Genomic DNA, 116,924 nt, shown 5'->3' on the forward strand with positions numbered 1-116,924 from the left:
TGTCCATCTCTGAGCAGAACGGCTTTTTGCTTCCAAACGATCATGAGTTACGTAGATTCAGTAGGTATGAAGTAGGGATTCCAACTAATCCGAGAAGTTAAGCATTTGTAGGCCTAGACAGGTAGACAGAATCATGGACGTCAGAGAGTCAGCAAGCGCAGAACTCACACAGGTCAACGCCTATTCTAGTTTAGAAACACCACAGTTGGAATGTCTGGATGGAGATAAGAGTAGGGATGCTGGGAAAACTGGCTTTTAGATATGGAGAGGTAATGGATTAGTACTCAGTGTTGGTTTTTACAAAAGGTTCCTTTTTACCTTTACTTTTCTCTTCCTGACAACAGCAAAATACCATGCATGGTGGTACCTGTAATGTTAGCACTTGGGAGGAAGAGGAAGGAGACCAGAAGTTAAATGCCCCTCTCAGTTACACACCGAATTTGAGGCCAGCCTAGACTACAAAGAATTTGTCTCGAAAACATTATTTAATGCTTTCCATAAAATGAATTGATTTGAGTATCAGAGATCAATTATGGCAAAGGCCGTCATATTAAAATTGAGTGCTTGCATTGGGAAAGAAATAGTGGGGGAAAGAAGGTGCATTATATGGAGAGTGGCATGGAGAAATTGTGTTACACAAATTGCCTGAATTGTAAGAGCTACTATTGGAAAGAATTATTTAAGTTTAAGTTTTATTTTAAAAATATTTATTTTCGTGTGTGTGTGTGTGTGTGTGTGTGTGTGTGTGTGTGTGTCAGCAGAGGCCAGAAGAGAGCATTAGGTTATCTGGAACTGAAGTTATAGGAGGTTGTGAATATCTCAACATGGGTGCTAGCAGCTAAATCCAGGTCCTCTGAATGAGAAGCACATTTTTTTAAACACTGAGCTATCTCTCTAGGGCAATTTTACAATTTCTTTAATTATATTTTAACTTCTTTGTGAAAATTTCCCTTTAAACAATTATATTAGCAGTAATTCAGCATATTCATATAGGTTTCTGACCCCCACACATGCTATGTGATGCATGAATTTCTACCTAATTTAATTTTTTTTGGTGGGGATATGGTTATTACATGTGAGAGCCACTATATTAGCATCTGAGAAATAACAGATGCATTTCTCTTGGCCATCTTTGGTAGTTTATCAAATCATTGAATTTCATTTATATCTCATTAATGCTGCTTTAAATAATGTCTCTAACAGCTTCAATGATTGTGTTGTTGTTTTTCATGTTCTCTCTATGTAATCTTCAGCTTCTTTGAAGATTGTATCTGCCATGCTGACAAATTTCTCTAAAGAGATCTGGAGATTAAATATCAAGTACTAGTCAGGTAGGAGGTAAGTTCTTAGAAAAACTTGGGTTCTGAGAGGAAAATTAAAATTTGTTTCCATCAAGTTATTTGTTTTTAATTAAAAGAAAGTAAGTTGCTTTAAACAATATTTTCCCATTGTTAATTCAGTGTTTCATTTTAACCATACTAATGGTACTATTTTGGAACTCTTTGCCATCTATAGTTGGTAATTTTGTATCTGTTAAAAGCTTCTCTGTCTGTCTGTCTGTCTGTCTGTCTGTCTGTCTCTCTCTGTCTCTCTGTCTCTCTGTCTCTCTCTCTCTCTCTCTCTCTCTGTGTGTGTGTGTGTGTGTGTGTGCGTGCGCGCACATGCTAACTTCTCACACATGCTGTAGTGGTTTATAAAAAGCATGGGTTTTTCTGTTCCAAGTGATGAATTCATTAACATCTTAATCTTTACTACTTATTAGGCAAAAAATTTTGGTGGGCATTACTTGATAGTAGTATTGCTATCAATACTGTTTTCAATTGCTATATTCAAACCTGTAGAGGCTCAGATATTAAATACTTGGTCTCCAGTTGGTGAAATTATTTGGGAACAATTAGGAGGTGTGGCCTGTCGGAAAAGGTGAGGCACTGGGGGCAGCGTTTGAGGTTTCAGAAGCCCAAGCCATTGCCACTTACTTGTCTTTCCTTCATGCTTGTAGATCAAGATGTAAGCTATCCGTCCCTGATCCAGGGCCATGCCTGTCTGCTGGCTGTGTTGCTCTCTGTCATAATGGTCACAGATACTAACTTCTCACACTGTAAGCTCACAAGAAATTCTTTCTTCTCTAAGTTGCTTTGGCCATGGTGTCTTAGAACAGCAGCAGAAACGTATCTAAGACACTATCTAAACGACATCTCATTGCTTTACTGACAGGAACAGCATACTCTTCGACAGCCCTGAAGAAACAGAGCAACATCCCTCAGGGAGATATACTAAACACGCGTGCCAGGTTTAAACTCATTCATGGAGAGGTTTTTGTCAGATATCTCCAAGTCTGACTTCCAAGTTTGCTGATACAACAGGAAGATTCCCGAAACTCAGTGGATGGTTGTCTCTAGAATTTGCCACAACCAAAGGATGCAAGTTGAAGGAACAGACTCAAGTTGAAGCCTCTGAAACACTAGGCTCAAGCTTCTCAGAATTCTCTCCCGCAGCACAGGTCGCGTTTACATCTGCTAGCACTGAGCTGTAATGAGGGACTGCTGTTCACATGGAGCACTCGCTGGAACCCAGAAGTCTAGGGTTCATATCAAGGGCTGGCCATGTGGCTGCGCAACTGACGAAACTTTCTGAAATTTCTGGTTCCCAGAAGGTAATCATGCATTCAGTATTGCTACAATTTTTATTTTGTTTTTGAGACAGGGTACTACTCTGTGGTCCCCGCAATCCTGGAGCTTACGATGTAGACCTCAAAGTCACAGAGATCTACTTGTTTCTGCCTCCTGAATGCTAGGACTTGCGGCATGCACCACCACATCTGGCTTAGTTATTGCTATAGTTTTATCTTAATGGCCCCCAGAGGCCCAAGTGTTAAAGGCGTGGCCAGTCTCTAAAGAGGCACTATCAGGAGACTGCAAAAACTTTAAGAGGTGGGGCCTGCTGGGAAATCTATAATTCAGTGGTTCTCAACCTGTGGGCCATGACCCTTTTGGGGATTGAAAGACCCTTTCACAGGGTTCACCTCAGATCATCAGAAAAGCACAGATGCTTACATTATGATCCCTAACAAATACTTCATAACATAGTTACAAAGAAGCAATGAAAATAATTTTATGGTTGGGGGTCACCACAATATAAGGAACTGTATTGAAAGGTTGCAGCACTAGGAAGGTTGAGAACAACTGCTCTAGATCATTGGGTATGTACTCTCAGGGGATGTTGGAACTCCAATCTCATATCCTCTCTCTTTAGTTTGCCATGAGGTAAGCAGTTTTTTCCTTACCAACCCCTCTGGCCAGAGATACACTGTGTCATCATAAGGCGAAACACAATAGGACTGATTGAAGGCTCCAAAACTACCGGTCAAAATAGTTGGCATAAGTTGATCATTTCTAGTATTTGCCATGGCTATAGCAAGCTTCCTAATACAACTCTAAGCAACCTTGTCCAAACAGAGCAAGCACAGAAAGCCACATAAGTGAAGGAAGTGCTTGCTAGTCAAGAACTCAGAAGCAGTTCAGGGCCAGTCTTATATGTAAGCTGGACTCTGGCTATTGATCAACTAGGTTCACTCCTTTCTGCACACAGATTTAGTAGGAAAACATTGAAAAGTGAGACGCTTCTCATTTGGATTATTGTAAGATATATATTCATATATATACACACAGAGATATTAACACATATATACAATGTATATATTCAATATTTACATACGTGTGCTTATACTATAGGTTCTGCTTTAAATATAAATAATTTCTTTAGAAATGTTTAAGAAAAATGGGGTGGACTTGCCCTAGCATTTTAACAAAATGTGTAAAACCCAGAATTCTACATGTTTAGGAAATTCTAATCAAAGTGTCCGTCTCAGGCTAGGAAGTAATACAGTGGCAGAGTGCTTGCCTAACAACTCAGGTGTTCCTGGGTTCTGTCCCCACTCCCACCCTTTCCACCCCCCCCCCCAAATACAACGCCTGTATGGCAGATTCTCAGCTGACTAAATGAGGCTGAAGTATTAATCTGGAATTGGGGACTGCTAGGTTATGAAACATTTCCTTTAGCTTCCTTGCCCTCTTCCAGGAGCTGGACTTTCAGTCACTAAAGGGGGAGAGAGAGAGAGAGAAAGAGAGAATATTTACTCTCTAGAAAGGCATAGGTAGGGATCCTAGGGGATTTCCTGATAATAGGATGGCGAATCCAACCACAATGGTATGGTTCTCTTCAATCAACCTTCCAACTCAGATACTAATCACTTCCAGAAACACTTTCGTATTCACACCCCATCCAGTAAATTCTTTTACTGTCATTGGGATATCCCCAGCCCAGTCAAATTGACACACATAACCAGCCAATACATGCACAACCAAAAGAGACAAGCTTAGGCAAAGCCAGTAGTCAAGATAACTGAAGCATAAAGAGCACAAATTTTATAGCAGAATGATGTATGAAGGCTTATGAATTGCATGGCTTAGGACTCTTCCAAACACAGAGGGGCCATCAAGACAACACCCAGGCATCTAAGAGGACACATTTAAGTATGCTGGATAACTTTGTTTGTTTATTGTATGTGTTTCATGTGTGCATGTGCAATATACTCATGCACCTTGACCCACATGTGGAGGTCCAAGAGACAACTTCGGGAGTCATGTCTCCTCCTTCTACCACTAGGGGTTGGGAGGATGGAACTTAGGTTCTCAGCCTTAGCAGTAATGCACTTTCAACTTCGTTGGGATGTCTCACAGGCACCAACAGACTTTATTTAGCAAATTATTATTCTTATTTATAACTTTAAAAACCTAGACATGGTTATATGCGGGCTTCCATGGACGCTTTCACTAGAGTCTCAAGAGTATAAAAACTCATACCTGATAAAGACAGAAAGATAATAAAATGTTTATTCACATTGGTATGGTAAATGTAGGAGCAACCCAGTGAAGCAGTAACCTTCTTTTGTTTGCTTTAGTGAAAATACCACAGACTTAATAGCTTGTAACCACACAAGACATTTTGTTTCCTCAGCCATTATTTGCTTCTGTTTGTAGGCATAAAATCTAAATTGGGTGCACCTCTTTGACTCTAGAACACTATTTTCAATGTCGACTTGATTCATTATGTTTAAATACCTTATTTAGAAAAAGTAAAAAAATAGAGTATAAGAACATAGTTGAATTATATATTTGTTTTTTTTCTTTTGTTTTTTTGTGTTTTTGCTTTTTTCTTTTTTTGATATTTGTTCTTGACTAGAGGAAATAGTCGTTGTGAGAAGAAAATGCTAGATACTGTAAATAAAGCAAAGCAAACAAAATAAAAGCCCATATTTAGAAAAGTATTTCAGCATGTACTTTTCCTCATAACCAGTTCCAGTTTCTTTGTCTTATTAATACTGGTGTCCCCAGTGACAGGGAGTTACTCCCTGCTTCCCAATGGACCCAAGACAGACGCCAGACCAAAGAACTCACCGGCATATTCCAGAAAGTTTCTTTTCTCTTTCCCGTGGTACCAAGTTTGATATCTCTCTTTTCCTTAATCCTGTCATGTGGAAAACGGAAATTTCAGCAATCATAAAAATATTTTATTGCAGTATGGTTATTTAATACATGTTGCTGGGATCTGTGTATGGTTTGTTGCACCAGATTCATGGGCTGCAAGGTTGGCCCCATTGTGGCATTCTTGAGAAGTGGTGGAACCTTTAAGGGGTGGGGTCTAGTGAGAGGTGGTTAGATTTTTAACAAGGTCAGAGTAGGACAGTTAGGTTCTGTGGTACTAGAATGGTTACCACAGTTCAGCTTTTCAACTGTTCTCTTCTTTTTCCCCCTTTCTGGCTGCATGACCTCTCTTTCTTGTATGCTACTGGCTCTGAGGCTCTCAAAACAAGTTAATCTCCATGCCATGTTTTGGGACCTTCAGAACTGTAAGCTAAACTAATATCCCTTCTTCCAAAAGGATTTACCAAGACATTCTTACTCACAAGATGGATGCATCAAGAGATACTAGTATTAAGAAAATGACTTCCCAATGATAACCAAACTACGTTCTATAGAGACACAGTGATTAGGCACAGAGTAAAGGACTGGGAGGGGCAGATCGCTCCAGGAAATGGAAATACAATAATTAGTTATGGATGGATGTGGAGGGCTGGAACTGGAAGATCAAGTGGGGAGTGGGAGGGAAGAGAGGGATGAAGGGGAAATGTATATCGAGAGACAGGTAAAATTAAGAACTATTTGAGAACTAGTATGGAAACCTAATACAGTAGAAGCTTCCTAAAATATATGCATATGTGAAGGTGATCTAAATGAGAATTGCCAATAACAGATGAGACAATCCCCACTGACCATCTCTTTGGCACAAAATGAAGCTTTCAGTACAAGGATTGGGGCTACATCTAACAGAGTTGTTGGCCAAAGGGGCCCCATGGGACTCCCCGCCTCCCAACAAGACCAAGCTGTTGCCAGCCTCTAGGTTGCTCTCTCCACAACTGAAAGCAAAGACCAGTTGCTGAAGATAGCACCTACACAACTCACTGACATGGGGAACTCTAGCTGGTGTTCACACAGAGCCTTCACCGCTGCATGCTAGCATTCTTGGTACAGGAAGGGTACTCTGCACGCTACCATAGTGAGAAATATAAACACTAAACCAGCCACAAATCTTTTGATCTACAATAGTGTCCTGCTTGCAAGATATTCTGGTGCAATCGTGGCACACTGTGGGAGTAACCAGCCAGTATCTGATTGATTTAAGGCCTATCCGTGAGGATGGAATCCATACCTGACATTGCTTGGGTGACCAAGGACCTAAGACTAGACAGTCCAGGGACATAGGCTAAAAACTAATAATACTATCCTCTAAAAAAAGAAAAAAAAAACAAAACAAGAGAAAAGAAAAAGAAAAGACCTTCCTCCCCAGAGCTCAGGAACCCTACAAAAGAGGGTGGTGGAAAGAGTGTAAGAGCCAGTCATGACAGAAGACACCAAGGAATCAGGGACCATCCAATCTAAATCAACACAATCGACACGCGCACTCACAGAGACAGAGGCGGCATGCACATGTCTGGTTTCAGGGCCCTAGAGCTGAAAAGAGAAATGGACAACCCCTTCTAATCCAGAAGCTAACTCCAGCTGATAACCACTTGCAAACGATAATTTAGTTTTCCCCAAGTGAGTCCACACTGGGGAAAATAAAGTACCCTTAAGAGTAGGCTAGGCTACAAGCCCAGCGTCGATGGCCAATGGAAAAGGAACTCAATGACATTTTTGGAGGTTTCTTTGTTTCATAATGTCATGACAAAGGCTTTCCTTTCATTTCTTTTGAAAAAATTTATCTTGCTATATATATGTAGAATATAAATTTTCCACTCTTTCTACCCTGCAGGGGGTATTTTGTGTGCATATATTATGGTTTCTAGTTTAGTGTTTTTATGGGATTCCTGAGTGTGTGAATGAGTGTGTCTCTGTGTCTAGATCTGTTTCTCATGCCCCCCCCTTTTTTGGTTCTTTTCCTTCTTTTCTCTTACTTTATCATATTCTGACATGTTAGTTTTTGTTTTGTCTTATGCTATATCTTATTATTATCCTTTAGAAACCTGTTTGTTTTCTAATGAGAGCTAGAAAGGGAGTGGGATCTGGTGGGGAGGAGGTATGAAGGGACTGGAGGAGTGGAGAGAGGGGAAACCATAATTGGAATATATTATGTGAGAAAAAAAATCTACTTTCAATATAAAGAAAACAGAAAGTGACTTCTCTGCCTAATATGGCTTGAACAAGAAAGAGGTAGACCCAGGAGGCCTCGGCTGTAAGACACAAAACTACATACCACTGAAGAACTCCGAGAGAGGGAGAAATAGTCTTCCCCAGGGAAGAGCACACCGATTGGTTTTCCAATACCAAATGATCATCCCTGAAAATACACTACCAGTACCATTATGGTGGACTGAGCAGGTTGTAATCTATGTAATTTAGAAATATATACAATATCTATACACAAATATTATATATAAACTATTTATTGTGTGTATGTCACACATATATGTAACGACAAGAAAAAGAGGCTGTGAATTTGAAAGAAAGTCAGGGGCTCTATGGGAGGGGCTAAAGGCAGTGGTTCTAACCTCTGGGTCCTTTCACAGGGGTTGCCTAAAACAATTGGGAAAAATACAGATATTTACATGATGATTCATAACAGTAGCAAATTACTGTTATGAATAGCAATGAAAATAGTTTATGGTTGGGGGGCTACCCCAACATGAGGAACTGGTATTTAAGGTCACAGCATCAGGAAGGCTGAGAACCTCTGGGTTAGAGGGAAGATGAGAATGATGTAATTATATTATACTCTCAAAAAATAAAACTAATATTTAATAAAAAAGGGACTTCCATCTGAAGATGGAGGCATGGCTGCTTGTGGTCCCTCTGCCATGCTGGCTGGCATTTCTTGATTCATAGAATCAAGGATTACGGGTCAACCATGTTCTACCACAGTCCCATGTTCATTTTCACCAAGTTGCATCCAATCATAATCAGGGGGCTCAGTTAGAACTTTTTTGTTTACTCTCAGGACAAAATCGTTAGAAGCAGGACAAAATCGTTAGAAGCAGGACATTATTTCTCATGGGTTTAGTTGCTGTATTATGTTCGGTCAAGTAAAATATAGAACACTGAGTCTGAAAAGATCTTATCTACTTCCTTTTCTTGATAGGGAACATTCAAAATCTAAACATTTTCAACAGTCCCATAATCCTTACTTCTTCTTTTCCCAAGCTGAGATAATCATAAGAGTATTTTTAATAAAACTCCCCTACACAAACTTTCAAAGCATATTAAATCAGCCCAAAATTATCGCCAATACTGTATGTCAAACTAACAGTGAATTGAAGCACATGATAAAGATCAATAGTAGAAAAATTGTCATGGAAATGTAACTTAGATATTAACACAACAAACTATTTTAAGAAAAAAACCATGTTAATGTAGAACTCTGGGCTTGTACAGTTCTGCTATTTCACTTATGAAATGCCTAAGCCTTTAATGGTTATTTATATTAACAACTGATACAAGTGGCCGCAATCGTATGCATATTGTAATAGACCACACTGAAAAAGGCTGGGGTGGAGCAGCGCAGCTGCAAAAGGGCAAGGATTCTTGAGGATCTGTTTGTTTAGCGTTTAACTGTGGTCTACAAATTAAAGACACAGATTTTGTCTTTCAGAAAACAAATTTTGAATATGGAACTTCATCTCCTTTTTTCTAATGTAGCGCAAGGGAGACTGGATGAAACGGTCAGGTTCAGGGAACATGCTGAAGAAACAGAGGTGGCTTGCTGGCGAATGCTATGAGAGTGGGGGGGGGCAGTAAAGAATCAAGGAAAAGGACATCTGTGTGGTAGCAGGCGAAGACCTTTAGACAAGTAGACAAGTTGGACATGATAGCAGTAATAAAATCTGCTAGTGGGTAAGAGAGCTATCCAGGTAATGATGAACTACCTGGGTAAGGTCCACAAGAAGAAAGGAAGGAAAAGGAAGAAAGGCAGATAGGCAGAAGGAAGGAAGGAAAGAAGGGAGGGAGGGAGGGAGGGAGGGAGGGAGGGAGGAAGCGAGGAAGGAAGGAAGGAAGGATAAAGGAAAGATGGATAAGTTCGACATGGTAGCATTTTGTGCTGGTGATGTTTGCTGAGTGATCTACGTGAGCCGATTAAAACATTAACGGTGCTCCCATCAGCCCCTTGAATGGGGAAGAGTAGGATGAAACGGGGGCTGGGTGGACAATAAAACCTCTCTTCACTTAGTTCTTGCTTCGAGTCACAGCATATCACCCTCTACTCCTAGTCTTAGCTTAGGATGAAGATGCTATGTTCACCGATTCCTAGAAGTACATGAAAATCACTTCCAGAAGAAGATAAAAATCACACAGGGGCTCAAATTACGTCCACATTTTCTACAGTTTAAAAGTACAAACAGTGCCAGATGCTTGAAACCAGTCTCCACTGGAAGAATCATACAGATAGGAATGTTTTTGACATGGTTTCTCTGTATCTCTGACACTCACTGTGTAGACCAGCCTGGCCTTGAAATCACAGAGATCCTTCTGCCTCTGCCTCTTCCTCTTGAGTGCTAAGATTAAAGGCATGCACCATCACCAACCAGCATGACGCATCTTAAAAAGGAATCAGATAGACATTCCAGAACAGACAAAAAGTTAAGTGATTGTAAATGGTGACTTTTCTCCATCTCACCCAGCCCCACTGGACCTGTTCTCTCCATCCTCCGGTCCCCACAGCCACTTAGAAGATAACCACTCAGAGGCTTAATATTAATTGCAATTTTTTGGACAATGGCTTGGGCTATTACTGGCTATCTCTCACTTGTAAATTAACCTATTTTTACTAATCTGTGTATTATTACATGGCCATGGCTTACCAGTGATGCCCTGGCATGTTACACCTTAGGCTGCTACATGCATCTTCCTGTCTCTGTCTCCTTTTCTCTCTAACGCTGCTTGGATTTCCTGCCTAGTTCTATTCTGCTCAGCCATAGGTCGAAACAGTTTTATTTATCAACCAGTGAGAGAAACACATATTCACAGCATACGGAAGGACATCAAGTGACAAGTGAAGTTTGCCATTAGCCGTACAGTTTAACAGCTACCTCAAAAGGGAAACTCTTTTTTCTTTTTTTTCCATTCAAAAATTTACACTTCCTCCCCTTCTCCCAATCCCCTCTCTCTCCCCCACTCCTCCTCCTCTCTCCTGCTCCCTGCTTGAGAGAGGGCAAGGAACCCTGCCCTGTGAGAAGTCCAAGGCCTTCCCCCCTACATCCAGGCCTAGGAAGCTGTGCATCCATATACACTAGGGTCCCAAAAAGCCAGAACATGCCGTAAAAACAAGTCCCAGTGCTTTTATCAGATGGCTTCTCAGTCAGAGCCCCATCGTCAGCCACAGAGAGTCCAGTTGATCACATGCTCGCTCCAGTCCTAGCTAGATTTGGTGAGCTCCCATTAGAACAGGCACACTGCCTCAGTTGGTGGCCCAACCCCTCCGCCATCCTGATTTCCTTGCTCGTCTTCTCTCCTTCCTTCTGCCCTTCAACTGCACCTTAGGACTCAGTCTGTTGCTCTGATGAAGGTCTCTGTCTCTATCTCCATCTGTCGCTGGATGAAGATTCTATGGTGATATTCTAGATATCATCAGTGTGATAGTGGGGCAAGGACAGTTCAGGCACCCTCGTCCTCTGCTGTCCAAGGACCTAGCTGGGACATCCCCGTAGGCACCTTGGGATTCCCCCTAGAGCCAAGTGTCTGGCCAACCCTGAAATGACTCCCTTAATGTAGATATCTTCTTCCCTGCTCCTATATCCGCCCTTCCTTCATCTCTACCCTCCCACTCCCTCAAGCTCTTGCCAGTCTTTCCCTTCTCTCTTCTCTCTCCCCCTCTCCCCTTCCCCCAACCTCACCCCTACTCTTACCCCCACCCCCATGCTCCCAACTTTTGCCCAGCAATCTAGTTTGCTTCCAATTTCCAGGCGGACCCATATATGTTTTTCTTTGGGTTCACCTTGTTATTTGGCTTCTCTGGGCTTGTGAACTATAGGCTTAATGTTCTTTGTTTATGGCTAGAGTCCACTAATGAGTGAGTACATACCATATTCATCTTGATCTACTTATTCTACATTCAACACATTGGGTTCTGACTGTTTAAAACTCACCTATTCACTGAAAATGATATACAATTATAAAATACAGCATGGTTAGCTATATGTAATTTGAAGACAACATTCTTAACCTACTGGGAGACTAAACCCATAATAATTCAACAGAACATGTATCATTCCCTTGAGAAATCTTGAGCTAATGAAATGCAATGAATTTGTGGAAAAATACTACCTTTTTGTGACTTCTGTGATTTTCATGATTTGTATTATTTTACTAGAAGGCCACAAGGAGTTCTTATTTATTAATGAACTCTATCTAAGGCATTTTAGATAATCACACTTGGAATAATTCTCTTCCAACTTTTCTGCTGCTTAGAAATTCATGATGGTCAGATGATCATGGTCTGAATTTAGAATACTTTGCCACATTGTTTGCTTTTAGTCAAGATATGTGACAAGCGAGTTTCCAACATTTTATTTTTGGTGTGTGTGTGGGGGTTGACTTCTGTATTTTCTTCTGGACTTCCCATTGCCACCCATAAGTAAAAAACTGCCCTAGATAGGAAATATCTTAAGCAGAAAATGCTTTCAAGATTGCATTTTCAACAAGAGTTCTTTGGCTTCTGGGGCAAGGCATAAATACAGTTGGTAACACAGAAAAGCACTGTGTCTGAGCACAGAATTGGATCTGATTTCTTTTCTAGTATTTATCGTTATGCAAAATACACCTGCAAGGTGCCATGTGAACATGTCTTCTGACTATGGCACCCACGCTATCCATTAGTATCAGATGTAATGGGATTTTTTGGTTTGTTGTAATTTGTTTTTTGAGACAAGGTCTTCCTATGTAGTCCTGGATGTTCTGGAGAGACCAGGCTGGGCCTCAAACTTAACGGAGATCTACTTGCTTCTGCCATGCTTCTGCTTCCTGAATTCTGGGGTTAGCATTAGTTTTGGTTTTCACAAAATTGCAGTAGGCAGCAAAGAGCAATATTAATACAGAGTAAATTACAGCTCACGATTTCTTTATTAAACAATCACACAACGACAACAACAAAAACGCAATGAAATAATAAGTGTGGTGAAACTGAAAGAGAAAAAAAATAGCAGATGCCTGCTTCCTGGAAGATGTATTGAAGACAATATAGACCATGAGAAATGGGTTAGAAAATAGAAAGTCTAAGAGTCCTAAGTAGGAAGGGAAGCTTTCTGGAGTCTTATTCCTGCTTCCACAACAGTCCATCTGTGTGTCTTTGGAAAATCTACCTATTCTTTTTGCTAAGAAGGACAATGTAAGGTGGGAATAATAAAGGTATTCTGCGTACGGTTGTGTAGAGAATTAAGCAGGGTAATATTTGTGAAGTGGTTTAGGGCTCTACTTCGGGGTGTTAAGTGGTAGGGCTCAGAAAGTATTCTTTACCATAGATATGACCAGTTGAGATCTAGAATTTGATTCTTCACAACAAATAAAACATTACTAAAGTTTCTTATGTATACAAAGCGTGTGAACATACTAACCACTGCCCACGGTGCTCGCTTGTTTGATAGTGCATGTACTTCATTTTCAGACGTCCTTGTCTAGTTTTTTCTGTACAATTGTAAAATTATTGTGAAGTGGTTAGCTCTTACATGACACACACATTTAATTGGAAAATTCTAACAAGATAGTTAGCTCTTCCTTACACGACTCCCACACACATATCATTTTCTGAAGGTTGTTTTTCTGTTGATGACACAGTGTAAGTAGAAGTGAAAATTTTCAAGGGTAAATATCAACAGCACGATAGGATGTGAAGAGGAGAAGCATGCGGCACGTAGGGCTGCATCCCTGTTTTCTGTGTCGGAGACTGACCATGCTGGGCAAGCACTCAGCCTCTGAGCTACACCCTAGCCCTTTGATGACGAGAAATACTCCTGAGCAGATGTTTACTTGAATGGCATTTGTAGACAGATATGTAATTTTTGAGCAAACCGAAGGTTCAAGTTTGTGGTTGTCATGGCTTCCAGGGCCTCTAACTTACTGAAGGTTGCTAAGCTAAGCTTTTGGCTACCACATCATGGATCTATGCCATCCCAACCTGCTTTGTTTTGTTTTAAATAGACATGACACCATTCTGGTTTTTATGATGTTTTGCTTTCTTTCTTCCCTCAAGATTCCCTGGTTCTTAATAGATAGATAATAGTAGAAACAGTTGGAGGGTTTGCATTTCTGCTTGAGCAGCTTCTTCCTCTTGATGCTTTCGTCATGTTTTCTGTTCTGTTTCCGAAAAGCACATGCAGGAAGAAACTAGCACCAGACATTTTTTCAGAGAGAAGCCTTTACAAGATGCAACACACACTTCTCTTATTATGTGATTCTCACTGCAACATCTTCAGCAGGTGATGATAAACTCCTGGCGCCTTCATTTTAAATGCTTGTTCTTAAGAAGAGAAGGTGGGGAATTGGAGAAGTTGGGGTGTGGGGCTTGAGGGTAGACGATGTGAGGGAGTGATGAGAGAAAAAAACCCCACTCTTTCTTCTATTTTGTGAGTTATGTGCTGTGGCAAGTCATTGACTTGACTCTTGCACATCTGGTTAAAGACTGTGGTTTGTTCTCAGATGAGCACCCAGGGAGCGTGCCTGGTGAAAGTCCACACCTGAAATCTCAGACTTGGGGGTGGGGAGGCTAGTCTGAAGACCTCAGAGGCAGCAATTGTGAAAATGCTTAGTTTCATCTCAGCCACCAGGTCTCCTTAGACTTTGGCAGGTCTCTTGAGCTTGGTTTTGATATTAGCATCAGGCAGGCATTAAAATAAATGACAAGAAATTTCATTTGTTTTTGAAGCTGGGGATGTGACTCAGCTTATGGTATGCTTGCCTAGCATGCAAGAAGCCCTGGGTTCCATTGCCAGTACAACAGGTGTGGTAGCAAATGTCACAGTAGAATCTCAGTCGTGGGATGGTGAAGACAGGACGGTCAGGGGTTCAAGGTCATTCTCAGATACACAGAAAGTTTGAATCCTTCACATCTCAAAAATAAATAATAAAGAGAATAAGATTAAATAAAAGCAAAATGAAGCAATGTGTGCTCTCTCTCTCTCTCGTTCTCGTGTGTGTGTGTGTGTGTGTGTGTGTGTGTGTGTACATGACATGGTGCTTTTGTGAAGGACAAGGATTACTGTGGAGTTGGTTCTGTTCTTTCTCTCTGTCTCTCTGTCTCTGTCTCTCTGTCTCTCTGTCTCTCTGTCTCTCTGTCCCTCTCTCTCCTTTTATGTAGTTTCTGGGGATTGTAATTAGGTCTTCAGTCTTGTAAGGTGTAGGAGGAGAGACAAAGGCCACTTGTTGGTTTTTGGCCCCCCTGCTATCTTAGACCCCAAATAATCACACAGAAACTGTATTAATTAAATACAGTTTAATTGGCCCATTAGCTCTAACTTCTTATTGGCTAACTCTGACATCTTAATTTAACCACTTTTTATTATTCTGTGTATTGTGATGCAACAGTGGCTGACCAGCTAACGGTTTTAGCGTTTGTCTCCGGCGGCTCCATCACTTCTCTCTGACTCCGCCCTTCTTTCTCCCAACATTTAGCCTAGCTTTCCCTGCCTCGCTAAGTTCTGCCTTGCTATAGCCAAAGCAGTTTCCTTATTCATTAATGGTAATCACAGCACACAGAGGGAAAATCCCACATCAGTAGAGCCACACCTTTACTCGCTAAGCCATTTTGCTGCCTTGAATCATGAAGAATTTTTGGTGGCATTAAAACAGCTCACGTCATTACAATAATCAACTGGAAAAAAGATGCAGTCATGACTAAGGAAATTAAAATTGTCGGTCTCATTGATGTTGCCTGGCAGAGAACTTAAACCTACTTCTGTCTGTTGTCAGAACCTCCAGTACTAACAGCCTCGTGTGATGGAAAAATGGCATCATGATTTAAATGACATTTCTTCGATTTTTCTTTTCAGATGTCTGATGAATCATTGAACAGAATCGAGGACAGCTACTCTTCCCTCACTGTCATAGCCCATGTCTTCAAGCCTCCCTTGCTCTTAATGGATCTTATCTCATGATGGTGAATCAGATCGATTCACGAGAAAGCTTGAGGGGGGGGAGGGGGAAATATATAGTATAGTTTAATGTTTGGTAAGAGGGAAGAGGGAACTGCTAACTTTGAAAAAATGCATGTTGTTTTATCTTTTTTCCTGGTTTGCACTGTTTTCTTCCCCTTCCTGGAGCACTTTGCCGTGGGTAGGAAATTCTTACCACAGCCGCAAATTTTTTTGTCTTTCTTCCTCTCACTGTAATCTAAGCACACATTAACTAGCAACTTCACACCGAATTTTTTCTGGAAAGTCAGAATCTCAGATGTGTGACAAATGAAAGATGATTATCTGTGCTTACACTAACCTTTCTCTTCCAAAGTCAGAGAGCAGGGAGACTCAGTGTGAAACCCTCCACAGAGACCTGCGGCTGAATGTCCACTGATCTGGCAAATGGATTCTGTGGGACATAATTCAGTTAAGGGTCTTCACACGGAAGAGACAGTGATGGATTCCCTGAGCAAATCAATCACAGAGGATCCTTCTAAGAGAGGCAGAAGGGTCACAGTCAGGGTATCAGGTTTAACAGCAGAGCAAAGGCCAGAATGATGTATCCACAGGCCAGAGAGCGAGATGTCCATCTAGGTTCTGGGAAAGATTGAGTCCCCAGAAGTGAAGCCCTGGCCATGCCTTGAGTTTAGCCCTTACAGTTGTCTAGACTCTGACTCGTAGGCACTGAATTTGGTGTTGTGTTAAGCTGCCAGTTTTGGGATTGTTAGAGCAATACCAGAAAAGTGGCACACTTTTGATGCTCCAGCATTATATATGGACCTCCAGACTAGATTGCAATTTCACCCAAGCAATCCCAAGGAGAAATATTTATTCTACATTGAAAGACTGGAGAAAACTGTACACTTTTTTCCTATTGGAGAATTTCCTTGAAGTTAATTGTGATTGGAACATTTACAAGTGTAGGCTCCAAAGAGGTCAACATCCCATGTCTGTTTTGAATGGACAAATCCATCTGTCTCAGGCATGTTCAGAGCCCTATTGTACAGTTTATCTGTGAGCAGCAGGAGAGGAGAACCAATGAGCTGGAAGATAACTCACTCTGCTTCCTCTGCAAAGCATTGCACAGGAAATCTACTGCTGTGTCAAGTCCCAGAGAAGTTTTTTCTCTTCCAGCTTACTAATCAGACTGCAACACGCCGAGTCCAAGGAAAGGGCAGGGAGGAAAGGAGAGCTCGCTGCTGATGGTTAAGAGGTGCTACCACACAGAAGCCAACGGGCGAGCAGAGGGAGCCTGGCCATGGTCACTACTGCTCTCCTACCTGTGAGGAGAAAAAGTACCGAGTGAGCAGCAGAAACCAGAAACCAGAAATGCCCTGCTTTTGGAGAACTTCTGACCTAGCGGTACTCTTGATATGGGGGGTCTTTGTGGCTGGTGAGTCTGAATTTCCTTTGGGAGAAGGACTAGGGGTGAGAGACCTGCTGCGCGCTGCTTTTGAGCCTTGCCCTTTTTGCCAGGCTGTGCAAGCCAATTGCTGTTGTAGAGACGGGGGTAGGGGACCCTCTAGATGTGAGACATCTCATCACTCCTCCTTTCTGCTTTGCCATATTTATTTTGCTTTGGTCCTACAATATATGCATGGCTATAATTTACTCCGCTGCCATGTCCTCGTCTCCCCTCCCCTTTGAGGACAAGGGAGAATAAATTAAACACGTATTCTTAGCAAGCAAAGTGACATGGGTTCTCTGTATTTTCTCTCTCATGGAGAACAATTAAAATGACTGTCGTCTCCCACATCTCTCCAAGGTCTCCCTTGCCAACAGTGTAAGTCGAGAATACTTGTTTTTTTCTGTTGCTTTCTGTGACTGTGGGATTTACGCATACAGTTACGCTGGCATATCGGTGATATATGTCTGTATTTATCTTGAAGATGTGTGGGCTACGGGAGACACTTTCTGAATCAGAAGGTGCCCTCCTCAGTGTCTGCATTCTTGTAGGAGTTGAAGAGAATTTGGGGCTAGTGTGGGGGTGTCCTGGTTTCACTATAGAAGGTAGGTGGGAGTTAGTGTGGGAAGGCATTTTCATGTTTCAATTTTAGTGGATGGAGAAGCTGCAAAGGAACAGCGCACTTAGTTCTAAATTTTATAGTTCAGCGGTTTAAAGAAGAAATGGTATTTTTTTCTCTCATCAGAATTCCTTTAAAATCTTTTCTGTCTGTCTCCCAGAAAAAGAGTATCTCATGATAACCTTGTTTGTGAGCACATGTAAAATAGCTCTGTTCTACCACTGCACCTCTCTGCTGAGATTTTTTACATGTCTTTTCTCTTTGATGTGCATAGCAACCCAGTGAAGTAAGCATGGAAGACAGCTCCATATTACAAAGCTAGAACTTTAGGCTTAAAGAGGCGAAATGGTTTGTCCATGGTTCTAAAAAGGACAGCAGGAAACACTTGAGTGAGCAGTTTACTGGTAGGCTTTTCACTGCACAGAACCATCCTCTGTAGCTCTGCTAGACAACGCTAAGCTAATATTGGGCTAGAAGTTAAATGGGAAAAGAAGAAGAGAGATCTGCATCTTTCAGTAGCTGAGCTTCTCTAGAAAGCTCCTGAAATCCGTGCAGGATGAGTTTGACAGGGACAGCCAGGCAGGCAAGGAGCTGTTGTGTCCTGTTGCATACTAACTTAGCGAGGCAGACAGAAAAGCAACAAAATGGAAATGCTAACAGATAATTTGAACTTTAAGGCTTAAAGGTTAATTTTTAAAACTGCGTCTGAACACAAGTTGGAGACGCTGTGTTCATCAAATCTCTGAAGTCGTCGCTGGCATCATAAAGTCATCGAGTGTTTAGAACACAAATAAGCAAAGGACTTTATACACATGATCTGCATGCTAAGTTCATGGAGAAATCATTTAGGATGGGGAGCTAAAAACCAACCAGGGCCACAACTTTATGGCCTTGTTACTGGTGTTGCAGACAGGAATAGTTAGCTCACTCACACAGGAGAGAGGAAGGGCGGCAGGGTAGAGGATAGGATGCTTTTGTTTTGCCTATTTACTGTAAACTGTAAACCATGTGGTATTTATCTAATGAAACAGTCAAGGGAGAAGTTCAGAAGAAGCTAAACTCCCCATCTCCTGCGTGGCTGCTCGTCCTCCACTTTCATGGACCATACCATTTCTTTCTACTTACTTTTGCCCCACTGTCTTCTGAGTTTCCCTATGTTCAAATTATAGTTTCATGTTCTGACCGAAATCATTACACCTTTTATTGAAGTTACTGGTTTTAATAATGTAACTAAAAAAGAGAGAGAGAGAGAAATGAAAAGAAGAAGAAAGGAACCAACTCTCCAGTGTTTTTTTTTTTTTTTTATTCATAATTTTTGCTCCTTTTCCTCATCTTCCACTAGGGGGCAGGTAGTAACAGGAGGAGACAACAAGCTCTCAGTTCTAAAGAGATTAAAAGCAACATCAGAAAAGCAGTGAATTCACTAACTTCAGTCCTAGCTTCCTTTTTTAATTTTGTGTCTGCTGTGAATTTGCCTATTAGCTTAATATACAGGTGTGTTTCTCTCTGGAACTTCATGCTCAATATTCTGGTAAATAAAAATGCTAAGAGTGCGCGCTCTCTCTCTCCTCTCTCTCTCTCTCTCTCTCTCTCTCTCTCTCTCTCTGTCTCTCTCTCCCTCTCTCTCCCCCCTCTTTCTCTCTCCTCCTCTTTCCCCTCTCTTCCCCTCTCCTCCCTTCCCCTGTGCCTGCGTAAAGTGTGAAAGAATACCAACTAAACAATTCCAGCAATCTAAATGAGGAAGACAAAAATAAAATTGAATCTTCAAGGAACATTTAAAATCAGAAACTATTAAAGTAAAAATGAGGAAAGGTGAAACCACAGGGTGCTGACAGCGGTACAGAGGATTTGGTCTCGAGTTTGGCCTTGACTGAGCTTTGGATAGCTAGGGTAAGTCAGAGAAGGAAATTGGGAGGAAGGATGTGTAACAGGAGCAAAGGCCAGGAGGTTCTGTGAGACTATGGTCTCTAACTTGCAGGAACAGCATATCATACAATAATAAAAAATAAGAGTGCATTTATGGAAAATTTTAGGGACTTTAATGGAAAATTGGTTATCTGGATATTGTACAGCTACCAGTGAGGTCGTCTATTAGCTTGTAAAAAGAAATAATATTCTAAGGCAGTAATTTTGGAGAATAATGTGACAGTAGCATCCTGTTGTTTAGCAGTGGCACTTAGTAAAGTCTTCGCTTTGAAGCAGAAACAGAGGGCTTCTTAGCAGGGGTTCCTACAATGGAGTTCCATGCTATTACATTGGTGCCTGAGAAGGGAATTGTAGAGGAAGGACATGATGCTGGACATTCCTCTCCATACTGGGGAGTACAGGGAAATCCAGCATTTTTGAAGCACGCTCGGAGCAGGTGTTTCTTCAAAGCCAATACAAAGACTCGAATGACAGAGGAAACACCAGAAATGCTTATATTCAGGTCTGAGGAGCCATAAAGATTTCTTTTTCCTCTATAACAGAGAGCAAGATCTCATAAGAGATGGGAAGGAAGACAATATCACCAACAGATTTTGTGCTTAGCCTTAGCTAGGAGAAAAGACATGCTCTGAGATTGAGAAATGGGTTGAGACAGACTTTAGATACAGGGAGGCCAGCCAGCTCAGAATGGGTAGAATAAGATAGGGATAATGAAGGTGCTCACTGTTGTAGAATGAAGCAGTGGGCTGTGTTCCGCCACCCGGTTAGCTTTATACCCGAAATAATTACACGGAAACTGTATTCTTTTAAACACTGCCTGGCCCATAGTTTTAGCCTCTTATTGGTTAATTTTCACATCTTTCTTTAACCCATATTTAGTAATCTGCGTAGCACCACGAGGTGTGGCTTACCAGGAGAGATCTTAACCTGTGTCCATCTAGGAGAGGAAAAGCATGGAGACTCACTTATGGCGACTGCCTGAAGCATCTCCCCAACTCTACTTCCTTGTTCCCACAATTCTGTTCTGTCTACTCCACCTACCTAATTTTCTGTTCTCTTAAAGGGCCAAGGCAGTATCTTTATTAATAATGAAAGTAACACATAGACACTCCTCCATCACACTGTAGGTAAACTGCGTCTCAGTAAGACCATGGGAATTTCAGCTGATGACGCACCTGAACAAGATGATCCAGTGGTCATTTGGTTTTATACTGCGTCTGAAGAATTGGTCTATGCAGTCATTAAAAAGCGATGTGTGACAATGAGGTTTTGCCTCTTCTCCCATGTTGTCCCTGACTCCCATTTTCTAGCTCCTGACTGGGTCTAGGAAGCAGGACAGTGGGTGTTATGTGGCTTTCGATTGTGTGACGCTAATATTTCCTAAGAAGTAATCACCATTCATCACTTGAAGAAATGATAAACATCACAGATATATGTAATTTTTATGAGAGTTGATTATAATCTACTCATTTCCCCCCAAGAACTGACATCATTTATGCATTAACACTAAACAAAGAATTTTAAGGTTTTCATACCTAGAATGTATATGCCTTGCATGTCTGGAAACCTAGGCTCCATTCTGAGAACACAATCTTTTTTGTGTTTAAGGAAAGTACCATAAAGAAGCTGTAGTGTTGAGGTACACCTGGCAGTTCTGCTTTAGAGCATCTCTGAGGCTCCAATCTGTTAATGATGTGGCAGGTTTTTCTGAAGCCAGACTTAGACGCGGCTAGGTGTATAGACCATTCCTTCATTTCAACCATCTCTTTCTTCGGACACAGCGGGCAGGGGTGGTGGTACTACTGAGCTAGCTGGCCTTCCAGAGATTCCACACTGATCAGAATGCTTTTTATGCCTCCCCCTTATTCATTTGTTGGGTGGGCTGACCTGGGGAGGGCTTGGTTTTGAGCAAGGAAGGCAAACCACCCTCTGAAGACCCAGAAAACTGAGGGCTGTCTGCTGACAGTGCTCTCAGCTGGAGCAAAGGGCTGTCCCTGAAGGGGATTCTGGGTGGCACATTCTAGATACGCACCCTACTTGCTGCCTCCTATAGTCTTCATTCTTTTGTGAAATTCTGAGTCTCTATCTGGTCTTATTTCCCCAATCAATTTTATATCTTTAACTCTCATTTCACATTTTTTTTTTTTGCTGTTGAAACGTTCTGTTTTCTTTTGTATGAAAAGAATTATTAACAATTTTATGTCTGAAACCTTTATTTTACTTTCATTATCAAAGCACGTTGTTTGCTGGAGATGTATAGAGTTCTGGGTAGAGACTGATCCTCCTGCCCCCTTTAGCCCTGAAAAACCCTCATGAGAGCCAGCCTGCCCCTCACAACATCATGTCTCTAAATTTAATCTCCTATCTTCTGGGGCTGTTTTCAACATTACATCCTCATTGCTGGGGTTTGCCACATTTAATCTGTCTAACGGTGGCATTTCATTGATGAGGGGTTACTTAATCTTTTTAGACAGTATTTCCCCACTTATGAAACCAGTAGGTATGGCACTATTAAGAGATACAGACTTTTCAGAAGGGAAGGACTTAAGATGCCTCTATATTAAATTCTTTCATTTTGTATGAGGACCAATACAGTCTAGCCATGTTCCAGGAACTTCTGACCCTGTCGCCTCACCTTTCAGTGGACGAGCTGGCTTGGAACAGCTCCTCAGTACCAACAACAGAGGGGAAAGCGTCGCGGCAAGAGTGTGTGTATGCGACCTCCGGTTTCAGATGCGATGTGCTGGAAATGAGTGTCATTCAAGTGAGAAAAAATAGTGACTAAGGGTTGAGATCCCTGTTTAGGAAAAATAAGTCACAGCTGGAATGAGGCTTGGTCATTCTGTCAGTCAGTCAGTAAAGGGGATGTTCGGCCATGTGTCTGTCTCTGTGCTTTGTACCGGGGATATTTGGTGAAGAAAGATGTGGAGGGGCTGAGGGTGTAGCTCAGTACCAGAGCATTGCTCTGTCAGATATAAGGCTTTAAATTAAACCCCAGCCCTTCAAAACAACAACAACAACAACAACAAAAAACAGCTATAGATCATGTTCTCTAGGAGCTTAGAATCTGGCAGGGATTATTAAAGAATAAAATAATTAAGCAACATAAAGAATGTAGGGAAAATACGGGGTGGCATGAAAGTGTAATTGGTTGAGTCTAATCTTGCCGGAAGTGACAGAGAAGGTGAATGGCAGAGCTATCCAGGGAGAGCTATGAGAGGAGCCTTCCAGGCTGGTGGAAAAGCCTGCATGACACACAGAGAGAGCTGAGGTACGGTTGGGGTGAGCGAATCCACAATGTGGAGGCTTAGCGGGAATTTTGGATGATGGGAGGGATAAAGGGAGAAGAATTAGAGAAACAAGAGTAGGTGAAGACCCACGGAGGGTGTTGCATGCCTGAAACCTCAGCATTTAGGTTGGTGGGGCAGGTGGTATGGCCAACCTAGGCTACCTAGTTAGACACTGTCTCAAAGGAGGAAAGGAAGTCAACAAATGTTTTTAAAAATAGAGGAGCAGCTGATGCTTGAGAGGAATACCCCACACCAAGGTGCTGGAGGACAAAGATAGTTTGGTAGTTTGCCGAGAGGGTCCTGAATAGGAGGCAAGGAGACAGAAAAGGAAATGTGTAGGTGCCGTGGTGGAGGTGAAGAAAGGGACTTCACAAGGAGAAAGTGACCATGTGTGTTGTTAACATAGAGAGAGGTGGCCCAAAGATTAGTAAGTATACTTAGGAGCAGTACTGTCCTGATAATATGAGTCATAGTTAACTATATGTGTATTCAAAAAGGTTGAGGCAAGAGAAGTTGCTAGTTTCTTTTTTTTGTTTGTTTGTTTTGTTTTGTTTTGAGACAGGGTTTCTCTGTGTGGTCCTGGCTATCCTGGAACTCACTGTACTGAACTCACAGCGATCCACCTGCCTCTGCCTTCCGAGTGCTAGGATTAAAGGCCAGCACCACTGCCACCCAGCATAGCAAGGGAAGGTTTTAAAGGTGGAAAGAGAAGGATTACACAGGATGTCTTCAAGCTGTCATTGTTGGCTGCAAGGATTCATGACATGAGTGTGTCTGTCCGTATTTGCCCATCGTCGTTAGATAAATGTCTTGCTTTCTGTGTAAGGAACCAGTGGCCTTTATCCCAAGTGCTACAGAGTCACAACAGCTCTTGTTACCACACAGAAGCACAAGATCCCTGTCTGTCTTAATCTTCTGGCTTTATTCGTTTTATTCAATTTTTAAAAATAAGCTTTAATACAAACTTTCTAGTATAAAAACCCAGCCAAGCAACTCAGGTGCACAAATACAGCTGAAGAGATAGAAGTTGGCTATAAAGACGCTGGTGTCTTTCAAGAGCGCAGTTTGAGTAGAAGGCGGGGGAGCAGCCAGATTGCTGGTACTGCTGGGGAAGTGAGTGGGAGGGAAGCGATGCTGAGAGCCCGGCCACTCATTCTAGAAGTTAGACTGTAGCAAAGAAGGGAAAAGACTGTAGCAAAAATGGGAAAACAGAACCGACCCCTTTTTACTTTTTAAATCTCTATCAACAGTGGTAAACCCGGAACAATGCTAGGGATAAGGACACCATCTGAGACAACGCAGTTGCTCAGTAGAAATGTCTTTCTGATTTGTGTGTTTGTGTGATTTTAAGGTATTTAGTAACTTCCTTTTTCTTTTGACATTTTCTTACTTTTTTGTTAAATGTCACTGCCTGTTCAACTAACCCCTTTGCATGTTTCAGGAACATTTACTTCTATGACCCTTTCTAAGGTGTTGACAGAAAGTTGAAGTGGTAAATACATGGAGATTCCAAATGATTAAGTCTAGCTGTTTTTATTCCCAAAGCAAACCTTAATTGGTCCCTTCTTAGAAGTTGCCCAGGGGCTGTTGTGATCCGGTACTTTTAAGATGTGTCTTGTGGAGTCAGGTAGTGGTTGCACAAACGTTTAATCCCTGGAGTCAGGAGGCAGAGGCAGACAGATCTCCGCGTTCAAGGCCAGCTGGGTCTACAGAGGAAGTTCCAGGACAGCCATGGCTACACAGAGAAATCCTGTCTCAAAAAATCAAGCAATCAAAACAACAACAATACAACAACAACAGCAACAGCAGATGTACCACACGGAGTCTTCTATGGCCCTAAACTGCTAGGGACACTCAGGCTTTCGAAGTTCCAGGCAGCTGTGTTTTCATGAACCTTTTCAGGTGTGTGTGGAAAGAGGCGGCATTAGGAGCACTGCTCTAGGACTTTCTTAAGTTTCTTTGCAGCTTTGGGTTATCCCTGTACCACAGGCAGAGGATCGTGATGCACCTGCCTTGCAATGTGGACTTGAACCTCCCACTGGTAGGGCATCTGAGACCTTGCTTCGTCCCTCCTAGCATGCCTAGAGCTCTGCCAGCTAACAGACACTAAGCTACTTCACTGTTGGTTGCCTTAAACATCCTTACTACCTCATGTGTCTGCAATCATAACCTCTTTTTGAAACCACTTTGCTTTTGCCTCATACTCCTTCAGTACATCTAGAATCCTGCTTCCCCACTTAGCCGTCTTCATTCTTTTAACCTCTACCTCTTTCCGTCTGCAAGCACGCGGTGTCTCTCACGGTTTGTAAGACACTTCCTCCGTCTTCACACACCAGGTATTGCTCAATCTCTTTCCCACGTTTGTCATGTACAGGTAACAAAGTCACGGTCTCATGGCTTCCATCTCATCTAGGGCAGAATCCTTGAGAGTTTAAGCCTCCATTTTCTTGACTCAGTCGGCTCTGCTTTCTAGGCCCTTTCAGGGTGGCTTCCTCTTCAGCATCTTTGCTAAGATGGCTTCCTTGTAAGTCTCGAGAGCCGTCACCGACATTCTGATGGCCAAGTTGTAATGTTCTTCCTTCAAGGTTTTCCCCTTTGTGTCAGGAGATCTTATTTCTTCTGGACTTCTTGACACTATGTTTATTTTCTGCTTTGCTGCACTTTCTGCCACGTTCACAGCCTCCAGCAGAACCCTAGGTACGCAGGTTTGAAAGGTCTGTGTCTGACCTTTTCTCTAATTTCCATACCACAGGCAGACGTTTGGCAGGTCACAGGCTTGAGCCCACGTGCAGTCACTCATATTTTTCAAACTTTAAATTAGCCTGTTCTTTAGTCTAGGGTCTAGAGTTGCTGAAAAGATGAGGCCCAACAATGTAACTGAAATTTTTGGCATGGCTTGTATTCATGAACATTGAAAAATGATTATTTTATAGTTCTTCAAGAATTTTCACATACGTTGTTACATGCCATTTAATTAGATCTCTATAGGTTGACTTTTTTTGGCCATTTTCACTTTCTTGAGAAATAAGAGTTATGTTTTTGTTTTTTTTTAAAGATACAGCAAGATGGTTTTTATTAGCAGTTGACACAAGTTGCTAGCACAGGTAACTACCTTGCTGTGGAATAAGATTTATTTTTTGCAACAATTATTGCTTGCTTTCTAAATTTTATCTACCCATTGAATTGTTTAAATTCTTGTGTCTTAAGACTTGCTTTTGTAATTATTTTCTTCATGTCTTCATTTTACAAACCATGTCGGTGTTTATTTGATCTCTGTACCCCATCTGATCAGTAGAATTGAAGTTGCTAGTCATGATAACTAAGATGCTGTTAAATCTTTTGTCAGAGTTTTTGACATCTTTTATCCAGTTTCTAATCATTCAGCTTTTCCACTTTTTTTTCAAATTGGTTGTATGTGTTCTGTATATTTTCTGAGGAAAACTGGCCTTCATTTATCATAAATGTGTGAACAATCTTCAGAATTTTGCTTGGCAATCTGTTAGTGATTTTTTTCCATAAAAAGAATTTAAGTTCTGGAGTTAAATATTTCAGAATTGTTATTTCTAGTTTCAGTTTTCTATGGTCAGTAAAGTTTCTGGCTAAAGTCAACTGTCACACTTTACCTGAAACTTTCTTCCTGGTTTCAGTGCTTGAAATCACACATCCCAGGAAGTCCCGCAGCTCCTGCAACGTATTACCTTACTGTCGTCAGCTCTGTGCAAGACTAAAAACCCCAAACTACCCTTGCTTTTTTTCAGGAATTTTATTTATTTTATTTTTACATTTAAATATTTCCATTCTTTTTGTCTGAGGAGTGGGATAGGGACCTGATATTATTTCTTTCACATGCCTAGTTATCTCTCTTAATACCATTCACTAATAATGTAACGAATCACCCTTGTCTATAGGAGCTTAAGTGCTACTCGTAATGTCAGGCACTCAGTTCCCACGTGTGTAATTAAGCAACTGAGGTTCTCAGAAACCCGTGTAAGACTACAGGGATAAGAAATGAAGACTTAATATATTGGCGGATATTCTGACTCAGATTTTGATGTCTCCCTTCCTCTGTCTTCGAGGTTTCTGTCCAGAATTTTGTTACTTAACACCTAGCTAGAGTGCTGTCTGCTACTAGGTTGGTAGCTTCAATAAGAAAAGACAGTTTCATAAAGTCTAAGAATATGAAACAGAGTCCTAGGTCAATTGTGCCAGTTATGCTTAAAATATTAAAAATAAAACATGCAGATTTGTACTTTTTATTGATTTGCAATTATTTTAATTTTGATCTCTGTTAAATATATTATGTTGTGTGCTATAAGACATGTGTAGACATGAAGGGCTGGTGGCATACCAGAGGCCTGAGTAAGTAAGAAGCAGAATGCTGGAGTCTCCCCCAACTCTGCCCAACAGCAGCCACTGTCTTCGGAGCTCATGATTCCCTCTGTAGAACAGCTGCTTCATTAATTGTCTATTCATCATCATATGTGTGTGTTGCCCCGAATAATAATAATGTGTCTCTTGCTTTTTTGTGTTGTGCCTAACAGGAATATTGAACTTTTTGTTTTGTAATTGCTTTCAATTGCTCAGTGCAAACAAACCATCTCAGTTTACCTGGAACTCCATTTTTAAATTCTGGTTTAACCATTAAGATTTCTGCAGTTAAGGAAACTCATTAAGCCTATGAAAGCAAGCTCCCACTCATCATATATCCTCCTCAAGACCAAAACAAAACAAACAAATAAAAACAAAAAGAAACCCCCAATTGACTATTTTTAAAACTATTTCTGTTCTTTATGTTTAAGCTTTTCATTTATTTGATTTTCCTATCAAGGGTGAGAGTAATCATGTTTAAATTTTTTTCTATGTATGTGGTATATATGCATGCATATATGCGTGTGTGCTTTGTGTGTGTATGTGTATGTGTGTGCATGTCTGTGTGTATGTGTGTGCATGTGTGTATGTGCATGGATGCTCGCATGTGCACATGCGGTGTTCCTGGATCTTCAGGTTAGCTATCACAGTCTTCCACCAGTTTCTCTACCATACAGTAAAAACTGCTGCATTAGAGTAGAATATAATGAAGTCATTTGGATGATGATAAATTAGTCTCATAACCTCTGGAAAACAGGCAATTTAATCACACATTTCAAAGAGTTTTCAATCTCATTTCATCTGTAACTCAAAAATACATTGGAAAAACAACACTTTTCTAACCTATAGCAACACTATGCAGCTTGTAAAATGTAGAAAAACATCCACCAAGTCACAATTAAAGTTCCCACATTAACCTTTACTGGAGCCAGGAGTTTTCCACACCAACATGACCTTATTATTCTGTGGTTAGCAAAAATCACCTTGCAGTTGGGCTACATAAAGGTCTGCTAACGCTGTCTGAATTTCTGGATCTTTTATGATGAAGATATGAATCATAAAGTTGCATTCATTTAAAATAAAACCTTAAATTGGGCAGTGGTGGTGTGTGTGTTTAATCCCAGTACTCAGGAGACAGAGGCAGGTGGATCTCTGAGTTTGAGAGCAGCCTGGTCTACTGGTCCAGGCCAGTCAGAACTACATAGATAGATCCTGCTTGAAAATACATAAATAAGTAAGATAAGATGACACCTTGACCCTTTAGGAGGAATGAATCCATGATTTCAATGGATTTGCTACCTCAGCTTGCAACCTGGTTTTATTGTCTTCTTATTCCTCATTTGTTAAACAAATAAACAATACTGTATGTATTTGTCAGAGGGGAAAGCAATGCACCATAATTCGCCTCATTATATAAAACATTTAGAGGAATAGGAAGAGGTAAAACTCCCATGGCTTGTACTCTCTAGCAGTTAGAAATGGCTTCTTGCATAGACTTGGCCCTGAGTGCATTCGAAGGATACTAATAGTTGAAACGAAACAGCTATGAAGTTTGAGATGTAGGACTGACAAGTGAAGACAGAAATGCTTTTAACTTGGTTTCCTTAGATGTCTACACAGATTCTGATGTGTATTTATTGTGATAAATAACAATGAAGATGACAGGTTCTGAAATTTATGATAAGCAGTAGGAATGAGTTTTAGTTAGCTCGGTACCTATGTAGAAATAGCTACAGAAACAAGGAAACAAAACTACCTTATACTTTTTTTTTTGCAGTGATATAGTTATGAATTCATAGCTTCATTAAAAAAAAAGCCTACTGTTTGGACCTGATTTAAAACTTCTAATATGAAGTTCATTTATTAGAACTTTAGCTGTAAGTTTGCATTTCCTCCAGAAGACATGCAAATGAATGAAAAGGAAGAAACTCTTAGCTGTTATGCTTCTCATTTTTATGCATTAGTAATAATAAGTGACTATTAACAGCCACATTAGCTGCTGAACTGTGGTGCACACCATGCTCTACTTGAGCTAATGAGGCTCCAGAACCAGGGCTGCTAATGCTGATATTTAAGAAATGCCTTCCTCCAGGTTTTTTTTTTCTTGAGTGTGCACTCAAATGCAGCATTTGCAACAGTTGACAGTTGTTTAATCTTGCAAAGAAGTCATGTGCTGCCTCTGAGAGCCCTTGCCTGTCACTGAGGAAGCTGCTCTGGCTTTGCACAGTCATGCCTAAGCAATATGTCCCGTGTGGGCGGGATTTGCTTGCTCAGGCATATGACAAAGATGATTTGGGAAAGGAAACTTCTGCTGCTCGAACTTACTAAGAAGTTTCGCTAACAGTAAAACCAAAAGAGTAAAACGCATTCTCCTATGACGATTCTGACTTAGGTGGAAAAGTTTTCTTCTCTCTGTATTTAAATACTACTTTCATTGAGAATCAAGGTCTTTGTTACGTGCTTATTTGTGTAGCTGCATACGGTGTAGCTGCATGTGGCGATGGTACATGAGTTAAAACATGGTGTTTCTTTTTTAAAAAACCAATATTTTAATTTTAAAATTTGCTTACAGAATATTGTCTCCACATGGAATTTTTATACATATTTCATTTCGGTTTAATATCTGCTCTCCACATACTATTCTCTCCCCTGCTTTGTTCTATTGTCTTCCCTACCCCTTTCTTTAGAGTTAAAGCTGAGTCTGACTGACTCCTTCCTGGTTTCCTAACCTTTACCCATCTCTACTCCCACCTGGACATACATAATAGTCTTCGGCTAGGATCCATATATGGCATTTGGTTTTCTGACCCTGGGTTACCTCGCTTAATACATTTTTAGTTCTGCCCATTTTCCTGTGAATTTCAATTTTCCATACAGCTGAACAAAAATTTTCTCTTCTCTCTTTTTTTAAAAAAATTTCATTTATTTCACACACCAACCACAGTTTCCCCTCTTCTCCTCCCCTTTCCTCCCTCCTTCTCCCATCTTCTTCCTCTCCCCATCTGTTCCTCTGTTCAGAAAGGGGAAGGCCTCCCATGGGAGTCACAAAGCAGGGCATATCAAGTTAAGGCAGGACCAAACTCCTCTTCCTGCATCAAACCTGGGTGAGGTAACCCACATGGGGAATAGGTTCTCAAAAGTCAGCTTAAGTGCCAAAGACAGGTCCTGACCCCACTGCTAGAGGCCCCCCAAACAGACCAGATAAATACGAAACCTTATCATCAGCAAGTAGGGATAGTTCTTTCTCTTGTGTTGTTCTAGCTAAGACTTTGATTACTATATTGAATAAGAGAATTATTTCATCTTTGGCATTTATTAAGACTTACTTTGTAGCTTATAATGTGGCCAATGTTAGAGACAGTATTGTTTTTATCTGTTTGTCCATATTTGTTGGGTGGAATATTTGTTAAACTAAGTCTAATTGGTCTTTGGTGTGACTTGGCTTTGAGGTTTCTTTGCTGTGTTTTTATTTGAAGGATTTATTTAGGTGTGAGATTGAGATGTTAATGTCCCATTATCATCGTGTCCAGATCTGTATGGTATTTTATGCCTTGTAGTGTTTGTTTTAATGCAATTTGGGTTCCAATATTTTGTGTGTAAATATTACAGCAATGACATTCTCTTGATGAAATGTTCCTTTTGTCAGTATGTAGTGGCCCTCTGTATCCCTTCTGAGCAGTTTTGGTTTGAAGTCTATTTTGTCAAATATAAAAATTGTTGTGCCAGCTTGTTTGCTGCTTCTTTTTGGTAGCTGGAGTTCCAACTTTCGACTCTCAGTATATGAATGTCTTTCTTTGCTGTGGGTATTTCTTGGGGGACAGCAGATAGTTGGGTCATGTAAAACCTGATGCTTCTGATGCAGCTTTTAATAACTCTTCCAGCTTTATAATGCTAACCGTATAGTTTGATGAGTTTTGTCAGGGGTGTACACTTGTGCAACATTACCATCAAGAAGATAAACAAACATTTACATGATTTCCAAAATATCCTTCATGTATCCCTGCAGTCCATCCCTGCCACACCTACTCGTTACCACTCACCTATTTTTGTCACTATAGAATATTTACCAAATTGTTTTAGAGAAATGATTTTACACACTTGCAAACTGAATTAAAGAGCACACTAAAAAGATCAGTTACCCTGACCAAATTAATTTCATTCAAATGATTAAAAATGGTTCAATATACTCATCAATAAATATATACAACACACAAATGACTCAAGGACAAAAATCATATGAGCGTCTCATTTATTCAATAAAGAACTTTGGCAAGGTTTAAAATCCCTTGCCGATAAAACCTCTGAAGAAGCTAAGAATAGAGCATGCTTCAATGGAATAAAGCCTATTCATGAAAAATCTATACTAAACAATACAATGTAATGGAAAAAATGTAAGCGTTTTCTTAAAAATCAGGAATGACAAAGGTATCTGCTCTCTCCACTCCTATTAAATAGAGTTCAAAGTCTTTAGCTACAGCAATAAAACAAGAGAAAGAAGTAAAGAGGGAAAAGTCAAATTATCCCTATTTTTAAATAATGGGATCTTAAAAGACTTTAAAGTCTCAACAAGAAAACTTTTAGAACTGATAGTTCCAGCATAGTAGCAAGAAACAAAATCAACCTATGGAAGTTAAGTTTTTCTATAAAATAATAAAGAACTCATTGAACAGGATTTGGGGGAGGGGGAGATTCCCATCTTTAATAGCCTCAAAAAACAAGAGACCTAGAAATAAACTTTAAAAAATCTCTCTCTCTCTCTCTCTCTCTGTCTCTCTCTCTCTCTCTCTCTCTCTCTCTCTCTCTCTCTGTGTGTGTGTGTGTGTGTGTGAGTGTGTGTGTGTGAGTGTGCACGTGTGAACAGAAAGATGCTTATGGAGTCAGGAAAAGGACATTGAATGCCCCGGAGCTGTGAGCCACTGAATTGAACTTCAGTTCATTGCAACAGGTGTTCTTAACTACTGAGCCATGTCTCCAGCCACAGAAAGGAAAGATCTCTGTGCTATAATGAAAATGCTATAATGAAACCTAATTTTATGCTAACTAAAATTTTAATTAGAGATGACTATCTTGCATTGTATCTTAGATCCGCCTCCCTAACCTGCCTCTATCCATTTATATTTAGAATTAAAGGTGTAAATTTATAGGTTCAACTCCAATTATCCATCCAATTTTTGGCACACTGATTATTTATATCTCTTTTAAATACCCATTTGTTTCATGCTTCCTTTAAGTGGTAGTATTTTTCTTTGCAATTCTCTTTTCTTAGAAGTTCCACATCCCAAGGTCCAGCTCAGATTCCATCTGTGATCAGGAAGCCTCCCCCTTTTCCTGTCCTCATAGTACTCACTCCTGTCCAACACCATCCTGAGCTGCTGGGCAGCCCAGCATGCTTTCCTCACCGCGCTGAAGCTCTACACAGTATTGCTGATGCAGCTGTTTAATCTCCCAGCCTTAAAGTCTTGGGGAAAGGAAATATTTATTAATTATAAAGTTTAATGATCTTTTTCTCTTACCAGTAATTTCCGCTCAAAGTATGGGCACTGGCAATTCTCACTAAGGACTTACATCACAAGATGTTCAATTGTAAGCTGTCTATATGCTATGGTTTAAACAAAGGGAAGTTCTCTTTTGTTTATCCATATTAATACCGAATCAACACATTACAATCATATTGGAAATTCTTTAACAGATAATTAAGAGCATTTCACACTCAGAAATACTTAAATACTATGATCCTGGAAGAAGAAATACTTAGTCATTGGATATAATTGGAGAGGAGAGAGGGAAGGGAAGCAAAAGTGTCAATCAAAGAAGATGTCAAAAGTTTGTGGTAGGGCAGATTGCTCGACTGATGTCATTTATGGATTTATTAGCATGGGTAACAGTAATCTGCAATGGCCTGAAGAACATGGGAAAAGGTGTTGTTAAATGAAAGGATTTATTTATGCATGTTACCACTCTGTATCTTTTTTTCAAAATGTGTAAGTTAACGCAACGAAAGGTCTTATTTCACCAAGGCACTAAGGAATTCTCTACTGTAGCAGATGAGCAAGTACGGTCACTTTTTAGGCGATGCCCATTCTTTAATGATAGTCATAACGAGTCAGTGCTTGATGCTTAGACAGTGTTTGGATTTTAGGCTATCAAACTGCTTTATATGCTCTAAAATGTAGAGCATTTTCTACTGCCACATTACCCTGTGCATGCCTGATCCTGTCTGATCTTGTATGATAAGCAGGGCCATCCTGGTTAGTTCTTTGACGGGAGGCATTTTACAGCAGCGATTCTCAAACTGTGGGCCATGACCATTAGAAAACACGTATTTTTCTGATGGCCTTAGGAATGGAGACACTGCTCAGTAGCAAAATTACAGTTATAAAGTAGCAATGAAAATGAATTACGGTTGGGCATTCCTAAGACCATTGGAATTATTTGTTTTCTGATGGTCGCAACCCACAGGCTGAGAATCATTGTTTTATACTATTATCTAGATTATGTTCTTGGTATTTAAGACAAATTCGTATGGACAAATTTTCCATTCTCCTTCTGTTTACAAGTGTTTTCTTTGGGGGTAACTTTGAAATTAAGCATTAATAGATTTTGGAAGAGCAGTTTTAGGTTCAAAGAAGAACTCAGTGGAAGGTACAGAAAATGTCCACATCCCTACCCCCACTCCTGCCTCTGCACATGCAAAACCTTCTCAGTTATCCGCAGTCCCTACTAAAATTATGCTTTATTATAGCACAGGAATTTATACATTTGGTTCCTTGTGTATTCTATGGGTTTAAACAGATGTAAGCAGCAATATTTAAGATTTAACATCATATAAAGTTATCGTGCTGCCCTAAAGTCATCTTTGCTCTGTGTATTCATCTTTCCCTTCCCTCTAGTCCCTACTGTTTCCTCCAGCCACAGCTTTGCTTTCCCACTATGCCACATGGCAGCAATAAGTGTGCAGCTTTTCCAGTTTTTCTTTAAATTTAGTCATGTGCTTTTAATTTTCCTTCATGTCTTTTAATGGCCCAATAGCCCCCTCTTTGTCTTTCTTTAACTTAGGATTTTCAAAAGGTGCCCTTGAACTTCTAGTCATCTACCTTCTACTTCTGAATTATTAGAATTACATGAGTATATTATGTTCAATTCCATGCAGGGCTGGGAATTGGACTCAGGGATTGAACTATGCTAAGTAAGTTCTCAACCCACTGGGTCACAACTCTGATAATTTCATTCAAGCGCTGAGTGATACTGTCATTTCCAAATGTGACATAATATATTTACCTATTTGTTTACAGAGAATATTTTGTTGCTTTTCAAATTTTTCCAATTATGATGGAAGCTAATATACATTCTTAGCAGCAATGTATAAGGGCTCCCATTCTCTGTATCCTTATCTGTATGTGTGTGGTTGTTTTTCTTTTCTTTATTGTTAAAAACAAAATTTCTATTTTTAATTTATTTAAAATATTTTTACATTATTTCCCCCTCTCTCTCCTGCTTCTAGCCTGTAATTGTTTTCTCAGATTATTATTTTGATTGGTATGAGATTTAATCTCAATGTTTTCAATTTGCATTTCTCTGATGACTAGTAATAGTGAATGATTTTCATATGTTTATTACTCATTTGTACTCCATTTTTAGAATTGTCCATTTAATTCATCAACTTATTTATTGATTGGGCCATTTTTGTTAATTTTTAAAATATTCTCTGTATTAGTCCTCCATGAGATATATAGTTAGCAAAGATGTCTCTCCTATCCTGTAGGCTGTCTTTTCACTCAATTATTTCCTTTGCTATACAGAAACTTCCTAATTTAATAAAGTCTCTTTTGTTAATTGTTGGCCTTATATTCTGAGTGACTAATGTCTTGTCTATTGCTATATCTTGAATGTTTCTTCTAATTTTCCCTCTAAGAAAAGCATTTAGTTGCGGCTGGCTTATAGGTTCAGAGGCTTAGTCCGTTATCCTCATGGTGGAAAGCATGGTGGTGTGCAAACAGACATGGTCCTGAAGAAGGAGCCAAGAGTTCTAGATCTGGATCAGTGGGCAGCAGGAAGAGAGAATGGCATTGGGCCTAGCTTGAGCATTTGAAACCTCAAAGCCCACCCCAGTGATGGACTTCTTCCAATAAGGCCACACCTCCTAATAATGCCACTCCTTATGAGGCTATAGGGGCCATTTTCATTCAAACATCCACACAGAGGCAGAGTTTCAGGGCTCCTATCAATGTCTTCTATCCATCTGAAGTTGATTCCTCCATGAGGTGAGAGAGAGGAGTCTGCTTTCATCTGTCTACATACAAACTACATATATAAGTTTCACAGCACTATTTTTAACAAGCTTGCCTTATTCCAAAATACATTTTTGACATATTTGTTAAAAACCAGGTGGCTATATTGTCAAGGTTGTTGGTTTATAACCACAAATTGATGGCATGGCTCTGTTGCAGAAGGCAACATCTACGTAGATTATTGAACATGGAGAAATCAAGCTGGTGTCTACCTGGAACCATCACCCCTATTGACTAGTGTTCATGGTACTGGAAGGTACTCTGTGTGCTACCACAGGAAAAAGTAACAGTCCTAAAACAGGATGTCCCCTTCAAATCCCTGCTCCAGGGCTCAGGGATCTCTGCTGAAGAGGAGACCAAAAGATTGCAAGAGCCAGTGGGAGGGAAGACACCAAGGAAACAAGGCCTTCTAGACATAGAGGGACTGACACACATGAACTCATAGAGACCGTGACAACATAAACACAGCCTGCGCCGGTCTAAGCCAGGTGGGGTTCTGGTGTTGAGAGAGGAAGTGGACAGAGCCCTATCCCTGACCCAGAAGCTATCTCCAACTGATAACTGCACACACAAAAAAATTATTTTTCTTCAGCAGAGTCTCACTGGGTATATAAACTATACATAAGAGTGTGTTTCATGCCCAGCAGTAGATAGTCAACACAAAATAAACTCATTGGTATTTTTGGAGTATTTTTGGTGTCATAATGCTTTGTCTGGGCATTTTTCCCCCTACAGGTCTTTTGTTTATATATTATAGTTTCTGGTTTTGTGTTTATAGAATTTCTGTGTTTGCAAACATGTATGTCTCTGTGTCTGTTTGTGTTTCTTGTATTTTCCCTTTGCTTTTTTCCCAGTTCATTCTATTTTACCTTACTTTATTACTATTATTAATTTTTAGATGTTAGCTGTTTTCAACAGGAAAGGGTATGGATTTGGGTGGATGGGGAGGTTCTGAGAGAAGTTGTGGGCAGAGAAATCATAACTAGAATTTATTTTATGAAAAAATCATCTTTCAATTACAAAATCAGGTGGCTGTAGCTTTGTGATTTACCCCTATGTCCTCTATTCTTAAGAAAGTAAAGAAAGAAGAAATTTCTTCTCCCATCTTCAGCTCCTCCCCTATCCCAGCATCCTTTCATTTCCAGTCCCCTGTAATCCTACTTCTATTTTCAGGTTTTTGGGTTTTATTCTGCTTTCACATGCAATAACATATCTCCCTTACCTTGCTATATCTGGCTTATTCTGATTAATAGTATGTCTTCTAGTTCCGTTCATTTTCTAACAAATGACATATTTTTTGTAATTTTTGTATCCTTGTGAGTTCTCAATTAAAGTTTGTCTGAACTTTTGCTGTCTCTTCTGTTATTTATCATAGGCATTTGTTTGCTTTGGTTGAGACATACATTTACATAGAATTAATAAAATTAGTCCAATTCTACTATTAAAAAACACACTAGAACTTTATAGTAGTGTAAGTATCTTAGGATAACAAAATAATTCTATTCTTTCTTTCCCAGCTCTTTAATTGTTACATGGAAAATGTGAAATATTGCAGATAAATATTTAAGAAACCAATTTTGAAGATAATTAAGACTATTTTTGTTTCTTTTTATAAAACAGTGTATCACTATGTAGCCCAGGCTGGCCTCAAATTCACTTTGTGGCCAACTACTCTAGCATTCATGATTCCCCTGCCCCCAACTCTGTGTTGGCACGCCTGCCTTGGGACTACTATCACTGTGATAAATTTTATGGAATTGAAGGAAGGAATAAAAATAGGTTCCAGGAACTATATAACAAAAAAGTAGACAAAGGAAAGGACATACATCCTGTTCCTACTTCTCTTCTGCTTCACTTCTGCTGTTCATTTGCAAGGTAGAAAGTAGGAAGAAAGAGAGGATGAACTTTTTGTGATTGTTTCTACAGTTTTTAAGAATGGCTCTGTCTCCTCATCTGTGTGAAGTATTAATTATTGGACCAAATGGCTTTAGTTAAGGGATGATATCTGGATAAAGGAGTTTAACTAAGTTATCTTATGTGTTATGCTTATACTGGACCTGGCAAGGAGCTGGAAGAAGAAAAACAGGATTACTCTACAAACTATTTGACAAAATATGGTCATTCATAAATGGGAAATAATGGACTGATATCTTTAAAATGTAATTTCCAAGGTGTTCACATATCAGTGATTATTAAACTTCTAATTATTGCCTTACAATGATTTAAATATTTAAACATTCTTATTTAAATATTTTCTAGAGTCAAGTTGTATGAATGGGAATCAAACATCACAGAATAGTTCTGCGATAGAAGGTACTGTTCTTCTCTATCTTGTGGTCAGCACTGGGGGAATGGAGAGTTCACCTTGCTTAGAAACAGTACCTAATGCTTTGGCTTCTGAAGAGAGGTAGGATGAGTGGAAGAATCTGGTGATGTGAGAGTTATGGCAGGAGGGACCCTGAACGATGGCCTCTGCACCTTTGCTGTCTAGAGTAGGCGAGGCTATAGGATTAGCACCCTCCCAAGTCTGTGCTAAAGAACCCTTCGTTATCTAATTAGATGACCTTTATTTGATGTGACTTGTGAAGACCTGAGGACCCCAAAGAGGCAAGTGCTGAAATGGTACAGTTGAGATGGATAATACAATGCCTATCAGAGTCAAGGCTCATTCACAGTGACTTCTGCTCCTGTTAAGGTGGTGACATCACTGACTCTTTTGTCACAGGTGACTATAGCAGATAATTTTGTTGAGTAATCACCACTCAGCAAACCTGTATCCATCATGGACCAAGTCAGTACACAGGCAGTGGGAGGTTCTATGATGCAAGATGCATGTAGCCCACAGGCCTTAAATTTTTACTTTAGAAAGCTGAATAATGTATTTAATTCTAATAGGTTGAACATATGGAAACAATGTAAGAAAATTTTAGCATTTCTGAAATATACTCATTAGTCAGACAATGCTCTAGTGTAACTTCTTATATGCTGTTGTGGACAGACTTAACACAGGTTTCCTTTTCCTGTTCTTTGTGTGTGTCCAGCTAACACTACACTGTTTGCACAGATGGGAGCAAAGGCTCTGCTGTGCTGCCCTGCTCATCCAGTGACAGAAGCACTATTAATAACGTGGCTCATAGCCCTCAGAGGCCAGTCTCCCTGCAGAATATCCTACAGAGTAGATACAAAGGAGACCAATGAAACCAACTGTACAGACAGGAGAATCACCTGGGACTTCACACCTGACCAGACTCCTGGGCTTCAGATCAATGCAGTGGCCCTCGATCATGATGGGCTTTATTCATGTGAAATAGCAACACCTCAGGGGAATTTCCTAAGGAGACATGACCTCCACGTGCTAGGTAAGTGACATGGTCACATATTGTGCTATTTCAGGTCACTAGATTGTAGACAGAAACAAACAACTTTGTAATTTGTTACCAGACTGAATCTTTTCTCCCTTCCATCTCCACAGTGCCTCCAGCAGTAACTCTGCTTCCGGGGGAAAACAGAACAGCAGTTTGTGAGGCAATTGCAGGCAAGCCGGCTGCGCAGATCTTTTGGACTCCAGATGGGGATCACGTCACTAAGAAGGAATCACACAGCAATGGCACCGTGACTGTCAGGAGCACATACCACTGGGAACAGAACAATGTGTCTGCTGTATTCTGCATTGTCTCCCATCCGACTGGCAACTTGAATCTGTCCATAAAACTGAATGAAAGTGGTGAGTACCTTTTTAATTTTTATACCTTTGTTTGTTTGTTTGTTTTTTGGTTTTTTGAGACAGGGTTTCTCTGCAGCTTTAGAGCCTGTCCTGGAGCTAGCTCTTGTAGACCAGGCTGGTCTCGAACTCACAGAGATCCGCCTGCCTCTGCCTCCGAGTGCTGGGATTAAAGGCATGCGCCACCACCGCCCGGCTGTTTGTTTGTTTGTTATTGCATTTGTGCATGTGCCGTATTAAGTATGTAGAGGACAGAGGACCGGTGTAGGAGGTCCTTCTGTATTTGTGTTGCTTTCATTGGTCATTAAAGAAACTGACTTGGCCTAGTTGATTGGGCGGAACTCAGGTAGACAGGGAAGACAGAACAGAATTCTGGAAAGAAGAGCACAGTGTGGCAGACACCATGATTCTCCTGCTTGAGACTGATGTTGGTTAGAATCTTTCCCGGTAAGCCAAACCTCGTGGTGTTACACAGATTGGTAGAAATGTGTTAGATCAGGATATGAGAGTTTTGGGAGTTAAGCTAGCCAGGTGGTGGGACGTGGACCTCTCCTCCTACAACAGAGGACAACTTGTCCTTCTACCATGTGGGCTAGAACTCTGGTCCTCAGACTTGACAGCAAATGCTTTTACCAGCTGACCTATCCAAGGCCTATCCACCTCTTTTTCTCTTCTTTTTCTTTTTTTTCTTTTAAACTCATTATCATTTTCTTCTTCTGGGATAAGATCTATGTTGTAGCCAAGACTGGCCTTACATTCATGATCTGTCTTCATCTGCTGCCTGAATGCTGGGATTCCTTGAGAGGGAACTGGTATTTCACTTATTCCTTAAGTAGTAGATAATGAGTAACCCAACACAGGGAAGGCAATTTGAACTGCTCACCTGGACATTGCTCTACAGCTAGGAAATGCATTGTTGTGCTGGAGAAGTGTTTTCTAACTCCCTATCAAGTGGGAAGAATTGGCTGTACTAAATGCTTCTCATCTGTATTTTCTTAAATGCTTTTTATTAGGTTAACCATAAAAGTATTTTTGCATTTCTGAGATATGTAGACTTTAATGCTCAGGTTACTGACATCATCAATATTTTTGTAATGTTTTATGCTTGTTGAGTAAACAACTCAATGGTGTTTCTTCTCTTCCTGATTTCTCTGTTTCTTGAAGTTTTCCAAAGTGAGATCTGGGTTTTTCTGTTCATTCTGTCATGTCTTCTGAAGCCAATATTTATTAGAAATTAAGTATTCATTTGAAGCTCGTGATACAATGATAAAAATGAGAACACCCCTAGCTTTATATTTAGTTGTAGAATACAATATGGCAGTCAGGAGCAAATTATTTACATGCTATAGTTTCTCATTCAAAGCTATATAAATATTATTCAAAATATTCTGACTTACTAGGTAATCTGCCAGTCCATTTTTCTTTCCGAGGAAACAGGGTAGCTTAGCATACTGCAAAGACATCAAGTAACAGAAGAATTCCTACATCATATTTTTTTAAAGATATTTTTTCTTTTCTTTTCTTTTCTTTTCTTTTCTTTTCTTAATCAGCAAAGGGATAGACCTTTTTTAGTCTCTGAAATTTATGAAGTACAGTTTTCTTCTTAAAATTTATTATTTTGCAATATATATGCATGTATATATGTATATACATTACTTTGTTAATGTTCCTCCCATCTTATCTCCTTCCATTGAACCTCTTTTTCCCAGCACGCTCCCTTCTAATTCTCTCTCTCTCTCTCTCTCTCTCTCTCTCTCTCTCTCTCTCTCTCTCTCTCTCTCTCTCTCTCTTGCTGTTTGGCACATTGTATTTGTTTCAGGTTGCTTGCATGAACCATGGATAGGGAATTATGTAATTGACTAACTTACGAGCCTTTCCCCATCAGTGGTGGAATGTTGAAGAGTCCAGTCTTGTACATCTTGTACATGTAGCCACTGCTGATGTCAGTTCAACACCCATTTTATGCCTGGAGGATAATGTTTTGCAGCACTCCTTCCCATCCTCTGTCTCTTACATTCTTTCTGCCCCGCTTCCTTCCTATTCCCTGAACCTAGGAGGGGGTGATAGGGATACCATGTTTAGGACTGAACATTGCATTTAACAATGGCTTATTCTCAGAACATTGAGCAGTTATGGGTACTTGCATTAACCATTGCAAACAGAAGTTTCTCTGACCAAGATCAAAAGTAGCATTAATCTATGAGTATAAAATAAATATTTAGAAGACAGTATGATGCCATGTCCATTTAGCTCCCACAGGAGTCGTGATCTTTCTGACCACTTGCTTTTGTCATGTTTCAGCACAAGACATGAATTCTTCCTTCATTTTATAAATGTAAAATATACTGTTATTTGTATTTATCACCTTTCAGCCACAAAATTTCCTGTCTGTCATTACAGGTGACAGAGCATTGGGATTATATACTCCATACATCATCTCATCTCCTATTATTCTTTTGATCATCATAGGATGCATTTGGCTTTTGAAAATCAGTGGCTTCAGGTATTAACTGATGAATGTTTTTTAAATCTTACTGGATTAAAAAGGACTGGGGAATATGGGATTAGATGACTGGTTCATTGGGGGAGTAATGACAACGTTCTCATATGTGAAAGGGATACATGAAGTGTTAGACTGGGACAATGTTGCATGGTGACAGTGTTTGGTGAGTTGCTCAAGTGTGCAAGCACTGTGAATTAAGGCAGTAAGGGCAGAGAATCTGGGCATGATATTTTATTTTAATTAGAGAAAATAACTACAATAATTCTTTTCATTTAACAAAGAGATTGTCTCACATATATTTTTATTGCATCAAGCTTCTACCTCAAAAGTTTGTGTTTTTACCTAAGATCCAGAATTTTATTTCTTTTTATAGTAACTGCAAATAAGTATATTCCATTCATTTCTAGCAGTTCACTTTTGATTTACTGAGACTTACAGAACAGTTGACAGAACATTTCGATATTATAACTGTTTATTCTAAACAATGATGCTGCCTGCATTCACTCAAGATTATTTTATTTCATTTTTTAGAAAATGTAGATGGACAAGACCAGAAGCTTCTCCAGCTATTGAGGAGGTAAGATATATTAAAGGATATTTGTAAACTTTAAGCCACATGATCATAATCTAGCATCATCAACTGTAATTTGCTTTAATATTCATGCTTTAGTTGAATAAAACATTTTTGAGTTTGCAGTTAGCAGTCAGATGTACTTATTTTGTTAATTGCCTATCAAATACTATATATATGATATATATAGCATATATATATATATGATATCCAATACACTTTTTCATCTGATAAATTGCATCTGTGTCACTTTTGCCCCATTTGGACTGTCATCTCTGGAGAAATCAAGTGAGTGTTTCCTTCTCCAGGAACTTGTGTCTTATTCTTGACTTCCTATTTTCAGCACCAACACCATTTTTCTCTTATCCTAGTTTAAAACAGCCTGCCCCTTAGTCTCCTGTAACTAACTTTTTATTGTCTTTGACTTGTCCCTTTGAAATACTCACGTTACTACATTCCTCCACATTTCTACTTTTACCTAACGGCCATCTCACCTAAAATATAAATGACCAACAAATGTTTTTGATAGATGATTAGAACAAAACCTTGTTCTTCTGTTCATGTAAGTCAGAGATACACATAAAGGATTACTAGTAGATGCCAACATGGTAGAAAAATGGGTAATTGGGGTAATGATTTCTAGTGCTTTGGATGGATTTTGACTTTGAACTTTGTCCTAGGATGAAATGCAGCCTTATGCTAGCTACACAGAGAAGAGCAATCCACTCTATGACACTGTGACCAAGGTGGAGGTGTGTCCAGCATCACAAGGTGAAGTCAATGGCACAGATTGGCTTGCTTTATCAGCCACTGGAGTCTAGAACCAAGAAAAATGAATCCAGAGATGCCATAGTTACTGTTTTGCTTTCCTTAAAATTCTACAATGGAAAGATGACTTGGAAATTAGCTCTTCAAAAGTTTTTTAGAAAACACAAATGTCCTAATGGTTTTGTATTTGTATTCTTCATGGTTGGAAGTTTGGAATCTTTGCTGCTACCAGTTAGTTTTTTGAAGAACTGATGAAATTATTACAAAGAAAGCACAAGGTCATGATACAATCAAATTGTGCAATACAGTATGATGAAAACTGAGTTTCCTCAAGATGTAATTGCAGAAGGAACAATCATTACTAAAGAGTTTCTCATGAATTCTTCCAAAAACATTTCTCTGTATATGTGCATATAGTATATGTGTGCATTTATATGCTTATTTACATATGTGTATACATGTACCTATCACCTTGTCAAGACAGCTCCTTGTCAAAACAGACTGGAATTTTGGACTTAAAAAGTTAATACTGTGAGTCTTGGAAATCTTTTTATATCAGCATAAGCAAAACTACCTCATTCTTTTTAATGGCTATGTAAAATTCCACTGTTTAATTAACATTGTAATTTAATTAATCATGGTCCTTGGATGGGCATTTAGATTTTGTTTTGTGTGTGGTATTAAACAGTACCAAGTAGAATGTTTCCTGTGGATAATCTCTGCATTATTTGATCACATTGTGAGATTTTTTAAATGTAATTTTCCTGGCAGTTGGAATGTACCTTTATTATTAATATCAGTCAAATTGTGTCTATTTACATTTCTTCTGATTGTGTTTGAATGTGTCTTTCTCCATATTCTTATTCTTGTGTCTTTAATATTCTTATTGCCACAGTTTCTACTTTCCAACCAGTTGGGTGATATGTTATGATATTAACTCGATTATTTAATGAAACGGGATTCATGTCTTTGTCTTGTCTGCAAGAAAGAGACAGCATTTGTAATGACAGTGTTCTCAACTGCTCGTGTTGCTACAGAAGTGCTGAAATCCCATGCCTAACAGTTTTACAGATGTTGTGAGTTGTCCACTTTTAACATTGTAGTCTTATGTATTTATCAAATAGCAAGTGTCTTTGGACTGTATCTGTAGGTGGGGCCACATGGGGCTATTTCCATGCTGAAAGGATGGCGGTGGGAATGATATGATTTCCCCTCTATTTTTGTTTAGAGGGAGATATGAGGCGATATATATTGATAATTTTTGACATATTTTTTAATTGTTGAGAATAAGCCTGTTCCCCTTTACAAATCAGGACAAATATTTAAGATGGACTTCTTTTTGTCTTATTTTGTTTGCTTTTTTTTTAAACAAGACCTTGTTGATTTCTAAGATAGTTCCTCAACTCACCATGAAGCCCAGGTTGGCCTCCCAAGGGCTGTGATTACAGCTGCGTGGCAACGTACATGCAAATTTCTTTCTCATTACAATAAAATGATGAAAATTAAACAAGACTCATTCACTCTTCACATATCCCAATTGAGACATTTAAGGTAATTCTTTTGTATAGTAAAATATTTTTTTCTTTACTTTCTGGGAAATTGTCTTTTCCTTCTTCTTATCTCTCCCCACACTCACTCCATTCTTTAAAAGTTACACATTATAACAGATATGTATATTAGTGCTTATGTTTTATTTATGAATATCTAAAATACTATTATTGAGGTATAGTTGAAATGTAAAGTTTATTCTTTTTAAAACTATTTTTACTAAAGCTCTTCATTTATTTTACTTACCAACCACAATTTCCCTTTCCTCCTATCCTTTAGTTCCTTCCCCCACCTCCTACTACCTCTTCCCCATTCATTCCTTCTCCATTCAGAAAGACGCACATGCATTGATTTTTTTCACCAAACACTGCCACTTAGACCACCAAAGCACCAAAGCAGTGGTCTATCTCTTGACCAAATTAAGCCCATGGTGAATTAAATGTTGATTTAATTAAATGTTGTGGGAAGTCCTTCTGTATATGTATTGCATTTATTGGTTAATGAATAAAGAAGCTGACTTGGCCAGTGGCTTAACAAAATAGAGGCAGGCAGGGAAAACTAAACTGAATGCTGGGAGAAAGAAGGCAGAGTCAGGGATGTCATGGAGCTGCCAGAGGAGAAATACACAACTGCCAGCCGGAACCTTGCCAGTAGGTCATGAGCCTTGTGGTAAAATATAAAATAGTAGAAATGGGTTAATTTCAGAGAAAAAAGTGAGCTAGAAATATGTATAAACTAAGAGGCCAAGCAGTGTTATAATTACTATAGTTTCTGTGTGATGAGTTTGGTTCTGGGCAGCCAGAAACAAGCAAGCAGCCTCCTACAACAGATTGGCTCACCAATGTGGGTAACTACATTCACATAAAAACCTGATAGCTTAAAAAGAAATTCTAGACACACACACACACACACACACACACACACACACACACACACACACACACACACAAACAGAGTTTAACAGAGCTTCTTGTTCTGTTTGCTAGAAGCAAACAGAGGTATGATCCCTTTAAGAGAGGTCTTCTTGATTCAGCAGTAGCCCCAAAACAAAACAAAACAAAACAAAACAAACAAAACAATGCATGATTTTGAAATGGTGGCTTCTTATGCAGTGCTATCAGTATGAACTTTGACTCTTTCATGAGGCAAAGCAATTTAATGGGGTTTGTGGGCAGTGTGCTGCAAGTTACTTGCAGTACATGCAAGTGGCAGCATGGGCCAACTGGTTACCAGCGTTGAGGTGGTGAGGGTGGCTCCCACCCAGCAGTCTCAGAGGCTGTGAACAGACCTCTGCCCCACCATGTTGGACTGGGCAGAGCCAACAGGCAATGTGGCCTTAGTCTTAGTAATGATGCTTGGCTGCTTAACATTTTAAGGAGTGCTTCTGGACAGAAAAGAGTTTCAGATAAACAATAGGACAGATTTAGATATAAAAGACCTCTAAACAAGACACAGTGTGTTTAAAAAATACACACAGGCTTTGGAGAGAAAATGAAAAGAGTACAGAGACAGTAAATGTAATATAAAAGAGTACAGACAGCCATGGAATAAAGATAATAAAATAAATACTAAACCTGTAGGAAACAGAATAGAATAAGAAAGGCAAGTCATGTAAAGCTGGAATATTCACAGAGAGTCTGGATTATGTATATTATTGTATTTTCTTTGAATTTTCTGACTGAAGAGAGACATTTGATTCTGGGGACTGCTAAGCTAAACCAATATATGTGTTTTAAAGGTTTCTTGACTTTAAAGTTTAAGTCTAGGGATATGTTGCTTTGGAAAAGAGGTTCTTCTTTGTTTCCACAATAGATGAGAACCTTTGGACTAATTCCAGACTAATGTAGTTTGATGGACCAAGACCCCCTGAAAGGTCACCATGAATACCCCCAAAATACTTTGCTCAACAAAAGGCAGGAAGCAGTTTGGAGAGAACTATGTCTACATACCCAAATATTGTTTATGAATGTTTCTTTACATTTAAAGGGGAATATGCTATAGAGATTTGCATGGATCTTGCTCTTTTGATACAAGTTTTAGGTCAATTTTGTTATATGTATATTTCTGCTCTTGGTTAAATTATTGTGTTTGTACAGCTCATTTAAAAATGTAATGTATAATTAAGAAATAGAGGTTAAAAATAATCATCTATAATAGTCAAACTTTTAGTCATGTTAGTTAGATTTTCTAGATATATAGAGATATATTTCAGTTAGATAGGTATTGTTGAAATCTTTCAGAGACCTTCAGAATATCACATTTAAAATGTTTTAATAGCTTAGGAATTTTCATGACATGAGATACATCTGCTCCTGGCAGCACCAAGCTACTTCAAGGGGATGATAGGCATCAAAGAGGCTCCTTATGGAGTTGGTTAGCCATTTGGTCAAGAAACTGTTCTTGCCTAGACTGCTTTATGTTATGCTGTGTGAACTGGATATGCAGGACCCACAGAAAAATTACTGCTGAACTTACATAAAGGTGAGATGATCATTAGGGGTTTCTGTTTCATGAAAGAGTCTGCTAGACGTTCTGCAGGACCCAGAAGAAAGTTACTGAAAAACTTCCAATATAGGCAGAACTGACTTTGAAATTTTCTGCTTCATGGAAAAGTCTGCTGGATACTATGGGCCTGTAGGCTGAAGTGTTACAGAAGAACTTTAGGTGACTGTCCAGGCAGCGAGAAGTCTCTGTCACTTCTAGAGTTTTGGAAGTTGCTTTTAATGTACTCCCTGTTTACTTAGGTAATATTATATCCTTCTGGAGTCTTTGATGGAATTGAAGAATAGTTACAGTTATAGTTTTCCTTAGTTATGTTAAAAGATAAAGTAGATATAAATATTGTAACTGTAATTCTTGCTTGATATTTGTCTTGTTATATGTATTTTTACTATGTTAAAGTTAAAACCTTCCTTTTTATTTAGACAGAAAGGAGAGGTGATGTGGGATTCACCCCTCTAGTCTCCGGATACCAATGGTTAATAAAAGAACTGTCTTGGGCCTGCGCAGGGCAAAATAGGTGTAGGTAGGAAAAAATAAACTGAATTCAGGGAGAAAGAAGGCAGAGTCAGGGATGTCATGGAGCTGCCAGAGGAGAAAGATGCAAGTTGTCAGCTGGAACCTTGCCAGTACCTCGTGGTAAAATATAAAGTGATAGAAATGGGTTAATTTAAGAGATAAGAGTGAGATAGAAATATGCATAAGCTAATAGGCCATGCAGTTTCTGTGTGATTATTTCAGTTTTGGGCAGTCAGGAACGAGCAAGCAGCCTCCTACAACGCCAGTGTTAAACCTGGGGCTTCATAGGGAGGTACAGAATAAACTCAAAGGACTGGGTTATTTCCTGTTTAGGAGGCTGAAAAAGAATGTGTGAGCAGAAACTTCAGCCTGTGGGTAAGTGTCCTCAGTCTTCATCTTCACTTTCCATATAAAAACCTGTTGAGGAGGAGACTCCATATCCTAAATTGCTATAGCCAGGAATACATCAAACAGAAGAAAAAGGTGAAACAGAAAGAATAAAGAGGCCAATACTGACTTTGGGTAGAGAATTAATTCTATTGCAGTCTTCCAATAAGTCATCTCATCCCAGCTTGTCAATCCTAAACACATGTGCATACAGGCACCAGTAAATGGACTCAATAGCTAAGGGTTGTCTATGTTTGTGTGTTTGTGTCTCTCTCTGTGTGTGACACATAACAATAATAATTAAAAAAGAGGAAATCATGAAATTCAGAGGATTTATCATCTCATGACATTCAGTGGGAACCCATGAGAGGAGCTGACAGGGAGGGAGGAAGGGTGAGAATGATGTAAATTCATTACTCATATATGAAATCTCAAAAAATAAATTTTTAATAGTTTACAAAACTATAAACTTCCATATAGGATTTTCATGGTTATTTCATTTTGTTTGATTCTCTGCCACCCCTTTCCCTGCTGTAACTTTTGTCCCCAGTGTTCTCCTCCTTTCAGATGGAGTTGTTCAATGACATTAACCTGGTGTCAGCACAGAATGTCTGCTCTCTGCTGTTTGATCTGGAGATGTCCTTGCATCTCTCACTCCCTTAACAGGTTCTGTCCTAACTTATTACCTTTTTTTGGATAGTAGCAAGAGACTTCAAACCCATATCCCTACATCTAGTCTCTTTTTAAAAGCCATCTTTCAGAATGCAGCCACATATCCTTATACATTATCCTATCAACACCCGTGTTTCCCAAATTTCCCAACAGCTAGCTCCTCATTTTTTTCTGTGTATTGAATGATGTGTGTATTTCTCATCTCCCCCTCTCTCCTGTTATTGCATGTGCTCTTCTCATGTAGTCCCATGGAATTTCTCTCCTAGACTTAGTTCATGTCAGATTTCTGTGTGAGCTCATGTCAAGCAGGTCCTCAGTCATCTCAAAAGGCTGCAACCTTGCCAGGCGGTGGTGGCGCACGCCTTTAATCCCAGCACTTGGGAGGCAGAGGCAGATGGATCTCTGTGAGTTCGAGGCCAGCCTGGTCTACAAGAGCTAGTTCCAGGACAGGCTCTAAAAAAGCTGCAGAGAAACCCTGTCACGAAACCCCCCCCAAAAAAAAAGAAAAAAAAAAAAGAAAAAAGAAAAGGCTGCAACCAATCTGAGATAACCCAAACTGAGCCATTTGTGTTCTATCTATATGGGCTGGTAGTGCTGTCTCTTTGTACAGAATGACATACAAAATAACAATGTTTATTAAATTAACTAGCAATTAGAACAGAGATCTTAGTTGACTGTTTTACCTATATGGATGTTTATAATTAAAGTCATAAATATTTGCATCACGTAGATCAATGAAGAATATTGCTTTGTATATATGAATTTCTGTATTTTTATGTATATGTATATATTCATGTGTTTGTGTATGTGTTCATGTGTTGGTTCACATACACTTGTATGTACATGCAGATAGAAAGTAAAGGCTAACATCAGGCAACTTCTTCAATTGCTCCTTCACCATATTTTTAGAATAAGGTCTCTTATAAACCCTGGCACTTACTTTAGGCTAGACAGGCTGGCCACAAAGTCTCAGATCCTGCTCTCTCTACTTCTCCTGTACTGAGAATGCAAAAAGCACAAAACTGCATCTGCATCTCTGTTTTTTTGCATTGTAAGCATTTATCTTTACCCAAGGAGCTTGGATGGTAAGCATTTACCATGGAGGCATCTCCTCAGTTCTCATTTTTATGTTTTTAAAGTGTTTTGGGTTAAAAATCTGTTGTGAATGGGCAAACTGAGCAGTGCTCCCAATGTAACTGATGCATGGGTATTACTAATCATTCCTTATTTTCTATGTCCAGTTAACATTTTTCAGCTTGTATCAGGAGCTACTGACCCTGCTCTCCTCTGTCTCATGAAAAGCATGATGCTAAAGACATGGGAGACACAATTCAGTGACAAGTCTTCTGCTACCAAGGACTCCAGGAAACATAGAAATGAACTTCACTTGCCAATGAATGATTTACACACCATCATGAATGACTTACCAGATCAGACCTTCGAGTTACTCACTATTACATGCGTATTCTTGTAATGCTTGCTGGAACTTTCCAGTGTACTAGTGAACTACTTCTCTGGAAGAGTGATACTCTTAACTGAGGTTCAGGATGGAAAGACACATTTTTCCTCCAAGATTCCTGGAAGAATCCTTCATTTTTCCGCCAACTTTCTATATTCCTTACCATCCATCACAACACTTCAAAAATACTAATGTTTATATTTACAGAGGGCTTACTATGTTCTAGAAGCCTGTATGTTCTACATGCATTGATTCACTTAGCTATCATATTTTAAGAAGACAATTAGTTTCGCTTTACAGAAATAAAACTGAGGCACACAGGGTGGTGGTGTCATTTCTTATTGTTCCTAAGATGCATGTTTTCCTTGCTTTTTAGTATCTTCAGTGTAGAATGAAAATAAGCTATTTTATATCTCAGTGGAAATATGCACTAAAAATATATAGTCAGATGCAGAATATGTGACAAAAAGAGTATACACACCAGGGGAAGGGGTGATGTGTTATCAATGCTGTATTCCAGGCATGATATGGCCATTGAACTCTCAAACTTGCAACAGCCATAATTACTAACTTAGAAAAGACCTACACAAGACTGGGAACATCAACACGCTGTCATGGAAGGGTTAGGGCATCATAAGGTCCCACTTCTCTGTAAGGATGGGTAGGCAGCTAACGACTACTAAGGGAGGGAGCAATATTTTCCCTTTTAAAAGCTTATTTTTGGTATACACACATATGGTGTGTTAGTACGTGTATATGTATGTGGTGTATGTATACGTATGTAGATATGCTTCTTCATGTGTACACATGTGGAGGCTTCAGGTTGTCTACAGATATCTTTCTCAATTGCTCTTCATTTTTTTTTTTTGGTTTTTTTTTTTTTTTTTTTTTTTTTTTTTTTTTTTTTTTTTTTTTTTGGTTTTTTGAGACAGGGTTTCCCTGTAGTTTCTAGAGCCTGTCCTGGAGCTAGCTCTTGTAGACCAGGCTGGCCTCGAACTCAGAGATCCGCCTGCCTCTGCCTCCCGAGTGCTGGGATTAAAGGCGTGGGCCACCACCGCCCGGCTCTTCACTTTTTTTTGAGGCAGGGTCTTTCAACGAAGGAAGAGTTTGATGTTTCAACTAGATTGGCTGATCAGCAACCCTGGGGATTTGCCTGTCTCTGCCCTCCCCACTTTTGCTCTAGTGCCAATCAGAGTTGATCACATTAGTGGCATACAATGAGTCATCTTAACAAGAATATATTGTGACCTCACTTTCTTCCTATCTGCTGGTCTATATTTATTGTCAGTTTTCTGCTAGTGCTGCTAATGGAACCCCTTCTGGATCACAGAGGACAGAAAATGCTGGGGAATGGATCTAGATAGAGAAATGAGATATTCCAGAACAGGATGTACCTTAAGAAAAATATCATGACATGAATAATTGGCAAGGTTTTTCAATTTCTTGTCTATATACTTAATATGTTAAAAATCTACAGTACCACTCAAGTCACAGGGAGTTACGGCATAGGTTGAGCCCAGATGTCTTATTCTAGAGTTCAAGCCTCTTAATTGAAGCTCGCTAATAGTCCTCAGACACTACTCAAAAGCTCCTCTACTCTTTAAAAACTTAAAGCTAGAAGCAACTTTCTGTCCCTGTTTATGTCATTCCTGTAGGTCATGCCCTTCTCAGGAAAGGAGAGCCGTGCAAGTGTATGTGCAGAGTCAGGAGTGTATGGTAAGTCAACTGTGTAGCTCTAGCCCACAGGAGGAAATTGCATCATTGAGCAAAGTCTCAAAATGTGACTGCAAAGAGCACACATAACCGGCAGGCCTGTTCTCTTGGTCATTTGTTTGGAGCAAGAGTCTGATCACTGGTAAGTAGGCTGGTACTTATGGATCCAGTTATTGGAACTTTTCACTCACTGAATTATCTCTTTCAGAATCCAAATTGACTTAGATTGGATTTTCTCATTCTTCTCTTCATCTACTTCACTCCCTCTTTCATGCTTCTCTTCTCCAGATGTTGTAATGAGATTAGTCTCAGATCAATCCTCTTCTGTCTTATTAGATAACATGGATCCACTGAAGAACTGGACTGCAATGTATAATGCAGTGAATGCCATTGGTTGACTGATGCCTTTTGATAGAAATTAAATTTACTCCTTTAAAGAATGGCAACCCCATCTTCTTTTGATTTTGCATTTATTTTGAAATACCCAGAGGCACACACATTTATTTCCATTTAATGCTAAGCTCATGTATTTGTTCTCAGTTGTCTCTGGTCTCTTGTTAATTTATCACTGAGATTAACTTTAATGAATACATTTCTAAAAAGTCAGTTCTTTTATTTTGTTTCTTCTTTTCTTCTTAAATGATAATAACCATGATTTGGGGACAGCCTTTATCCTCCTCTGATATTTTTAATGACTGTTTTAATATATCTCCTGTAGACTGCTGTAGTAGAATCGTAGACCTGTAGACACAATGACAGATATAGGGTGAATGGGAGTTTGTGTGAGTGCAGGATCCAGAGAGAACTTCAGAATGCTAGGTGTTCAAACATTTAATTATAATTATAGTAATAAGAGGACACTTTAAATGAAGATGCCTACATATGAAAGGACACAGAATTATGAGATTTCTTGTGGGCTGCAGAAGAAGTACAGTGGGGGTTGACTTGAGTAGAGCAGACAGACTGAGGAGTGTTAGGAGTGAGTGCTCCCACAGATCAGATGACTTCATGGAGGTTTTGTTTTTTGATATAAATACATTGCCACTTTTAGCCTTAACTGAATTTTCTATCTATTGTACTTCAGCTTACAAATCTGAAATGTTCTCTAGGTTCTTCTTTGGGGATTTGAAAGTTTCTTATTGGTTTTCTTATGATTTTTCAAAATACTTTCATTTTCATCTTGTGTGGATTTAGCATCAGCCAGGAGACTAAGGTATCTCTGAGACGGTTTCCAGAAGATTTATTAGTAAGAAAGCCCCATCCTGACTGATTACAGGTGGCACCAGAACATTGACTGAATAAAAGAGTCAGAAAAAGGAAGTAGTGTTCTGATATTTCCCCTTTCTCCAATTCCTGACCCACTGTGGCCTGAATTGCTCTACTTGGCCACTCCCTTTCTGCCCTCCTGTGTTTGCTCCTCTGAAATAACAAAGCATAAATAAATCTTCCCCATAACAGTTACTTTGTGTCGCTGTGACAGAATATTGACAGGACAATTGAAGAGAAGAAAGGTCTATTTTCCCTCATTGTTTAAGAGAATTTCAGTCCATCTTGGCAGAGAAAGTATGCTGTCATTCATGGTAGTGAGACTGTGTGGTGGAGAATCTTCATATCATGGTAGAGTAGAAAGGAGAGAAGGGACCAGAACATGGGTCCTGTTACACCCTTCAAAGACCCTACCTGTACTGAAATGATTTTACCAAGTAGGCTTTTCCTCCTGAAAGCCATTAGACCCCCAAATAGTACACCAGCTGGGGAATAAACCATAGAAAACCTGAGCTTGGTGAGGACATTTTAGAATTATGCCACAGAACTTTATTGAACTGTCATGTACTATCCTGTTGTAGTGAATACAAGACTCTGTTGTATAGTTATAATAATCACTCACATTTACTGTAGCGATGTTTACTAGTGCTTCTTTAGGCATTTAATTTTCTTATTTTTCAAGTGACATTTTATTTTTATGAAAATGAGGCATGCTTTTTATATGAACTTCAACAAATACATAAAAACATAAGTGCTTTAGTATATTTTTGGTCACATAAACTGTTAGTATTAGATGAATGATTTTCCATAAATATACAGGTAGGTTTATATCTTACATGGGAGAAAAACAAATTAAAAATGCTTTCATTGTACCTGGTAATTAAGTGATTAAGAGCACTATCTGATTTTCCTGATGACCCGAGTTCTATTCCTAGAACTCATGTGACAGCTCACAACTATCTGTAGCTCCCAATCCAGGGGGATCCAACACCATCTTCTGCCCTGCATGGGCATCACACATGAGTGTGGTGCAAAAACATGCATGCAGGCAACACACCCACACACATAAAATACAAAGTATTTTCATCTAAAAGCTTGTTTTTAAATGAAAATAATCACATTTATTGTTCCTCCATTTTAAATTAGAGCAAGAAACGGAAGCCATTCCTGAATTTGAGATTAAAAATATCTTAAGCCCATGCAACCCTGAGTGAACACCAGTCTGAGCTAGAGACTTTGAATGATAAAGCATCAGGGCAGGTCCATCAGCTACAACAAACTACCACACTAGTGGGATTGTGGGAGCTCCTGGTTATTGCCTCTGTGAAGGCAAGAATTCAATGAAGAGACACTGATAATTATACAGAAGTTAATTCAGCAAACTTTAAAAAGCACTCCAAAAAGAGATTAGTATGGGTTGTTCCAAAGAAGATGGGTGTAGAAGCATCCCGAGCCCAATATTTTGAGTGTTATGAAAGTTTTATGAATATTTGTGAGGTGGGTGACATATTCACTGGGCAAGATGACAGTTGTCTCTCCTGAATCTTAATGGAGCAGAAGGATGGTACCTTTCAGATACCGTGACCCTTGAGAAAAACCCACAGAGGGGGAAGTGTCAAAACCACAATATAAAAGACATAACAGTGAAGCAGAAGTCTTTTGAAGTTTCAGAGACTTTGCTAACACACGTTTGGGAAATCCTGGGAGCCTTAGATTCAAAGCAATTGGAGCAACAGGGACCTTTACTCTAACTGTAAAGAGACACAGGTATCAAAATACAGGTATAATTTTATTATTATCTCATGTCTAACTTCTCAAGGCAGGTCAAGGTCTCATGATTGTCCTTTGATTAAGACATTTGCTGCTCATGCTAAGATTTTGTGTCATTTGAAAAATTGTTGCTTTATCATTAAGCAGATGTGGAGGCCCAGTAATGTGAACCTATTTCCACCTTGTCTGATGATCAGAGAGTTTAGAGGTTGCTAAAATTGTTAAGCATGCCTACACATCATCACTCCCAATGTGGTTACTTGGTTCTTTTGACATTAAGATGGCCCCTACAGGTAGATCCACTCCATCCTAACAGATGGTCAGGGTATTCAAGGATACTTTTGCTCCTTCTTTTGTAATCAGAGTTTTGATGTAGGGAATGGCTGCCTTCAGGGTACTTGGTCTAGTGTGGCTTCCCTGCCTAAACAACAGAATACAAATAATTTTGATGTTTTAAAGTGTTAAAATAATTAACTGTTGGAGTTGTCCCTTGCATCACGTTAACAAAGTCTTTGTTGCCTTCTTCCCCCTTTTGTATTGGGATATAAAATTTTATAAAAAATTAAACACGGGCAATTTCCATATTCATTGACACCCTCTCCTGAGATTATTCTATGTTTTCTGTTTTATTTACATCTTTGTCCTCTTTACTATTCTCTCATCCCTATGCCCCTACTCTGGCAAGTGGTATTTTTGTGGAGGCTGGTCCCCAACAAGCTGAGACAGAGATTTTATTATAGGTTTTCTGTCTGTGCAGACAGGAATAAGGCTTGGGGTACCGTATATGAGTTGATTCTCCCAGTTCCACAACTTACATCTGTCTTCCCATGAGTAAGGATGCTGATGGTGATGGAGTCTGTGCTTGTGAGGAGGGCAGAGTATTAGAAAAATGCTTTGCACTTTTCACTTCATTTTACCATGAACTTAAAACTAAAATACAACTGCTCTCTCTCTCTCTCTTTGCCTTTATAAAGAACTTCATTTTAGCAGTAATTTTCAGGCCTACCAGAATATGTAAGATACTCAACAAATTAAAAAGAACCATAAATAGAGAGAGATAGCTACATAAAACACTTATTTTAATGTCTGAAGTACAGTCCTCTAAGTTTTCTCAAGATTTACATGAAATTTTAAAATTATGTATAGGTATTTGTGTGTGTGTGTCACGCGCGCGCGCTCGCAAACACACACACACACACACACACACACACGCACTATTGCCTATGACTGCCAGAAGAGGGCTTTAGATCCTCTGGAGCTGGAGTTCTGGGATGTTGTGAGCTGCCTGACATGGGTGCTGAGAACTGAACTCGGGTCATCTGAAAGAGCACTGTAATTTTTCGATTGCTGAACCATTTCTCCAGTTCATATATATTTTCTAAAAGAAAAAGATAAGTTTCTCGGACTCAATGATACTAAAAGAATTCTTTAAAACACAAAAATAACAGTGAACCATATTCAAGAAGTAAGTTCAAGAAGTAAGCCAAAGTACATTTATAAGACCGTGTTTTCACCTTGACACAATGTCTACTGACCTTGCATCAATAAAGACAAGACATTATTTTATTTTAGTTTTAGTTTCTGTGTATGTGAATTTTGCCTGCATGTGTGTGTGTGTGTGTGTGTGTGTGTGTGTGTGTATCATGTGTCATCAGGTACCTGCAGAAGCCACAAGAACTGCAGATGTTTGATGTGGTGGCTGGGAATCAAACACAGGTGTCTTTGTGAAAGACATACGGGCTCTTGAATATCGAACCTTCTATTTTTATCCGTCTGTCTGTCTGTCTGTCTGTCTGTCTATCTATCTATCTATCTATCTATCTATCTATCTATCTATCTATCTATCTTTCATTTTAGTTCTGTACTCTTGGTTACAGATCTTCAGGTAAGATACAGCAAATCCTATTGGTGTTCACTTTGGTCCACAGTGTCTGTTTCTCTTTGTGATGCTACTTATTAAAACATGGTTAGACAGACAATGGAAACTCAACAGAGTTAGTGCTCATTTTGAGTGAGAGAAACAAAATAAGCTAAACCCTCAGGAACAAACCAAATTCTAACTTATCATCGAAACCATTTAGAGGCATTGAAAGGTTAAACATTTTTTGTCAGAGATTAGGAAGACATAGAACCTGCAGCATTTGAACAAATTTGCATGTTGCTCAGATGAGAGATAAACAAGGGGCAGTATATTTTAAACTAAGCTGAGTCTAACAACCTCAAGCCATCACGAGGTGCTAACTGATATCTGCTTTATACGTATCTATGTGATATTTTTGCTCATGAAATTAATACCATTACATGAAATGCTTGTATTTTGTGGTGGAAATATTTGTGATAACATCAGCCTAAACAGCAAATCCATGTGGGAACCAAGTATTGAATGTGCACTTTAGAGAAGCACAACAGGAACGGTCAGAGGGTTGTCCAGAGCAGTGGGGGATGGTGGTACAAGTTGTCTGTAAAGGAAGGCAGAGACCAGAGACCCTGACATGTTCAAAAAGAAAGCAAAGGCATATGTGGCAAAAGGTTGTCACCTTGAAAATGAACACATTTCCCATATAGTAGGTGGTTTCTCTATCTTTAGTATAAATAGCAGAGTTTAGCTTCTGAGGTCAGTGGGACTTTGAGGTCTAGAAAATGTAGATTGTTGTCAGGAACTGTGGTGTAGAAATGGCCCTAAACCATTTCAGAGCAAATCTAGTGGGTCACATCAGTAAAAATGGTAGAGTCAGAAGCCTAGAAGCTTTGTCTCTCTATTTAGGCAACAACTAAGCTGCCCCCAGTGCACATTATCAGAACACTGAGATTCAGTATAAGCCAGGAGAGGAGAGCTGCTGGACTTTGGGAAGGCAGGGTCTGGCATCTTAACTCAGTTACCTTCCACTCCCCTCCTGACTGACTAGTGACCACTGAACTGGAAGCAGGCTCAAGAGACCTACTTTTCAAATTTGTCTTTTATTTTTAGCTATCAGAGAAATACAAATCCAAACCATATTGAAGCTCCATCTCATCCCAGCCAGAATGGCTGAGATCAAATAAATTACAAATACTGGTGTGGATGTGGGAAAGAGGAACCTTTCTTCACTGCTGGCGAGAGCATAAATTGGTGTGCTTACTATGGAAGTAGAGCTACTCCATGACCCAGCTATACCACTCCTGGGTGTATGTACACAAGATACAATATCACAGCAAAAAGATATCTGCGCATCTATGTCTGTTGCTGCATTATTCACAATAGCAAAGAATGGAACACTGATGTACATCAAGAGATAAATGTAATAAAAATGTGGCATGTATACACAGTGGAGTTTTATTCAAGTACAAAGACAAATGAAATTTGTGATGTACATCAAGAGATAAATGTAATAAAAATGTGGCATGTATACACAGTGGAGTTTTACTCAAGTACAAAGACAAATGAAATTTGTTTGAGTATGGATCTGGATAGTGGTATATTAAATGTGGTAACTTAGACAAAAAACCCCTAAGTTTTAATGGTAATATGTTTATAAATAATGGGACATAGCTGTGAGTGTGTAGAGATAGGAGACTATGATATGGGAACAGGAAGTATTGAGAATGTGGAGGGGGTCACATGTGACATGAGTGGAAAGGAGCCTGCTGTGGGTGGGAGGGTAAAGGGAAGATGAGGAAGAGGGGTGTGGGGAGGGAAGTAACAAAATGAATTTTGTCTGAAAACAGGCACCATACTAGGTTTCCATACCACCCCTCAAATGTCCCTCATTTCTAGTTTTCTTTCCTGGAATTCTACGCACCTTCCTCTTCCCCACCTGATCCTGCTGTTCCCATTGGGCCTGCTTCCAGTCCACCTTTAAAATCTATTGTATTTTCCCCTCCAAGGCAGATCCATATTTCCCCTCAGTCCTTTCCTCTATAACTAACCTCCCCAGGTCTCTGGATTAATCCTTGGTTCCTATTTATTTAATTTCTAAAACCCATATATAAGTGAATAGAATACATGCCATACTTATCTTTCTAAGTCTGGTTTTTTTTTTTTCACTTCCACCGATTTGCCTGCAAATCTCATGATGTCATTTTTTTCTAAAGAGAGCTGAGTAATGCTCCATTGTGTAAATGTACCACATTTTCTTATCTGTTCTTCAGTGTAGAACAAACCTTGGAGATATATGTGAAGGACACTTTATCCTGTTACTAGGACACTTGCTCAACCATGTTCATTGCTGCTATATTCATAATAGCCAGAAATTGGAAACAACCAAGCTACAATTCATAGTTTTAGGGATGGTTTGGAAACCTAGTATTGTGGAAATTTTCTAAAATATATGAAGGTGACCATAATGAAGTCTTTTAAATAATGAGGGAGAGTCCCAACTGGTCATCTCTTGTCACTAAATGAAGCTTCCAGTATTGAGAGTGGGTTACATTTAATTGAGTTGTTGGCAAAAGGCCCCCCCCCCCGGAAATCCCCAAACAACCTGGGCTCCTCTCCACAAACTGACAGCAAGGACCCATTGCTGAAGAAAATACCCAGGTAACTCATTGAATATGGAGAGGTTGAACTAGTGCCTTCATATGAGATTTATCAATGTAATCCACCATATAAATTAACTGAAAGAAACAAACAACATGATCTTCTCATTAGATGCTGAAAAAGTCTTGAACAGAATTCAACACCCCTTCTTGATAAAGGTCATGGAAAGAGCAAGAAAACAATAACATACCTAAACACAATGAAAGTGATATACAGCAAACCAACAACCAACATTAAACTAAATGGAGAGGAACTCATAGCAATCCCACTGAAATTGAGGTTGTCCACTTTCTCTATATCTATTCAATATAGTACTTTAAGTTCTAGCTAGAGCAATAAGACAAAAAGGAGGTAATGGGATACAAATTTGAAAAGAAGTCGAACTTTCACTATTTGCTGATGATAATATAGTATACATGAGTGACCCTAAAAATTCCACAATGGAATTCCTATAACTAATAAACTCCTTCAGTAATGTAGCAGGATACAAGTAGCACTCATATACAGATGATAAATGGAATGAAAAAGAAATCAGAGAGATATCACCCTTTGCCATAGCCTCAAACACCATAAAGTATCTTGGGATAACTAATAAAACAAGTGAAAGATCTATATGACAGGGACTTTAAACCTTTGTTAAAAGAAATCAAAGAAGACATCAGAAAATGGAAAGATCTCCCATGCTCTTGGATAGGTAGGATTAATGTAGTAAAAACTTCAATCTTATCAAAAGTAAGCTACAGATTCAATGCAATACCCATCAAAATCACAGCAAAATTCTTCACACACCTGAAAAGAACAATACTCAATACTTAACTTCATATGGAAAAGAAAAACAAAACAAAACAAAAACCAGGAGAGTTAAAACAATCCTGTACAATAAAGGAACTCCTGGAGGCATCACCATCCCTGGCTTCAAAGTTTACCGTAGAGCTATAGGAATGAAAACAGCTTGATATTTGCCATAGAACAGACAGGAAGACCAATGGATTAAAATCCAGGACCTGAATATCAACGCACATACCTATGAACACCTGATTTTTGATAAAGAAACTAAAATTATACAGTGAAACATCTTCAATGAATGGTGCTGACACAGCTGGATATTGACATGTAGAAGAATGCAAATACATCCATATATATACTCATGCACTAAACTCAAGTCCAAATGGATCAAAGAGCTCAACAAAAAACCAACCACACTGAACCTCATAGAAGAGAAAGTGGGAACTAGCCTTGAACACATGGGTACTTGAGTACACTTCCTAAATATAACTCCAGTAGCACAGACACTGAGAGCAACAATTAATAAGTGGAACCTCTCTAAACTGAGAAGTTTCTGTAATTCAAAGGACATGGTCACTAAGGCAAAACGGCAGCCTAAAGAATGAGAAAATATTTTCACCAACCCCACATCTGACTGAGGGATGATCTCCAAATTGTACAAGGAACTCAAAAAACTTGACATCAAAAGAACAATAACCCAATTAAAAATTAAAAATTGAGTTACATACTCAAACAGAGAACTCATAATAGAGGAATTTCTAATGGCCAAAAGATACTTAAGGAAATGGTCAACATCCTTAGTCATCAGAGTAATGGAAGTCAAAACAACTCTGAAATACCATCTTACATCTGTCAAAATGGTCAAGTTCAAAAACATTGATAACAACTTGTGCTCGAAAAGAGGTGGAGTAAGGGGAACATTCTTCCATTGCTGGTGGTAGTGCAAACTTGTATAGCCTCTTTGGGAATCAGTATGGTGATTTCCCAGAAAATTGGGAACAAATTTATCTCAAGACCCAGTAATACCACTCTTGGGTGTATACTCAATGGATGCTCAATCATACCACAAGATATTTGCTCAGTTATGTTCATGTCAGCGTTGTTCATAATAACCAGAATCTGGAAACAACCTAGATGCCCCTCAACAGAAGAATGGATAAGGAAAATGTGGTATATTTACACGATGGAGTACTATTAATGACACCTTGAAATTTGCATGCAAATGGAAGGAACTAGAAAAAACCATACTGATTGAGGTATCTCAGATCCAGAAAGATGAGCATGTTATGTGCCCACTCACAGGTAAATACTAGTTACAAAGAAAAGGATAAGAAGCCTATAGTCCACAACACTAGAGAAGCTAAGTAACAAGGAGAACCCTAAGAGAAACCTACATAGGTACTCCGGGGAAGGGGAAATAAACAAGATCTCCCCAGTAAATTGAAAGTATTGGGGGCTGGGGGAGATAGTAGGGGAGAGCAGAGGAAGGAAGTGGAGTGGGTAAAATGTATACTTCAAATTGAAACAATAAATAAAATTAAAAATATTGCATTAAAAGAGGAATTGCCATAAAATATATCTTAATGTTTTAATATCTTTGCTTTCCTTCTTCATCACTCAGCAAACATCACTGACATTTCTTCCTGTGCAGGTTTAATCATCCAACAGCACAGAGAATGCAGATGAAGATAAAATAGGCAAAATGTGGAAGAAAAGTCACCTATAAATCTGGTAAACTGAGCTCAAAGTTGACCTCGAGGGACAGATTCACTGAGTCCATCCAGAGCTCATGGTGATTTGTGTTTAGCTAGAAACCACTCCAGATGAATGCTTTGGGGAAGACTTTGGCCTTGGGGTTACTGATCTCCATCACTATTTTGGCACCAGATGGAACTGGTAAGTGTGACATTCTGAGGTTTTTAGGAAATGAATTATCTTTCAGCCTAACACTGGACTATGAAAATCCTCCTGCCTCAGTCTCCTGACTATGGAATTACATGTTAGTTGCTGGCTAACATGGCCACTTTACCACTCATACTTTAAGGTTTTTTTTTTTAATTTCAATATTTTATTTTACATACCAACCAGTTTCCCCTCCCTCCTCTCCTTATGTTTCCTCTGCCACCTCTTTTTCTCCCCTCCCCCTCCACTCCTCAGAAAGGGCAGGCCTCCCATGGGAAATCACAAAGCCTGGCATATCAAGTTGGGACAGGATCAAGCTCCTCCTTTCTACATCAAGGCATCCCACCATAGGGAATGGGTTCCAAAAATCCATAAAGCTGATTATTTTTAATTAGCAGGCTTTCTACAAACATTCCATGACATATATTATTCTATTAGTCATGATCATAAATTTAAGGACATGTGACTCACTGAAATAAGTATTTTACTAAGACACCTTCATTGTTCCATCTTTAAGATGGACACATTTAAAAAACAAAAACATGGCTCGTTTCAATTTCTTCTGTAATATTATTAGAAAAGGAAAGTGAACACTTGGGAATAATTGGCAGTTTTTGTCTTTTCCTTCCTTCCTTCCTTTCTTCCTTCCTTCCTTCCTTCCTTCTTTCCTTTCTTTCTTTAATTATTAAAAATTTCCACCTCCTTTCCTCCTCTCATTTCTCTCTCACTCCCCCTCCTCCTCCCCCTCCCTCTCCAGTCCTAAGTGAAATCAAGGTGCCCTACCCTGTGGGAAGTCCAAGGCCCTCCCCCCTCCATCCATGTCTAGGAAGGTATGCATTCAAACATACTAGGCTCCCAAACAGCCAGTATATGCAGTAGAATCAAAACCCAGTGCTTCTTGGTCAGCCCTCATTATCAGCCACATTCAGACAGTCCGGTCTGATCACATGCTCATTCAGTCCCAGTCCAGCTGGCCTTGCTGAGTTCCCATTTGATCAGTCACACCGCCTCAGTGGGTGGATGCACCCCTTGCGGTCCTGACTTCCTTGCTCATGTCCTTCCTCCCTCCTTCTGTTCTTCATCTGGACCTTGGAAACTCAGTCCAGTGCTTCAGTGTGGGTCTCTGTCTCGATCTCCATCCATCGCTGGATTAAGGTTCTATGGTGATATGCAAGATATTCATCAGTATGGCAATGGGATAAGGCCAGTTTAGGCACACTCTCCTCTGCTGCCCAAGGACCTAGCTGGGGACATCTCCTTGGACACCTGGGAACCCCTCTAGAGCCAAGTCTCTTGCCAAACCTAATGGCTCCCTTAATTAAAATATCTTCTTCCCTGCTCCCATACCGACCCTTCCTCCATCTCAACTATCTTATTCCCCCAAGCTCTCCCCAATCCTCCCCTTCTCTCTCCCCATCTTCCCTTTCCCCCACCCTACCCACCCCCGTGCTCCCAACTTTTGCCCGGTGATCCTGTCTACTTCCAATATCCAGGAGGATAAATATACATTTTTCTTTGGGTTCACCTTATTTAGCTTCTCTAGGATCACGAATTATAGGCTTAATGTCCTTTGTTTATGGCTAGAAACTACTTATGAGTAACTACATACCATGTTCATCCTTTTGGGTCTGAGTTGTCTCACTCAATAAAGTGTTTTCTATTTCCATCCATTTGCATGCAAAATTCAAGATGTCATTGTTTTTTACTGCTGAGTAGAACTCTAATGTGTATATGTGCCACACCTTCTTTATCCATTCTTCTATTGAGGGGCACCTCGGTTGTTTCCATGTTCTGGCTATTACAAATAATGTTGCTATGAACATAGTTGAACAAATACTTTTGTAGTATGATTCAGTATCTCTTGGGTATATTCCCAAGCATGGAACTGCTAGATCCTGAGGTAGGTTGACTCCCAGTTTCCTGAGAAACAGCCACACCAATTTCCAAAGTGGTTGCACAAGTTTGCATTCCCACTAACAATGGATGAGTGGTCCCCTTACTCCACATCCTCTCTAACATAGGCTATCATTGGTGTTTTTGATTTTAGTCAAACTGACAGGTGTAAGATGGTATCTCAAAGTTGTTTTGATTTACATTTCCCTGATCGATAAGAAGGTTGAACATGACCTTAAGTATCTTTTGGCCATTTGAACTTCTTCTATTGAGAATTTTCTGTCCAGTTCAGTACCCCATTTTTTAATTGGGTTAATTAGCATTTTAAAGTCTAGTTTCTTGAGTTCTTTATATATTTTGGAGATCAGACCTTTGTCTGATGCGGGGTTGGTGAAGATCTTCTCCCAGTCAGTAGGTTGCCTTTTTGTCTTAATGACAGTGTCCTTTGCATTACAGAAGCTTCTCAGTTTCAAGAGGTCCCATTTATTCGTTGTTGCCCTTAATGTCTGTGCAGCTGGGGTTATACGTAGGAAACGGTCTTCTGTGCCTATTTGTTGTAGAGTACTTCCCACTTTCTCCTCTATCAAGCTCAGTGTGTTCAGATTAATATTGAGGTCTTTATTGAGGGGTGTTGAATTTTGTCAAATGCTTTTTCAGCATCTAATGAGATGACCATATGGTTTTTTTCCTTCAGTTTATTTATATGATGGATTACATTGATAGATTTTCGTATGTTGAACCAGCCTTGCATCTCTGGGATGAAGCCTACTTGATCGTAGTGGATAATTTTTCTAATGTGTTCTTGGATTCGGTTTGCCAGTATTTTATTGAGAATTTTTGCGTCAATGTTCATGAGTGAGATTGGCCTGTAATTCTCTTTCTTGGTTGAGTCTTTGTGTGGTTTAGGTATCAGGGTAACTGTAGCTTCATAAAAGGAATTTGGCAGTGACTCTTGTGTTTCTATATTATGAAATACCTTAAGGAGTATAGGTATTAGGTCTTCTTGGAAGTTCTGGTAGAATTCCGCATTGAAACCATCTGGTCCTGGGCTCTTTTTGGTAGGGAGGTTTTTGATCACAGTTTCTAATTCTTCGCGACTAACAGGACTATTTAGAGCATTTACCTGGTCCTGGTTTAACTTTGGTATATGGTATTTATCTAAAAATCTGTCCATTTCTTTTACATTTTCCAATTTTGTGGCATACAGGCTTTTGTAGTAAGATCTAATGATTCTCTGAATTTCCTCTGTGTCTGTGGTTATGTCCCCCTTTTCATTTCTGATCTTTTTAATTTGTGTGTTCTCCCTCTGCTGTTTGATTAGTTTGGCTAAGGGTTTGTCAATCTTGTTGATTTTCTCCAAGAACCAGCTTTTTATTTCATTGATTCTTTGGATTGTTTTCTGTGTTTCTATTTTGTTGATTTCTGCCCTCAGTTTGATTATTTCCAGTCTTCTACTTCTCCTAGGTGAGTCTGCTTCTTTTTTTTCCAGAGCTTTCAGGTGTGCTGTTAAGTCACCAATGAGTGCTTTCTCCGTTTTCTTTAAGTGGGCACTTAGTGCTATGAACTTTCCTCTTAGCACTACTTTCATTGTGTCCCATAGGTTTGAGTATGTTGTGTCTTTGTTTTCATTAAATTCAAGAAAGACTTTAATTTCTTTCTTTATTTCTTCCTTGACCCAGGTGTGGTTCAGTAGTTGACTGTTCAGTTTCCATGAGTTTGTGGGCTTTCTGAGGGTAGCATTGTTGTTGAATTCTAACTTTAATCCATGGTGATCCGATAAGACACAGGTGGTTACTAATATGTTTTTGTAACTGTGGAAGTTTGCTTTGTTACCAAGTATATGGTCAATTTTCGAAAAGGTTCCATGAGCCGCAGAGAAGAAGGTATATTCTTTCCTATTTGGGTGGAATATTCTATAGATGTCTGTTAAGTCCATTTGGTTCATTACCTCCATTAAGTCTTTCAATTCTCTGTTAGGTTTCTGTCTGATTGACCTGTCCATTGGTGAGAGAGGAGTGTTGAAGTCTCCAACTATTAGTGTGTGTGGTTTGATGGCTGCCTTGAGTTCTAGAAGTGTTTCTTTTACATAAGTGGGAGCTTTTATATTAGGGGCATAGATATTCAGGATTGAGACTGCCTCTTGATGAATTGTTCCTGTAATGAGTATTAAGTGTCCCTTTCCATCTCTTCTGATTGATTTTAGTTTGAAGTCCACTTTGTTAGAAATTAGTATGGCCACACCGGCTTGTTTCTTAGGGCCATTTGCTTGATAAACCTTTTCCCAACCCTTTACTCTGAGTAGGTGTCTGTCTTTGTGATTGAGGTGTGTTTCTTATAAACAGCAGAATGTTGGATCCTGTTTTCATATCCAATCTCTTAGCCTGTGCCTTTTTATAGGTGAATTGAGTCCATTGATATTAAGTGATATTAATGACCAGTGGTTGTTAACTCCGGTCAGTTTTTTTGTAGTAGAGTTTGTGTGTTTCCCTTCTTCTAGTTGTGCTGGTGAAGGGTCGCTAGATGTCTGAGTTATTGTGGGTGTTGTTGGACTCCTTGGTTTGTGATTTTCCTTCTATTACTTTCTGCAAAGCTGGATTTGTGGCTACGTATTGTTTAAATCTGTTTTTGTCCTGGAATATCTTGTTTTCTCCATCGATGGTGAATGCAAGCTTTGCTGGGTATAGTAGTCTAGGCTTGCATCCATGCTCCCTTAGTGTCTATAGCACATCTATTCAAGCTCTTCTGGCTTTCATGGTTTCCATTGAGAAATCAGGTGTAATTCTGATGGGTTTCCCTTTATATGTTACTTGACCTTTTTCCTTTGCAGCTCTTAATATCTGTTCTTTATTCTGTATGTTTTGTGTTTTGATTATTATATGGCGTGGGGATGCTTTCTTTTGATCCAGTCTATTTGGTGTTCTGTAGGCTTCTTGTACCTTCATAGGAACATCCTTCTTTAGTTTGGGGAAGTTTTCTTCTATAATTTTGTTGAATATGTTTTCTGGGCCTTTGAGTTGTAATTCTTCTCCTTCTTCTACCCCAATTATTATTAGGTTTGGTCTTTTCATGGTGTCCCAGATTTCCTGGATGTTCTTTGTTAAGAATTTGTTAGATTTGTTTTGTTCTTTAATCTGTGAGTTTATTTCCTCTATAGTATCTTCAGAGTCCGAGATTCTTTCTTCCATCTCTTGTATTCGGTTGGAAATACTTGTCTCTGAAGTTTCTGTTCGTTTACTCAGAGTTTCCATTTCCAGTCTTCCCTCAGATTGTGTTTTCTTCATTACCTCCATTTCATTTATCAGGTCTTGTACTGTTTCCCTTACCTGTTTGATTGCTTTTTCTTGTTTTTCTTGGGTATCTTTGAGAGATTTATTTATTTCGTCTACCTTTTTGTTTGTCATCTCCATTTCTTTATGGCAGTTTTTTACCTCCTGTTTAAGGTCCTCTATTATTTTCATAAAGTACTGTTTAAGGTAGGTTTCTTCTATATCTTCTGGAGTAGGGTGTTCAATTCTTGTTGTTTCGGGATGTCTGGATTCTGGTGATGTCATGTTGCCTTTCATGTTGTTGGAGGATTTCTTGCATTGGCGCCTGCCCATCTCTTCCTTCAAATGGAGCCGGGAGGTGCTTGGTGTCTCAGACCAATCTTGTCTGTGACTGCATCTGGTTGGATCTCCTCAGTGCCAGAGCAGGAGCTATTCCTTGTGGCACAATCTGAAGAAGCCCTCACTCCCTTGCAGGAATACTCAGACCTGCCTGGAGGCCAGAGTCTGACCCCTTTGGGTGGATGTCCTTAGAACAGGAGCAGGACACCTGAAAACACTAGGGAAGGCTTGGGAGAGGCAGGGACGTGAGAAACAAAGACAAGCCTGCAGAGGGAGCTGGGGGAGGGGGTCTGTGCTCTCTTCCAGGGCAGGTTGCCCCAGGGTTGTACTCACTCACCAGTCCAGATGGAACTCCACTGCACAGGATCAGGGATTCCAGCCTATACCACTTTTCAAAGTTCTGGTTGCTCTATCCATTTCTGAGGAAGAGGTGTCAAAACCTCCATCCATGATTGTGAAACTGTTTACATGTCTCTTTAATTTAGTTAAATTTGCTTTATGTGGTTAGAAGCTTCATTAGTAGGTATATACTTAATCATGACAGTTAACTTTGAACAAATTTTTAAGGGACTAGTAACCCTTTCTGCTTTTGGACAATTTTCCTGTTATTGATATAAACTCTAGTTTCTTTCATCCCTTCTCCTTTCTTCCCCTCTCCAATATTATGTGCAGTTAATAATTTGCTGCCAGAAGTTTTTGGTGTAGTTACATTATTACATTATCACTGGAGATGCCTATTAGAACATGGTTAAAAGAAAGACCCTTGGGGAACAGGGAGAGGCTCAAGGAGGAAAGGCAGGGGGCCTTTTACCTCAAGTGCATTTTGTTTCCTGGGTTGTTCTTGGATGTAATTTCATGACTCCTGTGTTAAACATTTACATTTAATTTATAATACATGTTTACTCTTTTTAGATGTCAGATCATCACTATAGAACCCAATTTGGTGAAAGGTTTGCTGAGTGCTGTCCTCAGTGTTCCCCAAATCTGGATATGGCTTTAGTTTTATGCCCAAAAGTGGTATTGCTGAGTCTTGCAGTAGGTTGATTCTCAATTTTCTGAGAAACTGCCATACTGGTTTTCAGAGTGGCTGTACCAGTTTTTATTTTCACCAGCAATGGAGGAGAGTTCCCCTTACTCTACATTCTTTCCAGCATAAGCTATCATTGGTGTTTTGGATCTTAGTCTTTCTGACAGGTGTAGGATGACATTTCAGAGTCATTTTGATTTGCATTTCCCTGATGACTAAGGATGTTGAACATTTCTTTAAGTGTCTTTCAGATATTTGAAATTCTTCTGTTGTGAATTCTCTGTTTAGATCTGTACCCCATTTTAAATTGGATTATTTGATATTTTGATATCTAGTTCCTTGAGTTCTTTATATATTTTGGAGATCAGTCCTCTGTCTGATATGGGGTTGGTGAAGATCTTTTCCTAAACAGTAGGCTGCCTTTTTTGTCTTATTGACTATTTCCTTTGCTTTACAAAAGCTTCTCAATTTCAGGAGGTCCAATTAATTATCCTGAATGCACTTGATTTGTCTGATCTCAGAAGCTAAGTAGGATTGGGCCTTGTTAGTACTTGGAAGGGTGTACAACATTTTCTTTATCTGTTCTTCTGTTGATGAATATCTAGATTGTTTCCAGTTTCTGGCTATTGTGAATAAAGCTGTTATGAATGTAGCAGAACAAATGTCTTTGTGGTATGGTGGAGCATTCTTTGAGTATATGCCCAGGAGAGGTATAGCTGTGTCTTGAGGTAGGTCAGTTCCCAATTTTCTGAGGAATCACCATATTGATTTCCAAAGTGGCTGTACAAGTTTCATGTGAATTCCTCCCAGGCTAATGTGGTTTGATGGAATAAGACCCATTGAAAGGTCTCTGCAACCTCAAAATTACCTTCCTCAACCAAAAGCAGGAAGAAGTTTGGAGAAAACTGATGTGGGAGCCCCCTTTGTGTACTGTGATTACCATTAATGAATAAAAAACTGCTTTGGACCTATAGCAAGGCAGAATTTAGGAATGTAGGGAAACCTAGGCTGAATGCTGGGAGAAAGAAGGATGGAGTCAGAGAGAAGTGATGGAGCTGCTGCCAGAGTCAGACATGCTGAAACTTTGTCAGTAAGCCACTGTTATGTGGCCATACACAGATTAATAGAAATGGGTTAAATTAATATGTAAGAGTTAGCCAATAATAAACTAGAGCTTGTGTAGTGTGGAGCTGCGGGCCGCCTTCCCTCGGCCTTCCCGCCGCCCCAGCTCCCGGCCACCGGCTAGCTTTACCCGAAATAATTACACGGAAACTGTATTCTTTTAAACACTGCCTGGCCCATTATTTCTAGCCTCTTATTGTCTAATTCTCACATCTCTTGCTTTAACCCATATCTAATAATCTGTGTAGCACCACAAAGTGGTGCCTTACCGGGAAGTTTCTAGCGTACATCCATCTTGGGCTGGAGCTTCATTGCGTCTGTCTTCTCTCTCTGAGGAGAGGCACGGCAGTCTGACTAACTTAAGAGAGGTGTGGCATCTGACTGAGCCATCTATCTCACTTCCTTCTTCCTGTTCTGTCTACTCCACCCACCTAAGGGCTGGTCTATCAGATGGGCCAGGCAGTTTCTTTATTAATTATCCAATGAAATCATCAGATAGAAGACACACCTACATCAAGCTTGTAACATGATGGCTTGCTTTTTGGGGTTTCTGTCCTGCCCAGTTCCCACAGCCGGTAAGCCCCAATGAAATCAGAGAGTCTGTAATATTGATAAACTGATTGGCCCATTAGCTCAGGTTTTGTATTAGCTCTTTTTTTGGTTTTTCGAGACAGGGTTTCTCTGCAGCTTTAGAGCCTTTCCTGGAGCTAGCTCTTGTAGACCAGGCTGGTCTCAAACTCACAGAGATCCGCCTGCCTCTGCCTCCCGAGTGCTGGGATTAAAGGCGTGTGCCACCACCGCCCAGCTTGTATTAGCTCTTATAACTCACATTAGCCCATTATTCTTGTATATGTTAATCACATGGTTCAGTACCTTTTTTGGTGGGATAGGTCACATCTTGCATATTCCATGATCTGGGCAGGACTGAAGGGAATGGGCTTCCTCCTTCCTAGAATTCTCCTGTTCTCATTAAAAAGCTTAAAGTCCTTAAAATAAAAAAGAAATAAAGAGAGTTGTTGGGTGTGGTGGTACACACCTTTAATCCCAATGGAGGCAGAAGCAGACAGATCTCTGTGAGTTCAAGGTGTGGTGGCTGACACCTTTAATCCCAGCATTTGGGAGGCAGAGGCAAGTGGATCTCTGTGAGTTCAAGGACAACCTGGTCTACAGAGGGAGTTCCAGGACAAAGATACACAGAGAACCTGTCTCAAAAAGCCAAAAAGTAAAAATAAAAGAAATAGAGGTTAAAATAAAGCCACATAAAGATGAAAAATACACATTATTATGATACTGAATGTTATTATGTGCTCTTTGAATTGTTTGAATGCTGAGGAAGGAGCAACAGCTGCTAAAAGACATTTGCTTATAAATGCTGCTGAATTAATCCAAGATAAGTATTTTGACAATACCCTGACTTCAAAATTGAAGTAAAAAGGATGCTACTTTGGAGAAGAGATTTTGCTTTTGTTTTCACAGGAAATGAGAGGCTGTGGATTCATTCTGAGTTAAGAAAAATCAGGTTTGATCAAGGAAGGCCACCTGAGAAATCTCCAGTAGGAACAGTTGGCCCAGATGTCTGAGTTCTACATCCAGAACCGATTCAGGATTGCTGCCTGAGATGATCAAGACTCACAGGATACTCCAGTCAGGACTTGATCATAATTCTAATTTTTCTTTACGTCCCCATAAGATTATCAGTACCCCCAACCAACAGGAAGTAGCCTGGAGTTCTATGCTCACATTCCCAATAAATGGACTATAAATATTTTCCTTTGTTTAAAAAAAGAGGGGGAAGTGGTGGGGAAGAATTGTCTGTATTCTGTCAATCATGTTTTAAATAAATGCTGATTGGCCAGGCAGGAAGTGTAGGTGAATCAACCAGACAGGATGTAGAGTTGGGGTAATGAGAACAGGAAAATTCTAGAAAGGAGGAAGCCCATTCCCCCTAGTCCTGCCCAGACCATGGAAGAAGCAAATGTGACCTATCCTGCCATAAAAGGTACTGAGCCATGTGGCTAACATATATTAGAATAATGGGATAAATATAAGTTTAAGAACTAATACAAAACCTGAGCTAATGGGCCAATCAGTTTATAACCTAATGTAGACTCTCTGTGTGTTTTTCTTTGGGACCTAATAACTATGGGAACTGGGCAGAACAGAAACACCAGTGAGCAGGCCCTCATGCTACAAGAGCTAATGGGCTAAGCAATGATTTAATTAATACAGTTTCTGTTTGATTATCTTGGGCCTAAGCTAGCCAAACAGCTGGGAACCAACAAGCAGCCTCCATGCAACAAATTGGTGCCAATGTGGTTGATTAAAATCAACTTAAAATCTAAGAGGGCTTGAAAAGGAATTCTAGACAGAAAAATACAGAGTTTAACACAGCTTCTTGCTGTTTGCTGGCAGCATGTCACAAATCCTTTAAGAGAAGTTTTCCTGATTCAGCTGTAGCAGAAAAGAAACCATGCCATTTTGAAATGCTGGCTTTCTGGGTCATGCTACCAGCATGAATTCTGACTCAGGCAAGAGGTTTGGCTACAGAGCATTTGACTGGGATTTGTGAGCAGACTGCTGCAGTTTGCAAAATGGCAGCATGGACTGGCTGTGTGCCTGAGAATGGGGCTATGTGCATTGCTCTCAGAGGTACAAGTGGCTCCATCATGCTGAACTGGGCTGGCAAGCAGGAAGTACCATAAATACCATAGTAATGGCACAGCTTAAGTTTTAAGAAGCACTTAGCATTTTAAAAAGTGCTCCTGGACAGTAAAGAATTACAGATGTGCAACAAAGACAAATTCAGATAAGACATAGTGTTGGATAAATGTATGTAGACTTGGAAGAGAGAAGAAAAAGAATATCGAGAGTCATAAAATAAAGTTAATGCTTTAAAAAATGGTAAAGTTTTTAAAGAGGCAGAGTACAGGTAGTCATAGATTAAAAGGAGTAACAAAAAAATAAGTCACGTAAAAATGGAAAATTCACAGAGAGTCTGGATTATACATATTATTGTGGTATCTTTGAATTTTTTGACTGTAAGTGAGCTAAATACAGAGAGACATTTCATTGTATGGGCTACTAAGCTAGAGAGATGCCAAGTAGCTGCTGGAGAAAAAAGGTGCAAGTCACGTGCCAGGTAAACCAGTAAACCATGAGCCCAATGGTAAAATATAAAGTAATAGAAATTTTCGTTTTATTAAAATGTAAGCACTAGCTAGATATGCTACCGTCATTGGCCAAGCAGTGTTGCAATCAAGAAAGTTTCAGTGTGATTATTTCTGGTCTGGGCAGCTGGGAAATGAACAAGCATTCTCCATCAACAGCTAAAGATGTTGAATATTTCTGTTTCTCAGCAATTTGAGATTCCTCTATTGAGAATTCTCTGTTTAGATCTATATGCCATCTTTAATGGATTACTTGGTTTGTAGATATCTAGTTTCTTGCATTCTTTATATATTTTGTATATTATCCCTCTGTCAAATGTGGAGTTTGTAAAAATCTTTTTGCATTCTGTAGGCTGTTATTTTGTCCTAGTGACAGCATCCTTTGATTTACAGAAGCCTGTCAGTTTCATTAGGTCCCATTTATTGATTATTGTCCTTAGTGCTTGTGCTATTGGTGTCCTATTCAGGAAGATGTCTCTGTGCCAGTACATTCAAAGCTATTCCCCTCTATCTCTTCTTTTAGGTTTATTGTGTCTGGTTTTATGTTGAGACCTTTAATCCAATTGAAGTTGAGTTTTGTGCAGGGTCATAGATGTGGATCTATGTGCCTTCTTCTACATGCTGACATCTAGTTAGGCCAGCACAATTTGTTGAAGATACTTTCATTTTTTCCAGTGTATATTTCTGATTTCTTTAGCAAAAATCAGGTGTCCTTAGAAGAGTGTATTTATTTTGGGTTTTTGGTTGAATACCATTGATGAACATGCCTATTTTTATTATTGTCATTTGAAATCAAGAATGGTGATATTTGAGAAGATTTTTTTTTTTATTGTACAGGACTGTTGCAAGGGAGAGGACCCTTTGTTTGTCCCGGCCACCCAGCTAGCCTACACCCATAATAAATACACAGAAACTGTGTTAATTAAAACACTGTTTGGCCACTAGCTCTAACTTCTTATTGGCTAACTCTTACATATTAGTTTAACCCATCTCCATTAATCTGTGTATGTGTATGTGGCAGTGGCTTACAGGAGATTCTAACAAGCATCCATCTCAGGCAGAGGATACATGGCTTCTCACTGACTCTGTTTTCCTCCTCCCAGCATTCAGTTCTGTTTTTTCCTGCCTACCTAAGTTCTACCCTATGAAAAGTTCAAGGCAGTTTCTTTTGCATTGGCCAATGAAATCAACCCCCTATTTTATTTCTGATTTTATTTATTTGAATAGTCTATCTCTGATTTTTAGTTAGTCTAAATAAGGGTTTATCTTAACAACTCTTTTCAAAAAACTAACTCTTGGTTTCATTGATTCCTTGTTTTCTATTTTATTGATTTCTGTTGTAGAATATTATTTTAAGATGTGTTGTTTTTGTTTATATTTGCATTTTTAACTTTGTGAAAATGTGATTCTTTGTCTAAAACACCTGATGATCTAAAAAAAAGCTGAATGGCCAATCTCAAGCAGGAAAAAAGAAAGGCAGGACTGGAAGGCAGAGAGTATGAATAGAAGGAGAAATCTTGGGGAAAAAAGGAGAAAGAGAACAAGGTGAAGAGGATGCTAGGGGGTAGCTATCCAACCAAGCATGGAGAAAGCATGAAAGTAAGATATGAAGAAGGAAAGAAAAAAGCCCAGAAGAAAAATCTAGTTGGCATAATTTAAGGAAAGCTTGCAAGAAACAAGTTAAGCTAAAGCCGGGCATTTATTAGAAAGTATAAGCCACTGTGTGATTTATTTGGGAGATGGGTGGTGAGCCTCCAAAGAACAAAAGAGGCCCAAAGAGTAAAAAGAATAAAAGTAAAAAACAAACAATTACAGATTTCAGCCCTGAGTTTGATGATTTCCTTCCATCTACTCCTCTTGGGTGAACTTGCTTTTTTTTTTGTTTTAGAGATTTTAGGTGTGCTGTTAAGTTGCTCATGAGATCTCTCCAATTGCTTTATGTAAGCTCTTAGTGCTATGGCTTTTCCTCTTAGCATTGCTTTTATTGTGTCCCATAATTTGGTTATGTTGTGTATTCATTTTAATTGAATTCTAGGAAGTTTTTAATTTCTTTATTTTTGGCTTGACCCAATAGTCGTTTGGTAAAGAGGCCTTCAGTTTCCACGAGTTTGTAGGCTTTGTATTGCTTTTGTTGTTGGAATGCAGCTTTAATCTGTGGTGGTCTGGTAGGATGTAGGAGTTTATTTAAATTTTCTTTTATTTGTTGAAACTTGCTTTATGAATGAGTACATGGTCAATTTTGGAGAATGTTCCACGAGGTGCTGAGAAGAATGCATATTCTTCTGTGTTGAATGAGATGTTCTGTAGAAACCTGTTAGGCCCACTAGCTGTTAGCTCCAGTGTTTCTTTATTTATTTTTTGTCTGAAGGACCTGCCCATTAGTGAGAGCAGGATATTGAATTCCCCCACTTTCAATGCGTAATTTTAGCTTCAGTAATTTTTCCTTTACAAAGATGGTTGTTTTTGTGTTTGTGGTTAGATGTTCAGAATTAAAACATTTTCTTATTAGATTTTCCTTTATGATCTCTTTTGATTAATTTTGGTTTGAAGTATATTTTATTTGATATTAGAATGGATACACCAGGTTGATTCTTGGGTAGTTTGCTGGAAAAGTCTTTTTCCCACTCTTTACTCTGAGGTATATCTATCTTTGGTGTTGAGATGTGATTCTTGGATGTAGCAGAAGTATAAATCCTGGTTTTTATTTTTGTGTGTGTGTCCATTCAACTAATCTGTGTCTGTTTATTGAGGAATTGAGACTATTGATATTGAGAGATATCAGTGACCAATGATTGTTGGTTCCTGTTATTTTGTTGGTGGTCATGGAAGTAGTGGTGTGATGTGTGTGTGTGTTTCCTTTCTTTTGATTTTGCTCTGTGAGATAGTTTCCTGTGTTTTCATGGGTGTACTAAACCTCTTTAGGTTGGAGTTTTTCTTCTAGCACCTTTTGCAGAACTGATTTGTGAATAATTATTATTTAATTTTGACTTAATCATGGAATATCTTGTTTTCTATAACTCTTGTGATTAAAACTTTTGCTAGGTATAGGTCTGGACTGGCATCTGTGGTTTTTTAGATTCTGCAAGATCTCTGTCCAGGCTCTTCTGTCTTTTAGAGTTTCCATTGAGAAGTAGAGTTTAATTTTGATAGATCTGTCTATATTTGTTATTTGTGGCATTTGACATTCTTTCTTTGTTCTATATGTCTTTTATTTTAATTATTGTGTGGCAAGAAAATATTGTTTTATGTTCTATTCTATCTGTCATTCTGTAGTCTTCTACCTTTTCAAGAAACTCCTTCTTTTGTTTAGGAAATGATTCTTATATGATATTTTTGAAAATATTTTATGAGTCTTTTCCTTCCTCTATTCTTTTTGTTTTTATGCTTGGTCTTTCATGGTGTCCCAGATTTCCTTTGTGTCAAGAATTTTTTAGATTTCACATTTTCTTTGACTAATATAACTATTTTTTCTATTGTATCTTTAATGCCTGAGATTCTGTCTTCTATCTCTCATATTCTGTTGGTGAAACTTGCCTCTGTAATTTCTGTTCATATTCCCAAACTTTAAATTTATAGAAATTACTCAGTTTGGGTCTCTTTATTACTTTTTTTTAACTTTTATGTCTTTAACAATTTTATTCATATCTGTCAACCGTTTATTTTCTCATGTCTTTTTTTACTGGATTTATTCTATTACTCTGACCTGACTGCTTGTGCACGTGTGCACTCATATGTGTTTTTAACTTTCTTCAAGGAATTTCTTCATTTCCTTCCAATGTGTTTTCCTGTATTTCTTTAAGGAATTTATTCATTTCATCCTTAAGGACCTTTATCATCTTCATATAGTTAGTTTTTAGGTCTTTTTCTTGTGCTTCAGATATGTTCAAATATTCAGGGCTTCCTATCATAGGATAGCAGGACTCTAGTGTCGACATATTGTCCTACATGTTAGTGTTTGTAATTTTAGTCTGGCATCTAGGCAGTTTTGTTTGGGGGTGATTATAGGTCTAGGTGCTTATTTATGGGTTTGTCTTTGTTGAGTGCATATTATGTTCTTTGCTTTCTGTTTCTCCTAGGTTTTCAGAGTGTGATATTTGTATGTTGCCTGGTTTACTGGCCTGCTTGGCTGGTGTGTTCACAGGGAATGTCTGCTGGTGTGGGAGGCTGAGATTCAGCAAGGAGTGGGGAATGGAAGCCCAGGAGGGGATGGTCAGTGGAAACCAAAGAAGGCATAATCCTGATGGAAGGGAGGCTTTACCTGGTGTTCTTCATCTTTGCTTTTCTTCATATCTATCATACCTTTCATTAAATATATATGTCTGTATATGTCTATATAATTAATATTTACGTTTTTCACAATGAACAATAAATTTTCCTGCAATAATCTTTGAAGTTTCCAGGAAGAAGGTGGGGCTCCATAACAAGAACTCCACCTGGTTGATATGACATCATGATACTGATATCACTACTACAAGACTTATTTTGGGTACCAGCTGCACAAGACTGTTCCTTTTTGGTTAGCTAAACTGCTGCACATCTTTTACAACATTCTGGCCAGACCTCCACAAAATACTCAGAGACTATTTCAATATTACCAGATATTAATCTTGAAATTTAACCATCATTTTACTTTCACAAGATCCCCTAGAAAGAGAGTTACCCCCATGACAGCTGGAAGTAATTCTAGTGGATGACGTCCCCTCTCCCAGCAAAATTTGTCCTCGGGTTTAGGAACATCATTTAGGGGTTGATCACGGTTGAGATTTTGGGGAGGAATTTTATAAGCTCAGGGATCTTTAAGAAAAAAGAGGAAAAACTGGATGATGGGATAATAGATTAGTATTTGTGAGTTATTGTTTATAGACAACTACATTGGTATAGATTTTTATATATGGATACAAAGTTAAATTATATTGTATAGTGTATGCATGCATGCTTCTACCTCTGTTTAAAACATTTTTATGTATTGATGTATATGTATATATTTACCATATTGCTGTGTACATTTCTGCCTCTGAATAAGATACTTATATATTGCTTAGGTGTTGGTATATATATTTACCATATTGCACTTTACATTTCTACCTCTGATCAAGATACTTATATGTTATTCACATTTGGAGGTCATTGTCCTCATTTATTGCACAGTTGTCTATGGTCTTAGTCTTTAAGTTATATAGGTATTAGGAATTATAGATCAATAGTCATCTATGTTTGTCATATTTATAGTTAGACTAATCAGGTTCTTTAGATACATAGGGATGATATTCTGTATAAATAGATAATCTTCAACCTCTTCAAAGAGCTGTAGAAAATGAAATTTAATCTAACTTAGAGTTCTGTGATAGTGAGACACAATCACTCCTGGCAACACCGATCTATTCCCAAGAGTTTGTTGAGCACCAAAGACACTCCACTTGGAGCTTGTCCTCTTCTTGGCAAAACCGGCCTCTGGGCAAGGAACTGCCCATACCTCAACTACCGACAAAATACATAGTATCCAGAGATGGATAAGCAGAATTGTCAAATCTTGCCACCACACGGTAAGACAGTTTTGAAAAATTTCTTGCCTTTAAAAATAATCTGTTTTCGTCGGTTACTTAAGGTCATGCTCAACCTCCCTAGCTATCAGGGAAATGCAAATCAAAACAACTTTGAGATATCATCTTACACCTGTCAGATTGGCTAAAATCCAAAACACCAATAATAACCTTTGCTGGAGAGGTTGTGGGGTAAGGGGCACACTCATCCATTGCTGGTGGGAATGCAAACTTGTGCAACCACTTTGGAAAGCAGTGTGGAGGTTTCTCAGGAAATTCGGGATCAACCTACCCTAGGACCCAGCAATTCCACTATTGGGAATCTACCCAAGAGATGCCCAATCATACTACAAAAGCATATGCTCATCTATGTTCATAGCAGCATTATTTGTAATAGCCAGATCCTGGAGACAGCCTAGATGCCCTTCAGTGGAAGAATGGATGAAGAAACTGTGGAATATATACATGCTAGAATACTACTCAGCGGTAAAAAACAATGACATCTTGAATTTTGCAGGCAAATGGATGGAAATAGAAAACACTATTCTGAGTGAGGTAACCCAGACCCATAAAGATGAACATGGGATGTACTCACTCATATTCGGTTTCTAGCCATGATTAAAGGACATCGAGCCTATAAGTTTGGGATCCTTGAGAAGATAATAAGAAGAATCTCCACCTGACGATAGATGAAGAAAATGACAGAGCCCCACCTTGGAGCACCGGACTGAGCTCCCAAGGTCCTGATGAGGAGCAGAAGGAGAGAGAACATGAGAAAGAAAGTCAGGACCGTGAGGGAACCTCCAGCTGGCGACAGATGGGGAAGATGACTGAGCCCCACATTGGAGCACTGGACTGAGCTCCCAAGGTCCCGATGAGGAGCAGAAGGAGCGAGAACATGAGGGAGAAAGTCAGGAACGAGAGGGGTGCGTTCACTCATGGAAACGGTGGGACAGAACTAATGGGAGATCACCAACTCCAGTTGGAATGGGACTGATGGATCATGCGACCAAACCCGTCTCTCTGAGTGTGGCCAACAGCGGGGGCTGACTGAGAAGCAAAGGACAATGGCTCTGGGCTCTGATTGTTCTTCATGGACGGGCTCTGTGGGAGCCTTCTCAGCTTGGTTGATCACCTTCCTGGACCTGGGGGGAGTTGGGAGGACCTTGGTCTTAGCATAGAGTGGGGAACCCTGATGGCTCCTTGGCCTTGAGAGGGAGGGAGGGGAGGTATGGGTGGAGGGGAGGGGGGGAAGGGGGAGAAGGAGGGGAGGGAAGGGGGAGGAGAAGGGGAGGGAGGGGGGTGGAGGAGGGAAGGAGACGGAAATTTTTAAATATAAAAAAAAAGAAAAAAAAAAAAGAAAAAAAAAAAGAAAGAAAAAAAAATAATCTGTCAGTTATTCTAGGCCTTAGACAAAGTTGGTTGCTTCTATGTTGCAAACATGACTTTGGGTGATTGCCCAGGTAGCCAGTTGTCTCTGTGATTTGGTGCATGTTTTGGAAGTTGTTTGATCGCACTTCCTAATTACTCAGGTAACATTATTTTCCTTCTCAGATCTTCGATGGGGTTGAAGACTAGATAAATGTAGTTACTTTCCTCTCATGACTTGGCCAAGTTATTTATCATACAAGACTTAAGCTAGTTAGAATAGGATATTTGTTCTTATTGTATATAATTTTGTAGTAGGTTTAGAATTTTCTTACTTAAACAAAAGGGAGCTCCTTCTGCTCCTTCAGCCAATAGCCTTTAAGATTCCAGCCCACTTGGGTATGGTCTCTGCTGCTCTCTCCCTTGCTTCGGACTCTGCTTCTGGCTACTAGACCTCTTTTCCTGGTCGTGCAGAGGACTGTTGTCTAGGATGGTAATCTGTAAGTTTTTCCTTCAAATAAATAACCCTTTTATTAATCATAATTCCAAACTTGTGTGGTATTGTTTTGTGACTTATGTCTTCATGCTAGGAAGGACCATCAGGAATTGGTTCTCAAGGAACAGAGAGAGTTTTCTTTGTATCCTTCTCTGTTTTTAATTGAAGATCTTATGTGCTTTTGTTGTCTCTTGTTACTTGGCATAGGATTTTTTTCTTTTATACTTGAGTTGTGCATTTAGAATTAGTTCAGTTCTACTATTAGAAAACACGATGATGCCTCATAGTAGCACAAATATGTTAGGGTAACAAAATAATTTTATTCTTTTCTTCCTGTCTCTTTATTTATTTCTTGAAAGCATCTGTGTTAGGCAGAGAAAAGAAACCATGAAGAAGGCAACTCTTATAAAGAAAAGCATTTAATTGGCCCTTGATTACAGTTCCAGAGCCTTACTCCATTACCTCCATCATTGTTAGAATGGAAGCAGGCAGGCCGACATGGCAGCTGAGTGTTCTATACTTGGGTCTGAATCTGAAGGCAGTAGGAAGACATAGTCCCTGAGTCTAAGTTGAGCTCTTGAAACTCCAAAGTTCACCAATAGCAACACACTTCTTCAAACAAGACCACATCTTCTAATCTTTCTCTAATAGTGTGACCCACTAATGACTACTCGTTTAAATATACGTGATCTTGCCGCACACTGGAGCACCAAATGTTGGTTAAATTTCGGCACTGTATCTGCACCTTAATCAACTGCTATTTCAGCCAAAAACTGTTACTCCACAGTTACCGGCCTGCTTCTCTATCACCAGCCACTAGGGTGGCAGCCTGGCAGAAATTTTGTTATTGTGGGCACTTGTCTCTCACTGCCACTAAAGATCACTTTAACTAAATCTCTATATTTTGTTTATAAATCAGACTCAAGATTCAAAGGCTGGTTGAAAATCTGCTAGTTCAGAGAGGCTAGGTCACAACTAGATAACCTCTCATTGCTGGTGTCTCCAAAAAGCCCCTGTCCTGCCCTTCCATATCAAAACAAAGAAAGATGTGCCACTCCAAATTTCTCCCTACTACTTCCTGTGTTTCTGTTTCTTCATGCCCTCTGCTGCTCTGTGATTGCTTTCTGTCAACTAGTTGCTAAGTCAGTCTCCTGAACCACGGTTATTTTTATTTAATCAATGCAAATGCAGACTTTGGGCTAACAGTGTGATTGAATATCCATGAGTAAATGACATCTGGAGAAAGGAGTTTAATCACTTCAAATCACGTGTTATGCCTAACCAGCAAGGGGCTGGAAGAAGGAAAGCAGGGCTACACTTCAAATTTTTGACAAAATAAGGTTCCTCATAAAATAAAAATACTTTCTTAGGATGTAATAAGTCTATTTTTAAAAATGTTGAGATAGATGTTGACATATGATGATACAACTTCTAATTACTATTTTATAATCATTTAAATACTTAAAACCCTTATTTAAATATTTTCTATAGTCAAGATATTCAGGTATGGATTGTATTCAAATGACACAAAGTAGTTTCTTACCCATTACAGAAAGCATTAGTCTTCTTTATCTTATGGCCAGCATTCTGGCTTTAATTAGGGAATGGCATGTGGAGAAAGGAGTTTAACCAAGATATTTTATGTGGTATGTATACACTGGACCTATCAAGGAGCTGGAAGAAGGAAAGCAAGGTTACTCTACAAACTATTTGACAAACTAAGGTCATTCATAAATGGGAAAGAATGGATTAATAGCTTAAGAACGTAATTTCGAAGGTATGGTTAAACTTCTAATTCTTGCTTTATAATTATTTAAACATTTAAACATTCTTATTTAAATATTTTCTAGAGTCAAGTTGTACAAATGGGAATCAAACATCACAGAAGGGTTCATTACCTGAGGCAAAAGGTACTGTTCTTCTTTATCTTGTGGCCAGCGTTGAGGGAATGGAAACTTCACCTTGCTTAGAAACAGTACCTAATGCTTTGGCTTCTGGAGAGTTGTAGGATGAATGGAAGAATCTGGTGATGTGAGAGTTATGGCAGGAGGGACCCTGAACGATGGCCTCTGCACCTTTGCTGTCTTAGAGTAAGAAAGGCTATGGGATGAGCACCTTCCTGAGTCTGTGCTAAAGGACCCTTCACTATCTAATTAAATGACCTTTATTTGATGTGACTTGTGAGGACCTGAGGACCCCAAAGAGGCAAGTGACACTGTAATGGTACAGTTGAGATGGTTGATACAATGCTCATCAGAGTCAAGGCTCATTCACAGCGACTTCTGTTCCTGTTAAGGTGGTGACATCACTGACTCTTTTGTCACTGGTGACTATAGCAGGTAATTTGTTGAGCAATCACCACTCAGCAAACCTGTATCCATCATAGACTCTAAGTCAGTACACAGGAGGTAGGAGGCTTTATGGTGTAAGATGTGTGTAGTCCACAGACCTTGAATTTTTACTTTAGAAAGTGAATAATGTATTTAACTTCTATAGATTGAACACACAGAAACAAAAAAAATTGAGAAAAATTGAATATATCTGAAAGACATTTATAAGTTAAGCAATGTTCTATTGTAATTTCATATATGCTGTTGTGGACAGACTTAACACATGTTTCCTTTTCCTGTTCTTTGTGTGTGTGTCTAGTTAGCACTACACTGTTTGCACAGATGGGTGCTGAGGCTCTGCTGTGCTGCCCTGCTATTCCCATGACAGAAGCAGTATTAATAATGTGGTTCATAGCCTCAAGAGATCAGCCTCTCTGCAGAATATCCTACAAAGTAGAAACAAAAGAGATCAACAAATGGTATTATTGTATGGACAGTAGAATCTCCTGGCACTCCACACCTGACCCGAGTCTTGACCTTCTGATAAATGCAGTGACGCTCAATCATGAAGGGATATATTCATGTGACATAGCAACACCTACTGCAAATTTCCAAAAGAGCTATTACCTCCAAGTGCTAGGTAAGAGACATGGTCTCATATTGTGCTATTTCAGGTCACCAGATTTTAGACAGAAACAGACGCCTTTGTAATTTGTGACCAGACTGAATCATTTTTCCTTCCATCTCCACAGTGCCTCCAGCAGTAACCCTGCTTCCGGGGGAAAACAGAACAGCAGTTTGTGAGGCAATTGCAGGCAAGCCGGCTGCGCAGATCTTTTGGACTCCAGATGGGAATCACGTCACTAAGAAGGAATCACACAGCAATGGCACCGTGACTGTCAGGAGCACATACCACTGGGAGCAGAACAATGTGTCTGCTGTGTTCTGCTTTGTCTCTCATCTGACTGGCAACCAGACTCTGTCCATAGAACTCAATCAAGGTCAGTATCCCCCCTTTACAAGAATAAATACTTGATATCTAACTTATTCTCTCATGAAAGAGAAGTGTTCTAATTTCATTCTGTTTGTGACAAATACTGTGGCCAAAGCCACTTGGAGGAGGGGAGAGGAAAGTCAAGACAACTTAAGCAGGAACCATGGAGCTGCTTACCAGCTCCTCATACCTGTGCTACTATCTCACCTGACAGGGAGTGGTGCCACCCATAGTGTCCTGGCCTCTTGAGTAGAACTAGGCTATGTCAAGTAGAGAGTTAATGCTAACTAGGACATCAGATCCACTTCAGACAGAAGTCACAAGTTTTCAGTTATCTATCACCTGCAGTTCTTATCAACTAGCTATAAAGTCAGGATGTTTTCATAAACTGTGTATCAGGGTCACTGATTTGGTAGAATGGTTCAAACCTTAGGATGCATTTTGCTTCATCTACCTCCCCTCTCTGTCCATCTATTCTTCTCTCTCTCTCTCTCTCTCTCTCTCTCTCTCTCTCTCTCTCTCTCTCTCTCTGTCTGTCTCCTCCTGTCCCTGTCTCTTTGTCCCCCCAGCAAATTTTCTTACTTATCTTCTGCTGCTCCTGTCCATAGAGACTTGTCCCTCTTCCCCTTCCCCTTTTTATGCTCCCTTAGTAAAAATCCTTCTACCTGAGTTCTGTGTTATGGTGCTTTTCTCATACCACTTTAAATTTTTTTTTATCTTTTTTATTTTTCCATTCAAAAATTTACACTTCCTCCCCTCCTCCTATTTCCCTCTAGCTCCCCCACTTACCCTCCTACTTCCCCCTCCCTCTTTAAGAGAGGGCAGGCAACCCTGCCCTGTGGGAAGTCCAAGGCCTTCCCCCCTACATCCAGGCCTAGGAAGCTGTGCATTGTAGAAGGAGCTGAGGGCCGCTTCCTGCCGCCTGGCTCACAGCCACCAGCTAGCTTTGAAGCTGGCTGTGTTCCACTGCCTGGCTAGCTTTACACCTGAAATAATTACACGGAAACTGTATTCATTTAAACATTGCCTGGCCCATTAGTAGTTTCAGCCTCTTATTGGCTAATTCTCACATCTTGTTTTAACCCATATTTAGTAATCTGTGTAGCACCATGAAGTGGTCGCTTACCAGGAGAGATCTTAACCTGCATCCGACTCAGAGAGGAGAGGCATGGCGACTGCCTAAGGCACCTGTCTGACTCTGCTCTCTTTCTCCCACAATTCTGTTCTGTCTACTCCGCCTACCTAATTTTTTGTCCTATTAAAGGGCCAAGGCAGTTTCTTTATTAACCAATGAAAGTAACACATAGACAGATAACCATCCTCCATCAGTGCATCCAAATAAATTAGGGTCCCAAAAAGCCAGTACATGCAGTAGAAACAAGTCCCAGTGCCTTTATCAAAGGCTTCTAAGTCAGTCCCCATTGTCAGTCACATTCAGAGAGTCCGGTTTGATCACATGCTCTTTCAGTCTGAGCCCAGCCTGATTTGGTGAGCTCCCATTAGAACAGGCACACTGCCTCAGTGAGTTGACCAACCCCTCGTGGTCCTGACTTCCTTGCTAGTCTTCTCCCTCCTTCTGCTCTTCAACTGGACCATGGGAGCTCAGTCCATTGCTCTGATGAGGGTCTCCGTCTCTATCTCCATCTGTCACTGGACAAAAATTCTATGGTGATATTTGAGATAATCATCAGTGTGACTATGGGCCAAGGCCAGTACAGGCATCCTCTAGTCTGTTGCACTAGGACCTAGCTGGGGACATCCCCGTGGACACCTGGGATCCCCTCTTGAGCCAAGTCTCTTGCTAACCCTAAAATGGCTCCCTTAATGTAGATATCTTCTTCCCTGCTCCTATATCCATCCTTCCTCCATCTCCACTCTCCCACTCCCCCAATCTCTCCCCAGTCTTTCCCTTTTCCTCTCTCTCTCTCTCTCTCTCTCTCTCTCTCTCTCTCTCTCTCTCTCTTTCTCTCTCTCTCTCTCCCCTTCCCCCTACCCCACCCATCCCCCTGTTCCCACCCCCATGCTTCCAACTTTTACCCAGCCATCTTGTCTGACCAAAAGATCTGTCTGGAGGGGTGAGTGTGTGCCTGACCGGCTGGTGGCACACCCTGGGAAGGGAACACAGGCAACCTCCAATCCCCTAAAATTTCTGGCCATTCTGCGGGGGCTTCTCTCCCTGGCTAATGCCTTTCTCTTCTTATTCCATCCCAGCTTGAACCCAAGCACCCCTTTCCATCTGCGGGGTCATAGGATCCCCCAACTCAGCCTGCTGTGGGGCTGAGGGTCAGGGGACAAAGTGGTGAATGTAACTGCTGCAGGATTTTTGTTCCACTGAGCCTGCACCTAGAAAGCCCGCCCATTTGTCTGCGAGGTCCTGGCCAGCAAGTGGCCTGATCCTGTACCAGAAGTTCCATCCCTCAGGAGGGGTAGCTAAGTGCCCTACCAGCTGGTTCGATGCCCTGGGAATGGAGCACAGGCACCCTCCCCAATCCCCTAAACTTCCTGACCATTCAGCGGGGCTTTCCCCTGGCTACTTCCTTTCTCTACTTATCTCATCCCTTCTTTCCATCTGTGGGGTCCTTAGATCCACCTCCACAGCCTACTTCAGGGTGTAGAGGATCTGAGAGACAACTCCAGTGCTGAGGGGACCTAAGAGCGGGCAGACCAAGAAAAACCCCCAAGTACACAGGTAACCATAGCAAAGATTGGACCAAGCTGCCAAGGCTCTTCTAACAACATTTGAAGGAAGAGATGGGCAGGCACCAATGTAAGAATTCCTCAAAGACAGACATTTACTCAGAGTAAAGGGTTGAGAAAACGTTCAGTCAAATGGACCTAAGAAACAAGCAGGCATAGCTATACTAATATCTAACAAAATTGACTTCAAACTAAAATCAATCAGAAGAGATGGAGATGGACACTTTATACTCATAACAGGAACAATTCATCAGGAGGAAGTCTCTATCCTGAATATCTATGTCCCTAATATAAAAGCACCCACATATGTAAGAGAAACATTACTAGAACTCAAAGCACACATCAAACCCCACACACTAATAGTAGGAGACTTTAACACTCCTCTTTCACCAATGGACAAGTCAACCAGACAGAAATCTAACAGATAAATAAGAAAACTAACAGATGTAATGAATCAAATGGACTTAACAGACATCTATAGAACATTCCACCCAAATAGGAAAGAACATACCTTCTTCTCAGCATCTCATGGGACCTTCTCGAAAATTGATCACATACTCAATAACAAAGCAAACTTCCACAGATACAAAAATTTTAGTAATCATGCGCCACTTTTAAAATTATAACATTAGCATCTTTAATAAATGGTGTTGTGATAAAGCAAAACTCTTAACTGGTCAAGGGGAAAAAAACATATCTAAAGCTACAGAGAGAAACACCATCTCAAAAAACCAAACCAAACCAAACCAAACCAAACCAAAACAAAACAACCAAAAAAAAAAAAAACCCAAAACAAAACAAACTATAAAATCTTTTGGTAAATTCAGAAGTCAGAGGAAGTGACAGGTGGGGTATCTAAACTCACCAGCTTCTAGGAATGCAGTTTCCTGCACAAGATTAAGCCCATCAAAATTTATCATTGAATGAAAAGGGGCTCCTGAGTCCCCACACTGACAATTGAGGACCTAGGGACAGTTAATGGTATGTTGAGGAGAGAGAGTCAGTTATCTTTAAGGCTGTTGTTCCTCACAGCACCCTATCCAGGAGGATATGGGCAACATAAACTGAAGCCAGTGTGTTATAAAAACAAAGACGAAAAGTTGGTCGGAAACAAAACAAGGTGTGGATCTGGTAGGAGGTAGGAGGAGGAGTTGTAGGTGAATATGATCAAAATACACTGATGAAATTCTCAAACCTTTTTTGAAATAAAAAGAACAATATCTTTCAAATATTTAAAATTTGCATGGGATGCACTTCATACAAAAAACTCAGAGGGTCTAAGCTGGATTTGACTTGAAAGCCTCCTCCATGAAGACTAACATTCATTGTCACCAAAGTGGTGTGCAAGGTGCCCCAAAATGGAAACAATTGGTAGTACCACCTTGCTATGACTCTGATGAACCACAGCAATGACCAACAAGGCTGGTCCCTAAGGTTCAGCAGTGGTAACCACATCTTGGCAGCAAACCAAACTGTCAAATTATATTCAAGGCTTATTCAATAGGAGGAAGACCATGCCTGGTACTGGAAACCTAGCCAACTACTCAAGGTTAGTGAGGTCATTGATCTTAGAGATGAATGTACTACAACCCTTCATTAAACCAGAATAATGTTTATTGAATTCAAAATACCATTATGTCCACCAGTAAGTGTAGCTCTTACCTCTTACCCAAGAAGCTTTTCTTTGTAATAGACAGAAACCATTATAGAATGCCACAAATGGTCAAAATGCAGAGAACAGTGATCATTTCATAAGATGTCCAGTCGCCATGAATACATACACAACACAATTCCTATTATAGAAGAGGAGGGAAAACATTAAAAGAGCCATAGTACCAGGAAGTCTACTATATGATTGTATCTCCTCAACTTTATGAATAGAACACCAGTAGCACAGACACTAAGGTTGACAATTAATTAACGGGACCTTTTGAAACTGAAAAACTCTGTAAAGGCAAAGGACACTGTAAATAAGAAAATCAGCAGCCTATAGAATGGGGAAAGATCTTCAACAACCCTACATCTTATAGAGACCTGATCTCCAAAATATACAGAGAACTCAAGAAACTAGACATCAACTAACTAAATAATTGATTTTTAAAAATGTGGTAGAGATGTAAACAGAAAATTCTCAACAGAAGAATCTCAAATGACCGAGAAATGTCTATGGATATGATCAATATCCTTAGTCATAGAGAAATGCAAATCAAGCTGACACTGAAATTTCATCTTATACCTGTCAGAATGGTTAAGAACAAAAACAGAAATAACTGCTTATGCTGGAGAGGATATGGAGTAAGGGGGATATATCATCATTGCTGGTGGGAGTGCAAACTTATACACCCATTTTGACAGTTTCTCAGAAAACTTGGAATTAATATACTTCAAGATACAGCTATATCACTCCTGGGCACAAACCCAAAGGATGCTCCATCATGCCACAATGACACTTTCTCAACTATGTTTGTAGCAGCATTATTTGTAATAATCAGAACCTGGAAACAACCTAGATGCCCCTCAATCAAAGAATAGATAAACAAAATGTTATATTTATACAATGGAGTATTACTCATCTGTTAAAAAATGAGAAATAGGAAATTTGAAGGCAAATGGATGGAACTAGGAAAAAAATTCATCATGAGAAATGTAATCCAGACCTAGAAAAACAAACAAGGTATGTACTCACTCATAAGTGAATATTAACTATAAAATAAAGGGTATTCATGCTGTAATCCACAGACCCAGAGAAGCTAGGTAACATGAAGGACCCAGGGTGAGACACATGGATGTCCCTGTGAAGGGGAAATAGAAGAGATAGCATGGGTGAATTTGGGGTGGATGGGCATGGAAACTTGGTTTGCGGAGTAGGTGGAAGTTGAGAAGTTGAGAGTACTGAATGAGAAGATTGGAAAGGGTGGCTTTGGGGGATCAAGCAGAAATCTGATGCAGCGGAAAATCCCATGATTCTACAAGCATGATCTCAGCTAAAACTTCTAGCAGTAAACTGGCCATGTCCTATGATCAGATTGGTGACTAACCCAATTGTTATTGGAGAGCCTTCATCCAGTAACTGATGGAGACAGATATAGAGATCCACAGTCAAACATTAGGCTGGGTGTCAGGAATCCTTTTGAAGAGAGGGAGAAAGGAGTGTAGAAGCCAGAGGGGCCAAGGACATCAAAGAAAACACATAGAAACCTGTAAACTGGCTTATAGGAAATCACAGAGTCTGAACCAACAACCAGGGAGCCTGATTGGGACTGATCTAATATGTGACTGTTGTGTAGCTGGGCTCTGAACACTGAGAGCATGAATGTCCCTAACATTTTGGCTGATTGGAGAAACCTCTTCCTCACACTGCATTGCCTTGCCCAATCTAAGTACGAGGGAAGGTACTGAGTCTCATGACAAATTGATATGTGATGCTTTGATGATACCCATGGGAAGCCTGCTGCTTTCTGAACAGGAACAGATAAAGCATGGATTGGGAGGAGGTAGAGAAGAGCTGGGGAGTAGGGAATGGGAGGAGAGGAATGATAACCACGATAATTGTGTAAAATGAATAAATGAATGAATGAATGGATTAAAAACATTTGAAAAAAGATTGTGTCTCCTGGAAATGACAGGAAATCTTCATCCATGAAACCTCAACAAGGCAACATCAATAGATATACAAGCATGATAGCTGTAAATCTCATGGGTCTGCACCCCTTGTGGTTGTCTGAATATAATTGTCTCCCATAATCTCATAAGGAGCAGCACTATAATGAGGTGTGGCTATGTTGGAGTGAGTATGGTGTTTTTGGAGGAAGTGTGTCACTGCGGGGTTGGACTTTGATGTTTCCTATGCTTAGGAACCATCTACTGAGGCAGCTGACTTACTGTTGCTTGTAAGATATAGGACTCTAAGCCCCAGTACCACATCTGTCTGCATGCTGCCATGCTCCCTGTCATGACAAAAATAGACCCAACCTCTGAAAACATAACTAAGCCACTCTAATTAAATGTTGTCTTTATAAGTGTTGCCATGGTCAGCTTGTCTCTTCACAGCAATGAAGACCCTAAGACACCCCTAGACTAAGAATTACAGATAACTAAGGAGTGCTGAGTCAGGGGAGAAGAAGTCTTCCCTCAAAAATGGCACCCTAATTGGTTATTCAATACAATGCGGCCAGTTCTGAAATCATGTACATTGAAGCAATTCTACATAAACTAAACAGATTACATTTGCATATTATGTAAAAATAGGCAATGAAAACAAGAAAGAAGAGGTTAGGAATTTAAGGAGTGTTAGTATGTTTGAAGAAGGAATAGGAATGAAGAGAAATGATACAATTATATTTTCATAAAATTAAAATAAAGTTCACATGAGAACTTTTTCCTTATATAACTGGGGAGTATTAACAATACTTAGTGTGCACCTATTCACTGTAAAATATGTGTTAGTGCCTATCAATCACAAAAGCTGGACTAGGTTACTAAATTTAATCATGAAATAGTGGTATATAAGTGGTATTTGAAGTATAATTGATAAAATTTTTGATAGAATTTTGACATTCCCTAAAACTTTAGGAATACTGGTGTAGGAGTTCCTTCTGTTTGTGTGTTGCTTTCATTGGTTAATGAATAAAAAAACTGCCTTGGCCTAGTTGATAGGGCGGAACTTAGGTAGGCGGAGAAAGCAGAAATGAATGCTGGGAAGAACAAGGGCAGAAGTGAGAGACAGCATGGACGCCAGTTAGAATCTCCAGTAAGACACTGCCCCGTGGCGATACACAGATTAATGGAGATGGGTTAAATTAATATGTAAGAGTTAGCCAATAAGAAGTTAGAGCTAATGGGCAAACAGTGTTTTAATTAATACAGTTTCTGTGTGGTTATTTTGGGGCTAAGCAAGCTGGGTGGCCAGGATGAACAAGCAGGCCCCGCTCCTTGTAACAGAATACTGTGATTTTACAGCTGTTTATCTTATTTCTCAATTAGAACCGTTATTGAACGGACTTATGCTTTACCCTTGCCTGTAGTTACAGGTGTCACCATCACGCTGCAATCCTTGCTGATCATTCTCTATGTGAAACTTTCCCTTCTGGGGATCATTCTGCTCATTCTAGGATTTGTTTTCTTCCAGAAGAGCAATTATTTCAGGTAGGAACAAAAACTGAAATGTTAAGACTCCTAGAAAAGTTTGAGCTCACAGTGGACTGGGAAAGTATGTTATATGGCCACATCATGGTTGATCCCTCAGTTCTTCTCCCACGGCACTGGTAAAAGTGTCTGCCTTGCTGCAGTTCTGAGGAGGGACTTAGCCTGGCCTTCTCTATCAGGAACCATTGGTAGAAATGTAGTTGCAGGAACTTTATGAATTTATTTACAAGTTTCTTGACACTGGCAAGTTTAAGTCCTGCTTAATTGTATTTTATAATGTTTATTTTTCTTTATTTCTAGAAAATAAAAGTCTACATTTCTGAAGCCCATTAGTCCGATGACAAAATACAAGGAAACAGCCATTTTCCATCAGCTTTCTCACTGACATCCAGCTTACCTGCTCCTGATGTCTTCATGCTTGTCAGAAGTCGTATTACAGCCTGTGGTCATGCAGTATGATTATACAGTCAAAAGCTTGCATCTTACCACCATACATGTATGAATCACTATCTACTATCCCCCGTCACCACATAGCAGGTCAAAGAAGAGGGCTTATCAAATGGTGATCAACAGTGCTGGGTGGATATTCTTCACCCACATTCTCCAGGAATAGTTTCAACCAACTTCCTGTTCCTAGGACATCTGACATGATCATAAATGTTACACTGTTAGATACCATGACAAGCAACACCTTCAAGTCAGCCACTAGCAGCCCTTCTTTCTTGCTTTTGCTGCCAAGTAGCTGGACAGTTGTCTTTTGAATTAATCATTGAATACATATGATGTGGAACTCCCCTCTGTATGCTGTGAATATGCTTTGTAACCATTGGTTAATAAAGACACTGTTTTGCGCCTCTGGAAGGGCAGAATAGAGCTAGGCAGAAAAACTAAACTTAATGCCGGGAGAAAAAAGGCAGAGTCGGGAAGATGCCATGTAGCTGCAGAAGGAGACAGATGCCAGAACTTTACCTGGTAAGCCACAGCCTTGTGGCAACATAAGGCATACAAGAAATGAGTTAATTTAAGATACAAGTGTTAGTTAATAAGAAGCCTAAGCTAATAGGCCAAACAGTGTTTTAATTAATACAGTTTATATGTGATTATTTCGGGTCTGAGCAGCTAAGAACGAACAATCAGTCTCTGCCAACATATATAGCTAGGAACCATTTTGTTTTAGTTGGTATTTCTACACTTTAGTAGGCATTAAAAGTTGAGGGCAGAGAAAGCACTGTCTGTTGTGGAAATAACACTGGAAATCCCCTTACTCCTTAGAGCTCCAGTGTCTCAGTCCCCATGGCTGTCTGCATTGTGACTTACAGGGGTTCGATGAATCAGTGAGGATAAGGGTAAGATACTGGTGAACCCGAAGAACTGTAAGCCAAGACCTTGTCTTCATGTGACACAGATAGTAGTCCTATAATAAAATATATATTTTTAGTTAAAAAAATCATTTCTTGGGTAAAGTGGTAAGTGATTTGGGCTATTACTTTTATTTTTATTAGAAGTCTAGGTAAAAAAAAATGAGTGCCTGGTACAAATGGATACCTGGATGGTAGCCTCAGGTGGTTCTTTAAAAGTTTAAGTTTTCTCCATTTCACCCTCTCATGTTGATCATGCCAGGGCAGAGAACAAAGGGGTGTTGCTCTAAGCTAATGTTTTATTCTACAAATCTGTTCTCGGAGTTGTTTATATTCAGTAGTGACTAGGGAGAGGAGAGGATTGTGTTTGGGATAATTTATGAGTCTGTGCAGGAGTAGTAAGCCCACCTGTTCAGTCCTATGACCACACGAACTTGTAAGAAGCCTACGCAGTGTAGGCTGGTTTATTTGAAGACAAAGTGTGTGAATTGGTGAACGCTTCACAAATCTCTGCACACAAGAAATGGCATGAATTTTTATTGTGCTATTGTGTTGAGGAATATTTGTTAAGATGTATTAACATTTGATTTGTTTATGCCCTGGAGCATTTGTTTAATGATGCAATAATGTGTTGCATTCTGTGAAACTGTGTTACTGTGCCTGCCTGAATAACCTGATTGGTCTACTAAAGAGCTGAATGATCAATAACTGGGTAGAGAAAGGATAGGCGTGGCTGACAGGCAGAGTGAAGAAATTGGAGAGGAATCTGGGAAGGAGGATCCAATTAAAGGAGTGAGAAAATAAGGGGAGGAGGACATCAGGAGCCATCTACTCAGTACACAACAAATGATGCATTCAGAAGTAAAGAAGGGTGTGTAGAAAGGTAAATGCCCAGAGGCAAAATGTAGACAGGATTTTTTAGGTTAAGAAAAGTGGGCTAGAAACAAGCCAAGCTAAAGCTGGGCATTTATAAGTAATAAGACTCCATGTGATTTCTTTGGGAGCTGGGTGGTAGGCCCACAAAAGTGCAAAAAGCAAAAACATAAAAGTAAAAACTACTAACAACAAGGAACAGTGCTAATATCAAAATCAGTGCCTATTTTGATAGTAGGAAATTAGTATTTGTCAAGCAGTAAATAAGTTCATAATTGTCACTTAAACACATCTAAGGGATGAGTTCTTTTTATCTCCTTTTTCATTACAACCTTGTCATGTTTAAGTCAGTGCATAAAGAGTTAAGAGATCCAGTACTCTAATTCTGTAGCAGACTAGGAAAAACAGATGCAGAGATCACAAGTAGCTTGGTTAGTTGTCTCTCTTCCCTGTTCCACTTGTGGAAGACAATTCTCTTCATGACTGAATCTTCACCCCATCTCTCTTGTCTTGTTTCTAGTAGATGTCAAAGTTCTTTCCATAAAGAGTTTATGGACAGTCTTTTTTCACTCCAAGTAGTTTTCTCTGGCCAGTAAAAAGATACATAAATGACAGTTTGTCAGTTTTGAGTTTGGGTCTCAAAAGGTCCTGAGTGTTTCTGCTTTTTATTCTGTGGGAATATGGATGATCTACCCGCTGGAGGATGAGAATAGAACACAGCTGGTCCATGTCAGTCAAGCCTTTCCTCTCCCTGTTGGGTCAGCTCAGGGATCCAGGAATGATTTTTCCCTCAGACTCTTGAGCAAGCTCAGTCAAGATCATCAAACATAATCCCGTGCTAATCGTAGACAAATGAACATTCATTGTCAAAAATTTCTTGTGGTTTCTTATCAGCTAGCACATTTGTAGCATAAAGTAACTCACATATTACTCAATACCATAACTCTAATTTTATAAGAATAGATATAGCTAATAACATCTTTTTGTTTCCTTGCATCTGAGCCTGATCATTAATTAAGGCTGGTAAATGATATGTGTGACATTTTTGTAACAACCCTTTAAAGAGATGAAAGAGTTTTCTATTGATTTCCAGTGTATCTGTGGAACTGCAGTGCTGATGTGATACCTGGACATCCCAGAGCCATGGATAATTCTGTGGATGGAAGCTACTAATTGAAGTAAAAAAAAGAGAACAATGGAAGAACTTGGGCCTGATGACCATAGATTTGCCCTTGACCATCCATTTGTTATCTTAGTGTAATAGAGAGTAAACCATGTTTTTCACCACAGCATCGATATTTTGAATTTTACTTTGCACATAGCTGATATTAATTCTAATTGAAATAAATAATTATCTGGTCAATTGGGTAGTTTACTATCTTTATAATTGGTTGTATTCTACTCATATGCATATTCTGGATTATTTTTGTTCTTCTCTTAAATGATATTCTCTTATGGTTCCTGTTGCTGTGAAGAGATACCATGACCATGACAAATCTTATAAATTAAAAATATTTAGTTGGGGTGGTTTGCTTACAGTTTCAGAGTTTCAGTTCATTTTCATCATTTTGGTGAGCATGTAGGTATGTAGGCATGTAGTGCTGGTACTAGTAAGAGCTGAAAGTCCAACATCTTGTAGACAACAGGAAGTTGACTGACACTGAGCAAAGCTCAAGTAAAAGGGACCTCAAAGCCTGCCCCACAGTCACACACTTCCTCAAACAAGGCCATACCTATTCAACAGTGCTACATCTCTTAATAGTGCAAGTCACTTTAGAATTATGATAGCCAATTATATTCAAATTACCCCATTCCACTCCCTGGCCCCCATGACAATACCACAGTGCAAAAATTCATTTAGTCCAACTTTAAAAGACCCCCACACATTTTGACAAAATATTACTGTCTTGATGATGTTTTAAGTTCTAATGTTCAAAGTATTTTCTGAGATCCATGCAATCTCTTAGCTGTAATCATCTGTAGAAATCAAAACAAAAAAAGCAGATCACATACTTCCAAAGTAAAATGGTACAGCATAAATACAACCTTCCAAAACAGAGGGAAGAAAGCATAGCAAGGAAATACTGGACCAGAACAAAACTGGAAACCAGCTGGGCAACTCCAACACTGCATCTCCATGTCTGATGTCAAAATACTCTTCAGATCCTTCAGATCTCCAATTCTGTTCAGCTGTGTTGACAGACACATAAGTCTTTCTCTTGGGCTGGTTTCAATCTTTGTTAACAGTTCTCCTTGACAGGTATCCCATGACTCTGGCATCTTTGACATCTTAAGTTCTCCAAGGCAATCTAGGCTTCAACCTTACAACTTCATACAATGGCCTCTCTACTAGGCCTCCATTCAGTTTCACCCTTGACATATTTCTGGCCTCAATATATGGAAGAAAATGCTGTAACCTGTTTCTTCTATCCTTAACTCTAAAGCCAGAACCACATGACAAATTTTCCAAGTTTCTTTGCTCGCTGGAACTAGAACCTGGCCTCCTCATTTAATCACTTCTGCTGTAAAACAGCATGAGAAACATTGGCAGGTGAGAGCCAGAGGATTCCTTGTGGGTGTGGGAGACAAATATGCTGTGCAGGGGAAACTTAAGTGAGGAGTTTATTGAGAGAAGGGTAAAGGAGAGGGAAGAGGGAAAGGGAAAAACAGAGAGGAAGAGGAAGAAGGGGCAAGGACCAGCCTGCCTCTTCAGAAGATCAGTGGGTAAAAGAGAGAATGTGGGTGGAACTTTTCTCTTAAAGGGTCCTATGCTCATACAGACTACATAGTGATGTAGCAGCCATAGGAGCTTGGGCTGGCTAGGGTACAGCCTGGGTTCATCCTACCAGGTGACAGGGGCCAGAATAATGACTGAATCCTAACTACATCTTCACCAGCTTTCTGTCCTTCACTGCCTAAGCTTGGCTGTTCTGAAACTTCCTCTGTAGACTAAGATGGGCTCAAACTCAGAGATCTCCATGCTCTGCCTTCCCAGTGCTGGGATTAAAGTTGTATCCCACCATCCCCAACTCTAAGCTTTCCTTTAGTTCTTTTTCACAATTTGGAAATGTAGCTGAGTGGGATGTTGCCCTGAATACACCACATCCTTTATTCCATTTCTTAATCTGTTTATCTTCTTAAATGTAGATTTAACTCCCTTCCACTTTCTGGTATACTTTTACTCCTCAAAGCAAGTTGTGATAAACATTTTAATATTTAATACTATAGACTTCAAAACTAATCCAAAGAGATGGGAAAAGACAAAAAAAAAGAAAGGAAGGAAGGAAGGAAGGAAGGAAGGAAGGAAGGAAATGATAGCCTACAGAATGGGCTAATATCGTCACCAACTCCACATCAGACAGAGGGCTGATTTCCAAAATATACAAAGAACTCAAGCACCTAGACAACACCAAGCAAAATAATCAAATTAAAAATGGAGGACAGATCTAAACAGAGAATTCTCAACAGGTGAATCTAAATAGCTGATAAACACTTGAAGAAGTAAGTGTTCAACATCCTTAGCTCTCAAGGAAACAAATCAAAAGTACTCTGATATTACATCTTACACCTGTCATGATGGCTAAGATGAATAACACAAGTGACAACTCATGATGGAGAGGATGTATAGGAAGGGGAACACTCCCCTGTAGCTAATGGGAGCACAGACTTGTGCAGTCAGTATAGAAATCAATATGGTGATTCCTCAGAAAACTGGGACTCAACCTACCTTAAGACCCAGCTATACTACTTATAGGCATATACTCAAAGGATGCTCTACAATACCACAAGGACACTAGTTTAACTCTGCTCATAGCAGCTTTATTCATAATAGCTAGAAACTGGAAACAACCTGGATGTTCATCAACTGAAGAATGGAGAAGATAAATGTGGTACATTTACACAGCAGTGTATTACTCAGCTGTTAAAAACAATGACATCATGAATTTTGGCCACAAATTGATGAATTAAGAAGATCATCCTGAATGAGGTGACCAAAACCCAGAAAGAAAAAAAACATGCTTTGTGTTTTCTTATAGGTGGATATTAGTCATAACATGTTGGTAACCAGCCTTGACAAAAATACTTCTTACTAGAATAGGGGCATGGGAATTTAGAAATATAAGTAAAGAATATGAAGACAAATAAAATAATGAGACAGAAAATACAGAAAGTATCGAAAGAAAATTCTAGTGACTGAAATCTTGAAATTCTTTGCCCGCATTTATTTTTCCTCAGCTTTTATACCCAACATAAATGGGGGACTGAGGAAGCAGGGAGAAGGTAACAAAAGACTTTATTAACATGATACAAAAGGATAACTCACATAGTCATTGGCTTTATCACTCTGTGGCATCAAATCTTTAGCATTGTGTTGTCTAGGTAGCTAAAGTTCTCTAGGTAACATATGCTAAAGGCTGCCTTCCCTAGGTGACCTTAGAGTTACAAAAGAAGGAACAGAGGTGCATTTACATATCCTGACCACCTGTCAGGATGGCATTGAGCTATCTTAATTTCAAAAGAACCAAGCAGTCACCTCCTGAGTTAGGACAGGCAACTATGCCTGTCAGTGCCCAAACACTCACCTGCAGACAAGGTGGAAATGGGCCTGCATTTTTCGGTCTCCACAATTCCTCCCTTTTATTAATTTTAATAAAGCCTATGTTTCTGCAGCAGGACAGATTATCATATCCGCCTTATGTAAACACTTTCCCTTTTCCCAGATTTACCCATCTTCGGAAACTGTATTTTAATCATACGAGTGTTTCTCTTAGGAGACTGGGAGGAAAAAGGATCAAACCCATCAATGACTGCCAACCTCTGTAATCAAAGGATTAAGGGAGAAAACACTTCTGTGCTCTATGTCTCTGAGCCAAATTTTTGTCAAGAGAGTTAATCTGCAATTAAATAATGTTTTGTGAATGATTATGCTCCTAATGGCTACAGCCTCCTAATTCAAGAAGTGAGGATCTCCAGGGTTGGGAATGCCCTCTTCAGTTGGTCTAGAGCACCTCTATACAATTTTATACTGTATCAAAATCTAAATTTCTTATCAAATATGTTAAATCCAAGTACTCATAGAAAGTGTCAAGCTTTTTTTTTAACATCTTATAGTAAAGTACAGCAGTTACAAACATTACCAGGTCAATACCATAATTCTAGAATGGAAATTAACAACAAACCCACAATTTGTCATATCACAATTCTCTTAAATCCATTCTAATCAAAAGATAAGAAAAGTCTTTTCTGATCGGCGAGAGTCCAACTGTATAACTGTTTTTAAGTAATTGTCTCAGTCTCTGAGCAGCAGCAAAACTCTTAGCCTACCCTCCTCATATTTGAAGAGGGCTTCACACTCCTTGTAACCAATCCTTTTTCCCCTGAGGAGAAAGTTTATGTCTGAGTTCTCAGATCTAATATTTCAACAACAGATTGAATACCATACTGTCAAAATAAGTTCTGTGTCCCAACAAGTAAAACAGTTAAATATTCAGTCTGTGTTTCTGGTCCAGCTCCAAGGTAAACTCACTAGGTCTGGAAGTCTGCATAGCAAGTCCATCAAGAGGCTGTAAATCACCTGTCATCAGTACTATTTCCTTTCCCTTGTCAGAATGCCATAAGTTGTTGTCAGGAACATTGGTTCAGGTACCCCTTTTCTTAGCCTGCAGCACAATGGTATGAGGAAATCAGGATAACACATTCAGGAACCTCTTTCCACTTCTCTTATGGAGTCATCAACGGCTGTGATGTCATCGGGGCTGGAACTCCTCTGCTGTATAAGCAGTCATCTCATCCAGTATTATTTTCTTCCTGTGGAAAAAAAAAGCACAAACATATCCTGGATCCCAAATTAATACAGGATAGAGTCTTTTCCATAATCCAATGCAAGGTTTTTTTCACCTTGCCTTAGCAAAGGTTGCCTTGGTGCCATCAGGCCAAAGTCTGTCTGCACCAGATTGCTCATGGCAACCATAAAAGGTGCATGACTTAAAGTATTATGTGGCAATTCTTAATTCTCCTGTTTTTATCCTTTTAAGTATTTTCAAGGAGCCATGGGCAAGCACCACAAGTCATTTTCACCATTGAGAACATATGCAGCTCTTCCATTGGAAGAACCATCTGTAAAATTTAGCATAACATGCTTTAAGGGATCTTTGGCTACAACTTTAGGAAAATAAAGGGATAGAGTTGTTCAAATTGCAGCAGTGATCAGCAGAAAAGATTATTAATCTGGCCTTCAAATTGGGCAAACCCAATTACCCAAGAATCACTATTTTGAAATAACCAATCAATTTGTTGCTTAGTATGAAGAACATTGATCATAGCCAGATCCCTGACAAAACACTTCCTAGATTCCATTCTGCTCTTCTGTGCTAAGCAAGCTACTACTTCAAAATAAGGGTAACTTAAATGGCGTAAAGGAAAGGTGCAGCCATAGAAGTAGATCATTTTGCCATAAAGCTGCTATAGGAGTCAGTTTTTTAGGTAATATACATGCTTGCCTGTCAGGGACCATTTTCCTAAAGGATAGATTTGTCAGGGACCACCGTCCTTACAGGGATAGCAGAGGTCATTGCCCTAAGGATGTTTACAGAGAACCCACCCCTCATCCCACTATCTTGAGAGCTATCCATTAATGGAACCCACCCCTTACTCCAATGCTAATGGATCACATCTGTTAACGGAATCTGCCCCTTACTCCAATGTTAATGAATCACATGCTTCGGCTTACACCAGGTGCTGGCTGATGACCTTCAGTTACCCTGGCAGAGTTCCTGCCTGCCCCTACCTCCACCCCATTCAAGGGTATATAAGCTGTAACTTTCACCCCAATAAACGGAGACCTTGACAATAGAATCTTGCTTGATCTCCTTCCTCTTCTTCAGCCCATGTCTTGCAGGTTAGCGCCCCTTCAGAGGACCCCGAATAGCTGACCCGCCAAGCGGGGGTTACACTTGCCATGGCTGATCATAATTAATGTAATGTAATTGCCATTTTATATAGCATTCTCTACCTGTTTGAGTACCTGTCTGGAAGCTTCTATAAGCTCTCTACTGGAATTTGGATTACGGCTCCCTTTAAGAATTTTACTTAGGGGCTCAATGTCCTCCATAGAAAATTTCAAGGGAAGATGGGGAGAGAAAAGCATGAAGGGGAGAATGGGGGGAGCTCGGAGGAATGGGATGCTTGGGATACAGGAAGGGTGGATATGGGAGCAGGGAAGCATATATCTTAATTAAGGGAGCCATCTGAGGGTTGTCAAGAGACTTAACTCTAGAGGGGTTCCCGGGTTTCCAGGGAGACGCCCCCAGCTAGTTCCTTGGGCAGCTGAGGAGAGGGAGCCCGAAAAGGCCAGTTCCTATAGCCATACTGACAAATTTCTTGCATATCACCATAGAACCTCCACCTGGCGATAGATGAAGAAAATGACAGAGCCCCACATTGGAGCACTGGACTGAGCTCCCAAGGTCCTGATGAGGAGCAGAAGGAGGGAGAACATGAGAAAGAAAGTCAGGACCGTGAGGGGTGCATTCACCCATGGAGACGGTGGGACACCAACTCCAGTGGGAATGGTGGGAGATCACCAACTCCAGTTGGAATGGGACTGATAGAACATGCGACCAAACCGGACTCTCTGAATGTGGCCGATGGTGGGGGATGACTGAGAAGCCAAGGACAATGGCGCTGGGCTTTGATTCTTCTGCATGGACGGGCTCTGTGGGAGCCTTCTCAGCTTGGTTGATCACCTTCCTGGACCTGGGGGGAGTTGGAAGGACCTTGGTCTTAACATAGAGTAGGGAACCCTGATGGCTCCTTGGCCTGGAGAGGGAGGCAGGGGGTATGGGTGGAGGGAAGGGGAGGGAAGGGAGAGGAGGAGGGGAGGAGATGAAAATTTTTTAATAAATAATAAAAAAACTGGCAAAAGAAGAAATTTTCAAATAAGGTTTTAGCGTTAGGCATTTTATTAAAAGTTTGTAAGCTATCTTTCTAATCCAAGTTTCAAGTCTGCCTTGCCAACAGGAAAATGGAAAAATGAAAGCATATTTAGCACATGCTGGCATAACTGAATATCAAAATGTAGAAGGATGAAATTAGAGTCATAGGGATTGCCTTGCACAAAATTCAAGTACAAATGGATCAAAGACCTCAACATAAATCCAACTGAACCACATCGAAGAGAAAGTAGGATGTACACTTGAACGCACAGGACCACTTCCTCAGTATAATCCCAGTAGCACAGACACTGTGAGAAACAATAAATAGAATCTCCTGAAACTGAGAAGCTTTTGTAAAACAAAGGACATGATCAATAAGACAAAACAGCAGCCAACAGAATGGGAAAAGATCTTCACCAACTCCATATTATACAGAGGGCTATTCTCCAAAATTTATAAAGAACTCAAGAAACTGGTCATCAAAAGAACAAATAATCTAATAAAAAGGGTACACAACTAAATAGAGAATTCTCAAAAGATGAATCTAAAATGGTTGAAAGACACTTAAGAAATACTCAACATCTTTAGCCATCAGAGAAATATAAATTAAAACAACTCTGAGATTTCATCTTACACATGTAAGAATGGTCAAGATCAAAAACACTAATGACACTTGTGCTAGAGAGGATGTGGGGGTAAAGGGAACACTCCTCCATTGCTGGTGGGAGTGCAAACTGGCACAGCCACCCTGGATACCAGTATGGCAATTTCTCAGAAAATTAGGCAACAAACTGCCTCAGGACCTAGCAATACCACTTTGGGGTATATACCTAGAGGATTTTGAATTATATCACAAGGACATGTGTTCAACTATGTTCACAGCAGCATTATTTGTCATAGCCAGAACCTGGAAATAATCTAAATGCCCCTCTTTTTTATATAGGTGATAAAAAGGTTGAGAAAGAAATCAGAGAAACATTACTATTCACAATAGCCACAAATGCCATAAAATATCTTGGAGTAACTGTAAACAAACAAGAGAAAGAACTATATGAAAAGAAATCTAAATCTTTGAAGAAAGAAACTGAAGAAGCTACCAGAAAATGGAAAAATCTCCATGCTCTTGGGTAGGTAGAATTTAACATAGTAAAAATGGCTGAGCTAATAGACTGAACAGTGTTGTAATTAATATAGCTTCTATATAATTATTTGTGTCTGGGCTGTCATGAAATAAAAAAAAAAAGTCTCCACCTACAAATGGTGTCCTCTGTCGGGCATAGATTCTCATAAGACCTAAAAAAGTTTAATAAAAAAGAGGGCTTCTGGACCCACAAAAACAGGGGCTAAGCATAGCTTCTTGGCAGCTGCATTTTTTTTTTCCCAGATAGGCTCTGTTTGCTGGCAGCTATCAGAGGAGCTGCTCCTTTAAGAGATGACTTCCTGGTTTGTGCTGCTGGCAGGGATGGCTCTGGTTCTTTTGGAAGGTCCTGCTATGGAACACTAATGGGGTTTGTGAGCAGTATATGGCAAGATATTTAATGACAATGACGTAGACCTTCTATGCTCCTGGTTATGGGGCACTGAACATGGCTCACAGAGATGAAAGTAAATGTACCTCCACAATACTGAAAGGCCAAGAGAGGTGGAGCCAGTATCCAGGGCCATAGAAACCACACAGCTTACCACTTAAAAAAAAAAAAAAACTCTCCTTGTCAGAAAAAGATTTCTGATACACAATAGGATAGATTCAGAAATAAAAGACCTATAAATGAGACACAGTATTTAAAACAGGATGTATTTAGGTTTGAGAGAGAATAAAAAGAGCATAGACAATCATAAAAAGAGATAATAGTTTTAAAAATAAAACAAAGTCTTTAAAGAGAAAATAAAATAATATAACACAAATAAGCCACATAAAATGGAAAACACACAGTGAATCTAGTTTATATATATATTACCGTGTTTGTTTTTAATTTTTTTCACTGTGAATGAGTTAAGTACAGAGAGACATTTCAATGTTCAGGTTGCTGAACTAAACCAACATATATATTTTCAAGGTATTTTAATTAAAAAATTGAGTTTAAGGATATGTTACTTTGAAAAGAGGTTCTGCTTTTGTTTACACAGAGGATGAGAACCTATAGATTTCTTTCAGGCTAATGTGTTTTTTATGAAACAAGACCCCACCAAAGGTCTCTGTGAACCCTAAACATACCTTTCTTAACAAACAACAGGAAGCAGTTGGAAGAAAACAATGCCCAAATTCTCAAAATTAAAATGATTTTTTATAAATGTTTGTTTTCATCTAAACGGGTTGATTATAAGTGATTAATGGTCACAGTCTGTTCTCTTTCTAAAAAATTAGGGGGTATGATATAGAAATGAATACTTTACATTGGTATGGAGTTTGGTTTATTGATACAAATTTAAGGTAAATTTTACTATATGTATATTTCTACTCTTGTCTAAGGTATTATGCTTATACAGCTCATTTAAATATGCAATATATAATTAAATTTATGAATTAACAGGTAGTCATTTATAATAGTCTAACTTGTAGTCATGTTAGTTATGTTTAGATATATACAGATATGTTTCAGTTAGATTGATAATCTTCAACACTTCAAAGATCTACAGAATATGACATTTAAAATGTTTTTAAAACAGACTTTTCTTGAGACATGTCTGCTTATGGCAGTACCAATTTCTTTAGAGAGGTTGATGGGTATTGAAGAAACTCATTATAGGATTTGCCAAGACTAGCCATTTGGGCAAGAAACTGCTCTTTCTTGGACTGCTTGATGATATGCTGTATAAAATGGAAAAGCAGGACTCACAGAAAAATTACTGCTAAACTTGCCAAAAGAAGGTGAGACAGTCGTTCCTGCTTCATAAAACACTCTGTCAGACATTCTGAAGGACACAGAAAAAAGTGACTGAGAAACTGTCAATACAGGCAAAACAGTTTTTCAAATTTCCTGCTTTATAGAAAAGTCTCCTAGTTACTATGGGCCTGTAGGCTAAAGATAAAAATGCAATGTAACAGAAGAACTTTGGATGACTGTCAAGGCAGGTCGAGGTCTCTGTCAATACTAGAGTTTTGGAAGTTGCTTACAATGTACTTCTTGTTTCCTTAGGTAATATTATTGCCTTCTGGTGTCTATGATGGAGTTGAAGACAGATAGCTATAGTTTTGCTTAGTTATGATAAGGGACAAATTAGATTTGAAACTTTTTTTTGGTTCTTCGATACAGGGTTTTTTTTGTATTTTTGGATACTCTTCTGGAACTTCCTCTTGTAGATCAGGCTGGCCTACAAACTCACAAAGATCTGCCTGCCTCTGCCTCCCAAGTGCTGGGATTAAAGGCATGTGCCACCACCTCCTGGCTTAGATAGGAAACTTTTGACTCACAAAGATAAACTAGATGATAGAATGCCTTGTTATATTTAAATTTACTTTGTTGAATTTAAAACCTTCCTTTTTGTTTAGACAGAAAAGGGAAGATAATGTGGGATTTCCCTGTGTGTTCTGTGAGTATGTTTTATTACCATTGATTAACAGAGAATCTGCTTTGGCCTATAGCAGGGCAGAATATAGCTAGGTGGGAAAACTAAACTGAATGCACTGAGAAAGAAGGTGGAGTCAGGAAGAGGCCATGCTCAAGAAGCAAGAGGTAAGAAACCATGAGTCATGTGGTAAAATATAAAATAATAGAAATAGGTTAATTTAAGATGTAAGAGTTAGTTGATAAGAAGCCTTAGCTAATAGACAAACAGTATTGTAATTAATATAGTTTCTGTGTAATTATTTGAGTCTGGCTACCTGGGAAACCAACACAGTTTCTGCTTACATTCAAGGTATGCTGGGACACAGGTAGAGCAGGTATTATAAGTGTGGTCAACCAATGACTGATCCATCATAGGAGCCATACTATGAGAGAGGGCCACCCCGTGACACAGCATGGAGGGCCAGAACTCCGAGGCTGGAAAGTCAGAGACCTAGAATAGTAGCAAACATGACTGACAAGACAGAAAAAAGTCAGTGAATGATACCTAATGATATTCCTAAAGATTAATCCCTATCCTAAGTGCTATCAGAGAGGTTTCATCCATCAACTGATGAAAATAGATGCAGACTTGTAGCCAAACATCAGGCCAACCTGGGGGAATCTTGTGAAGATGGTGAGATATGATTATGGGATCAAGAGGGGACAAGAACACTCCAAGAAACCCCACAGAATCAACCAACTTGTGCCCAGAAGGGCTCACACAGAGACTGAATCTTCAACCAGAGAACTTGCATGGGAATGACTGACCCAGGCTCTATTCACATATATTACAGTTGTATAGCTTGGTCTTCTAGTGAGTCCTAACAGAGGGAGAAGGAGCTATCTCTAACTCTGATACCTACTTTAGGACCCTTTTGTCTTACTAGGTTAGAATCTTTGCCAGTTAAAATCTTTGCCTATAAGACATTGCTACATGGCAATATACAAATTAATAGAAATGGGTTAAATTAATATAAGAGTTAGCCAATAAGAAGTTAGAGCTAGTGGGCTAAGCAGTGTTTTAATTAATACAGTTTCTGTGTGGGTATTTTGGGTGTAAGCTAGCCGGACTGGCTACAAACAAGCAGGACTTCACCCTGCATCAAAATTTTAATCAAAATTCTAACATAATTATTGACAGATCTTGAAATGTCAATTCTCAGCCTCATAACAAAAAATAAAAAGCCAGGATAGCCAAAACAATCCTGATCATAAGACCTAGTACAAAAAACTGCAGTAGTTATCACCAGTCCTGATTTCAAGTTTAGTACAAAGCTATAGTAATGAAAACCACATGGCAGTAGCGTAAAAAAAGACATGTTGATCAACGGAATTGAACTGAAAATTTAGACACAATGCACATACCTATGGAGACCTGAATTTTGATAAAGAAGCCAGAAATACACACTAGAAAGAAGGTAGCATTTGTCAAACTAGATGTTTGCATGCAGAATGAAAACAGATCCACATGTATTACCCTGCACAAACTCAACTCCAAATAAATCAAATATCTTAAAATAAAACCAGATACATTGAACCTGATAGATATGAAAGTGGAGAACATCCTTGAACACACTGGCACATAAATGTTCTGAACAGAACACCAGTAGGGAAGACACTAAGATTAACAGTTATTAAATGGGACCTTATGAAACTGAAAAGTTTCTGTAATACAAAGGACACCATCATTTGGACAACTTGGCTGCCCACAGAATGGGAAAAGAGTTTTGTGAACTTCACATCTGATAGGACTAATGTACAGATCTACACAGGGAATTCTTAATAGAGGATACTCAAGGGCACCAGAGACACCTTGGCCTTGAGAGGGAGGGAGGGGAGATATGGGTGAAGGGGAGGGGAGGGAAGGGGGAGGAGGAGGGGAGGGAAGGGGAAGGAGGAGGGGAGGAGATGGAAATTTTTAAATATAAAAAAATAAACCATGAAAAAAAAAAGAAATGTTGAACAAAATGCAAATCAAAACTACTCTGAGATTCCACCTTTTACACCTGTCTAAATGGCTAAGATCAATAATACATGTGAAAGATCATGATGGTCAGAATATGGATGGAGGGCAATATTTTTCCATTGCAGGTGGGAGTGCAAACTTGTACAAACATTATGGAAATCAATATGCTATTTCCCCAGAAAGATCGGAATCAATCTATCTCAAGATCTCACTATACTACTCTTGCGTTTATGTTCAAAAGACACTTCATACTATCACAAAGACACTTTCTCTACCATGTTAATGCTACTGTATTCATAACAGCCAGAAATTGGAAACAACCAATGTGGTCCCTCCACTGAAAAGGAAAGAAAAAGTGATGCATTTACACAATGGAGTATTATAAGTCAGCTGTCTTAAAAAATAAATGTCATGAATTTGCAGACAAGTGGATGGAACTAGAAAGAAAATATCGTACTGATTTAAATATTTAAGCATTCTTATTTAACTATTTTCTAGAGTCAAGTTGTATGAGTGGGAGTCAAACATCCCAAAATGGTTCATCACCTGAGGCAGAAGGTACTGTTCTTCTTTAATTTGTGGCCAGAACAGAGGGATTGGAGAGTTCAAAGCTTAGAAACAGTACCTAATGCTTTGGCTTCTGGAGAGTTGTAGGATGAGTGGAAGAATCTGGTGATGTGAGAGTTATGGCAGGAGGGAACCTGAACAATTGATTGCATCTACACCTTTGCTGTCTTAGAGTAAGAAAGGCTATGGAATGAGCATCCTCCCGAGTCTGTGCTAAAGAACCCTTTGTCATCTAACTAGATGACCTTTATTTGATGTCATTTGTGAGGACCTGAGGACACAAAGAGGCAAGCACCACTAAAATGGTCTAGTTGAGATGGTTAATACAATGCTTATCAGAGTCAACGCTTATTCACAGCAAATTCTGTTCCTGTTAAAGTAATAAAATTACTATTTTGTCACAGGTGACTATAACAGATAATTTTGTTGAGCAATCACCACTCAGTAAACTTTTATCCATCACAGACTCTAAATCAGTATACAGACAGTGGGAGATTTTACAGTGCAAGATGCATGTAGCCCATAGGCCTTGATCTTTACTTTAGAAAGTGAATAATGTATTTAATTTTAATAGATTTGAAATACAGAAACTAGAAATGTGAGAAAAATTGAATATTTCTGGAAAACATTTATAAGTCAAGCAATGCTCTAGTGTTAACTTCATATATGCTGCTGTGGACAGACAACACAGGTTTCCTTTCCCTGTTCTATTTGTGTGTGTGTGTGTTAATACAGATGGGTTCAAAGACTCTGCTGTGCTGCCCTGCTATTCCAATGTCAGAAGCAGTATTAATAATGTGGGTAATAACTCCCAGAGTCCAAACTCCCTGCAGAATATCTTACAAAGTAGAAACAAAGAAGATCATTGAAACCATTGTTCAGACAGAAGAATCACCTGGGCCTTCATACCTGACTAGTATCCTGATTTTCTGATCGATGCAGTGCTCCTTGATAATGACAGGTGGTATAGGAGGTTCTTCTGTTCATGTGTTGCTTTCATTGGTTAATGAATAAAGAAACTGCCTTGGCCTTTTGATAGGGTAGATCTTAGGTAGTTCTGTCTTAGGTAGACAGAACTGAATGCCGGGAGGAAGAAAGCAGAGTCAGAGAGAAGCCGTGGATCATTTGCCTGAGATGGATTCTGGTTAGAATCTTTCCCGTAAGCCACTGCCACATGGTGATATACAGATTAATAGAAATGGGTTAAATTATGATGTAAGAATTAGCCAATAAGAAACTAGAGCTAATGGGTCAAGCAGCGTTTTAATGAATACAATTTCTGTGTGGTTATTTGGGGGCTACACTAGCCAGGTGGCTGGTACAAAAAAACCAGGCCTCTCCCTACAACAGATAAGCTTTTTTCATATGACAGAGCAACATTTAAGGAGAATTTCTGAAACAGACATGACCTCTAAGTGCTAGGTAAGTGACATGGTCATATATGGTAGTGATGGAGGAGGGTCATCTGTCTATGTGTTACTTTCATTGGTTAATAAAGAAACTGCCTTGGCCCTTTAATAGGACAGAAAATTAAGTAGGGGGAGTAGACAGAATAGAATTGTGGGAGAAAGAAAGGTCAAGCAGACGCCTCAGACAGTCGCCATGACTCTCTTCTCTGAGACAGATGCAGGTTAAGATCTCTCCTGGTAAGTGACCACCTCGTGGTGCTACACAGATTACTAAATATGGGTTAAAGCAAGATGTGAGAATTAGCCAATAAGAGGCTGAAACTAATGGGTCAGGCAGTGTCTAAAAGAATACAGTTTCCGTGTAATTATTTCGGGTGTAAAGCTAGCCAGGTGGCAGGATGCAGCCCGCCGCTCCCATTATTACATGGTGGTATATAAGGTCACCAGATTTTAGATAGAAAGAGATGCCTTTGTAATTTGTGACAAGACTGAATCTTTTTCTCCCTTCTGTTGAAGGAGCGGCGGGCTGTGTCCCACCACCCGGCTAGCTTTGCCCCAAATAATTACACGGAAACTGTATTCTTTTAAAACACTGCCTGGCCCATAGTTTCAGCCTCTTATTGGCTAATTCTCACATCTTCCTTTAACCCATATTTAGTAATCTGTGTAGCACCACGATGTATAGCTTACCAGGAGAGATCTTAACCTGCGTCCATCTCAGAAAGGAGAAGCATGGAGACTCACTATGGCGACTGCCTGAAGCGTCTCCCCAACTCTTTCCCAGAATTCTGTTCTGTCTACTCTGCCTACCTAATTTTCTGTTCTATTAAAGGGCCAAGGCAGTTTTTTATTAAGCAATGAAAGTAACACATAGACACTCCTCCATCACCCTTCCATCTCCACAGTGACTCCAGAAGTTACCCTACTTCCAGGGAAGAATAGAACAGCAGTTTGTGATGTAATTGCAGGCAAGCCAGGTGCACAGATCTTTTGGACCCCAGATGGGAATCACATCACTAAGAAGGAATCACACAGTAAGTCACCTTTACTGTCAGGAGCACATGCCACTGGGAATAGAACAATGTTTCTGTTGTGTTCTACTTTGTCTCCCATTCCCCTGGCAAACAGACACTGTCCGTAGAACTGAGTGGAAGTGGTGATTACCCCTTTAATTTTTATACATTTGTTTGTTTTCTTTTATTTATTTATTGTGTTTGTGCACGTGCATGTGCCTTATTAAGTATGTAGAAGCCAGAGGACAATTTGTCATTCTACCACATGGGATAGAACTCTGGTCCTCAGACTTGAAAGCAAATGTTACCAGCTGAACTATCCACAAGCTGATTTACCTCCTTTTCTCTTCTTTTTCTTTTTTAAACTGGCTATCATTTTCTTCTTCTGAGATAAGATCCATCTTTGTAGCCAACACTGGCCTTACATTCATGATCTCCCTTGGTCTGCTGTCTTAGTGCTGGAATACAGAGGATCTGTTTCTTTCTTGATAGGAAACTGATATTTCACTTATTCCTTAAGTAGTAGATAATGAATAACCCAAAATAGGGAAAACAATTTTAGCTTCTCATTTGACATTGCTCTACAGCTAGGAAATGCATTGTTGTGCTGGAGAAGTATTGTGTAACTCCTTATCAAGTGGGAAGAATTGGCTGTACTAAATATTTCTTGTCTGTACTGGTGCGGGAGAATTGTCTGTATTCTGTCAATCATGTTTTAAATAAACGCTGATTGGCTGTTAGCCAGGCAGGAAGTATAGGCGGGAAAATCAGAAAGGAAGTAGAGGTGGGGCAATGAGAACAGGAGTATTCTGGGAAGAAGAAAGCTTTTTCCCCATTCCTGCCCAGACCATGGAAGAAGCAAGATGTGACCTACACACTAAAAAAGGTACTGAGCCATGTGGCTAACATATACTAGAATATCGGGCTGGTATACATTATAAGAGCTAATACAAAGCCTCAGCTAATGGGCCAATCAATTTATATCTAATGTAGACTTCTGTGTGATTCTTTGGGGATAAACGGCTTTGGGAACTGGGCAGGACAGAAACCCCAACAAGTAGGCCCCTCATGTTACATTGTACTTCCCTAAATGCCTTTTATTAGGTTCACCTTAAAAGTATTTCTTTACTTCTGAGATGTGTAGACTTTAATTTACAGGTAACTGATATTATCAACATTTTTGTAATGTTTTATTCTTATTGAGTAAACAGATCAGTGATGTTTCTTCTCTTCCTGATTTTCTGTTTCTTGAAGTTGTCCAAAGTGAGATCTAGGTTTTCCTGCTCATTCTATCTTGTCTTCTGAAGCTAGTATTTATCAGAAATTATGTATTCATTTGAAGCTCGTGATACAGTGATAAAGATGAGAACATCCCTAGCTTTATATTGAGTTGTAGAATAAAATACAGAAGTTAGGAGCAAATTATTTGTATGCTATAGCTTCTCATTCACAGCTGTATAAATATCAACATTATTAAAAATATTCCAACTTACAAGGAATGCAACCATATATCCTTATACATTGTTCCATCAACACCCATGCTTCCCAACTGCCAGTTCCCTATTTCTTCTGTGTGTTGAATGACATGTGTATTTCAAATCTCCCCTACTTTCCTGTTACTGCATGGGCTCTTCTCATGCAACCCCATGGACTCACTCTCCTAGGCTTTGTGCTGGGTTTCTGTGTGAGCTCGTGTCAAACAGCTTCAGTCATCTCAAAAGACTGCCACCAACCTGAGATAATCCACACTGGATCATTTGTGTTCTACCTATATGGTTGGTAGTGCTGTCTCTTTGGACAGAATGACATCCAAAATAAATAATATGTTTATTAAATTAACTAGCAATTAGAAGAGATCTATGACTTAGTTGACCATTTTACTTCTATGAATGTTTCCAATTAAAGTCATAAATATTTGCATCAAGTAGAGCAACAAAGAATATTGCATTATATTTTTATGAATTTCTGTGTTTTGTATATGTATACATGTATTCATGTGTTTGTGTGTGCATCATGTGTGGGTTTATGTATGCATGTATTTGCATGCAGATAGAACCCAGAGGCTAACATCAGGCATCTTTTTCAGTTGCTTCCCCATCACATTTTTGGACCAAGGTCTGTCATTGAACCTGATATTTTAGGCTAGATCAGGTGTCCACCAAGTCCCAGATCCTGCTTTTTCTTACTCTCCTGTATTGACATTGTAAAAAGCACAAACTGCTTCAGTTTTGTTGTTTTTTTGGTATTTTTTTTAGCATAGTTTCTGGAAATCTTAACTCAGGTCCTCAAGCTTGAATGGTAAGCATTTACCCATGGAGTCATCTCCTCAGTTCTCATTTTTATGCTTTTAAGGTGTTTTGGGTAAAAATGTGTTGTGACCGGGCAAACTGAGCAGTGCTCCCAATATAACTGATGCATGTGTGTTATTAATCATTCCTTCTTTCCTATGTCCAGTTAACATTTCTCAGCTTGTATCAGAAGCTACCAGCCCTCCTCTTCTCTGTATCATGAAAAGCATGATGTTAAAGACATGGGAGACACAATTCAGAGACAAGTCTTCTGCTACCAAGGTCTCAAGGAGACATAGAAATGAGCTTCCTCTTCACTGAATGACTTGAACCTCCAGATCTGCCCTTCAAGTTACTCACTATTTTATCTGTATCTTTGTAATGCTTGCTGGAACTTTCCAGTGTGGCACTCACCTTCTTGTATTAGGGAAGTACTTCTCTGGAAGAGTGATGCTCTAACTCAGGTTCAGGATGGAAAGACAGTTTTTCCCCCAAGATTTTTGGAAGAATCCTTTGTTTTCTTCAACTTTCTATATTACATACCACCCATCACAACACTAAAAATCCTGATGTTGATATTTACAGAGGACTTACGAGGTGCTAGAAGCTTGTGTGTTCTACATTCATTAATTCACATATCTATCATATTTCAAGAAGACAATTAGTTTCACTATACAGAAATAAAATCGAAGCACACAGGGTGGTGGTAAGTGTCATTTCTTATTGCTCTTAAGATGCACGTATTCCCTGCTTTTTTGTATCTTCAGTGTAGAATAAGTATCAGCTATCTCATATCTCTGTGAAAATATGCACTAAAATTATATAGTCAGATGCAGAAAATGTAACAAAAAGAGTATACACACCAGGGGAAGGGGCGATGTGTTATTAATGCTGTATTCTAGGAATGATATGGCCATTGAACTCTCAAACTTGCAACAGTTATGATTACATGGACAAGACCTACACAAGACTGGGACCATCAACACGCTGCAATGGAACGGTTAGGGCATCATAAGGTCCCACTTCTCTATAAGGATGGGTAGACAGCTAATGACTACTAAGGGAGGGAGAAATATTTTCCTTTTTAAAAGTTTATTTATTTTTGGTACACACATATGGTATGTTAGTACATGTATATGTATGTGGTGTATCTATATGTATGCAGATATGCTTCTCCACGTGTACACATGTGGGAGCTACAGGTTGTCTACAGATATCTTTCAATTGCTCTTCACCCCTTCTATTTGAGGTAGGGTCTTTCAATGAAACAAGAGTTTGATGTTTCAACTAGATTGGCTGATCAGCAACCCTGGGGATTTGCCTGTCTCTGCCCTCCCGACTCCTGCTCCAGTGCCCATCAGATTTGATCACATTAGTGGCATACAATGAGTCATCTCAACAAGAATATATTGTGACCACACTTTCTTCCTATCTGTTGGTCTATATTTATTGTCAGGTTTCTGCTAGTGCTGCTAATGGGTCCCCTTCTGGATCACAGAGAAGAACAAAAAATTCTGGGGATTGGATCTAGACAGAGAAACAAGATATTCCAGAACAGGATATCCCTTAAGAAAAATATCATGACATAAATAATTGGCAAGGTTTTTTAATTTCTTGTCTATATACTTAATATGTTAAAAATCTACAGTACCACTCAAGTCACAGGGAGTTACGGCATAGGTTGAACCCAGATGTCTTATTCTAGAGTCCAAGCCTCTTAATTGAAGCTCACTAATACTCCTCAGTCACTATTCAAAAGCTCCTCCACTCTTTAAAAACTTAAGCTAGAAGCAACTTTTTGTCCCTATTTATGTCATTCCTCTAGGTCATGCCCTTCTCAGGAAAGGAGAGCCATGAAGTGTATGTGCAGAGTCGGTAGTGTATGGTAAGTCAACTGTTTAGCTCTAGCCCACAGGAGGAAATTGCATCATTGAGCAAAGTCTCAAAATGTGACTGCAAAGAGCACACATAACCTGCAGACCTGTTTTCTTGGTCATTTGTTTGGAGCAAGAGTCTGATCACTGGTAAGTAGACTGGCATTTATGGATCCAGTTATTGGAACTTTTCACACACTGAATTATCTCTTTCAGAATCCAAACTGACTTAGATTGGATTTTCTCATTCTTTTCTCCATCTACTTCACTCCCTCTTTCATGCTTCTCTTCTCCAGATGTTGCAATGAGATTTGTCTCAGATCAACCCTCTTCTGTCTTATTAGTGAAAATGGATTCACTGAAGAATTGGACTGCAATATATAGTGCAGGGAATGCCATTGGTTGACTGATGCCTTTTGATAGGAATTAAATTTACTTCTTTAAAGAATGGCAACCCCATCTTCTTTTGATTTTGCATTTATTTTGAAATACCCAGAGGCACACACATTTATTTCCAATGAATGAAGCTCATGATTTCTTCTCAGTTGTCTCTTGTCTCTTGTTAATTTATCATTGAGATTTAACTTTAATGAATACATTTCTAAAAACTTAGTTCCTTTATTTTGTTTCTTATTTTCCTCTTAAATCATAATAATTTTGATTTTGGGACAGCCTTTTCCTCCTCTGTTATTTTTAATGACTGTTTTAATATATCTCCTGTAGACTGCTGTAGTAGAATTGTAGACCTGTAGACACAATGAAAGATATAGGGTGAATGGGAGTTCATGTGAGTGCAGAATCCAGAGAGAACTTCGGGATATCTGCTAGGTGTTCAAACATTTAATTATAATTATAGTAATAAGAGGACACTTTAAATGAAGGTACCTACATATGAAAGGACATAGAATTATGAGATTCTTGTGGGCTGCAGAAGCAGCACAGTGGGAGTGGACTTGAGTACTGCAGACAGACTGAGGAGCATTAGGAGTGGGTGCTCCCACAGATGACTTCATGGAGGCATCATTTTTGATATAAATACATTGCTATTTTTAGCCTTAACTGAATTTTCTACCTATTGTACTTCAGCTTACATATCTGGGTTCTTCTTTGGGGATCTGAAAGTTTCTCATTGATTTTTTTTCTTTCTTATTGATTTTTTAAAAAGTACTTTCATTTTTCATCTTGTGAGGATTTAGCATTACCCAGGAGATTGAGGTATCTCTGAGGGGGTTTCAAGAAGATTAACTGATAAGAAAGCCCCATCCCGGCTGCTTATAGGTGGCATTAGAACATTGACTGAATGAAAGAGTCAGAAAAAAGCAAGTAGTGTGCTGACATTTCCCCTTTCTCCAATTTCTGACTTGCTGTGGCCTGAATTGCTCTACTCGGCCACTCCCTTTCTGCCCTAATGTGTTTGATCCTCTGTAATAGGGAAGCATAAATAAATCTTCTCCATAACGATTACTTTGTGTCGCTGTGACAGAATATGAACAGAACAATTGAAGAGAAGAAAGGCCCATTTTGCCTCATTGTTTAAGAGAATTTCAGTCCATCTTGGCAGAGAAAGTGTGCTGTCCTTCGCAGTAGTGGGACTGTGTTGTGGAGAATCTTCATATCATGGCAGAGTAGAAAGGAGAGAAGGGACCAGAACATGGGTCCTGTTACACCCTTCAAAGCCCTACCCATACTGAAATGATTCTACCAAGTAGGTTTTTCCTCCTGGAACCCATTAGATCCCCAAATAGTACACCAGCTGGGGAATAAATCATAGAAAACCTGAGCTTGGTGAGGACATTTTAGATTTATGCCACAGAACTCTCTTAAACTATCATGTACTACCCTGTTATAGTGAATACAAGACTCTGTTGTATAGTTATAATAATCACTCACATTTACTGTAGCGATGTTTACTAATGGTTCTTTAGGCATTTAATTTTCTTTTTCTTTTTCTTTTTGGTTTTTCAAGACAGGGTTTCCCTGTAGTTTCTAGAGTCTGTCCTGGAACTAGCTCTTGTAGACCAGGTTGGCCTCGAACTCAGAGATCTGCCTGCCTCTGCCTCCCGAGTGCTGGGATTAAAGGCGTGCGCCACCACCGCCCGGCCCAATTTTCTTATTTTTTAAGTGACATTTTATTTTTGTTAAAATGAGGCATGCTTTTTACATGAACTTCAAGCAATATATAAAAACATAAGTGCTTCAATATATTTTTGGTCTCACAAACTGTTAGTATTAGATGAATGATTTTCCATAAATAAAAGGTAGGTTTATATTTTACATGGGAGAAAAACAAATTAAAAATGCTTTCATTGTACCTGGTAAAATATCTCAGTGAATAAGAGCACTATCTGATTTTCCAGAGGACCTGAGTTCTATTCCCAGAACCCACATGACAGCTCACAACTGTCTGTAGCTCCCATTCCAGGGGGATCCAACACCATCTTCTGCCCTGCATGGGCATTGCACATGAGTGTGGGAAAAAACATGCATGTAGGCAACACA

General features: G+C 39.4%; 2 protein-coding genes across 2 annotated transcripts; both read left to right on the forward strand.

Annotated features, from left to right (window-relative positions):
* Nucleotides 1–16,831: 16,831 nt before the first annotated feature.
* Nucleotides 16,832–43,994, forward strand: Cd200r1 (CD200 receptor 1). Its single transcript, XM_038345799.1, has 7 exons — nucleotides 16,832–17,108; nucleotides 37,871–37,924; nucleotides 38,653–38,970; nucleotides 39,084–39,335; nucleotides 41,733–41,835; nucleotides 42,367–42,412; nucleotides 43,087–43,994. The coding sequence occupies exons 1-7, from the start codon at nucleotides 17,045–17,047 to the stop codon at nucleotides 43,225–43,227; spliced, it is 978 nt and encodes a 325-aa protein (XP_038201727.1). The 5' UTR covers nucleotides 16,832–17,044; the 3' UTR covers nucleotides 43,228–43,994.
* An 8,069-nt stretch (nucleotides 43,995–52,063) lies between these two features.
* Nucleotides 52,064–92,468, forward strand: LOC119824238 (cell surface glycoprotein CD200 receptor 5-like). The gene is made up of 7 exons (XM_038344393.1): nucleotides 52,064–52,113; nucleotides 61,961–62,205; nucleotides 82,280–82,339; nucleotides 83,079–83,399; nucleotides 83,512–83,760; nucleotides 91,475–91,595; nucleotides 91,896–92,468. Exons 2-7 carry the CDS (start codon nucleotides 62,133–62,135, stop codon nucleotides 91,900–91,902), a joined length of 831 nt encoding a protein of 276 aa, XP_038200321.1. The 5' UTR covers nucleotides 52,064–52,113; nucleotides 61,961–62,132; the 3' UTR covers nucleotides 91,903–92,468.
* The last annotated feature ends 24,456 nt before the right edge of the window (nucleotides 92,469–116,924 follow it).

This window comes from Arvicola amphibius, chromosome 10 (genome assembly GCF_903992535.2).
Source record: "Arvicola amphibius chromosome 10, mArvAmp1.2, whole genome shotgun sequence".
Classification (NCBI taxonomy): Eukaryota; Metazoa; Chordata; class Mammalia; order Rodentia; family Cricetidae; genus Arvicola; species Arvicola amphibius.

Coding starts and splice junctions, on each gene's coding strand:
- Cd200r1 (XM_038345799.1), top strand. CDS start 17,045: ATGCCCTGCTTTTGGAGAACTTCTGACCTAGCGGTACTCTTGATATGG. Junction 17,109..37,870: donor ATGGGGGGTCTTTGTGGCTG/GTGAGTCTGAAT, acceptor AATATTTTCTAG/AGTCAAGTTGTATGAATGGG. Junction 38,971..39,083: donor ACATGACCTCCACGTGCTAG/GTAAGTGACATG, acceptor CCATCTCCACAG/TGCCTCCAGCAGTAACTCTG.
- LOC119824238 (XM_038344393.1), top strand. CDS start 62,133: ATGAATGCTTTGGGGAAGACTTTGGCCTTGGGGTTACTGATCTCCATC. Junction 83,400..83,511: donor CTATTACCTCCAAGTGCTAG/GTAAGAGACATG, acceptor CCATCTCCACAG/TGCCTCCAGCAGTAACCCTG. Junction 83,761..91,474: donor GTCCATAGAACTCAATCAAG/GTCAGTATCCCC, acceptor CCTTGCCTGTAG/TTACAGGTGTCACCATCACG.